This window comes from Macrotis lagotis, chromosome 1 (assembly GCF_037893015.1).
Source record: "Macrotis lagotis isolate mMagLag1 chromosome 1, bilby.v1.9.chrom.fasta, whole genome shotgun sequence".
NCBI lineage: Eukaryota > Metazoa > Chordata > Mammalia > Peramelemorphia > Peramelidae > Macrotis > Macrotis lagotis.
The window spans coordinates 751,533,847-751,678,025 of record NC_133658.1 but is presented as its reverse complement, the minus strand read 5'-3'; the positions used below and the strand labels follow the sequence as shown (position 1 = coordinate 751,678,025).

Sequence of the window (144,179 nt, the reverse complement as noted above, 5' to 3'; positions counted from 1 at the left end):
AAATGACCAGACCTTTGGTCCAGGGTGCCAAATTTATAGGACATTGACATCATTAGCAATCCTTCAGCCCTGCTTAGTTAGCAAGAATAAGCACTTAAAATAGAAAGCTACCAGATGGACCTGGAGTGAGCTCCTCCATTGCCTTGTTCTACTCTTTCTCTTCCTCACCCCTCTCACAGCTGCCTCCCCAGAAGCAGTCAATGTTCTAAAATCTGTCTCCTGACCTTTCTACCCTCCCCACATCAGAATGGGCTTAAAGTCACTTCAAGACCCAGGCATGACTGGTAGTATTTGAACCAAGTTCAAAAATTCCTAGTCCTGGCCATGATATGGAACAAGAAGACCTGATATCAAATTTTATCTATATCAATTATTTATGCAGATTGCCTCACTTCTTTGTGCCTCAGTTTCCTCATTTGTAAAATGAAGATTTGAACTAGATGATCCACCAAGTCCATTTCAACTCTAACACTAAAATCATATAAACATTGCATTTTGTAAATATGGGAAGAATCTGTGATTTTCTCAGCTTGGGAAATTTCCTCTACCACCTTTTGTAGCAATGGTCTCTGACTTGTAGATAAGTCAGTCGTCTGAAGCCTGTAATATCAACAGATATCACAGGCAGATCTTTGACTTAGGAGATAAGTCCTAGAGAGTTGCCTTTGGAGCATGGAGAGTGTCCAGTCACACCTAGCAAGTCTCAGAATTTAAGCCAAGGCCTTTCTGACTCCAAATTTAGCAGGCTAACCCTAACCTCTGTCCTACATCTTTATCATTATCCTTGTCAGGTTTCACTTTATTAGATTCAACTCTTTATGCAATCTTATTGAGAACTTTTTTAATCCTGCCTCTGCTGCTTTCTCCACCACCTTTGTGCCATCTATAAATTTAATCAGTAAGCTAATTGTGCTTTTATCCAAGTATATGGTGGAAATGTTACATAATGCAAAGTCATGGAGACATTCCTGTGGGACTCCACTAGAAATCTCCTTCCAAGTTGGCACAAACCATCTTCATGACTTCAAATCCAGCCTCAGTCACATGTGTGATCCTGGGCAAGTCTGCTCAGGTTTCTCATCTGTAAAATAAGTTGGAAAAGGAAACCACTCCAGTATCTTTGCCAAGAAAACCCCAAATGGGGTCACAAAGAGTTGGACACAACTGAAAATTGATTGAACTACAACTTTTGAATATGTTTTAGGTCTAGTCATTTAAGCAGTTCTGAATTAACCTGAGCATAGTATCATTTAACAGTCTATATCTCTGCAATTTATATACCAGGAGAATAAGAAGGTTTTTGCCAAATACTTTGCTAAAATTCCCTAATCTACAAGTTGACAAACTAAAAAAAAGAGAGATTAGTCTGGCATTTTTGATAAAGCCAGTTGATTCTAAATAAGAGTTCCCTGATTTTGTTGTGTTAAGAACCCATTGGCAATCTGGCGAAGTACATGGATATCTTCTCAAAAGAACATCTGATTGCCTAGATTCAGAAAGGAGGGAAATCCTAAATTTCAGTTAGAGCTTAGTGGGGGGGGGTGTAATTATTTTCCCCATAGAAGTTTATGGATGACTCCTGCAATCAACCTCACAATTAAGAATCCCTACTCTAGTGATCCCCAATTCCCTTTTTAATTCTCACAACATATCCCTCTAATGATATGCTTTAGAACTTTTTTCAGAGATTGATGTTATGGATTAAAGGGATATTATTTGCCTGTCTCCTGTTCTATAGTTATCCTGGTACAAAGAAACGAAAAACAGATATGAAGTCAAATGAACTGAGTTTGAGTTACAATCTTTTATATTTATTACCTGTGCAACAAGTCCCTTTTGATTTCTAGACTTCAATTTCCTCCTCTGTAAAATGAAAAGGTCAGACTAGATAGCTTCTAAAGTCCCATCTAACTATTATTCTATAATGGACACATCTCTCTCTCTCTTTCCCTCTCTCTCTCCCTTTCTCATGATTTTTCAAAGACCACTCAGAGAGGTTCACCAAACATAATTGCCAATTTCTTCAGTACTTCATGAAAGAATATAGGTGCCCTCTTACCATCACTTGCCTTTTAGTTCTATTTTTTTTCAGGATCCTTTTTTCTTGGGAAAGGGGGAAAAAAAGCAAAATAAAAGATGAATAGTTCTTCCTTCTCTCTGCTATCACTTTGTCTCTTCTTTGTTCTTCCTCTTGTCTCTGATGTAGCTACATTAAGGAAAGGGAGCAGGAATTTGGAATTCATTACTGACTGCAGTTCTTTCTGAGTTTTGTTGTTCCTGGCATTCTCCTGAGAGAAATCTAGGAAAGCTTCAAATGAAAGGTGAGCAGCTCTGATTTACTGTCCCCTTGGCATGTATATATCACAGAAACCATATGGAAATCAACTATTTTCACCTTCCCTCAAAATTCAGCAAACACTTTCCTAGAGTTTCATTCCTTGGTTTATTGTTACTGGAGCTAATTTTTCTGAAAGTCCTCAATAAATAATCCACTAAAGACCATTGAATTAAGCATAGAACTTAAGAGATATTCTTTGTAAAACAGGCTAAATACAGCATATTTTCTTGGGACTCTGTCAGGCACACCTGTCCCAAGGGTCCTTGTCCTTCCTGAGAACATTACAGCTATATGAATAAGTGAGGGACCTTAAGTTGGAACAGATAACATCCCTTTATCATTTCTAGGAACAGTAACTAAGTAGAACAAATATCATGCTGTTCTGTTCTGTTCTGTTTAATAATTTGCCAGTAGACTATTGAAGGGTCTTGAAGAGTAGTGAAATGGGGGGGGGGTAAGGGAGGGGTGAGGGAAGGAGAGAGAAACAGTTTTCATTAACCTTCTTCTACCCACTTTATGAAGCCCACTTTGAAAATATTAATGACTAAATTTACATGCATAGCTGGTCCTTTATTCCAGCAGTGGGGAAAAATATTCTGAAATGGTAAAACTCATTAACTCGAAGAAGAGAATGGACTTGGTGCTCTGGGTGGAAGGAACCTGCCTCTTATTCATGTGCAGATCAACCAAAGGAATTAAAGTATGTCTGTAATGAACAGGAACAAAGATCTAATTGGTCAGGGTGAAAGTAAGGAGGAAAGAATTCAGGAAGGGAAGAAAAGAAACCTGGAAAGTTAGATGAGAAACTAATAAATGCAGCTGCTTTGAAATATGAATCTCCTTAATCATGAATCTTATTTGGGTTAAACAGCAATATATTATACAACTGCAAAATTTAAAAGTTAAAACCAAGGGCTTTTCATCCCTAGACTTTCTGAACGAGAAATGAATTTTAACTGAACCAGAGAAAAGCTGGATCCATTTGTATCATATTTATGGTAGGTGTGTAGAAGAAGTTATGGTTTCAGTCAAAGACCTGTGTCCTGATCCTACAAGTTGTGTAGGATCAATCAAAGCTTGTATCAAGCAGTAGGGTTGCAAATTGTTGCCTCCCATTCTCAAAGAGGACCAAAATGGCATCACTATTTTAGAGTCACCTTACAGTGTGTCCAACTGTGGTTGATTAAACTAAAACTAGCTTGGAAGGCTCTACCATAGGTCAGGCACAAATGGTCATGAGAGTATTGTGTTGGATTCTCTAAATTTGCAAATCTAATGTTTCTTTTGAGATGCTTCAATTCTGCATTGTTCATAGAACACAGAACCTTCTTTAATGTGAGTACTCCATCCTGAACAGTCTTTAGCCAGTGTCTTCCATGTTATACAACCAAGTCCAAAGTTCTTCAGATAGACCTAGAAAGGATTCTTGTATCACTTTTTCTGGGAAGTTGCAAGCTCTCCCCTGGAGATGATAATCTAAGAGAAAGGGAAAAAATAAACAAGGGTATTGTAGTAAATGTTTAACAACCACCTCTCAAAGGAAAGTATGAGGGACATACTTTTAAATTTCACCTATGTTACTTATATTTTCTCCATTAATGTCTCAAGTTTAGACAAACACAAAGAAAATAAATCAAGCTTTGATTGGCTGTTGCTATTCACTCATGTCTAACTGTTTGGACTCCATTTGGGGTTTTCTTGACAAAGATACTAGTGTGGAATACTAATGTGAAAACTAAGGCAATCAATTAAATGACTTGCCCATCATCTCTAGTTATTAAATCTGAGGTCACACTTGAACTCTGGTCTTCCTGGACTTTCTCACTTCCAACATTCTATCTACTGTGCTACATAGCTGCCTGATCTCTATTGTTTGCCCATTTCTGAAGTACTGAAATGCTTTCACTGAAAATTTAACAATCTGCTTTGCTAACTGGTTGATGTTGCCTGCAGCATACCCATGGAACATACTCATAGCTAAAGAACATCATCCAAGAAACATGTCAGCATGCAGCACAAAAATAAAATGAACAAAATGGAGAAAGGTAATCAAGAAAGATCTTCTGGAAGAGGTGAGATTGAAATTGTTGTTTCTTTCAGTAAATGTCATCCAATTTAAGGGATATAGAGACTTCACAACTATCGCTATTCATGTAAGTATTCTGGCAGAATGAGAAATAGAATCAGAAATGATCCTAAGGATACCTTTCCTGGCTATAGCAAGGATCTCTAAGCAATGCCCTAGACTAAAATGGTGGTTATTAAAAGTGAAAGGCAACTCTGAGCCACAGGAGCTCCATTAATCACTATGGCAGCAGAACAAGGCTTTGTGGTGAGTGACTTTATTGCTTTCCATCCAAGTCACCAAGGACTCCATTGTTTCCTTACCAGGAAACTCCTGACATTGAACTTGAGTCTTCACCAGCAGTATTCTATTATTAAACCTTCCACAAGTACAACAATTCTATTCAGGGTACCTCTAGAAGTAGTGTGGTTATATGGAAAGTTGCAAGTGCTGGCCCTGGGACTTAATGGTTTTTTTTTTTATCTCAGGTAAATTTCTTTTTTTTTAATTTATTTAAGGCAATAGGGTTAAGTGACTTGCCCAAGGCCACACAGCTAGACAATTATTAAGTGTCTGAGGTTGGATTTGAACTCAGGTCCTCTTGACTCTAGGTCCTGTGCTCTATCTACTGCACCACCTAGCTGCCCCTCAGGTAAATTTCTTAGTAATAATAATTGCTAACATTTATATATCACTTTAAGGTTTGCAAAGCAAACCTTTAGAGATATACTTTTATTTTATCTTCATCAAAAGCCTGGGATATAAGTGATATCTTTACTCCCATTTTACTTATAACTGAAGCTGAGTGAAGTTAAATAACTTGCCCAGGTTCTCACAGTTACTAAATGTGTGAGGCAGGATTCAAGCTTAGGCCCTCTACCATCTTGTTTCTTCATCTGTGAAATAGGGTTGATAATACTACCAACTTACAAGGTTGGGTGTAAGAAAAATCCAGTATCAAACTTAGAAACTTGGAGGAATAGTGAATAGTGTTGGACTTAGAGTCTAGGAGACCTAATTGAGTTCAAATTATTAGTCACTTATTAACTGTGTGATTCCAGATAATCAGTTTTACTCTCTCAGCTTCTGTGCAAAAAGAGAATAATGATAACACTTACCTCTTAATGTTGATATAAGTATGAAATGAGATAAGACATATTAGGAGCTTTACAAAAGTTAAAGCACTATATAATTACTAGTTATTATTATGTGAATGTGAGTTATTATTGTTTTTGTTGTCCAGATTATTGGCTTCCCAGGAACAAGATAAAGGTTCCCAACTCCTTCCCTATACCCTGTTTCTTAAGCAAGCATGCAATTCATTCTTTATAAATTTATATGTATGTAATGTTCATTTCTGCAAATTTTGAGTCCCAAATTATTTCCTTTTCTCTTGAACGTCCTCCACTCATCCAATGGTAATGCCACATGACATACATATGGAGTCAAGTAAAACAAATGTCTGTATCAGTCATGTGAAAAATAAGAATAATAAAGTAGCATAAAGTGAAAAAGTCTCTTTAGCCTGCATTTAGAATACATCAGATTTCTCTTTAGAGTAGAATTCATTTTTCAATATCATCCCTAAAGAAATTTTCTTGGATAATAAAATCAATCAAAGTAGCTAAGACTTTCATAGCTGATCATCATCACAATATTGTTATTACTGTGCACAGTGTTCTCCTAGTTCTGTTGACTTCATTTTGCAACAGTTCATATAAGTCTTGTTCTAAAATGATCCTGATCATTTCCTAAAGCACAATTGACAAGCATAAACCACAACTTGTTTAGCCATTTCCCATTTGTGGGCATCCATTATATTTCCATTTCTCTGACACACAAAAACTATTATAAATAATTTTCTATAAATAGGTCCTTTTACCTTTGCTTTGATGTCTTTGAGATACAGTAATATTATTATTATTACTAGTAGCAGTATGGCTGAATCAAAGGGTAGGCACGGGATTATAGATTTTCAAGCACAGTTCCAAATTGTTCTTCAGAATTGTTGGATCACTTCACAAGTCCACCAATAGAACATTAATGACCTTATTTTTTCATATTCCTTCTAGCATTTATAATTTTACTTTTCTGTTAGATTAGCCAATCTGATAGTTGTGGATTGGTATCTCAGAGTTACTTTAATTTTCATTTTTCTAATAGAGCATTTTTAAATGACTATAGATCACTTTGATTTCTTCTTCTGAAAACTGCCTGCTCATATCCTTTGATCATTTATCAATTAAGGAGTGGCTCTTATTTTTTTTAATAAGATCGTTCTTGTTCCTTACAAATTTGAGAACTGAGGCCTTTATCAGAGAAACTTGTTATAGAGATTTTTCCCAGTTTTCTGTTTTCCTACTATTTTTAATTGCATTGGTTTTGTTTCTGCAAAGACTTTTTAATTTCATGTAATCAGAATTATTCTTTTCGCTTTCTTGATCCTCTTTACCTCTTCTTTGGTTATAAACTCGTCCTTTACTTATAGCTCTGACTAGAATTTCCATGTTCTTTCTATTTGTTAAGATATCAAAAGCATATATTTATTTTGACCTTTTCTTGGTATATGTTGTAGATGTGGTTTATGTTTAGTTTCTGCCAAACTTCTCTCTAGTTTTCCCAACATTTTTATTAAGTGGTGAGTTTTTAACCCCCAAAGTTGGATCTTTGTTTTCATCGAACATGAGATTACTATGGCCATTTACTACTATGTATTGCAAACCCTAATTTATTCCATTGATTCACCACTCAATTTCTTAATAAGTACCAGAGAGTTTTGATTTTTTACCACTTTGGAATCTAGTTTGAAATCTGATAATGTTAGGCCACATTCCTTCTTATATTTTTTTATTGTTTCCCTGAATATTCTTGACCTTTTATTCCTTTAGCTTAATTTTGTTATCATTTTTCTAGTTCTATAAAACAATTCTTTGGTAGTTTGACTTGAATGGCATTGAATAAATAAATTAATTTAGTTGTTATTATTATCATTTTCTATTTTATTGATCCAGCCAAAACATGAGCAATAAATATTTCTCCAACTCTTTAGATCTGTTTTTAATTGCATGAAAACTGTTTAGTATTTGTGTCTATATAGTTCCTGGGTTTGTCTTGGCTTCCAAATATTTTATAATGTTTCAATAATTTTAAATAGAATTTCTTTTTCAGTCTCTTTTTGCTATATTTGGTTGATGTTATGTAAAATACTGATGATTTATATGAGTTCAGTTTATATCCTGCAATTTCACTAAAGTTGTTAATTGTTTCAACTAGTTTTTTAGTTGATTTGTAGAGTTTTCATCGTATACAATCATATAAACCACAAAGAGGAATAGTTTTGTTTCCTAATTGCCTATTCTGTCCTTCAATTACTTTTTCTTATCTTACTGTTATATCTGGTATTTCTAATACAACACTGAATAATAATGGTGATAATACACATACTTCTTTCACCTTTGATCTTATACGGAAAGTTTCATTACAAATGACTCACTCTTGTTTTCAGTACTACTAACTATTAAGTAGTAAAGAAAGGCTCCATTTATTCCTATGCTTTCTAATATTTTAATAAGTGCTTTATTTTTTTCAAAAAACATTTTTTGCACGTATTGAAATAATCATCTGACTTTTGTTGTTTTTGTTTATGGTTTTATAAAGTTTCTGATTTTTCTAGTTTTGAAGCAGTCTTGCATTCCTGGGATAAATTCTATTTGATCATAGTCTGTGATCTTTGTGATATATTGCTGTAATCTCCTCATTAGCATTTTATTTAAAATTTTTGAAATATTCATTAGAGAAACTGACTAATAGTTTTTGTTTGCTTTTATTCTCTGGTTTATGTATCAAAATCATATTTGTGTCATAAAAGGAATTTACTTTTCTTTTCAATTAGTTTATATTATATTGAGATCAATTTTCTTTAGCTGTTTTGTAGAATTCACTTATAAATACATTTATTCCAGGGATTTTTGCTTAGAGAGCTCATTTATGGTTTGCTTAATTTCTTTTTCTAAGAAGTGTTTAAGCATTCTGCATCTTCTCTTAGTCTGGGCAATTTATCCATTTCACTTAGATTATCAGTTTTACTGGTATATAATTGGGTAAAATAACTCCTAATAATTGCTTTAATTTCATCTTCATCATTTCTTAAATTCATTTTCATCACCCTTTTTCATTTTCAAAACTGAAAATTTGGTTTTCTTTATTTTTTTAAATCAAACTATTCAATGGTTTATCTATTTTTCATAAAACCAACTTCTAAATTTATTTATTAGTTCAAAGGGTCTTTTACTTTCAATTTTATTAATCTGTTTTTTGATTTGCAGGATTTCCATTTTGATATTTAATTGGAAATTTAATTTGTTCTTCTAATTCTTTTTGTTGCATTTCTAGTTCATTAATCTGATCTTTTTTTTCCATTGAGGTGTGTTTACAGTTATAAAAATTTCCCTAAGTAATGCTTCTGCTGCATGTCACAAATGGTATGCTGTCTCATTGTTGACATTCTCTTTATTGAAATTATTTATTGTTTCTATGATTTGTTCTTGAACCTAACTCATTCTTTAGATTATTTAGCCTCCAATGAATTTTTAACCTATACTTCCATAGTTCTATATTGAAGTAATTTTCATTATATCATGGTATGAAAAGTATGTATTTAATATTTCTCTTTTTCTGCATTTAGTTGTGAGGTTTTATACAGTAAAACATGACCAGTTTTTGTTAGGGTGTTATATACAGTGGAGAATAATAAAGAAAATACGCTTCCCAATCTTCATTCAGTTTATTTCAAAGGTCTATATTATCTAACTTTTCTAAAATTCTGTTCTTATTTATTTAAAATTCTTATTTATTTTATGGTCAGATTTATCTAGTTCTGTGAGGAGAAACTTGAGATGCAGCCCCCCCCCAGTAAAATTTTACTCTCCATTTCCTCTTGAAACTTATTTTTCTTTAAGAATTTGAATGCTCTGTTACTTGGTGCAGAAATGTGTAATATTGATACTACTTCATTGTCTATGATGTATTTTAGCAAAATGAGGTTTCCCCTGCTTATAACTTTTAACAAGGTCTATTTTTGATTTTTTCTTTGTCTGAAATCACACTTACTACTATTTCCTTTTTAACTTTATCTGAAGTATAATAGATTCTGTTCCAGCTCCTTATTTTAATTCTATGTCTCTATTTCAAGTATGTTTCTTATAACCAACATATTGTTGGATTCTACTTCTGTTTTATGAATTAATCACATTCCCAGTTGTGATTACTAACTACCTTTCCCTCCATATACTTTTCTATCTTTTTTAAAAATGTTGTCACTCCTTAAAAGTCTATTTAGTTTATGACCACTCTTTCACTTAATCTGCCCTTCCTTTTATCATTTCTTTCTTTACCATATACTCTTCCCCTCCTATTTCCGAGTTGGATAAAATAGGTTTTGATGTCCAATTGTTTGTAAGTATATATGTCTGTAGGTGTGCATACATATGTATATGTGTGTGTGTGTATTTGGACATGTATTTTTCCAGCTTTGAACCAATTCAGATGAGAGTGGGGTTCAAGTATTGCCTGTTCTCTTTCCCTCACCCATTTTCCTCTCTTGTAAAAGCTCTTCCTTGTATGCCTCTTTTTTGTGAGATAAATTTCCACATTGCTCTTCTCTTTTTTATTCTTCTCCCAATGCATCTGTTTTTCTCACTTTCATCTTTTTGAGTTCATTCTAATTTAACTGAATACCACTCATTTCTTCTATGTAGAGACTTTCTAATTTTATAATAGTAAAGTTCTTTTAAGTTTCATTTATCCTCCACCTATATAAAGGTGTAAACAGTTTATATTTATTGAGTCCCTTATGATTTCTCTTTCATGTTTATCTTATGTTTCTCTGGAGTCTTGAATTTGAAAGTCAAATTTTCTATTCAACTCTAGTCTTTTCATCAGGAATCATTGAAAGTTTTCTATTTAATTAAACATGAATTTTTTTTTGCCTGAAGAATTATAATCACTTTTGCTGGATAGATCATTCTTAATTGTAATCCTAGTCCCTTTGCCTTTCAGAAAATTATATATTAAGTCCTTCATTCCTTTAATATAGTAGTTGCTAAATATTGTGTGATCCTGACTGTGGTTCCACAGAATTTGAACAGTTTCTTTCTAACTGCTTGAAGTATTTTCCTCTTTCATCTGGTAACTCTGAAATTTGGATTTAATATTCCTGAAAGTTTTCATTTTGGGATCTCTTTCTGGAGGTGATCAGCGGATACTTTCAAGTTTGATTTTATTTTTAATTCTAATATATCAGGCAATTTTATTTTTAAATTGCTTGAGTAACAATCTAGATTCTTTCTTAAAGCATGCATTTCAGTTAGTCAAATAATCTTAAAATATCTTTCCACAATATATTTTCCAGATCAGTTATTTTTCTGGTGAAATATTTCACATTTTTTTCTGTTGTTTAAAAAATTCTTTTGATGTTGTTTTATTACCTCTTGGTATCTCATGGAGTTATTAGCTTCCACTTTCTTAATTCTAATTTTAAGGAATTATTTCCTCCAATGATTTTTTGAACTTATTTTTCATTTGATCAAATCTATTTTTAATGTATTATTCTTTGGTATTTTTCTGTGTCTCTTTTCTAAGGTGTTAATTGTCTTTCCATAACTTTCTCGAATTATTCTCATTTCATTTCTTAATTTTTATTCTACCATTCTAATTTGATTTTGAACAATATTTTTAAGTTCTTCTGGGAAGTCTTGATTGGTTTGTGGCCAGTTTACACTTTTCCTTGAGGCTTTGCTTGTGGATGATTGGGCATGATTATCCTCTGAGTTTGTATCTAACTCTTCTCTGTAACCAAAGTGTATTTTTATGGTTGAGTTCTTTTTATATTTATTTGCTTTTGCTCATTTATTCCAGTCTATTTCTTGATTTTTGAGTTTATGTTAAAGTTTGACTGTTACCAGGGTGGAGGTAGGACATTGTCCCAAGTTTCATCTTTGTTTTTATTTTTTAATGAAAACAGCAGAAACCTAGTTCTGAGAGTTTGGAAGTTTTCAATGCTTCCAAATCCATGTAATCCAGGAAAAGTAGAGGTCACCAATGCCTCATGATCAGAAACTTTATTGTTCCTTGAGTCCCTGCTGCCTTTGGACAGCAAATGCTCTTCCCTGTCCTAGAACTGTGACCTAGAAGTGTGTATAGGCAGTAGAGTTGCCAAACTATACACACTCCTGTGCTCAGTGCAAGCACAGGTATCCTCTGTAGTCCTTGTCTATTTTCCAGATCTCTTTACTGTCTAGTTTGAGAGTTCCTGAAGCTGCTATCACTGCCTCTAAGTCCATCATTGGTGTGGTTACCACATGTACTGCAGATCATCGTCCAACTCAGTGTCACACTTTTTCTGACTTCCTAAGTTGTCTTGGACTAGAAGAATGTCTAACACTGACATTTTGCTGACTTTGTCACTCCAGAATTTGATTTAAGCCATCTTTTTAAAGTTATTTGGAGGGAATATTTGGAGAGCTCAGGTACTTTCTCTACTCTATCATCTTGGCTGTGTTGCCTAAAGTTCTGCAGTCATTGCTTACAATATTCTAAGGGAAATACTGTTAAGGAAGAAAAGTAGGAGTATTAAATATGGGGAAATAAGCTAGGAAATTACAACATAATAAAACAATGAAAAATTTACAAAATATAACAAACAAAAAGCTAACTATAGTAAGTGGAAAAATCCTTATTTTTCAATGGAATTTGAATGAAGCAATGTTTAAATCACCTTAGCTAGTGCTCCCATTTACTGATTCATCCTTTCTTTATATAGCTCAGCAGTCAGTCTCTTCATGAAGATAATGAAAGTCTAAGAAAGAGAACTTTACTATGCATATGAATCTCATCATAATGAAGTGAGTTTGCTCTAGTTCACTCTCATAGACCAAATTAGAAGTCATTAAGCAATTTTTAACTATTTACTGTATGCTAATCACTATATGATACATAATATGTACTGGTAATACAAAGAAAGGAATAAAACAGAATCCAATCCCTATTCTCAAGGAGTTCACAGTCTAATATAGGAGATAACATGCAAATAGCTATCTGCAAACAAGTTATATACATAATAAATAGGAAAATCAACAGAAAAGAAGGCACTAGAATTAAGAGTGATTAGAAATGGTTTCCTGTAGAAGATGAGATTTTAGCTTGGGCTTGAAGGAAGTCCAGGAGATAAAAGAGGAGTGAGAGTATCCCAGGTCTAGAAAACAACCAATGAAAATGTCTGGACTCAAGAGAGCAAATATTTTGTTCAAGAAACCATTGAAGAAACTGGTGTTATTAGATTGAAGAATGTATTTGGGAGGTGGGGAAGAATAGAATATAAGAAAGTTTTTCCTACTAGAAAGGTAGGTAGGAGGAGGTTAGGTTGTGAATGATTTTGAATGACAAAGAGATAGATTTATAATTTATGCTTAAAGTTAATTAAATGGAGGGAACTATGTCATATCTGTGCTTTAGTTGGCATCTGAGAGGAGGATGAACCAGAGTGGAGAGAGACTTTAGACAAGGGAACAGTCCATTACTTATGGCAATAGTCCAGGCATGAAGTGATAAGGACCCCTACCAGGTTGACAACAAGGTCAGAAAACAGAAGAGGACATATACTGGAGATGTTTGGATAAAATTGATGGACAATAGATTAGATATGAGGTGGGGGTGAGGGAGAGTGAAAGGTCAAGCATAATATCTAGATTATAAGTCAGAAAGGAAGGTTTTCTTAACAGAAATAGAGTTCATAAGGGAGAGATTTGAGGATTGGCAGAAAGATGAGTTAAGTTTGGGACATATTGAGTTAAAGATGTTTATGTGAACATCCAATTTGAGATGTCTAAATGTGTAATTAAAAAATAGATTTGGAAGGTTAAGAGGCTAGTTAGTACCCGATCAAATATGAGAATCAATAGCATTGAGATGATGATAATGGAATCCATTGCAGTTGGATAAGATCACCAAGGAAAGAGAAGAAAGAAGGTCCAGGACAGAATCTTGGGGGACCTCCAGCTTTAGTGGGCATGACCTGGATGAAGATCCAACAAAAGAGGCTGAGAAGGAGTGGTCATACATATTAAAGAAGAACCAGAATAGATGTTGTCATGATAATCTATAGAAAGAGGATGGCATCAAGGGGGGGAAAGTGATCAGTGTCAGAGGCTGCAATGAGAACAAGAAGAAAGAGAATTAAGAAGTGACCATTAGATTTAGCAATTAAAAGATCATTAGTAACTTGGAGACAGCAGTGTCTATTGAATGATGTGGTCAAAAGATAAGCTACTGCTGCTGTTGTTGTTCATTCTTCAGAAAATTAAGGAGTAAGAGGAAATGAAGTAAAGGTATCAATTATAAATAGTTTCTCAAGGAGTTTAGTTTCAAAAAAGAGAAAAGAGAATGGATGTTGGATGGATTAGGTTTCTAAATTTCCCCTTCAAGTTTCTAGGTGCCCTGAAGGGTTTTGTGAAGTTCTGGTTTCTCTAATTCTCAAGCTCCTACCATCTTAAGTCCCTTCCCCATTATTAAACACCTCTAACTAGAGTCCAAGTTTCATTTTACCACTAAATAGCTTTTACAAAGAAATATTTACTTCAAAGATATGACAAGAGCAAAATATAAGTGTATTTTCCCCTAAGATACCTTACTCTCAAGAGGGTATAGATTCAACTTGGCTCAGTTTTCATATAACATTGATCCCACCAAGCCCATTTCTGGCACGACAGTTGGATGAGTCATATTCTCAGCTATCATAGGTCTGAGTCTTGAATATCACTCCCAAAAATCATTCCTTACTTCTAAGAGAAATAATGCTACATTGGTTGTATACCAGTGTATGCCAAAGTATCCTCTCAAATTTTCCAACTTCTTTTTTTTTTTGCAAGGCAAATGGGGTTAAGTGACTTGCCCAAGGCCACACAGCTAGGTAATTATTAAGTGTCTGAGACCAGATTTGAACCCAGGTACTCCTAACTCCAGGGTGGTGCTTTATCCACTGCGCCACCTAGCCACCCCTATTTTCCAACTTCTTAAGTTATGAAGGTTCCACTACATTCATCTAGAACCAAAAGAAAAAAAAAAGACAAATTCCAAGAACCAAAGCCCTTTTACCAGGTCATGAGGTCTCAGAGAAATAGAAGGTCCTACAGCCTTTTCTTTTACAGCTGGACACTGGATAGTGTGAGTTAAAGAATCTGCCAAGAGTAATTGAGGTAAGAGAGGAAGTGGCTGATGCTGACAAGCCAATCAAAGGACTTTCTTTTCATTCCATGGTTAGTCAAACAAAACATACAAAGTTCGTGCCAGGATACTTTTAGAAAAACATTTAAAGACTTACATGAATTGATGCAAAAGAATCAGAAGAACATCATACACTTTAAGAGCAATATTGTATGATAATCTACTGTGAATAAGTTAGTTTCAGCAATATAATGATGCAAGACAATTGTGAAAGACTAATGATGAAAGGTACTCTCTATCCACAGAGAAAGAACTAGTGAAGCCTGAATGCAGATCAAAGATACTTTTTCTTTACTTTCATTATTTTTCTCGGGGGGATTTTTTTGTCTGAATTTTCTTTCACAGCATGACTTATATGGAAATGTGTTTTGCATGACTACATATTTATAACCAATGTCAAATTGCTTGCCTTCTCATTGCTTCAATGAAGGGGAAGGAAAGAGATATTTGGAACTCAAAATCTGAAAAAAACAAAGTTAAAATTGTTTTTACAGGTAATTGGGAAAAACAAAATATTTTAAAAAATCATAGTCTATGACAGCTTCTTGGTCTCTCCATGGCACTTCTCTTACATATCATTACTTCTCTGCCTCCTCCACAAAACTGCCAAATTGATATTCCTAACGCATAAAACTGATCATTTACCCTTCTCCTCCCAGTTGCCCAAACAAAGATCTTCAGTGGCTCTCTAAATAAAATTCAAAATCCTCAGCCTGGCATTTAACACCATTCATAATCTAAGTCCTACCTTTCCAGTTTCATTTCTTATCATTCACCTTTAGATACTCTATATTCCAATCAAACTGGTATGGCAGGTGTACCCCTATATGCCATTCTAATTTGCTTTTCCTCAAATGTAATACTCTACTACTCCAAACATTATCACTGGTTTTCTCTCATGCCTAGAATTTTCTCTTTATTCATTTCCTTATTAAATCATTACTTATGATTTCCTTCAAGACAACTCAAATTCTACCTTCTGCAAGATATCTCTCTTTTTAATGTCTTTTCCCCCTCCCAGTTCCCAACCTCCTAATGTTTCACCTCTGAGATTGCCTACCACTTACTCTGTATACAGTTTCCTTTCCATATCAGAACTTTCCCCATTGCAGTTTCAATATATCACAGATCAGCAAAAGAAATTAGATGTAAGAGTTTTGCAGAAGCTGCAGACAACATGCAAAGGCTAGCAGAGACACAGAAAAAGTTTATAAACTCAGAAATGAATAAAACATATGTATAACATTGAATAATATCAACATATTTCATCTTTTAATACTGTAATAATTCATTTTCTGGTATGAAGGGAGAGCCAAAAAATTTTAGGCAGATTTTCCAGATTATGGGAAAATTTTGCTCCTAATCACCACAATATGGAAGGGATAACTATGCATTTTTTTCAATTAATTTTAAACTAGTTGTCAGCAGTCATTTATTTTTTTGTAAGATTTTGAGTTCTATATTTTTCTTCCTCACTTCCTTCCCTCCCCCACTTCTCAAGACAATGAATAATCTGATATAAATTATATGTGTACAATCATGGTTAATCTTGCATGAACATAGTGTTTGTATGTTATTTCTCTCATTAGAATGTGAATTCCTTCAAAGGAGGGATCGTGTATTTGTCTTACTCAATACAGCAGCTGGCCTATAATGCTTAATAAATACTTATAGACTATCTTTTGTCTTTCTGCTTTACACAGGTGGTCTCCTATTTCTAAACTGTTTTACTTCCTCATTTCTATCTTTTGTAATCCTTAACTTCCCTCAAAATCTATTAGGGACTGAAATATGTCCCCAGGCATGGATGTCTTTCTGATCATAGTAGATATTTATATTCTTTCCACCTTGAAATTACTGCTAGGTCCAATTAGTGATAATAATGAATCTATGAATAGGGTCTTTGTGTATTCAAATTTACACTATTTGAAGTTATAATTATGTAGAATAGAGTCACTGATTTGAACCCAGTGGAAATATGCAGTGCAGATTCAATTAATACAACCTTTAATAGGATTCTTTATTCAAACTGATGAAGACTTAGTTGTACTTTGTTTTATTTTGTATATTCCTTGAAATTATTTATCTGAATATGTGTAGCAAATGAAAATGCCTTTAGAGCAAGAACTGTTTCCTTTTGCCTTTGTATCTCTAGAACCAAACTTTGTTTGTTTGTTTGCTTGTTTAATTGAATTTGAATTCAGTAGATACCCTAGAATTCTTGGGGGTTTTCCTGATTTTTGACCTTCTAAATGAGGAAGTCATTTCCCCATTTGACCCTTAAATATCCTTTCTCTGGGTTCAAGGTCATCTTGTCTGATCCCTTCAAGTTCTGCTCTGGCCCCTAACTCCTTAGGGTACCTACATGTTCAACAATCCGTTCATTCAACAGTTGCTAAGGTTATTTCTTGCCCTCAACAAATGCTGTCTCTGTCTCTTGTTCTACATTATCTTCTAAATCTAGTCTCTTTTAGCAACCATTTAATCTCCACAAGGGCCATCCTACTTAGAGTCCCATTTCAAATGTTAAAGGCTTCCCATTCAAGACAGACACCCTAGGTCAACACAGCAATATCATTCAGAATAAAAGATCGGAACCCAAATCACACAACTCTTACTCCAGTTTTGTACTCTACCTGTTCCTTTTTTTTCCTCATTGAGCCCTACTGTTTGGAAGGACTGCTCCTTTTTTTCATATATTTGTGATCATTGCTTCTAGCCACTATTTACATTATTCTGTCTGCCCTTATTCTGGCAATTGGTGCTTCTTCATAGAATTTTAGAGTTGAAGGGATTTTACAGACCATCTAGACCAGGAATTTTGCATCAATTTTGTCTCATTTGTGTTCAATTTTTGTGCCATAGAACCTTCTAGAAGCCTAGTGACTTCTATGAAACCCCTCTAAGAATGATTCTATTAAATAAACTATAGTATAATTACATTATAAATGCCATAAAATAAAATAGAATATTATAGAGGGAAATGTATTGAAATAGTTATCAAAATTTTAAAAGATCAAGTTTGCAGTTTCCTTTATCCAGGCCAATATTCTCAGTGTACAGAGGAGGAAACAGAGCCAAAGAGATCATTGACATGAATGATCCTAGATTTGGATTTAGAAGGGAACTTCGGTATTTAATAACTTACTAGGTTTTTTTGCAAGGCAATTGGGTTAAGTGGCTTGCCTAAGGCCACACAGCTAGGTAATTATTAAGTGTCTGAGGTCAGATTTGAACTCAGGTACTTCTGACTCCAGGTCCTGTGCTCTAGCCACTGTGCCACCTAGCTGCCCCCTTATAACTTACTATTTTAAACAAAGATTTATTAAACACCTACTATAAAACAGACTGTATACTAAGCACTATATAAATATTTGATTCTCAGAGCAATCCTGGGAGATAGGTACTAGTATCCCCTTTTTTACAGATGAGGAAATTGAGATAGACAAAGGCTAAGTCACTTGCCCAGGGTCACATAGCTAACCATGGCTATCATGAACTTGTCTTCCTGATTCGAAGTCCAAGGCCCTATTCTACTGTGCCACCTAGATTGCTTCATTTTATAGATCAGGAAAGTGAGGTTTAATTGGCTTTAGTGACTTACCCAAAATCACACAGGTGTTGGGGCAGGAACTAGATCTCCTGATTCCTAGGTTTATTTCCATCATCCCACATGCCACCTGGTAGGGATTATTCATTTTTTTAGTTTGGTTAGTTTTTGATATATTTTATTTTATGAGATCTAGCAAAGGCAAGCAAGGAGATAGGTGCATAAGGACCTCTAATTGGCAAAATGCTCTTTTATGCTACTTTCATTTCTTCAGAAGTTGTGAATTCTGTATTAGAAGGCCAAGTATAGCAAGTGAAAGGCTGTGTGAGCTAAAGGGTTTGAACTGGGACTGAGGTCTTTTTCCATAGGGAAAAGATTGTCACTATTAGCAGAATAGTGAGATTTCATTAATAGGTTGGAGAGTGGGAGACTCAGGTACACAGAGGGAGGGAAAGTGGCATGAGAAGAAAAAACTAAGAGTCAGAAATCTAAACTTTAAATCCTCTCTTTACTACCTGTGTGTGGTTTGTCTTTGATTCTCGAAGAGGACCATGAAATCAGGAAGGTGATGCCAGGACATGCAAGTAAGTTGGATTAGAGTGAGGGGTTCTTGTACAAAGTCACCAGTCTCACTTTTTCCTCTGGAGCCATCTGGGTCCAGTGGCAAGATATAGATCAGGACAAACAGACCATGGCCTTTTAAAACTAAGATCTTTCCCTAGAAATCTCAGTTTGACTAGAGGCAAAACCCATTCAATGATTAATTATGTTTGTCTTTCATTCTCAAAAAAAGGACATAAGGGAGATAATACCATGACAAGCACATGAATTGGATTTGAGTAAGGGGAGGGTCTGTGCTAAGTCTGGAGAAGTCATTATATATATATATATATATATATATATATATATATAAATATACATATATATATATATATTTATATATATATATATATACCTTTTTTTTAGGATTTTTTTGGCAAGGCAAATGGGGTTAAGTGGCTTGCCCAAGGCCACACAGCTAGGTAATTATTAAATGTCTGAGGCCGGATTTGAACCCAGGTACTCCTGACTCCAGGGCCAGTGCTTTATCCACTGTGCCACCTAGCCACCCCCACTATATATATACCTTAACCATGAACAAAGTCCAAATCCTATCCTAGAGGAATTGATGCTCTGAGATGATTTTGGTGAGGAGTTTGGGAAACATCAATGCAAACCTTAGGATTCTAGGTCCTCATTATCTGAGTGAAGCCTAGGTAGGACTTAAATAGCATAGCTATAAACCCTGGCTTGATGGATCACTCCCTTTTTATTTCTTTTTCCAACATCTGCTCTTTTATTACTCTAAAGTTTCTGTCAGGCAGAGCTCTGGTGTTATCTGGCAATTCAGTATAAATTATGTGTTTATACACAATACATATTTACACAAATATGCATGTATACACACACTTGGAGATCACATCATGTGTGTATGTGTCTGTGTGTTTGAAATTAAGCCTATAAAATATAGATATATAAGCAGACTTAGGCCCTCAGGCAATCAGTTACTAGGTAGACTGATTGTAATGAATACAAATGGGCTGGAATAGAGAAGATGCCCTGGAGATTCCAATAGACAAAGACTGTGTTGAGATTTCTTAGACTACTGCTCATATTTTTCAATCACACATTCTGACTTCAGCCCAATTTTTCAGCCTCTCTTAGCTGAAACTCATCTTTCCCATCTAAAGAGCCCCATCAAAACAGTGAAAAATAGCTGAGAAGAAAACAAGCCCTCAGAGAAATTGGTGTGAGATCACCCAAAGCCAGATCATCAGCAGAACATTTCATGAAACCTAAAGTAAAATAATAAACAGATTAAAAATAGGAAACATCTATTGGTTTTATAGAGATACATTTCTTTAAATGATGGCAGAATCATCCCATACATACTCTATTAATTTAGAATGTGATTCAACAGAGTTAGGGATGTACTCCCTCTTCTCCTCCACCTCTTAATTCTCTTATTTGCTTCAAGACTTAGTTCAAGCATAATCATTGACATCAAGCCTTTATTGACCCACTCTTCACCCCAGGCTCCTGGTACCAAAGTTTCCTGTTATTATTTTGAATTCAATGTATATCTATATATTTATTACTGTTGCCTTCCTGAGGGATCCTTTAGGTCTGGGACTGTTTCATGTTGATCTTTGTATTCCCAAGAGCCTAGCATACTAATTGGCACATAATAAATACCTGATTAGTTGATTGATTAAAAAATCAGAAACCACAGTTAAAACTGGCCAAATAGATACTAAAGAAATTTGCACTAGAGGTAACTGCAAGATAAGGTATCAGGGATATTTTCATTCTTTTAGAGATTGGGCCTTGCTATCTCCCTCAGACTAGAAGTAAAATGGTCATTCTCAGAATCTATTCCACTGCTGAACAGCATGAGAGCTTTGTCTTTTGACTTGGGTTGGGTTGGCTTGCCCTAGGCAAGTCAGGGCTCCCAATAGAGTAGCAGGAGGTAATAGCACTAAATCACATTTGAAAAACTTCATACTGTATTCAGTGATTTTTTTTTAAACTGTTTGGTATTACAAAGAAAACTGCCTATTTAATTTCAAAATTCTCCTGGGGGTAATAATATATTATGGCTGAGATTCATACTCAATCTCAGAACAATCAAAATTACAAGTCACCCAAAGGGAAATGAAAAGTTACATTATAAGCATCAACATGCCATACAATATATTACTTCAATGAACTGGATGCAAGAAGTAGTATTTTAAAAAGAGGTCATATGGAGAGAATAAGAAAGAAAAATGCTGAGTTGATCATTTATGGAAGATTCTTTGAAAATGGATAAAAATTGCAAAGGACTATGAAAGGATACAGTGAGTTAGAAAAAAATGTTCATGTCCTTTGAGCTGTAGAATCCATTACTAGATATATCCTCTAAGCATGTCACTGACAAGAAAACAAAGACCTAACTTTACAAAAATATCCCCAACATCATTAACTATGAAAGAGATGTGTTTGTGTGTGTGGAGGTGGGGCAATTTAAGGGAACTTTGTGCTCCACAACTGGAGAATGGTCAAAAAGATTATGATATATGAATGGAATTGAATGTTATTGTATCATTAAAACCATAGACATGTAGACTTCAGAGAAATAGGAGATCTATGTGAAACAAAGAAAAATATACACACTAACTATAGCTGTAAAAAGAAAGATAACATTAATAGCATCAAGTCTCATTTTAAATTCTTGTCAATTTAGTTACCATTCTGGTGAAGTAAAATATATTGATACAGATATAAATATGCACACATGCATTTATATATAATATCTTTTATTTCTTTTAACAATTAATAGATAGTATGTTTATAGTCACAAATACAAACATTTACAATCAAAAAAAGCATAGAATCTCAGAGTCAGAATCAGAAAAAGACTCAGAGGTATTGTAGTCCAGCCATGTCTGAGCAAGGCTAAAATCTTTAACAGGTACCCCAAATGTTGTAGTAACATTTGCTGCATACCAAGGAAATGCTCATCAATTGGGAAGTAGGTGAGCAATTATGTGATATGAATGGAATGGAAAACAAGTATACAGAAGAAAATATGAAATATATGGTTTCTGAGAATTCTATATAATACTAGTATGAATGACAAAAAGTGAAGTGATAGAACTAGAACAATATTTATCATGGCAACAATAAAGACTGAAAGATTTAAGAACTTTGAACACAACGATCAATCATAATACAATGATAAATCACAATTCCAGAGGACCATTACTGAAACACCTTCTGACAGAAAAGTGATGGACTCAAAGTGCAGATTGAGATGTATATTTTTTTGGAAATGACCAATATGGAAATTTGTTTTTTTCAACTATGACTATGTTCTCTGTGACTTTATTCTCTCAACAAAACTATGAGTTTTGTTTTCCTTTTTTTTCTCAGTGGGATAGGATGTGGAATGAAGAGCAAAGAGATTTTTGAAAATTAAAAAAAATAATCTAATTTTCATAAATGACTTTCACTGAAGGGAAATCTACTCCCTTACAAAGTCAACATTTCAGTTTTAGATAGCTCCAGTTGTTAGGAAATTATTATTTACATCAAATCTAAATCTATGTCTATGTAATTTCCACCCATTGCTCTCACCCTCTAGGAACAAATCCCTTCCTGGTGACAATTCTTCAATATCTTTGAAAACAGCTATCCTGTTTCCCAAAATCTTCTTTTCTCTAAGTTTAACATCTTCATTTCCTTCAGCCGGTATTCATGTGGCAAGATTTCAAGACCCTTCACCATTCTGGTTTCCCTCCTGTGCATATTTTCCAGTTTATCAATATCCCTCCCTAAAATATGGCACCCAGAATTGAACATGATACTTTCAGAGTAGTCTGCCCAGAAAAGAGTACATGAAACCATCACCACCATGTTCCCATACAGCTTATCTCTTTCAATGCAACCCAAGACCCCATATGTTATTTTGGTTGTCATAAAACATCCATATTGAACTTACAATCCAATAAAACACCCAAATCTTTTCTCAGAAGGATTGCTGTCTATATGTCCCTTATCTATTATAATGAGGTTTTTTTTTTAAATCAAGAATTAGACATTACTTTTATCTCTTATTTTTAATCCATTTGATTTGGTCAGTGTTCTAACCTTTCAATATATATTTGGATCCTGATTCTATCACCCAACACATTGTCTCCCTCCTAGCTATATCATCTACAAATCTGATAAACATTCCCTGTTCAGCATGCCTTTATCCAAGTCATTGATTTAAAAAGGATTTTAAACAACATAAAGCCAAGCTTTGATCCTTGGTTTATTCAATTAGTTACCTCATTCCAAGATGACACTGATTTATTAATGGATCTGGCCACTTGAACAGTTCTAAATCTAGCTAAAATTCATCTCTCTCTCTCTCTCTCTCTCTCTCTCTCTCTCTCTCTCTCTCTCTCTCTCTCTCTCTCTCTCCCCTTTCATTCTCCTCAACCAATAATTCTGTCAAGAAAAAAAAGAGGTATGGCCTGTTCTTTGTGAATTCAAATGGTTCAGTAATTCCTTTTTTCTAGATGTTAACTAACCAGAATCAAATTTCATTCCCTCATGGTTTTCATTCATTTCTTTTCATCTTTCTTTAGTCTTATAATATTTCTCTCATTTGCCACAATTTTTTAGAGATCACTGACTTTGGCTCAGTAACTACATCAACCAGTTTTTGTTTTTTCATCAAAGAAATGACTAGGGCAAGATGACCAGAGCTTTGATTCCAGGGAACAAAACTGCATGACAATTTTAAGTAATGATTTTTGAAGTTTGAAAAAGTTTAAACTTTGTTATATTTATATGTGACAAGTTTCTTTGCTTTAAATGCAGAGAAATTACTTAGAAAGGATTATTAAGTAAAGTAAAAAGCTTCCTGATAATGTATTTCCTCTCCTCACCTCCTTTTACAACTATACACTTAGTGAACTCCTCCCCAATCTATTTCTGCCTTATTCCTTTGTTTGGCATCTTCCTCAGCAAGAACCTTGAAATATCTAAACCCCAGAGTCCCCAGATTATTCTGTGTCTCTTCGATCCAGTGTCTCTCTCACTTTATTGGATTGGTGATCAAAATCCCTACACATGCTACTGATTTTAAAGTGAATTCCTTGTATAAAAATTTTAAATAATGATTTTTGCAGATTGAGAAAATATACATATATGACAAGTTTCTTTGTTTCAGCTACATAGAAATTACTAAGAATTATTAAGCAAACTAAAAAGCTTCCTGATGATGTATTTCCTCTTCTCTCCTCCTTTTATAGCTATATCCTGAATGAACTCCTCTCCAGGCTATTTCTGCCTTATTCCTTTGTTTGGCATCTTCCTCAGCAAGAGCCTTGAAATATTTAAACCTCAAAGTCCCCAGATTATTCTGTGTCTCTTCCATCCAGTGTCTCTCTCACTTTATTGGATTGATAACCAAATATTTCTCCTTATGTCCAAACTGATAGCTATGGATCTTTCCAATATCCTAGGTTGTAGTTTTCTGGGTTTCAATGACTTGAATTCATCACAATCAGCTCACTCTCTTTTTATTTATTTGGTAATCAATTCATTGCAAGTATCATTTTCTTCTGCCTTTTCTAGTCCAAAGAGCATTATCCTCAGGAGAGAAAGCAGAAGCAAAATGAGTTGAGGAACTCTGCCTTTTCACAATTAGTCCTTATCATTGTCTGATATAAAGAACTGCTATTTTCCCTATTTTTTATCCTTCCTTTTTCTCCTATGAAGAATCAAAAAAATAAAAATCTATCATCCCTATTTTGTTGTCCTTAACTTTCCTTGAGAGCTTCAACTCATTCTTTAATAGTCCTAATGATATTCTTACAAGGACTCTGCCACATTGTATTCATTCTTTATCATTTTCCCTTAAAAAAAAAGTCAGTAAAGAAATTCCCTGTACATTCATGCTTGTTTCTTTAGATAGCTCCCTCTTACTCCTCTCCTAGATATTGTTTGATTCTTTGTCTTCAGAATATTTTTGTTGAAAGTACTCCATTCCCCTGAGATGACTCCCCATATAGAATTTTAGTCCATGGGAGAAGGAGAAAGAAGGAAGAAAAAGACAGTCATTATAACCAACCCAATATGGGTCACTTAACTTTGCTTTTTTTTTTTTGTTCTTCCCATATCCACAGTCTCCAGTCTTAATCTAACTCTTGCAAATGAACAAAAATCAGGGCTACAGGACCTAGATCAAGAATATGTATGAATTAAATATAAATCTTTTTCTGATACTGGAAAGAATGCTTCCTGAATGACTGTGAAATAATTACAAATTCTAAAAGAGAATCTGGGAGAGGAGGTATCTGGTTCTATTTTTTCAACTCAGCTTCCAGCACAGATAGTATAATTCTGTATAGCCTTTGAGCTCCATCTTAACTAACTGTATAATGGAGATGATGACGATTGATTCCAGTGCCTTTTTTTACCTGTGGGAATGGGAATGAAAGGACTGGAAACAAATATGATTATTGAGCTGTTTTTTTTTTTAATATTAGAAGAACTTTCTAGAACATTCTAGAATCAGGTTCAGTATTCACAATTCACGATTTCTTTCCCTATAATGGAATAGTGGAAAAATCCATGAAGTCAGGAAATTCACTGTTGGGTTTCCTGCTTTCTGAGTATCAGACCCCTAACCGATTTTCTTATTTTTATCGTGTTCTGCTAATATTAAAAATAACAGCTCAACAATCATATATGTTTTATATGATAGTCTATGACTGACTGCCTATCTGCAGTCTGTTGATTTATCCATTCTTCTTCCTTCATCCTTTTTCTTGTTTTCTTTTTTCTTTTATCTCTCTATCCCTCTCTATCTATCTATCACCTTCACTATCTATCAATCTATCTATATCTTCACTAAGTTGCATCTAGGATTTAATCTCAACTCTGTTCAAGGCAATACCTTTCTAGGCTTCAGTTTCTTTATCTGTAAAAATAAGGAGGTTGGTTCCCAAGATGTTCCCTAAGATCCTTTCAGCACAGTTTGCAGTGCTCAGATCCTATATCTGCCAAATAAGAGAAAACACATAGTAAGGAGAAATGTTCCACAGAAGATGGAATATACATTATAAGATTTCCTACCCCTAAAGTTCCTGAGAAATACAAGCAGAAAGTCAACTTATTGATAATAGTTGACATTTTTAGCATTCATTTTACAAGATTTTGAGTTTCAAATTTTTTCCCTCCTTCTCTCACTTCCCCTCTTCCTAAAATAGTTGGCTATTTGATATCAGTTTAAACATGCACTATCATATAAAACATATTTCCACATTTGCCACAGTTGTGAGTAAAAGAAATTGATCAAAAAGAAAAACCATTAAAAATTAAGTGGGGAAAAAATACGCTTCAATCTGCATTCAGAGTACATTAGTTCTTTATCAGGATGAGGATAGTATTTTCCTCCATAAGTCCTTTGCACTTGTCTTGGGTCTTTGTGTTACTGAGAAAAGCTGAGCCATTCACAGCTAATCATCACACCATCTTGCTGTTACTGTGTTCAATGTTTTCCTGGTTCTTCTCATTCATTTCATTTTGCATCAGTTAAAACAATTCTTTGCAGGTTTTTCTGAAACCATCCTTCTCATCATTCCTTATTGAACAATAGTATTCCATTACATTCATAAATCACAGCTTGTTCAGCCATTCCCCAATTGGTGGACATCCCCTCAGTTCCCAATATTTTTGCCACCATGAAAAGGGCCGCTATAAATATTTTTATACACCCTTTTCCTTTTTTTTATTATCTCTCTGGGATACAGACTTGGCTGTAGTATTGATAGTTTGCTTGCCCTTTAGGCATAGCTCCAAATTGCTCTCCAAATGTTCTCCAGTTTTAAATTGGATTAGTTCACAACTCCACTAGCTTTAGTTGGATTAGGGTCTCAATTTTCCCACATACTCTCCAATTTATTATTTTCTTTTTTTGTCATATTAGCCAATCTGATAGGCTGAGGTGGAACCTGAAAGTAGGTTTAATTTGGATTTTTCTAATCAAAAGTGATTTACAACCCTTCATCATATGCCTGAAAATAGCTTTGATTTCTTCATCTAAAAACTGCTTATTCATATTTTTCACCATTTATTAATTGGGGGTATGGCTTCTTACAAATTTGTCTCAGTTCTCTATATATTGGAGATATAAGGCCTTTATCAGAGACACTTGCTGTAAAGATTGTTTCCCAGCTTTTTTATTTTTCTTCTAATCTTGGTTGCATCAGTTTTATCTGTGTAAAATCTTTTTTTAATTTAATACAATCAAAATTATCTCTATTGCATTTTGCAATGCTCTATTATCATCATGAATCTCTAACTCACTTAACTTCTCCCTTAAGAATTTAGTTGCCTAGGGGCAGCTAGGTGGCACAATGGATAAAGCATCGGCCCTGGAGTCAGGAGTACCTGAGTTCAAATCTGGTCTCAGACACTTAATAATTACCTAGCTGTGTGGCCTTGAGCAAGCCACTTAACCTATTTGCCTTGCAAAAAAACTTAAAAAAAAAAGAAAAGAATTTAGATGACATACCTCATGATGCATATTGTTTAGTATTACTATTATTTCAATGTCTATGATACCTTTTTAAGATGTACTTTCCTTTCTTATCTCTTTTAATTGAGTTTATTTTATGCTCTTATTTTGTCTGAGATTGGGGTTACTATCTTTGCTTTTATTTTTATTTCACCTGAAGCATAAAATACTCTGCTCCAGTACCTTACCTTTACACTATGTCTGTCTCTTTGTTGGAGTGTGTTTCTTATAAAGAACATCTAAGATTTTGTTTTTTTAATATCTATTACTATCCACTTTTCTTTTATGAGAGAGTGCATTCCATTCACATTCATGTGATAATTACTAAATGTGTATTTCTCTCTAATCTATTTTTCCTCTCCTTTCACCCTTTACCAGGGTGATGTTACCTTAAGGTTCCCAGAGGACCCTTGGAATGAGGTGGGGACTGGCTGGAGCTGCTTGGAGGACATAGGAAACTTGGAACTTAACTAGGAGCTTATCTGGTGATAAGCCAGGGCCCAAGTGCTGGTGTATGCCACATGCTGAAGCCAGTGGGGTGTTTCTTAGGGCTACACTGATATACATGGCAGTTGGCCCCTGATGACTCTGCTGTAGCACTTGGCAATTCTCCAAGTGGAGTTGGCCCATTTCCCTGTCTACACTGAGACACATGGTGGGTTCTGGTGTTGCCGTTTGCCTACTCCACCACATCAGGATTCAAGGGTTTGCTGAGGTGTAACTTGCTAGGACTCTTCCTGTCCTAGATGGCGATCCCCTTTTACCCAAGAAAGTCAGACCTTTTCTGCTGATCTTTGTAGGCTAAAATACTGTTTCACTCAATCATTTTGTTGCCCCTCCTGTTCCAAGTTTGTTTGGGGGCACTATTTTATGGTTGTTTGAAGGTGATATCAACAGGTGTGACTTTAAAAGTACCATAACTTTCCTAAGAGAAATTTGGTGCATTATTACCTTTTTTTTTGTAAGGCAAACGGGGTTAAGTGGCTTGCCCAAGGCCACACAGCTAGGTAATTAGTGTCTGAGACCGGATTTGAACCCAGGTAGTCCTGACTCCAGGGCCAGTACTTTATCCACTACGCCACCTAGCCGCCCCCATTATTACCTTTTAAATGAAAAATGAATCACCAAAAACAAGGAAATTTTTAATTAAATCTTTGAAGTTGGCAGAGAAAAGTTGTGTTGTTGGAATGGTGGCACCTAGAACCAGTTTCATAACTGAAGGCTTGGAGCCAAGTGATTCATGATTGATGTGAGAGAAAAAAAAATTATCATTGGTCAAATGTTTCAGTTACAGTTATTACCCCTGACATCACACAGAGTTGGAGAAAAATAAAGGTCCCCATTGGGTACCCGTTGCTCTCTGCTACCAATTCTGGTTTGAGAAAAAAAGTGAGAGGGGGATACAAGTTTGCTTTTACTTTATAGTCTGATGAACTGGTTAATTTGTTTGTCTTGATTAAAGAGTCGAACTGAACTATGTTGTTTTAAGCTCTGTTCAGATTGGACAATGCAGTATCCAAATGAGTAAATAAATAACTGGCTTGCCAGTTTTTTATAGTCCAAAGACAGCTAGTCTCATAAGCTTTGTAATTGTTTTGCTTAAAGAAAACTACTTTTTACATTACAAAGTAACTTTTTTTTAAACATTCTTTTAAGAATGATTGTTGGGAGCAGCTAGGTAGCACAGTAGATAGAGCACCAGCCCTGGAGTCAGGAGTACCTGAGTTCAAATCTGGTCTCATACATTTAATAATTACCTAGCTGTGTGGCCTTGGGCAAGCCACTTAACCACATTGCCTTGCAAAAAAAAAAAAGAATGATGGGGGGCAGCTAGGTGGCATGGTCAATAGAGCACTGGCCCTGGAGTCAGGAAGACCTGAGTTCAAATCTGGTCTCATACACTTAATAATTACCTAGCTGTGTGACCTTGAGCAAGTCACTTATCCCCATTGCCTTGTAAAACTAAAAAAAACAGAATGATTGTGAGTTGAGAGAATGTATCAATAGTACCTTCCATCATAGAAGAAAAGAAGATTTTTCCCAAAAAAGAGCAGTGGGAATCAATAAACAAGTCATAAGCACAGAGATGAAATCTTGTGGTCCAGATGTTCATGAATGGACCAATTACCTCTAAGCATATATGTTATACTAAGGTTTTCCTCCCTCTAGTATTTTTTCCCCATATTCCTATAATTGTGTTCCTATAGAATAATGTCCCTTACAGATACTGAGAAATGATGGTGGAAGAATGTGAACCAAGTTTCTGTATACATGGATTGTGATGTATTTTATTATTTATGATTTTGTTTTAATTTATGAGTATATGTGATTATACTGTAATTTCTTTTGACTTATTGCTAGGTATATGGTTCTTTTAAGATCTAAAAGTATCATTATTTGCATGCATACTGCTTATATAAGTAGATAGGTATTGTACATAGGAAGTGCAGATGGGCTGGAATGGTGATTGTGGGAGAATATTTTCTTCAATTCCTTAAGTCCCTATGACCTAAAAAATATAAGTGTAACTAAATAGCAGTGATTTTTATCCAGGAATCTCTTCCTGCTAGTGTAAGAGCAGATTATAGTGAATTAACCAACCCAGATTGGTTGGGGGAAGCTACATCAAGGTCTATATACTTCAAAGACCACAGCCTAGATCCCACCAGTACCATTACATAAAGTTTACATAACTGAACCTGGTTTCCTGATCTAGCAAATTTAAATCATTCCTCAATACAACTCATTACTTTCCTGGCCCAATAGCTGTAAACCACAAGGATGATAGAAAATGATTCTAGTGAAGTCAATAAAAGAACCAAGCCATTTTTTCCATACACAGAATTGCCATACAGATATTATGATATTATGGAAAAAATACTGCACCTAGAAAAAGGTACTCTGTTCTCCAGAGACTTGAACCTTGGGCAAGAAGTTCAACCTCTCTGATTCTGTTTCCTCATTATTGAATGTAAATTTAACTCCCACCATGAGCCAAGATGTAAGTTAGGTGCTAATGATACAGGGGGAAAAAATGAAACTATCTCTGCTCTCAAGAAGGAGATTTGAACCTTGGGCAAAAAATTTCAACCTCTCTATTCTATTTCCTCATTACTGAATGCAAATTTGTTAAACTTGCACTATGAGCCAAGAAATTGGTTAGGTGCTAGTGATACAGAAAAAAAATGAAATAATCTCTGCTCTAGTAGAAAAATATATATAATAGACATATAATATAATTATATATACATACACATAGACACAGAATGGGTGTGTATAAAATGTGTAAATATTTGCATGCATTATAGATTATTATATAAATATGATACATACGTATATGATCTTACATACAAAATAATTTGGGGAAAGGAGCAAAATTAGTAGCTATGGCACTCAAGAAGGCCATTATGTAGAAGTAAATACTTGAGCTAAGCTTCTCAAGGAGCTAGGGATTCTAAAAGACATGCCAGGCTTGGAGAACAGCCTGTGCCAAAGCATGAAGACACCGTACTGTACACGGGAACAAGCAGGCCAGTTTGGCTGCAATGGAGAGTTCATAAATTGGGAGTGACATGTAATAACTCTGCAGAGGGAAGCTGGGGCCAGATTGTGAAGGTCTTTAAATGCAAAGCAGAGGACGTTGCATTTTATCATTAATAAAACAGGGATAATAACACTCCCACGGGAATGTTGTCAGGCTCAAATGAAAGAATAATAATATCTTATCTTTTTATGGTTCTTTACAAAGTACTTTCCGATCATTAGCTTGTTGGATTCTGACAAAAAAAGCCTTTTAAGTTGGTGATAGTCACATTTATGCTTTATGATTTGCAAAATATTTTTCACATAATAATGCTATGATTATATAGTACGAGTATAATTACTGCCATTTTACAGATAAGAAAACCGAGGCCCTGAGAGATTATGATGATTACACAACTAGTAAGTGACTGAAGCAACCAAAGTTCTTGAGGCCAAATTCCAAAATCTTTCTGTTGTCCACTGTAATCAAGATGCCTTTTGGTTATTCCCCATTTGGTTATTCAGAAAGTCTCAAGGGATTTAAGGTCACAGAGTTTTCACTCACACTGCCACTGTTAATCTGGTCCAAGCAGCCACTTCAGCACAGTAATGTAGTTGAAATTCAAATTACATAAATATGAATTATAATAACTATATTGTGCAGTTAGCATTTAGCCTTCTCTCCTAAGCCTCCCTCTGTTCTTGCTCCCCATCCCCAGGGTGGTCTCTCAACCTAATATTTTGCTCTAAAACTTGCTCTTTTCAAACCTGTGATGCCAGTCATAAATTTGGATAATTAGAGGTTCACAATATAAGCAGGGATACCTGATCTCTCTCCATGGTTCCTGTCCTAAATTAAAATGCTGCTGGTCACTGTGCCTGGTGAGAAATCCTTTATTGACAGTAGATGGCACCATTGGCCACTGGGAGGAAAAAACAATCTTGACTACATCTGGTGAGCATCTGGGTGGGATTTTCTCAAGGAAATTAGCAATACATTAGATGTAATTTAAGGTACTGTAGGTTCCCATGGCCTATTCAGTATGAAAGAGAAAGGAAAGTCCCAGAATGAAAAACATTTACTAAAGTTCCCTTAGCCACAGAAAGCAAACTGGATTTAGAGTCAGTAAGTCTAGTTTCAAACCCTGCTCTAATGCATCCTATCTATATAACATTGGACAAATCTCTTATACTCTCTGGTCCCAGTTTCCTCAATTACAAAATGAGAGGTTTAGACTACATGAACTCTAAGGTCCCATCCAGCTCTAAGTCTATGATCTTATGAAACCAAGGTCATCTAAATGTGCATTAGATGTCTAATACCAGTAGAAAATAGGAAGGGGGGAGATGAGGGTGAGTAGGAAATAAAAGGAGAGGGGAAAGAGAAAGAGAAGAAGGAAGGAGAAGAAGGAAGAAGAAAGAAGGAAGGAAGAAGGATGGAAAGGGAGAAGGAGAGGGAGGGGGAGAGAAAGAAGGAGAGGGAGGAGGGACAGGGAGAGGAAGAGGGAAAGAAAGACAGAGGAACAAGGAGGGACAAGGAGAGAGAATGGGATAAGGAGTCCAAAGTAAGAAAGGTGAAAGAAGTAAGAAAGGAAGAGGGAGTGGAAAAGGAGGAGAGAATGGGAGATTGGGAGGGGATTGAGGAAGGAACAGAGAGAACAATAAGGAAATGTAATGTCATAGTACAAGAAGAGAAAACACAGATTACATTCTTAGAATGTTGTCTAGAGCAGTAAGAAGGCAAATGACTTGCCCAGGATCACACAGTCAGTATCTATCAGAGGCAGGTCTTGAACCCAGGTCTTCCTGGTTGTTTTCCTGTCCACTACACTCCACTGCCCAGTTTTGGGGGGTCAGATATATAATCCAAATTGGTAAATTTCTCTCCCCTGTACTCGCACACCTGAACAAGGAAGATAAGAAATGAAAAGCTTGGCAAATGAAGGCAGAAAGACCAAATTGATCTGTGGCTAGCACCATGAATCTCCCTTGGTTCCTTCTGCATGAATTAAAATTCTGTATTGGGTCTTGGAGATACAGTCTGAAAAACTGTCTGGCAGCATGAGGTGGGAGGCAACACAATTGTGAGAATGATTTCATAAACAACAAGCCTATGACTTTTCTTTTAGAAACAGGAATAGAATCTCTCCTGAAGACCTTTCTGAGGACCTCACTGTACCAAAGACTTGATCCTAGGTTCTCAAAGGCTACTCAGAATGTAAAAGTTGACAGTGGAAAGACAGTCTTCCCCATCCCTTCCCTCTCCCTCTCCCTCATCCTCTCATTCCTCTTCTCACTCTCTCCTCCCCTCTATTCCTCACTTCTCCTTTCCCCATCCCCTATATACTATGATTAGGCATCAGTTCTTCAAGAAACTGTACTGAACACTTAAATAGCCTTGCTTTCATAGGGATGGTCTTGCTGATGAAATATAAGCCTAACACTAGCCAAGTTGATTTCCAAGAGGTTCATTCCCAACAAGATCACATGGTTACACATTTCTCATTAGAGACAAACCAATGCCTGAAAATCATCTACTAAGGTATATAGGGCATAACAAAAGAGATTCCCTCCAAATCACAGAACCTTGAAAAATAGAATTTAATTATTCACCCTTTCCTCAAAATCACCTCTCTCCTCTGATCTCTTGTTTTTGTTGTTGAACCTCTTATCCCCCCAAAATTGGTCCCAAACTTTTAAGTTATCTTTTAGTCCTCCTTCTGCAAAGTCAGTCCCCAAATCATGTCCATTCTTATTTTGCAATGATTTTCACATCAGTCCCTTGCTTAATATTACTACCTAATTAAAGAGACATAGTCATAGAATCAAAGATTTATAGCTGAGGTTGTCAAATCCTGAGGTTTTCAGAGTGTGATCTGACACCTCTCAGGATCCTCACAACCATTTCAGGGAGTCCTTGAAATCAAAGCTATTTTAAAAAATAATACTAAGATACTTTCACTTCTAATATAGTAAATATAGATAGATATAACCACATAAACAAAATCTCTTTGGGAAGTCTTCTAAGATTTCTAAGAATGTGAAGAGGCCCTGAGACCAAACACTTTTAGAATCCCTAATTTAATCCAATTCTCTAAATTGTAATAAAGAAACTGAGACCCAGAGAGGAAAGGTGACTTGCTCCTCACACAAGTACTGAGTATGCTTTGACTCCAAATCTAGTTGTCTTTTCCACTCACAGTTCTGTGAGATTGTTGTTATTCAGTCATGTCTGACACTCAGGGACCTCAACTGAGATTTCCTTGATAAAGAAATTGGAATATTGCCCATTTCCTTCTTCATTTTACAAATGAGAAATTGAGGCAAACAGGGTTAAGTAATTTGCTCAGAGTCATATAACTAGTTTTTGAGGTCAGCCTTGAATTCAGGAAAATGAGAATGTCTAACTTAAGACCTGATACTCAATTCACTATGCCACATACCTGTCCCCAATTAGAACAATTACAATGACTTTTAACTGGCTTTCCCACCTCTCTTCTCTCCTGATTTTTTCTTTCACATTTATAGAATGAACCTCCTTAATATATTGTTTTTATCATTTATTTACTCAAAAATCTTTGATGGCTACCATTTTGCATTAACTATAGAATAAAGTCCAAATAAGATTGTAAAGGTAGATTGAGGTCAAACTGTGAAGAGTTTTGAAGAATTCAATTTGCCTTTCCAGTCTTATCTCCTAACATTTCTCTCAGCACAAAACCTCTTCTACTGGAAGCCTATCATTTTCTTAAAGCCTTGCCTAACAATATCTGGACCACATGCTCTTTACTTACCCTATTAAGCCATTTATTTGGCACCTTCTGGAATCAGAATTTCCTTGTACTATATAGACTTTTCATGTCTACCTGTCTAATCTACACCAAAGAAAGTTGAGATGCCTTATTATCTTTTATTCTAGGCTCCAAAAGGGGAAAAACAATGTCTATGTATACATGAAGAATACATTACAGTCCCTTGTACATATTAGATCTCCAGAAGTGTGCATCTACTGTATATGATAGCTATTTACTATTGTAGTTAACAGACATTACTATAACAACTCAAAATGCTTTTTATGCAAACTCTCATTTGATTCTTCAAATAGTTCTTTGAGATAAGTGGTACAGATAATATAATTCCCATTTCACAGATGAAGAAAATGAGGCTGAGAAGGGTGAAGAGATTTAAACTGAGGTTCAGAGAGGTCAATTGACTTGACAAGTGTCACATAGCTAGTAAGTATCTGAGCTCAGGTCTTTCTGACTCAAAATTTGTACTTATAAATTATGATATATCATAAAGGTACATCTACTTATAGATGGTCGCCAGGCTTCTTTGGAATGATACAGGAAGCAGGTTAGTGACCTAGGAGAAAAAGCTTAAAATATTTATCCTGTTGAGACTCCAAGAGATTTGATTGGAAATACAGTCTATAAATCTACTACATTTTAATTAATATTTTATCTTGCTAAAATATGAGATATTTCCAGCTTCATAATAACATGCAAAAATAATGTCTATAAATACCAAGGCAAAATAACGTTCTACAAGTGATATATTACTAAAAGAAAACTTAGACTAAAAATTAAAATAAACAATTCAATAATCCAGGACTTGGAGTCAGGAAGACCTGTGTTCAAATCCTGATATTTACTACCTCTGTGACACTGGGTAAGAAATTCAATTTCTCTTCAAATATCGATTTCCTCATCTTTCAAAAAGTAGCTACCTCCCAGGGAAGCCATGACCCAAAAGGAAAATGAACCTGAGACCTTGGAATTATGAGCAAAGCAGAATCACAGTAGCACAAAGTAAACATGAGCTCTTAAAGTCTAGGGACAACTCTATCAGAAATGTTCTGATGGCTACTTATGCCCAATCCGTGGTAGAGTCTTCCAAGATCAAATTGCACTGATCAGCAACAGCTAAATGCATTTTATTCTAACCCCAACATCATAGGTCAGTTCTTTGAAAACAAAGGATGAACAACATTTTCCAGGGTTGTTGTAAGGATTGAGTGAATTAATACATTATAGGGCACTATACAAATCTTAAAGGATTACATAAATATCTGTATTATTATTATTATTGTTGTTATTATTAATACCAAACCAAATGTTTTAAAATGATTGGGGAAATCAGCATCTTAATCTTAAGGAGTTTGTAATCCAGTAGATAGCTACTGGAGATAAGATAACCACAAAAAGAACTATGATATGAGTTTCAGAAATTCAGGAGATGACCAAATAATGGTATGAGAGCTTTGAAAAGGAAGCAGTTGCTCAAGATGGGGGAATTAATGGAGGATTCATAAAGATGGTAAGAACAGAGTTAGATCTTGGTGTTAGGAAAGAATTTCTAAAGGCAAAGCTATTTAGGACAAATGGATTCTTGTTCATCCTTTTTCTTGAAGAGGACCAATGACATCAGGAGAATGATGTCTTAATTTGCAAATGCATTAGATTTAAGTGAGACAGAGCTGTGTAAAGTCATCAGCCTCATTCTCTTATTCTCATTGGGAAGCCAATGGTAAAACAACTGGAGAGGGCCCTGGATTCAATGGGAGACATTGCTAGATAAAGAGGATGGTGTGCAAAAAAAGCACAGGTTTGAGAGAGGACAGGAAGAGAAGAAAAAATTGTCAATAGTACAGTTTTCACAGCTTGGAATGGTGGAATAGAGCTAAATTAGATCTTGTCCTTTCCAGATCTGAAGGTCTATGATCAATGACTTTTCTTTGTTTATAAATTGATCTACTTTCCTCTCACCTTTTTGGAGGGAAGGGGAAAAAGGGCTGAGTGGGGGGTGCTGGTGATTACATTTGTAAAGAATATACTTCCGTCATTCTAAGAGGGGAGACAAAAAGTATATACCTACACATGTACAAGATACATGCAGATTAAATGGAAAGTAAACCTAGAAGGGAAAGCACTCAAAATTAGAGATTGAGACTGGGATGGGGATCAGAAACAACCATTTGTAGAACTGACTAAAAGAAAGACAGGGAAACTAAGAGCTATGAGTTGTACAAATCCCAAAAACATCTCCATTCCAACAGAAAGTAAGGATAAAGAGAAATAACATTCCAGGCATGAGGAATAATCACTGCAAGGGCATTGAGGTAGGAGATAGAGGGTCATGTCTGAGAAAAGGCAAGTAGGCTAGGATGGCTGGATAGTAGTTTAAGTATGTAGAGGGCAGTAATGTATAAGACGACCAGAAAGATAGGAAAGGGCCATGTTGTGAGAGCATTTAAATACTAAATAGAGAAATTTATAATTAATCATGACAGTAAATAGGGAACCACTGGAGAGTAATGAGCAGGGAATAGCATGGCCTTTTGCATTTTATTGCCAAGTCTATACTCACAGCCTTTCTATTATGATCAAAAGTAGCAAAACTTGTCCTCCAAAGTCATGACCTTTGAGAATCCAGGATCACATCCATGTCACAATGAGACTTTTAGTAAGGATCCTTAGTAAGACCATAATTTTAAAAAAATTAACATTTATGTTTATGGACATTGTTTCTTTTGATCTAAACAATATACCCTATGACCTGGATACTTGCAGGTATTATTTATTTGACTTTCCAGTAGTGTGAAAATCATGATAATCTCTTGGCAATGGTTGTGCAGCTCAGGTTCCCAAAGCATACATGAGAAATAAAAGCTGCTCTGGCAATGTATCTATGGTTTGCTTAAGAGGATTAAAGCAGGTAAAGAGGAAAAGTAAAATAGGTCCCTGGTCTCTAATTATCAAAGAGAACACATATAATTCTCAGCTGCTTTTAAGCTTCTCATCATCAATTTTCAGCTTTTGAAGGATGTACTTAACACCTTTGTTCCAAAGTGTATTCCAGTTGTTATCTCAGCTATTACCAGATTCTTCTGATGGGAGAAAAAAGAAGCCATGGGTGGGTGCAGTGAAGCAATTTACCTAAATTCTTACAAACTAGGATTAAAATCACCATTGTTTTCATTTTCAGTCTTGGACTTATGGGAATGAATCCAGGTATTCTGTTTCCCAGTTCCTGCTACCGCGGGGCAGCTAAAAAGAGTGCTAGGCCTGGAGCCAAGAAGATTCAGCATGAGTTCAGATCTGAACTCAAACACTTACTAATGCTAGTCAAGTCCCTTAACCTTGTTTACCTTAGTTTCCTCATCTGAAAAATAAGCTGAAGAAGGACATGGCAAAATCCTTGTCAAGAAAACCCTAAATGACATCACAAAGTCAGACGTGACTGAAAAAAAAATGAGCAACAAGGACTATTACTTATATAAATTTTGCAACTAAATGAAATACTATCTAAGGTCCTTTCCAAGTCTGAGCAGTGATTTTCCCTGTTTTTAAACTGATCTATTTCCCCCCCCCTCATATTTTTTTAAGGAAAGGTGGGAACTGGTAATCATACCAGTAAAGAGGACTCTCTCCACAGATGTAGTTTGGCAGCATTTTTGTAACTTGCTGTTTAGGAGAGTAGAGAGGCCACCAAGGACTTAATTTGACTTGTGGTAGTCACTCAGCCAGCAAGGTAGGATTTGAATACAAGTCTTTCTGACTCCAAGATACTATTTATACAGTATTCCATGCTGAGAGAATACACAATAAATTTTTTCTTTTCCACTATTAACAATAAAATTATTACTTACTATTTATCCTAAAAAAGATGACTAGGCAGTGCAGTAGAGTCAATAGCATTTCATACTGAGCCAAGAAGAGTTCTTCAGTCAATCTATAAATATTATCAAGTGCTTTCTGTGCCGGGCCTCATTTGGTACTGAGCATGAAAAGACAAAAAAGATTTATGCTTGAAGCAACATTAGCAAATTGCATAGGTATGATGATATACACCTATATTTTTATTTATTTTATGTATCTATTAATATTTACCTATGCACAGCAGCCAGATGATATAGTAGATAGAGGCTGGACTTGGAGTCAGAAGGACTAATCTTCCTGAGTTCAAATTTGGCTTCAGACACTTATTAGCTGTGTGACCCTGGACGAGTCATTTAACCTTGTTTGCTTCAATTTCATCATTTATGATAGGTCTGAAGAAGAAAATGGGAAACTACTTTGGTATCTGCCAAGAAAAGCTAGAATGGACAGTATGAATATGATCCACAGGGTCATGAAGAGTCATACATGACAGATCAATAACAAATGAGCAACAAACCTGGAAAAATTACTAGAAAATTGGCTGAATCCATGTTGAGAAGGACTTTGAATGCTAAACAGAAATCCCTTATTTCATCCTAAAGGCAATAGGGAGGCACTGGCACTTTTTCTATAAGGTCATGAATGGTCAGAAGTCTGTCTTACGAATATTCATTAATGGGGCAGCTAGGTAGTGGATAGAGCACCAGCCCTGGAGTCAGGAGGATCTGAGTTCAAATCTGACCTCAGACATGTAATACTTATTTAGTTGTGTGACCTTGGACAAGTTACATAACCCAATTGCTCTGCAAAAAACAAAAAAGAAAAAGAAAAAAGAAAATTAATTTGACATCTGAACAGAGGATGGACTGAAAAGAAGAGAGTCTAGAGGCAGAAGAAACAATTTGGAAGTTATTGCAATAACCTTATGAGGGATAAAGAGAGCCTGAACTAGGTATGGTTGCAGTTTGGGTGGAAAAAAGAATGGATGTTGAGATATTTAGAAAGTAGGATTGACAAGATTTGGCAAGTGCTTGGATATGCTAGTAAAGAATGATGTGTTAAAGATACCTCTGACTGGCCATTATGACCAGAAAGGACAATAATCAATGTTGGAAGGGATGTGGGAAATCTGGGATTCTAATGCATTGTTGGTGAAGTTGTGAACTCATTCAATCTTTCTGGAGAGCAATTTGGAATTACGCCCAAAGGACAACAAAAATGTGCATACCCTTTGATCCAACAATGTCACTGCTGGGTCTATACCCTGAAGAGATTATGAAAAAGGGTAAAAACATCACTTGTACAAAAGTATTCATAGCAGCCCTGTTTGTGGTGGCAAAGAATTGGAAATTAAGTGAATGACCTTCAATTGGGGAATGGCTTAGCAAACTGTGGTATATGTTTGTCATGAAACACTATTGTTCTATTAGAAACCAAGAGGGATGGGAATTGAGGGAAGCCTGAAAGGATTTGCATGAACTGATGACAAGTGAGATGAGCAGAACCAGAAAAAAAACATTGTACACCCCAACAGCAACATGGGGGTGATGATCAACTGTAATGGACTTCTCATTCCATCAGTGCAACAATCAGGCACAACTTTGGGATATCTACAATGGAGAATACCATCTGTATCCAGAGAAAGAATTGTGGAGTTTGAACCAAAGACTATTACCTTTAATTTTTTTAAATTATCTTATTACTTAATTTTTCTATCTCAAATTTTATTTTTTTCCTTAAGGATATGATTTCTCGGGGCAGCTAGGTGGCGTAGTCGGGGCAGCTAGGTGGCATAGTGGATAAAGCACCAGCCTTGGAGTCAGGAGTACCTCGGTTCAAATCTGGTCTCAGACACTTACTTAGTAATTACCTAGCTGTGTGGACTTGGACAAGTCACTTAACCCCATTTGCCTTGCAAAAACCTAAAAAAAAAAAAAAAAGATATGATTTCTCTCTCATCACATTCAACTTAGATCAATGTAATACCATGTAAGCAATGTAAAGACTACAGACTGCGTTCTGTGGGGGATGGGGGGAGGAAAGCAGGATAAGGGGAAAACATTGTAAAACTCAAAATAAGTAAAATCTTCCTTTAAAAAAGTATGTCTGAGGTTGTGCTGGGAGAAGGGGTATATTTGGTGCCAAAAATAATGAAATCTGCTTTGGGTATATTACATTTGTAACACCAGCAATTGGTGATGCATGACTGGAGTTCAGAGGAGATATTTGTTCTAGGTATTTGAATCTAGCAGTTATACCTTCCACATCATGACTTTCATCATCATAGTTTCGATATATTATAGGTCGCCATAAAAAGTTAAATGAGATTTTTTAGGAGTTTTGCAGAAACTGTAGAAAATATGCAAAGGCCAAAACAATACAGAAAAAGTTTAAAAACTCAGAAATGCACAAAATATAAGTATAGTATTGAACAATATCAACATAGTTTGTCCTTTAATACCATAATAATTCAAACTTCTTCTATGATGTGAAGGGGATCAAAAATATTATACAGATTTCTACATATGATCATTGATAATGTGATTTTCCGGATCATGGGACACCACCCCATGTAGTAGAATGTGGAAGGGACATGGAAGGGAATAACTGTAGTTGTCTGCTTAAAGATTATAATTGAATCCATAGAAACTATTGTGATTATCATAGATAAAAGAGGGAAAAAACGGTTCTGGTCATAGTCTTAGGGTATGCCTATAATAAGAGGGCAAGACATAGATGATTTAAAAGAGAATCATCCATACAGTTTTATAAGAAGCATACACTACAAGTAGGAGAATCAAAAATGGGTAATTTCATAAGAACCAAAAGAAGAGGGGAATTTTTAGGAGGGAAAGACTGATGCTGCCAAATGCCACAGACAGGTCAAGCAGAATGAGGAATGGGAAGATCTCAACTAAGTCCCACAGAGCTCTGCCATAACCTTATAGAGAAATTTGGTCAGTGGTATATTAGACAAATGACTTTCTATAGTAAGAAAGCATTGGCAACTTTGAAGACAATCTTTGGAAGTCAGATTGCAAAGTGTTAAAAATCTAGTGAGAGGAGAGGAAGTAGAAGCAAAGAAAATAGACAGCTTTTTCAAATTTGGCTGTGAAATGCAGAAGAGGCATAGGATGCTTGTTTAAGGGAATGGCAAGACCAAGTGATTTTTTTCAGCATGTAAGAGATCTGACCATATTTGTGGATAGCAAGATGGGGAATCAGTTGATGGGGAGAGAGTGAATACTAAAGAGAGGGGATGATTGTAAGTCATAAATTGAGGTAGAGCAATCTTCAGGTCTATCTCATCCATTTGCAGACATCAGCTTAATGACAATGGGTAAATCAATTGCACTGAGCCTCAGTTTCTTCATTTATAAAATGGTGATAATAATAGTATATAACTCAAAAGGTCTTTTTTACCCATTAAATGAAATGAAGCAGGTACATCACTATGTAAATGTCAGCTATTTTTGAAAGTTCCAAAAATCAACTTGGTGTGGTATAATAAGTGGAAGAGTATTTCATGTAACGGAAGGACCTAGAAAAAAATACAACAATAAAAATTTCTTTACCTACATACCTGAATTTACACCAAGTCTTGCTTCTGTTGTTGGGCTACTTAGAAGACCTTTTAAAATTGTGCCTAATATCTTGGAAGCATCTCAATCTCCTAGTAGATTTCAATCAAATCTCCCTGGCCATTTCCACTATAAATAATAAATGATGATGGATTCCATTTACATTTTACCTTTATATATTTCCTGAGATTTAGGCAGGTGGAGAGGAGGGATTGTGAGAAAGTTCAATTTATGAATTCTGGAAAAGTGGCTTCTTTATTCTCTAACTATTCAATTTAGATTCAATTTTCCTTATTTCCAGAAATAGCTTTCTAATGCCTCTGACCTAACCTGCTGACAAGGAACTTCTCTTTGCCATTTGGGACAGTCCCTGGACCCACAGTGGGCATCTCAGAAAGTCTGGGTATAGGATTTGAGATCAGAGCAAAGGTTGAGACTCCACCTCGAAAAATTATAGATTTAGAGATGTGAGAAACATCAGGTCTTAACTCCCTCATTTTAAGAATAAAGAAATTGAGCCCTAGAAAGGTTGTGTCTTGCCCAGAGTCACACAGCTAATAAGGTCCAGAGTCAGCTTCAAATCTCAACCCTTCAATTCCAAATTCATCACAAGACTCAGTTCAAGAACCATATAAAATCTTTTTCTTTTTTTTTTTAGATTTTGACAAGGCAAATGGGGTTAAGTGGCTTGCCCAAGGCCACACAGCTAGGTAATCATTAAGTGTCTGAGGCTGGATTTGAACTCAGGTACTCCTCACTCCAGGGCTGGTGCTTTATCCACTATGCCACCTAGCCACCCCTATATAAAAACTTTACAGATATCCTCTCAACACTGGTTTTCACTCTCTAAGCTACTCTATAGGTTTTTTTTGGTTAGTATATAGGCTTATTTTTGTACATATGCAAATGTAGGTTACATGAAAACAAGTTTCATTTTTGGTCTTTGCATCCCCCAGTACCTAGAACATAGAACATAATATTATTATCATTATTATTAATTATTATTGTTATTATTATTATTATTACTAATCAACATTAATAAATGTTGATTAGTTGATTTACCGATTGAAGATGACCTTCTGGTCCCCACCCACACTTCTGACTTTCTCCCTTCCTTTTCCTATCACTCCTCTGCTCCCCTTTTCTTCCTCTCTGGCATGAGTGACTAAAGGAAGTCTTAGAGATGAGAGGTAACAACCCAGCACACCTAGGGAAATACATCAAGTGTACATTTTCAGCATCTGGCCAGAATGAGGAAGAGAGAGCAGAGGCGATAGCTGTAGGCAAAAGGGGGGTGGGGAGGGTACAAGGAGGAGAGACTGAGATGTTTTTCTCCTGAGACCTCTTACTCACTCCTGGAGGCAACGGCTTTCTCTCCTTTCCCCCACCTTTTCTCTATTCATTCAGATATGATGTTCCGGGATCACATGGGAGTACTCTCGCTCTCTGTCGTTCTCTCTCTCTCTCTCTCTCTCTCTCTCTCTCTCTCTCTCTCTCTCTCTCTTGGCTTTATAACTTCCTCCTCTCCTGGTCCTTTAAATAGGTTTATTATATAGAAAAATTCATTTATTGGAAAAAGAAAAATTGGTGGGGGAGGGAGAGAGCAGTGGGAGGAGAGAGAGAGAGAGAGAGAGAGAGAGAGAGAGAGAGAGAGAGAGAGAGAGAGAGAGAGAGAGAGAGAATGGCAAAGACAGCTAGCCAAGAAGCCGGGGAGGGGAGGGAGGAGTGATTGAAGAGGCAGAAGAGGGAGCAGGATGGCACTAGCCAGCTTCCAACCACATAGCCCCAGGCCAAGGAGAGGCACAGGTAGGAAGAGGTTAAGAAAGCCTGAGCTCCGGAGACGGAAGCCATCCGTGTGCTGGTAATGGCTCAGATTGAGGAGTCCCTGGGGGAATCCTTGTCCGTTGGTCCCTGCGCTGGCTCGCCCGATTCACCCCAAAGTTGCTGTCAGCTGGACACAAGAAGCACCCTTCCCAGCAAGTAAGTTGTCTTTTCTCTTTGTCCTCTATTTAGCAGCCAGAGAGACCCAGGAGCCTTCAGGGGAGTTGGTGGACTGAGAGAACCTTTGAGGTAGAGCGGGCGGAGGCGTCCCTGGGGATGGATATGCGTGCCAAATTCAGCAGGTGGCCGGACTGGCAAAGGGCACCTTCTGCGGAGGGACCAGCCCGGGAGAGAGTGGCATGGGTTAGAAGTTCAACCAGGAAGCTGGGAGATGTTCTTGCTCCTGGGACGGGTGTAGAGCCTCAGGATTTTAGCTTGAGGAATTATCCTTGCCTTCCCCTGGTTTGTGTGGACTGCCCTAGGGACCATCGGGGAGGTTTGCGCAATGGTAACGGAACTCTCAGTTCAGAGGTGGGGATGGAGGCAAGGTGGGGGGGTGTTTTGGGGTCTAGTTGGCTGTTAGGTGAGAAGGGAAATTCCTGTGGAATCAGCCACTTCAAAAGTGGGGTGGGGTGGGGAACGGGGGTGGCATAGAGGATGTTAAGAGGATTCTGCTTCCCATAAATCTTTACCTTAATCCTGCTTTCTCTTTTAAAGTCTGCCAATTAGAAAACACTACTTCTGTATTTTTTCCTATCTTGGGTTTTATTCCATAAGAGTGAAAGGCTTAAAGGCCATCTAGTCCAATCCCTTGTGAGGTCCAAAGTATTAAAAATGATTAGCCCAAGGCCACATAGGTAATAAATATCAAGGTCTCAATTGAATCCCAGATCCTCTATCTCTGTCCAATTTTCCAATATACCATATATCCTGTCTGTTTGGCCATCCAATTTCTTTGCAATATTGTTCAATGAATCTTGTGGTCAGGGTCCCTGCCAAGCCAGGTCAGAGGGAAGCAATAGCATAAGTGGAAAAAGCTATGAGCCTGGATCCAGAAAATCTGGGTTGGAATCCTGACTTTGTGATTTGCTACTTGTGTAACACTGGGAAAATCAATTCTTTGAACCTCAGTTTTCTTATCTATAAAATTAGGAGGTTGGGCTAGAATCTTAGGCATTTCTAATTTGGCCATGGATCTCCAAGGGAATTCATGGATACAGTTCGGGGGTCAGCAAAATTGGATAAGAAAAAAAATTACATCTATTTTCATTATCCTCTAACTGAAATTTAATATCAATTATTATTGTAGACAACAAACATTCTGAGAAAATGTACATTGGCTTCACCAAACTGCCAATGGAATCTACAACACAAAAAAAAGTTAATAACTCCTGGGTTTGAAGATCCATGATGTCTCTGTCAATTAATTTATTTAGCCACACTGAACTCTTTTACCTCCTTACGGAGAAACTCAGTAAACTGTACTTGTGATCCCTGTTAGTCTCGTGCCTTTCTGCAAGGCAGGAAACTCCCCAGTGAAGAATCCTAGGGACTGGGCTTTGCTTCCTGTGTGAGTTCCTCTGGATTAAGGAAAGGGGCCAAGTTTCTTTCTCCATACCTACTCCATCCCTTGCCCTCAAGTGTTTGAACATTCCAAGAGCTATCCTAGACATCAGATTGAATAAAATAAACTCAGACTGCACCTGAATGCCCTGTCCAAGGCAGGGCAGAATAGTGAGCTATCCTTTCATAATGGTTTTTCAATAACCATTGCATACTTTCTAATACCATCTCAAAGCTCACCAACTGGTAAGAATGCAATCCTTAGACTCTCTAAAATAAGATAGGCTGGGGAGCTGGAACAGGCTTGATAATGACAGAGCTTTAGAGGAGATTTGCATTCTCTAAAAAAAAGCTCTAGACCCATGTTATCACACTTTGAAAATAATACAAAAGTGTCTGGTGAGGGAAGCATGTGCGGGTATGTGGTAAACAGCAAGGAGAAACTGTCACTCCAAGAAGAAATGATGTCATTCTATTTCCAGGTATAATGGTACCTATTCAGTGGTGAAGGGAAAGTGGGGAAGATTGGGGAAGGTGGAAAGTTTGGGTCCAGGGTAGGTGGTTGAAAAGAAATAAAAGGGGACTCTAACAACTCTTAATGTTGGAGCTATTACTGGAGATGACAGCTCATATATATGGTCTTCACTGACATATTAGGACTGGGCTTCCTCAGAGCAAAACTTCATCCCCACAAAAGGAATTATCCATCCTTTTCTCAATATCACAACTCAGGCCCAAGCATGTCAGTCAGATACTTCCAAAATCTGCAAACAATTGGACTACCCACTAGGAGTTACAAATAGGTCTCAACCAGGTATTTCTTACCAAGTTCTTGTCCAGGTGGCATCGAAGCATTATGTCAGGGCAGCTAGGTGGTGCCTAGAGTATCAGCCCTGGAATCAGAAGGACCTGAGTTCAAATCTGGCCTCAGACACTTAATACTTAGTTGTGTGACCTTGGGCAAGTCACTTAACCCCATTGCCTTGAAAAAACCAACCCCCCCAAAAGTATTATGTCCACCTTTCTCTACCTTTCCAAAGAGATGGGTCCATGAGGGTCCAGTGTGCCCAAACTAGAGAGAGAGGGCTGCCTCAGTAGCTTCCTATGGATAAAGAGCTTTGTGGGTCATGACTAATCCCGTCACAGTTCCCCAGAATTTCTCAATACAACTTTCTCCCAATCTGTGCTTTGCAATCCTGCTCCAAGCATCCTGGGCAGTTCAGAGCCTGTTCTACCATGGAACCCAGCAGAGACATCAGCTCAACTCATCCACAACAGCATTTCCTCAATGATGCCCAGCCGCCTGCTGCACTCACATCAATCAGAGTGAATCCCTTTGTTGTCCCCACAGATGCTCCCCTCGGCCCCAGAAGATTTCTGCTGTGCTTTGTGTCAACTCTGTTCTGGGGATGCTTATGACTGCTCCAGTCTATATGTGATGAAGGTAACCAAACAGCAGGGGAAACCAATGGGAATTCCCACTGGCTAGTTTTCATTTCCTCAGCTCTCCCAGAAAGATTTCCTGACCCTTGCACTTTTCATAACTAATGGGTAGCCAAATACACTCCACATAGTGGAAAGACATCATGACCTACTAGAGACTATGTTGTTACGGCATGAATTCAGGGCACTAGAGCAGGACATGACATCCTCCTATATCTAGAAGCTTTTATCCGTGGATCTCTCAGTTTCTCTCCTGATCAAAGAGGCCTCAATATCCCAACTCCACAATCTATCTATGAATGATCCATTTTGCTTATCCTTAGAGATCATCTAAATTGGTCTTTCATTTTACAAATGAGGAAACTGAAAGTTAGAGCTCTTCTATGACTCCCCCCAAGAACAAAAGGTAATTAGATACAGGTTATATGAATTAGGTAGTGTGATGTAACGAGTGCTTGACTTAAAGCAAAGCAAAATCATGGTTCAAATCGCTTCCAATATTCACTGTGTGAAGGATGATAAAAGCACTTAACCTGTCTGAGCTTTCATTTCATCTATAAAATGCGAATAGCTATAGTACTTATTTAACAGGACAGCTAGGTGATGCCATAATTCACAGAACTCCCTGGAGTTAGGAAGACTCATTCATCTTCCTGAGTTCAAATCTGGTCTCAGACATGTACTAGCTGTGTGACCCTGGGCAAGTCATTTAACCCTGCTTGCCATCAACTTCCCCTGGGCAAGTCATTTAACCCTGTTTTCCTCAATTTCCCCCATCTATAAAATGAATTGTAGAAGGAAATGGTAAACCACTCCAGTATCTTTGCCCCCCTCCCCCCCAAAAAATTGGGTCAGGGAGAGTCAGACACAACTGTTAACAATTGAACAATAACAACTTATTTAATAAAAATGGTGTGTGTGTGTGTGTGTGTGTGTGTGTGTGTGTGTGTTTGTGTAAGATGTCCCAAAAATCTTGGTACAGTTTTAAGCATTAATAGCTTCAGGCAGAATTCAAACCTCAGAGTCTCTGATCCCACTTTCATTTACTCATTCTACTATACTATAGACAAGCCAAAGAAAATCTTAAATCCTCTCCTCCATCATGCTTCAGGGCTTCCCCTCTCTACTATTAAACCTTAAGTATTCAGGGGAAGCCAACTCATAGTCCTGAACTGGAGACTGTTCAGAAAATGAATCAGCTCCCTTCTCTAACTCCCCAGTCATAATCCCATAAGGCTCCATACAACCAATCAGAAAAAGTTTCAATTCTCCCATATGAATTGACTCTGGATTCTCTGTGCTGATGGAGGGGAGCAGTGACAGGGAATTGTCTATGTGGCCTTGGAGTGTATTATGGGACCATTTTGGCAGCAAATTTATATTTCTAATTATGTTTTGCTTAAGTTAAAATGTGTTGCATTCCCTGATCAAATGTTGTCTGGGTACTTTGGGAGAAGAAAAAATTGGGGGGCGGGAGAACAAGAAACTGGTCCAGCTAAGTGATCTAAGAGAGGCATGTGGAGATTAAAAATTCATTTTAGATAACTCAGGGCAGCTTAAATCCTTTGGCTACATAATGAGAAAATAGAATTCATTTGAAAAGACCCTGATATTGGGAAAGATTAGAGGCAAAAGGAGAAGGGAAGGGCAGAGGTTGAGATAGGTAGTATCATGGAAACTATGAACAGGAGCTTGGATAGACTTTGGGAGATGGTGGGGATTAGAAGGGCCTGTGCTAGGGGTCAAGAAGAGTAAGACAGGACTGGACAACAGTAGATAGCCCATCTTCAGATAAACATTTTTCCAGTTAATTGAAAAGCTAAGAGTTGTTATGTTTTTAAGCATGTTTATTCGGATCAGGGTAGACAGTATTAATAACAAAAGATTTTTTGACTTGTGATGGAAAATGGCATCCACATCCAGAGAAAGAACTATGGAGTCTGAATGCAGACCAAAGCAAACTATTTGGACTTTTCAAAATGTGTTTTTTTGTTTCTTCTTTCTCATGGTTTTTTTTCCTTTTCTTCTGACTTTTCTTTCACAACATGATTGATATAGAAATACATTAAATATAATTGTCCATGTATAACCTATGTCAGATTACCTGCTCTCTTGATGAGGAGGAAGGGAAGGGTGGGAGGGAGAAACTTTTGCAAAAATAAATGCTAAAGGGGCGGCTAGGTGGTGTAGTGGATAAAGCACCTGCCCTGGAGTCAGGAGTACCTGGGTTCAAATCCAGTCTCAGACACTTAATAATTACCTAGCTGTGTGGACTTGGGCAAGCCACTTAACCCCGTTTGCCTTGCAAAAAAATCCTAAAAAAATGCTAAAAATTATCTTTACATATAATTGGAAAAATAAATTTTTTAAAGAAGGCTAAAAAAGAAAATTATCTTTACATGTAATTGGGAAAATGAAAGAAAACATTTATCAGTGATCTTGGGGTAAATAAAACCATTTCTCACCATCAAATAAAAGAATTTTTCCAACTTCCCTAAAAAGTCAATAATTTTAAAGTGGAGCAAGATGTATTGAAGTTAGACTGAGCAAAGAGCACTGGAATCTTATCCTCAGGAAATTTTTTTCTAGGTAAGAAGAAAGCATCTTCTTCCTAGGAGGACTTTGATGTAGGCCTGCCTAAAAACATTGAGAAAGACTAGATGAATTCTTTCCAGGCCAATGTCAGCCTGGTTTTTTTTTAGTTCTTCCTACCTTGGCATTTTGATAAGCAGGCTATTCTAGTAAATAAAGGCCATGAGGGGAGAGAGAGCTTTCCAAAGATTCTTGCTGCAAGTTAAGAGTCTGAATCAGACTCTTAACACATGGTCCTAGAGGCTGGCTCATTATCTCTCTAACCCATGGGAGCAAAGAGACTGGAATGATCTGACAAGATGTTGGCCAGCTTACTGGTGCTGTGTGACCACCAAAAGGCAAGGAGAGAGAAAATCTCTCTCAGACACCCATCCTTGTGTCTTTCTCTACCAGATGTCTGTCTGGCCAAGTAGTCCCCACTTCTGTGAGCCAACAGTTTCTGGTGTGCATTAGAAAAGAGAAAGATGAAGTGACTCTAATACACTGAAAAAAAATGTAATCAATCATTATATATAACCCAATTCATTTTATCTATTATGCATATGAACTGCATTCATTGTTCCTACTATATGCTAGATATTCAGAATGAAAAGATCAATTTTTTTAAAAAAAGACCTTGTCCAATACTTTAGATATATTGCTTCTTCTGTAGTCCCAGCATCACTACTTTAGCCTAGGGCATCTTCTCTTCCTATCTGAATTATTAAAACAATATCCTACTTGGTTTTATTGTTTGCAATGTCTTCACTTTCCAATCCACCCAACATACCATTGTCAAACTACCAAATAAATTTTTTTTACATGTTCTCTCCTCTAAAACTTACTCTATTGACTGCTACACTGCCTTCCATGTTATAACCTCACCCTACCTATTTTATAAGTATATACCTATTTTATTTTTTACTTACTGAGACATTTTGTCCATTCCAGGAAGGTATGCCTCACTGTCTCCAGCGTGCCACTTAAAATCTATACCATATTCAAAATTTATATTCATACATATGTAATTTTTGTGTCTGTTTCATATAATATAATTTGTCTGTTTCATTATAGATCATTCCCCTTCAACTGCCATTTGTTCCAGCCACCTAGCCATTCCTTTTTTCTGGCTCACCATAGGAGCTTAATGGAGGCTAGTCAAACTGTCTGTTATCTCAAGTGACATTCCACGGCTGAAATGCATCCCCTCCCTCTTAGAATTCCTAGTTCCTACAAAGTTCAGCTCAAGTGCTCCCTCCTTAAGGTTTTTCCTGATTCTCTCCTTCCCCTACCTACTGTTCCCCCCCAAATTACCTTGTATTTATTATTATCTGAATATATGTGACATGTTATTTTTCTTGCTAGAATTTAAGTTCTGAATGGCAGGAATTGTTTCACTTTTATTTTATAAACCCCAACAAATGTTTGGTATATTATAGGTGATTATTTGATTTATTGATTTCATATAAAGTATATTCCCTTCCTGGACCATAAGCTACTTCAGAAAAAGAACTGTATTTCATATTCAAACTTCAAAGAATATTAAAACTGGAAGGAATCTTCTAGTTGAAATCTCTCAATTTACAGATGTCAGAACTGAGACCCACATTGGGTAAGTGATCTGCACAGCATCACAACTAAGTTAATAGCAGTTCCAGGACTCAGAAGAGGTCTAGGTGACACAGTGAATAGAATGCCAGGCTTGGAGTCAGGAAGATTCATCTTCCTGAGTTAAGCTGGCCTTAGACACTTTCTAAGTACATGACCCTAAGTAAGTCATTTAATTCTATTTGCCTCAGTTTTCTCAACTGTAAAATAAACTGGATAAGGAAATGGTGAATCACTCCAATATCTTTGCCAACTTAACCCCAGTTGGGGTCATGGAGAGTTAGATAAGACTGAACAATAACAGAGTTAAGAATTCAGGTCTTCTGACACTCATACCAGGTGATTTGAACTCCTTGAGGGCAACCCGAAACTACTCTTTATTTATTTTGAAAGGGAATATGATATAATGGATACCTCATTAGACTTGAGATAAGGACACACAGATTTAAATTCTACCTCACATATTAACTAGCTGGTTGTACTACCATTACTTCACTGCACTAATCGCCTCAGCATTTCTATCTATAAAATGAGGCTTATGCTTCTTATAATACTTATCTCCCAGAGTTGTGAGAATAGTGCTTCACAAATCTGAAAATTCTCTATAAATATGTTATTAAGTTCTAGTTCCTCTTAACCATCTTTGACCTACACTCTCCAATTTGAAGGTCATTATCCTACATGTACAAAAATTTTCACAAAATAGTAGTTCTATTCTTTGGTAATCACTTAGGACAACGCCTTTATTAAGCTCCTACTGTGTGCAGAATATCTACCACAAACAGTAGTCATAGCCTTTCCTTGTTCTTCTCATATGTTTTAAAATGCCTTTTTTTTTTTTTCAAATTGTCCTTGCCATTTTTATAAGTATCATCCTGGACTTTAGCATTAAAATCCTGACATCTCAGAATTTATGGAATGGAATTAACTGTACTTTGAATAAGAATACTATCTGTCTGAAGCTCTTATAGTTTTAATTTTCCTGTTTATCTTTGCTTAACTTTCTTCCATTTTTTAGATATTCTTTTTAAAAATGTTATTGTTTTATTTTTAATTTATATATAAAACAAATATTTCCATAGCACAGTATATTACAAGATGTTCTCTTTAAATTAGAGGGCTTCTTGTGCAGTTACTCTAGAGAAATTACTGTTCCATCCTTTTCTTGTTGGTCACTATAATTTGTAACTTCATTGTCAGAATTTTAACTGAGTCCCCTCTTTTTCTTAAGTCATCTTAACTTTATCTCTCATTATACAAGCATGTGTGTGTGTGTGTGTGTGTGTGTGTGTGTGTGTGTGTGTATGTATACACAAATTAGGAAGCTAATGTGCTACTGGGGGAAAAAATCAAGCTCTCTAAGTCATATTCTGTATATATTTGTCTAAAAACATATAAAATAAGGGCAGCTAGTGGATAGTTTGGCTCATTGGATAGAATACCAACACTATGTAGTCAGGAGGACCTAAGTTCAAATTTTATATCAGACACAATACTTGCTTAGTAGTGAGACCTTGGATAAGTCATTAAACCCCATTGTCCTGCAAATATATATATAAATCATACAGATTGTCTTCAGTCCTTTCCCTTGTTACTTCCTTCTGAAACTTACCAGGATCCTCCTCTCTGAAGTCCCTTCTCTATTTAGGTCTTTGATTCTTCAATCTTCTTTTATTCTTCTATCCTACTACTCCAGATCCCTCCATGGTTTTTGCTGTTGTATCTTAAAATGCTTTATCCCTGCACATAATTTTCAATTTAAAACTCTCTTAATCAGATTGGTAAGCCTCCAGGTAAAGCTATTTTTCTTAGTCCTCATGAGGTGAGTCTTGAATTCCATTCCTTGTCAAAAACCTATCATTCTTAAGCTATAGTCCAGAAAACCGAATCCTGTTCTTTGATACCATCTGCATGCCCAGCTGCTCACTTCATGCATCTTCTCTTGACTTCCAGAGTCTCAAACCTTCAACTGGAAGAAGAGATTTTTAAAAAAATATATCACCTCCATCTCAACATCTTTCACTTTCCTCTCCAGGACATCCATGTTACTCAAGATACATCCTTGGCTTCCATGGGTGTTCTCACCTGCTACTGCGTGAATCGGCAGACGTCTGCATTCTGTAGCCCGGTCTGTGCCAAAGACTTCTGGCAAGACTGCTTCTAAATTTTTAGTGGAGCCAGGTCCTTTATCCTCAGAAAAGTGTAAGCATTAAAGACCTGAAATTTTACAACTCAGATGGATTGGAGCCTAACATATTATCACAGTCATATATTATTATGGTGAGAATTTTGAAGTACATTTCAACAGAAATCCAAGGAGGTTTTGAAATGGAGAGATGTGCTGCTTCCTTTACACAACTAGATCTTTATTTCTAGTTATAGGCTCTTTACCTGAGATCCAGTCATATATCTCTAGCCACCCAATGTACATTTCTACTTGAATACCTGCCAGAATCACAAACTTGACTCACTATTTATTTCACAAAAATTAAGTTAAGCTCACTATTTATTTCACAGAAATTAATTCCCCCTCCTCATTTCCTTTACTCTGAACCTAACAATATCATCCTTTCAGGTGCCAAGCTTGAAATCTTAAAAGCCTTTTCTTTTGACACCCAGTCAGTCACCACGTCTGCTCAATACCTCCTTCCAAATGCCTCCCTCTATTCATGTCTTCTTTTCTATTTATTTCAGTGCTTCTGTCCTATGACAACCCTCCTCTCTTCATCCTTGGCTGATAGGTCCAATTATTCTTCCACCTCTGAACCCCCAATCTGCTCCTCATTTTGCCTTATCACTTTTCTATTTGACTGATTTTCTTTATTGCTTAACCTTATCTGTAATTTGCCTTGACAGTTCTTTTAATGGAGAAGGAATAGTGTAAAGATTCCTTGGATAAGTCAGAAGATCTGGATTCACATCTTGGTTTTGCACCTACAAGATCTTAGACAAGTCACTTGTTCTCTTTCAGCCTCACTTTGTCCCTCTGTAAACTGAGAAGTTGGATTAGAACAAGAGTTTGTAACTTGGGAGGGTGGGGACTGTGAACTTTTTTTGTAATATTCCAATCACTGTGTTTCAGTTGGTTTCCTTTGTAATCTCATGCATTTTATTTTATGCATTAAAGAAGTTATTCTCAGAAGGAGTCCATAGGCTTTACCAGACAGTCATAGGGGTCTAGAACACAAAAATGATAAATAAATCCTGGACTGACTGATCTCAAAGGTCCATTCTACCTCTAACATTCTATGATCAAAGGAGATGATTCATAAAAAGTGCTTTGCAAACCTCAAAGTGATATATTGATGTCTGTTATCATCATATTGTCATGGTTTTTTGATTCGGTTCAGAAAAGAAATGGATGAAAGCCAGCTAACTCATAGAATACTTTATATCTCAAATCAAAAAAAAGTCTTTAAATGATGTTGTAACAAATCGTTCTGATATCCTATTGGTACTCTTGGTTGCTATCAGAATTCTAATCCAATAGTCTAGCCATTTTGGGACTGCCAGGATAATTTCATATTTGTTTCTACCTTCAAATAGCATAGATTCTCTTGCATTATTTGGTCATCCATTCTGTTTGCATCCTTTGGGGATTATTTTATATTTTATGCTCTCTAGATTCTTTCCAAGATAGATTCTAAAAAACTGCTTTTTTGTAGTTATATAAAAAAAAGCATAAGGATGTTGGTTTTATAGATATTTTTGTTATCTCTTTTTTATCTTTTTTGATGGAATGCAGATATAAATAATTCTGGGACAAGTGGCTAGACTGCTAGGTTATTCTTTTATGTTTAATGCTCTATTGATGATCACACAGGTTAGAAAAAATAGCTTCTTTCCATAATTTAATAAAATTATTGGAATCTAAACCGGTTCTCTGTAGGATTCCTGAAAGCATCCTTGATAGTACACTAGTAGACAAGACAATAGGGGTGATGTGGACCTCCTCCTCTTCCCACAATAGTTTTTATTTCTTCCACTAGGTTCCTATATTTTGACTTTTTATTCCTTTTGGTTCCATGTAGCTAGGAGTATTTGATATGGCAACATCTACTAAAAATGTTGTTTTAAAATTGGTATGGGTCCATGTTATGTTCTAGAGATGGTACGCAACAGGGTTTTAGTACTTTTTTCTTATGATAATACTCTAGTTTGAACTACTTGGTGTAACAATGAATAGAGCACTGGGCCTAGAATCAATAGTCATCTTCAAATCTGTTCATATCTATCCTCAGACATTTTACTAGCCATGTGATCCTAGACAAGTCACTTAACCCCATTTGCCTCAGTTTCCTCATCCGTCAAATGAGCTGGAGAATAAAATGGCAAACCATTCCAGTATCTTTGCCAAGAAAACTTCAAATGGGTCACAGAGAGTTAGACTCGACTAAAATACAATTGAACATGCTCTAGTTTTAGTATAATTTATTTTAAAATTTCAAAAATATTTTGAAGTCTGCATTTTGTCATCTGCTGTTTACTAAAGATAGAGAACTTCTGATGTATAAATTCTAACCATCAGATCATGTCTCACTAGATATTCAGTAGGAACTCAGTTTTTGCAACCCACCAAGATTCCTACCTTTATTACTATTAGTCTTAGAGACCAGTTAGTTCAGCCCCTCATTTTATTCATAAAAAATAATGAAAGTTCAGATTTGGTGTCATGATTTTTCTCAAACAAGTGGCAGAACCAGGATTTGTGATTCTGAGGTAGAATTTCTTACCCTATTCTGTATCCTAGGTCCCATTTGGCAGCCTGGTGAAACCCATGGGCCCCTTCTTGGAATAAGGGTTCTACATACATAAAAATCAGCTTTAAAGAATGATAAAGGAAAGCACTTATGCTGAAATGCAGGTATTACAATGTGGGGGAAAAAAGAATGAATGGCACAGCTATAGAACAGGCACACAATACCTATTCCAAGGCCAACCCCGCTCTTTTCATTCTCCCACACACTAGCCTTTCTAAGGCTCCATTTTCCTCTGGCTCACCCTGCCTTACTCATTCTCCGATACTTGTATTGTGTTTTTTCATTCCCTTTGACTCCCTTCTTTCAATCTCCTGGAGTCATGTCTGTTACTATCTTACTCAGCCTCTGAGGTTTCATTTTCACTCTTTGGTTTCCCCTTTAGCTATCTCACACCTGTGTTTGATTCTGGGTTGGTTTGTTTACCCAGGATTGTCTTCCCTGGCTCCTGCCTAGCTCTATGTATGAATGCTCATGTTTTCTCATTTATTTATATTCTTTCTTTATCTCCTTCACTATATCCTGCTAGCATCCTTCTTCTCTCCTCTCTTACATTCCCTTGTCATCACTGGTAAACTAGCACCAACCCAGGGAAACTATCCCCTTGGGGCACCTCGAAGATGTAATGGTTTTTTCATTTTGATTTAATTATTAAGTTCCTTTGATTTAATTATTAAGCATCCATAAAAATAGCTGATATTTATATAACAGTTGATGGCTTACAGTGGGACTTCTTTAGGTTGTCTCCTGTGATCCTTACAAAAGCTCTATATTAAAGTATTATTATCCCCATCTTGCAAATGAAGAGACTAAGGCTTAGAGAAGTAAGAGGAAGTCCCCTAAATCATAGTTACCAGATAGTAAGTGGTAGAATTGTAATTCAAACTAAGGTTTTCTGAATCCAAAACAATGCACATTATTCCACATTTGTGTGTGTGTAAATATATGTTTATATATAAATATATATAATGTATGTATATTCATTGTAAGTATATATAGATATAACACATGATATATATGTATACATGATAAAATACAAATGTTTTACATGTATAAATGTATCTAAGCACTGTATACTGCTTAGATATGCATGTACATATAGGTAGCAAATATGTATTCACACCCTTGTACTTATGATGTGATGCAAAGGGCCTTGCTTTGAGTTCAGAAGACCCAGGCCAGAGTCATAGCTCTGTCAGTTGCTAGCCCTGTGACTTTGGATAGAATTATCAAACATGCTACCAGAAGCAGATTAAATATAATTAAGAAATATTTAACTAACTAAATAAAAACAATAGAACATAGGTAATATTGATATGTGATTTTCTAAGTCCATATTGTTTTTCAGTCATTTCAGTCATGGTCAACTCTTCGTGACTCCATTTGGGGTTTTCTTTATACTGGAGTGGCTTGTCATTTCCTTGTTCAATTCATTTTATAGATGAGGAAACAGGGTGACTTGCCCAGAATCACAGAGTTAGTAAATGTATGAGGTAGGATTTGAATTCAGGTTTTTCTGACACTAGACCCAGCATTCTCATCACTGTACCTAGCTGCCCCCTTTTCTAAGTTCATATCTGTAAGGATCTTTAGGTTCAATATCATATTACCTCTCTGAACCTCAATTTCTTCATTTGCAAGAAAATGGTAATAATATATATAATATGTAAACATAGATATAGAAATATCTTTGGGGATATAACCATATATTTCTTTGTATATAGAATATATGGAAATTATATATGTATTCATACATAAGTATATATATATATATATATATATATATATATGCATACACATGATGAAGATGTTTGTCCTTCATTCTCAAAGAAGACCATGACATCAGGAAAGTGATACCATGACAAGCACATGAATTGAAATAAATCTATGATACCAGAGCACAAGTGAGATGAAAATATATAGCTCCCAGTTCACATCTAATCTAATCTCATCTAAGATACCATCCTCTTCAAGGATACTGATAGCAACCCATCACTCTTCCTGATCCTAAACTACTCTTTTCATCAGTCTTCCTTAGAAGACTGAGCCACCCAGTGCCCTGAAGGACTTGTTCTTTGCTTATTTTGTGGATACCAATGAGACACTCTCTTAGTGTCTTATTACCCATGTTGCATACATGCAACACTATATAGACATCTACAGTTGCGTCTATTGTTTTCAACTGCTTTCTCTGTCACTTTTCTCTTTCTCCTGAGAGTTCTTTTATTGTTATTCTTTTTACATGTCATGCCTGATATTCTTCAAGGACCCAGCCTTAGAACTGCCCATCTACAATCTCCTATTCTTTTTATAAGATCAGCTCACCTCCTTCTCAGATAATATCACCTTCATTTCCAGTCATCTCAAAAACAGATCTTGGTATAGGATCAGCACATATATGCAGATAGTCAGATGAAAATAATTAATAATACTATCAAAAGGAATAATAGGAATAAACTGTCTTATTATTCTGGGGAATATAAACTGCATATCCTGAGGTAATCCAGAGTTAAATAAGAAGTAAAATAGATTTACAAAACCAAGGGAGGTGGCCCTTGTCACCCTTTCAGCTCTGAGAACAACTTGGAATCAAATCTGCCCAGAATAGAAGAAAAGGTCCAGTCAAAAAATCTTTTAGCCGCCTAGCCAGTAGGTTTGCTTAATAAACCTTTTTTTTTTTTTTTGGTTTTGCTGAATTACTGCAGAGAAAGACAAACATGCCAGACCTTTGAAAATCCATACTCTCAACCTGTTACTTGTTCTCAGCTCCTCCTTACCTCCCCATCATTTGAATTGCTAATGTATTCAAATGAGTATTGAAAACTTCATTCAAATGAAGAATGTTTTTGTCCTTGAATTTTTTCAAAGAGAAAACACCCCTAGGAAAGACCAGATCCTTCAGCCTCCTATCAGACCTGGCCTGTCACAAAAAAAAAAAAAAAAAAAGATGTCATTTAATTGTCTTCTCCATTTGTTTTTAACTTTAGTTGAAATTTCCTTGGTTGTTTTCTTCTTCTTCTTTTAATGACAAAGAAACTATGATATTTGACTACAGTTCTACTGATACGGAGCTTGTTTCTCTCCAGATACCAAAAAGAAATGAATGAGGATTTGTTATTTCCTCATCCCTGTGGTGGGGAATCCTCAAAGGATACAGTCCAAATGAATAGCCAGTTAGCCAAATGGCATCTGTCATACTGAAACCTAGAAAAGGCTACAGCAGTATACTGGCAGTCACTAGACAAACAGAACCTTGGGTGAGTCTTCACAAACCACCTCTCTGTTCCCCAGCTCCCAGAAACCTCTTCCTTTCATCTGGCTCCAAAGTCAATAGTTACGTCATAGTTTAAAGGCTTACACAGTTTGTGATCTAAAGAGCTCTGACAGTTAGTTGTTTTTCACCCATCTGATCCTTTCACTCCAATAAGTAAGGCATATGATGCCAGGTCAATAAAAACTTCTCAAGGATAGCAATTCTTTTTCCCTTTTATCTTTGAATTCTCAGCATCTAACTCAAGGTCCAGTGAATATAACAGGCACTTAATAAATTCTTGTTGAATTGGACGGTTTACCCCATGATCTCTCCAAGTCTCAATATCTTCATTTAGGAAATAGGGTTAATGATGTTCCTGGAGAGAATTCTATAAGACAATTCAGGTGCTTTAACAATAAAAATCATCATAATTATTTTTATTATATTACTATTATTATCATCATCATTATTATGTTATCACTTAGGGTGTAGGGGAGGTTACAAGGTAGAAGTGTTACAAGATGGGAAAAACACTGTTCTTGGAATAGAAAGATTTGTGTTTTAGTCCTAACTACTATTTGCCAACTCTGTGTCTTGTCAAGGTAAAAATGTCATTGCAGACAACTGGGTGGAATAGAGAATTAAGTGATATGCTTGAACATGGGAAGAGCTAGGTTCAAATCTTGCCTCATAACTGTGTTATTCTGGGTAAGTAACTTAACTTCTCTCACATACAGATTCCTCATCTATAAATTAGAAATAATAATAATAATAATAATAGCACCTACTTTAAAGGATTGGTGTGGTGATCAATGAACTAACTTATATAAAACACACTGCTAATCTTAAAAATGTTAATAAATGCTAGCTAATAATGTCATTAATAATAATAATAAATAATAATAATAATAATATTGAGCAGCGCAGGGTCAAAGTGATATCCCTAGGGGAGAAGCGCAAAAGATCTGAAACCCAGTTTGTCAATCTTAGAAGCCTCTTTGATGCTTCCCTCTCACTCCACATCCCATGGGACTTTGGCCATATACTATTCAACATTTGTATCTATCACTAGTATCTTGACCAAGGACTTTCATTTAGAGAGAAGGTGTACACTTCATGCATTGGAAGCATTATGAGTAATGACATGTAAAGAAAAGAGGGAATTCTAGGCTCTGGGAAGAGCAAGTCAACCAATATGTCTGGAAAGTAGAAAGTATAAAAAAGAAATCATTAAATGGTAAACTGGGCCAGACTAAAAAGTTATCACTATCAAGTAGACATGTTTGTGTTTATCCTAGGCAACAAGGAGTCCCTGAAAGACTATTGATCCACGGATTAATTTGAAACTTTCCTCAGTGTTGGGAAGAATTTTTTGGACAACTATATGGAGGGGGAGATCAGAGAGGGAAAAAGTACTGAAAATGGAGAGACCAATTAGGAGGAACTATAACAGTCTGGGAAAGAATTGAAGTAAGGTGCTAGTTATATGAGGAAAAAAAGGGGATAGATGAAAGAAATAATGAGGATAAAGATAAAGACTGGATCTTTGATTTAATTGGTATAGCCTACTCCCAGGGGAGGAATTTGCTGCCAATGAAGGTCAGCATCTTTTCTAAAACATATAATCTTAGAGCATTGCCTGACTCAATAGATACCAACTCAAAGATAAGACATCACTAACCTGCACATAAGGATCCTTGAGAAAATTATATATATATAAACATTATCTATCTTCTATTGTATTTTTATTTATTTTTATTAAATATTTCTTAGTTATACTTTAATCTGGTTCAGGCAACACTGGGCAGTTCTTGATTGAATGTTTGACACCTCTAGCCTAAATCATTGAGAAGTTAATGAGTATGGCCAAAGTCACACAGTCCACATCTATCAAAGGTAGACTTAATCCTGTTTTTGCTGATTTTGAGGCTGGCTCTCTATCCAGTAATCATGCAGATTCTCTTGTAAGAAATATTGTGGAATTAGAATTGACAAAGATTATCAATTGATTAGATATGAACAGGTAAGGGAGAGTGAAAAGATAATGTGGTTTCAAATCGTATTCCTGGATATCTAGAATGATCATAAAGTCACTCTGTTAGATCTAGAAAAGGTCTTAAAAACCTTGGCCCTCATCTCTTTCCAACTGGAACTTAGACTCTGACTTTGGATACAGAGCCTTATCATACCTAGAACTCAATGATACTTCCTAGTTATTGCAAAACCAGGTGGCCCAAACTCTGATCATTCTACTAATCCCTCTCAGGCAAGTTTTTATCATATCTTGCCAGGAACCAAGTCACAATGTCAGCCTCCTTCTCTTATTGTTCAATTGTTTTTCAGTCATATTCAATTCTTTATGATCATATTTAGTTTTTTTTTGGCTAAGATAATAGAATAGTTTGCCATTTCCTTCTACAGTTCATTTTGTAGATGAAAAAATTGAGACAAACTCGCCCAGGGTCACACAGCTAGTAAGCGTCTGAGGCCAGATTTGAACTCAGGAAGATGACTCCAGGCTCAATATTCTATCCACTGCACCATCTGGCTACCCATACCTACTTCTCTAGCTTCCCCTTATGTATTTTCTAAAATTCAAGGTCCTTGAAGGCAAGGAGCTATTTTTCTTGTATTTCTATTCCCAACGCCTAGCACAGTGTCTAGCACATAGTAAAAGCTTAATAAATATTTTTTCATTCATTCATGGTGAACAGAAATAAAAATCCTGAACCCCAGTTTCCTCATCTGAAAAAAATGGGTATTGGATTATTGCTCATTAAGGTCCCTTTCAGATCTAATATTCTTTGAGTCAATGAATGGAGGACTTGAAGGAGAAATAGAAAATGAGAGCTTTAGAAATAGGGCTTGAGGTTGAGAGTAATAGAAACAGTGAGATAGTAAGTAATAACTCATTTTTCTATAGCCTTAGTTTTTTTATTTATATAATGAAGCAGTCAAACTAAATGACCTACAAGAACATTTTCAGCTCTAAAATCTATGACCTTGGGAGGCCCTTGCCAATTAATAGAGACCAGATATGAGACCACCAAATAGCTTATTTCCCTTGGGGCTTCTGAGTCAACCAGTTTGGAAAAACTCTGTCCTGAACGCCAATCTCATGCTGAACTTGGTTCTGAAGAATTATGCAAACTTTCCTAGCAATTCCTAAAGAACAAGGCTGTGCTTTGTCTTTCTGGCCCATCTTGTATTGGGAGAAGGGCAAGACTCTCAAATGGACAACCCAGCCCATCATAGATCAAAGGGGATCCAAGGGTCTGCTGTTTGTGGCATCTAATCAAGAAAGGGACAGGCCAAGTCAGTTACAAGAGAAATTCAAGCTTTCATTTTTCTTCAGTCAAGAGGATTCATCATTAGCATTTACAAAGCATCGCCTCAGTTTGTAGACCACTTATTATCTTGACAATTGAAGAATATCTCTTAGGGGGACAGCTCTGTAGTAATGAATAGAATCCATCAGACATACTTTATTCTAAGGCCTCTTTAATAAAAGGGATCTGCATTCTCTTTATTCCTCGGCTTCAATGCATATCTCAGTCAGCTCATGAGACATCATCATTCCCTTACTTGAGCACTGACAAATTTTTAATTTCTTGCAAACTGCAATACAGATCATGCATGAATATATAATTTGCTCTTGTGAACCCATATTGAAATAAGGGGAAAATTGACAGGACTATCAAAAGTCCTTTTCCATAAGACTTTGCAGGTTTTATGTGGTTCAAACAAATGAGAGATTTAACCTGCTAATGATGTTCTATTAAGACTGTTATATAAAAATGAATCTGTGTTTCCAGAACCTATACCAATTAATGGCCACGAGAGGAAGACCAGAAGACTCCTGTGTGACATGATAAAAAGTCATAAGGAATTTTAAAACTCAGTGCTGAAGGCTCAAGCTTATCAACTTGGAAAAAGGTCTCTAGTAGAGTGTCCTAGCAATCAGTGGTTCATTTTTTATTTATGCCAGATGGTGCAGTGGATAGAATGTTGAGCCTGGAGTCATCTTCCTGAGTTCAAATCTGACCTCAGACACTTATGATATGTGTGAAGTTCCAGAATGCAAGCTTTTCAAACACTAAGAAAACAAGAAGGAACTAGGGCAGAAGGTAAATTCATAGAATAATAGTATTGGGATGTAAATAGATCTTGCCATGTTAGAATGATGTTCTAAATTTAATAAATTGAAATTTAATAGGAATTTTTTAATTGGCTGCAAAACTGTAAAATGGGGAAGGAATGTTTAGATTATAAGTTAAGAAATATCTGAATGTTTTAGTGGACAGCAAGATCAGAAGGATAATTTATCAGTCATAAAAACTAAGACAATTTTAGCCTATATTAGCACGTGGACAAGGTCTAGACTGAGGCAGAGTATTTTTCTGATGTGTTCATTCTGAACATACCAGAACTAGAATATTGTCCCACATTCTAGAGATTTTTGGATTTTTGGAAGAACCTTAACAAACCTGAGCACATCCAAAGGAGGCTGATCAGAATAATAAGAGGTTGGAACATCTTTGCTGAAGGAAATAAATACAATTAGCCTAAAGAAATAACAAAATTTGCAGAGAGGAAATGGGACAAGATAGCTGGTTTCTAGTATTTGCAAGATTGGAGAGGCATGATTCTTTTTCTTATTAAGAACCTAATGAACATCAATCAAGTAATAACATATCAATATACAGAGTTCAGAAAGGAAGAATATATATGAAACTGCGAATTTATATAGTCTGAAATTTTTAAAGTATATATATTAAATTTAGAATAATAGTATCAGAAAGATAGTATCTTTGTATCCCCTTTTGAATTTCCTTCTGTTTTCTTGTTTTTCATGTTTTCACCAATGTTCTTTCTTTTTATATCACCTTCACTATTCTTCATCTGTACCCCTACATAACTTTCCTGCCTCAAATACAAATCCTTATGTGTAACAAATAGCTCTAGACACATAAAACAAATAAGCCATATCTAAAAGGGTCATCTTTCTTCCCTATACCTCATTTGTCAGTCTTGATGTACTATGATGAAATGAGGCATAATTGCCTCTAGTCAGTTTGTCACCCTATCCCAAGGTCCTCCTTCCTCAATAAACTTTAAGTACAGACTAGACTCTCTGGGAGACAGGCAGCCCCATCCTGTTAAGTCTACACTCTACGGTAGACAAATCTTTGTATCATCACTGCCATCCATCCCCAACCAATTGAATTTGCCCCAGCCACAACGATTTCTAGTTAAAGTTCTGGATATTAGCCCTGTTCTCCTGGGTCCCATATAAGAACACCAGAATCAATGAATAGCAGTTGCAAAGATACAGATTTAAGTAGAAGAAAGGAAAGCCTTCCTAATTTTTAGAACTGCCTAAAATGAAATAGGATGCCTCAGAAGGCAAAATGTTCCCCCATAGAAGGAGGTAGTCAAAAGGAAGTTAATCGACCACCAGTGATCTAGTCAAAGGAATTCCTTTTTAGGTTTTGATTTGATTACATTTCTTCTTGCTTCCTTACCAGTGCTGATTTACTATAATTCCGTGACTATTCTGTTGTGATGACCACTTGTGTACTTATTGCAGCAACCCAGAAGAAATGTGAGATGAGTAAATTTAGAGACATCTCCCTCCCAGATGGCCATATGGACTATTTGTCTGACTGATGGTAGAGTCTTCTGAGCTCATATTGGTATGATTAGCCACAGCCAGACACACTGTAAGCTGACCCCAGTACTGACTGTGATGTCACTTTGGTCCTTTTCAAGCATGAAGAACAAACAACAATAGCAATGCCATTATTCTGTGATTCTCTATTTATTAGACAGTAACAAATTTCCACTGAATCCTAGAATCAGAAGGGAGTGCCAGAGGTCAATAGGTTCATTCCCCTGCTGTCAGAACCCACTGTTTATTCTGTTCTTACAGCTCTACAAGGGAGAATTTTTTTTACAGCTTCCCTAAAATGTTTACAAGCAGTCTTAATAGTTCCTCTGGCAACTTAAACCCATGTTTCTTTCCTTATCAGAAACAATGAGTCATTTTATTAAGAACTTGCTCTCTTAAGTATGGTCTTTGTGGTTTGCTCCAATATCTTCTCCACTTCTCCTTCATTCAGTCATAATTCATGAGCTCCAGATAGACCAATTCAACAAGCTGGCATGGGGCAGATGGTCCACTGCTTCTGTTCAACCAGGAATGGTCAAGGTCAGTCCAGTCGGGAAGGCTGCATTACTCTCCAGTAATGCCTCTGAGGTTGCTGGCAAGAACAATTGGTCCCAACCTTTAGATCTGTTCCCCCATTCACTTGCCTGGGCATCACTCCCAGTAACAAAGTTTCTGGATGTACACTGAACAGACACTGGGAAGCTTTATCTGAACTTCTGCCTTTGGAGATGTGTCCCAGTGATTGTGCCAGAGTGTCTGAGTCTATAAATGTAGGATAAGGACCCAGTGTTCCTATGAGATCTCAAGAATGAAGAGACAGTTTGATGGGTTAACCATAGAGGGAATGAACCAAGTGAAATAGCCTCAGCTATTACAGAAGAGAATGGGGAATAAAGTCATTGGTTGGAGGTCCCTAAACTGCCTCATCTACTCAGGGTGCAATAGCAGTCATGTGGGACAGAATATTCTTGGTAACATTCTCTGCATAGTGAACTAGATTTCAGAGAAGCTCTCAAAGAACCTCTAAAGTGAAGAAAGGTTAGAATCTATAGTGGAAGAGATAGTATCTCTTTTAATATTGAGGGAAGTTAAATGACCAGCAAAGAAAGGCAATGCAAAAATAAAAATTTACAGAATAAATTTTAATGCAATAAAATGCTTATGGAATTAAAAAATGCTCCTGTGAGAATAGGGATGATCACAACATATGAGTAGTAGAAGGATTCCTAGTTTACCCTCACCCCCTTTGCTCATGGAATCCCTATACAGTCCAGGAATGTTTTCCTTCTCTTCCTAGTTGTTAACAATTTACTTCTCCCCACTCTTGTCCCCATGTAGGACTTTATTTTGTTAAGGACAATGTTTAAATTTAATTTTAATTTTATCTAATTTGTAAGCATTTGTTTCCCCCACCTCCCATTCCCCCACTGAAAAAAGGGGGGGGAATGAATAAACAAGAAAAAAAAATTCCTCATTGGTAACATCCAAAATTATATATCACACTCTGCATCTTGAATGCATTACCTCTCTGTCAAAAGGCAAAAACATAGTTCATCGCCACTCTTCAAGAATCATAGTTATTTGATGCATTGATAGTCGATCATGTCCTCCAAAATTGTTTTGTCCTTGCAATGTTTTTGTTACTCTATAAATTGTTCTCCCAGTTTTGGTCACTTCATTTTTGTCAGTTCATACAAATCTTCCCAGTTTTCTCTGAAACCAGCAATTTCCTCATATCTTAAAATGCAATAATATAACTTCACAATATATCTTAATTGATCCAATTATAGCCCAATTGATGGTCATGCTCTTGGTTTCCAGTTCCTTGCCACTACAAAAAGAGGTGCAATAAATATTTGTGGTTATTCAGACGGTTCAGTCATTTCTGACTTTTTGTGACCCCATTTGGAGTTTTCTTAACAATGAGACTAGAGTGATTTTCCATTTCATTCTCCAACTCATTTTATAGATAAGGAATAATCCTGAGGCAAACCCAGGCCCAGGGCACTGCATTATCTAGGGGCCCTAACTATGTTATTACTAAAATTCATTTGGTTAATGATTTACCATTTAATATTTCATAGTATACCTATCTTTGTTGGTCCTCTTATCCTTCTATTATTTTGTAAGCACTAGGAGGGCAATATTATCTTTGGTTTTTTTTTTCTAGCACCTCACAGTGCTAGGAAAGTCAGGACTTATTAAATGTTTACTGAATGAATTAAAAAGTATGGAAGAATGCCTAGTCTTATCAGTATGGAGAATAATAGCAATCATGATATTTAAAAGTAATGATATTTCACATTTATTTGGTGCTTGATAGTTTACAAACTTAACTCATACCAAGTACAATCACCTCCATTTTACAATGATGAAACTGAGGTTTATATAAAGGTTAATTGACTTGTCCAAAGCTATATAGTTAGTAAGTTAAAGAGCTGGGACTTGAACTAAGACTTTGAAATCCAATGTAGGTCCAAATCTCCTCATCCCATGGAGAACTCTTTCTACCCATGGGGTTTCTCTGGTATTACTGAAGGGTATCAGAATGGTCCCTAACCAAAAATATTTTTCCCAAAGGGCATGAAACTCATCTTATTTCATCACACTATTTGCAAATCCACCACTTGGGAATCATAACAGAATTGGGGTTTTTTTTTTGGACATATCAAATATGTGGGTTTATTTTGCTTGACAATGTCAATTTGTTTTTTTTAAAGAGTATACTTTTTCTTTTGTATTTGGGGAATGGAAGATTTGAAGATGGGGGAAGGGAGCTATTATTAACTTGTCCTTCCCCCCCCCCCCAAATGTGGACCACTGAAGAGCTTCTATAGATACATAGCAAAGAGTAGAAGAAAATTCAGAAGGATACATAAGCAGGACAGTTTTGAAAATTACAGGTTGAAATTATTATATAATCTTTTAAAAAGTGAGCTGTACTTAAGAAAGGTTTGAATTTTCACATATAATCCTTCCTGGTTCTAATTTGCATATTAAAGTATTCTCTTTCTTGGTACTTGTTAAATGCAGAATAATGTTTTTTTTTAAATTGAATGGAACACTAGAAAGGTTTAGGTCATTCATTCCTTTTTTAGAAATGCCATAGTATCCAGTGGCTAGGTGGCACAGTGGGTAGAGCACCGGCCCTGGAGTCAGGAGTACCTGAGTTCAAATCCAGCCTTAGGCACTTCATAATTACCTAGCTGTGTGGCCTTGGGCAAGCCATTTAACCCCAATGCCTAGCAAAAACCTAAAGAAAAAAAAAAGAAATGCCATCATATCATAGATTTGAAACCAGGAAGAATCTTAGATATCATCATCCAATCCATTCAGTTATTAATAATTAAATCAAGGCCTAGAGAAGTGACATGACTTGACCAAGGTCAAACCCAAGACTTAGGACTCAAAAATCTAGTGACTTGCCATTAAACCAGACTACCTCCTACTTAATCAAACTATAATTTTCATAGTCAGTCAAAAAGCATTTATTAAGGTCTTACTCTGTGCTCAACTTCCTCAAATATAAAATTAAGGAATAAGACAAGAAAATTTCACATATTTCTTATAGTTCTAGGCAGCTAGCTGACCCAGTGGATAGAGCACTGTCTTTGGATTCAGAAAGACAGGAGTTCAAATCCAACCTCAGACGCTTGTCACTTAGTAGCTATGTGACCTTGGGCAAGTAACTTAACTCTGGTTTCCCTGCAACCAGGGCCATCTTCAGTCATCCTGATTCATATCTGGTCACTGGACTCAGATGGCTCTAGAGGAGAAAGTGAAGTGCTTGTCATGGCATCACCTCCCTGAAGTCATGGTCTTCTTTGAAAATAAAGGACAAAACATTATAAATCTATGGAATCAAACTTAACTCCAAATGGTAGTTCTTTCTATCCTACTAAGACTGTTTTCTTCTTATTCCAGAGAATCAGTCAGAACTGAGATAATGGGAATTTGAAGCAAGCAGGAGGTCATTTTGGATTGAGTGGTACCTGGGGGAGAGCAAGGCTAGGTGTTGCATAAGGGTCAGGAAATCTAGACAGCCAGACAGTCACAGGAGATCTCACAGAGTCTCATAGCCATTGGCATCAGAAAGAGTAGAAAAGGCACAGAATGGGACTTGGGACAGTACCAAAACAAATTTCAAAATTTTGTATGAGTCTATTCCCAGCTTTAGAAGGAAATATGGCAAAATTAGATATTGGCTAGGCCAAAGAAGAATTCAGGAGCACCTTCAAAGGCAATCCACTGCCAAAATATATCAGAGAGGAGGACAACTAGACTCTTAATCAACTAGAGATCACAGAGATCACTTGGTTATTCAACTTAAAAGTGTAACATAAATATGCATCATTATCATCTTCACTATCATCATTGTCAATGTTATCAAAAGGGGCATGAACATGTGATTTCATTGTTAAAGGGACTTCTCAGGTGAGGAAAACTTCCTTTACAATGCAGACTGATACCTTCTTTGCAATTTATAATCTTAGAGTTTTCTAATTCACTAAGAAACTCAGTGACTTGCTCAAGGTCATAGAACCAGCTTGTGTTAGAAACTAGACTTGAACCCAGTTCTCTATCCAGTACACCAGACTACCTCTCTTATTATTATTATTATCATTATTATTACAGTAATAATAATAAAATATTAATAAATAGGTACAAGGCATTAGAGAATGGGATAAGAATAAGAAGAGATGAATGTTTGTATTATTAATAATAGCAATTATTTTAAAATAATTATACATTAACAAATAGATACAAGATATTAGACAATAGGGTAGGAGTAAGGAGAGATATAAATGTGTCCATATTATAGTTAGTGATGCTAATAACATTAAAATAATAATAAATTCAACAAATCAATACAAGGCATTAGGCAATAGAATGGCAGTAAGGAGTATGTAAAATGTCAATAATAATAATACATTTAATAAATAGGTAAGCATTAGACAATAGGATGGGATAGGAAGACATATTAAAATGTCAATAGAAATAATAATACACCTAATAAATGTGTATAGGCATTAGACAATGGAATGAGGAGATATTAAACTGTTTTTAATAAATAGATACAGGGATTAGAAACAAAGGATGGGGTGCTAAGAGTTGTCAAAATGTCAATATTAATAACAATAATGACATATTTAATAAAAAGGTATAAGGCCTTTGACAATAGGATAGCAATGAGGAGATATAAAAATGTCCTCAAGGCACTTGATGAACAGACTCAGAGATGACTAAATGAATTCTTTACCTTGGTCTTTACTGAGAAAGACCTTAGATTCTCATTCCTTAATATCTTTTGAAAGAAACAAATTAAAAATAACAGTGAAATCAGATAGCAGCAAAAGTATGTAATGGAGTCACAGAATTTTAGAACTAGGTAGAATATTAAAGATTGTAGAATCACAAATTCAAGGGTGGAAGGGACTCTAAAGATCATCTAACACAATCCCTTAGTTGGATTAGGGAATTATATGTGGAATTAGAGACTATGGAATATTATGAAAATTGAAACCCAGAGAATGTGAAGTGACTCATCCAAGTTAAGAGCTAAAGTTGGTACCTGAGCTAGGACTAGAATTGAGATCCCCCATCTCTCAGACCAGTGCTTTTGTTTTAATCTACACTTAATCAATTTAGATTTTTTCTCCCTGGTACTAGAGGGCAGCAGCAACACAGGAGTTTTAAAGAAATGCCAGGGTAGAACTGTAATGTTGATGGAAGAATATTTAATTTTCTCTTATAAACACTCATTGGGCCAGAGGATTGCTGGGTTTCACTGTGGTTCCTCTACCTAGACAAGATCCCACATATATAACCAGTGAATATTTAATTTTCTCTTATAAACACTCATTGGGCCAGAGGATTGCTGGGTTTCACTGTGGTTCCTCTACCTAGACAAGATCCCACATATATAACCAGTGAATCTCACTCCCATACCATAGAGGCAAGTGAAACCTATAATAAGACTATATGACTAGACTCTTAATCAAATATAACCAACTTCACAAAGTAGTTAACATGTGGAACTCATCAACCCAAGTGGTAGCTCAGGGAATGGCTGTAAATTTGGTTAGCTAGGTGGCACCAAGGATTAAGGGAGGACACTCATCTTCCTGAGTTCAAATCCAACCTCAGACACTATCCATGAGACCCTGGGCAAGTCACTTAACCCTGTTTGCCTCAGTTTTTTTATCTGTAAAATGAGTCAGAGAAGGAAATATCAAACCACTCCAGTATCTGGAGAAAATCCCAAATGGGGTCACAAAGAGCCAGGTGTGACTGAAATGACTGAATAATGAAAAAAGAAAACAAATTAATGCGGTTTTTTTTTTTTGAAATAGCATGTTTTAGGAGTATAGCTGTAGTAGAATATAAGCTCATCGAGGTCAGGAATTGGACCCCCAGCACAGTGCTACCTACAGAGAAGATGCTTAATAAATGTTTGTTGAATCAAATTAAATATTTAGTATATTGTGGTTGACATCAGGAGAGACACATTTGCCCTCCCACAAAATGTCTCATAGTGCCAACTGTCAGACACAGAATACTAATTATGTGGACAACCTTCTCAACCAAAAATTAATCTCATCTGTGAAACCTGGGAAATCTATTCACAGGTCTGGCATTGCTATAATTTTTTTTTAGTCTATTGGGAAGAAATTATTCATTTTTGTCCAGAAAGCAGGTCAGGCATTGCATTTTAGGAATTCTTTTCTTCCTGAGAATTTCCCCAGGGTAGGAGAAATCCTTTTTATCATGTTCCCTAGAACCCAAAGTCTCAGCTAATGACACATCACCTAGCACAATTTCATTCTGGTAAGTGGTGAGGGAGGTCACACAAAAAAGTCAGGGCATGCTGCCCCCAGATACCCAGATGGTCAGTGAGAAATTCTAGTTTGTTTTTGCATTACTGCCTTGGGCAAGGTCATCGAGTCCAAGAGAGATGAGCAGTTCCTGGTCCTAAGTACAGGGACCCTTAGCCACAATACTTCCCCAACCAGCAGTCACACACAGAGATTATGTGTCCACACACATCTCTCTCCCTGTAGAGCAGTACTGGACAGTTGTGTAGTTTGTACTAGTTTTGGTCTTTCTATGTCTGTGCTTTCAGGTCATTTTTCCTTTTCTTCCCCCAAATTCCCTCCACTTTGTATTTCATTTCTAGTATTATCTACTGCTTAATAGTTAGACAGATACCTAGGGCACTAAGTCTTAGATAATTTCTTGGGACTCTAAGACATTAAATGAATTGACCAGGATCAAGAAAATCAAATAGCAGGGTCATACAGTCACTGTGTATCAATGGGGTAGGAAAGGGAAGAGGATAAGCCTTTTAGACACCATCTATCATGCCAGACACTTGTTTTAAGAGCTTTTTTCAATTCTTATTTGATCCTCACTCAATCCTACCAGGTAGATGCTATTATTATTCTCATTTTGCAGTTGTGGAAACTAAGTCAGACAGGGATAAATGACTTGCCCAGGGTCTCAAAGCTAGTCAGTATCTGAGATTCCTGCCTCCAGGCCTTCACTGTCCCACCTACCTGTCATAACCAGAGTTGGGCCCAGATCTTCCTCCCTGAGGACAGCTCTCTATTCACTATACCAAATTGCCAAAATGTGATTATTACTGATTGACATAATGCGATGATTGGAATGAGAGGACCCATTTCTTCTAATCAATTCTGTACCAAGAACAAGAGAGGCAGGACACTGATACCTGGAAGTAGTCAATTCACAAGAGGCCCCCCCCCCCCAAGGAATGCCCAGATAAAGAAAAAGGACCTGTAGCAGCCACTACTGGAGCATAAAAGATAGATACCAAAGGAAGCTCAGGCTCCAGGGCCAACCTCAGCTTAGGGCTCAAACAATGATTTTTTTTTCTTTCATTTACTTGAGTGAGTTGTTGTTTGTCTTTGTTCTCAGGAGGACCATGACATCAGGGAGGTGATGTCATGACATGCAAGTGAATTGGATTTAGGTGAGGGGACTGTGCAAAGTTACCAGCTTCACTTTCTCTTCTGGGTCCAGTGGTCAGATATGAATCAGGACAACTGCAAGTGGCCCTGGATATAGTAGGAGACCTAGATCTTTTTAAGCTAAGATCTTTATCAAGTCTCAGTTTGACTAAGGCAATGCCCATTCCATGATTAAGGCAAATAAGAAATGAAGCAAAAAAAAAATCAATCTGGGAGGGGAAGACCCTCAGAGTTTCTGGCCAAAACCGGAACAATTGCTAAATTGCTATTTACATTCACTCTGAGTCAGTCAGGGCCCAAACAATGACCTATGTCATACCGATTGCCCCGTTCACCTCTTTTCACCTTCCTGCCTCTCTTCCCCACCCCCATTCTCCACACAAGCATACATATATATAGACACACCTCTATAATATTTTATTTACTAAGGTGGATTCATTGAAAGTATTTTTCATTAGGACAGGTGTGGCTAAAATAGAAACTCTATACTGGAAATCTTACTGCTTCCAACCCACCTAATTATCAGAATTTTTCTTTTTTTGGAATGGGGATAATGTCCATTATCTATGATTTTATTGGTGTAATAAACTTTAGGTATGAAAATTCCTTCCACCAATGCCAGATTATCTGTTTTCTACCTCATAAAGTTAGAGAACTTCCTGGGATTGTTGAGAAGTCAAGCCTGGAGTCTCATAGCTAGAAAATAACAAAGATAGAAATCAAACCCAGGCCTTCTGATTCCTGAGTCCAATTCCCTTTTCACTGTGTCACATTTCCTCTCAATTCTAGACTCAACACACAACGAAATAGAGTTGTATGCATGTATTGTATGCATGTATGTAAGAAATATAGGCTCTTCCTTCTGACTCTCTCTCCCTAGTTGGTCTCTCCCTCTTCCTCTTAACTCTAGGAAGAGGTCCTCCTAATTGATTCACTCACTATGAAGGTCACACTGTGTTCAAAAAGGGATTGGTTTTCCCTAGAGGCCAGAAGGAGAACAAGGATTTTATAAGCCCTGGGCAAGGTCTGAAATTTGATCCACCCATGTTATGCCTATCAGATTTTTGAGCTGATAACAAATATATTTCAATCTACCACAATATGTGCCATATGACTTTCTCTCTAGACCTGGCAGGGTCCTTCACAGCCATCTAGTCTAAGCCCACCATTTTAAAAATAAGTAAAGAACCAGCAGGGCCAACCATATTGGAAAGACTTTAAGTATGGTCCTGTTGACAGACTATTATCACTATAGCTTGAGGACTAGCTCAGCCAAATTCAGAAAAGCTTATCACTTTGGAAGGTAAACCACTCAGTAATGAGGTTTTTAGGCTATAGCAACTCAGAAAGACTCTCTACTAAATTATGGAAGAGTTGAAGTCTAGCTTAGTGGAAGTGGTACACATCCTAGTGAAATCATACAACTGCTGAAGTATTAAAATAAGATATGAAAAATAATTTCTTATGTAAATTAGTTTTCTATTTGAGCTTGAGCAATTGTCCCTAGAGCTCATCATCTTCTATGGGAACTGGCCAGAGAAAGTCCAGGATCCCTGAGAGCTGAACAGTTAAACCATGGAGTATAATCTCTTCCATCTTGGGGCCTCTTTTTCACTGTTTCCATGTCCCTCCACTCACTTTAGTCACTTCTATTCAACTATTTTGATATTTGATGAGTTCCCTCTCCCCACTTCCCTCTCCCCAGAACACTGCTCCTGGTGAGAAAGTCATTTAACCTAATCAACCACCCAGGAGACCTGTGGTCATCCAATCATAGACTGGGTGTGAGCAGCCTCAAGCATCTGAGATATAGTTGAACTTCATCTTCTCTTGAGATGAAGAGATGAATCAGTTCTATCTAGGCTGGCAGTCAAAGTGACTATTCTGGAAGGCTCCTAAAAGATGACTAGGAAGAGAAAACCTGGGTTTGGGTTTGAGCTGTGCCTTTGCCCCATTGAGTAATACTGGCTATGCCTAAATAATTCCTTCACAGATAATAGCTAGATAACTTCCTACATTTTGGAGCTCCTAAGAGACCAAGTGAATATAATCTTATTTACAAAGATGACACTCCAGTCCATCATCCCTTAGAGCTGTTAATTTAATAATAATAACAATGTTGACTGACATATAAGTAATACTTTAAGATTATTAAATATTCTACATTCTGTATCTCATTTGATCCTCACAATATTCTCTGAGGTGAGAGTTACAGGTATTTGATAGTTGAGGAAGCTGAAACTGCTTAGGGAGAATGATTTCTTAGAATGATTTCATAGATCTAGGGCTAAAAGTTCAACACCTTCATTTTACAAATTTCCTCATTTGTTAAAATATGAGGATTGGACTTGAATTGTACTTTCCTTCCTTCAATTATATCATGATATCTCTCCATAACAGTGGAGACAGATATTTCTGGAACAACCCACATTCTGCTTGATCCTCTCATGGTCAAAGATAGACAGAGGGGTTGTTGGAGGATGGGGGATAATATCTGTAGTCACTAACATACAGTTACATAAAAGTGAAGTGACTTGCCTAAAGTCACATAGCTAGTGATCTCCAAAAGTGAAATTTGAACCTGGTCCCTCTGATTCCAGACCCTTTTCAATGTACCATTTTTAATAAGAAAAAATATGGCATATAAAACTTAAGAATTTAGAAAAATTCCTACTATTTTATAAATATTTATTCAATCCAGTTCAACACATAATAAGTTTTTGTTGTTTGACCTTCATTCTCAAAGAAGACTATGACATCAGGGAGAAAATGCCGTGAAGTGCACATGAATTGAATTTGAGTGAGAGGAAATGCTGTACTAAGTCTGCACTTTCTCCTCTGGATCTATCTTGGTCCAGTGGCCAGATATGAACCAGGTCCATTGGAGATGGCTCTGGATACAATGGGGAATCTTGGCTAAGGTCTTTGTCAAGTCTCATTTTGATTGAAGCAACATCCATTCTGGTATAGAAAATGTCACTTAAAACAGTTTCTCACTGAATTTCTTTATCATCATTCATAGATCTTCAAAGTTTTGCCAAGTAGTTGGGAGAATCGATCTTATGCACAGCAATATATTTGACAATTGAAGAGATTTTGAAATAAAGAACCAGTCCTACTTTCAATGACTTTAACTAATATAACAGGAAAGGACTTTGCTGATATAATAGAGAAATAAGGTGAATAGCTATAATACACTGCAGAGTAAGCATGCCCATGACAGAATCGACAGACTTTAACAAGTGCCACAAGGGAGATTCATAACACTCTAGCTCTTCACTTGGGAGTTACTTGGGCAACAAAGGATTGGGACTGGCCTACTTTTCTTCTACCTTATCTCATTCCTTTGGGAACCCAAGTCCCTGTAAGCATTTACAGGATATGCAAATTCTCAAGTCCAAGGGGTCTCTTGGAATCCCTGTTATAGTACTTTCACCAACTGGACCAATACCACAATACTGGGCACCATTTTGACCATTCGGCTGTGCATTAGTGACTACCAATAGCATCCCCCATCCTCTAGCAACTATCTTTGTCCATCTTTGGCCATAGGTGGATCAAAGGAGAATATGACTTGCCTCAGAAATACCTATCTCCACCTCTAAAAGGAGACTCTATGACATAATTGGTAGAGCATCCAAAGGAAAAGTTTAGGTCAAGTTCAACTCCCTCCTTTTACAAATAAGAAAAATGAGTGCAAAATAGATGAAATTACTGGATGGTCACAAAATTAGTTAACTGACCAAGTGATTCCATGTCTATAGTTCAATGAAAGGAATGTTTTATCATTGGAGAACCTGGGTTCAAATCCTGCCTCTGTGACTTAATACCTGTGTGACCTTGAGTTTGCATCTCTTAGTTTTGCTTTATTACCTTTAAAGGAGGCAGCTAGGTGATGCAGTGGATAGAGAGCTGGGTCTGAAGTCAAAAAGATTCATCTTCCTAAATTCAAATCCAATCTCAGGTACTTACTACCTATGTGGTGCTGGGTAAGTCTCGCCACTATTTACCTCAGTTTCCTCAACTGTAGAATGAGCTAGAGAAGGAAATTGAAAACTACTTCAGTATCTTTGCTGAGGAAACCCAAAGTGGGTTTATTATTATATTAGACATGACTGAAAATGACTGAACAAAAGGAAAGGGTTGGACTAGCTGACCTCTGTATTATAGTTATTATGTTGTATTCTATATTTAGTTTTCTTATTCCATCCCTCTATGAGATGAGCAAGTCCTTGATGGCAAGACTGGTTCTGATTCATGCTTGAATCTCCTTTCCCTTATTCTTGTCCCATCTTTTTGTTGTTTTTAAGAATAAACACCAAAATCCAAATGAGTTTTAGAAATCCATTAGGTTGTTTGATAGGAAGATATCTGGAAAGGAGTGACTCCCTCTTGCATTTTTGTGAGGTCACATTTTGTAGAGTTCAGACAAGGGTGTAAGGATATTTGTTTGATTGACCTCTTGGAAGCTGTGGGTAGTCTCCAGAAGGGAAGTTTGAGATGTAATTATTGGATAAGTCAGTCTAATTTGGAGAATCCAAAACACATAAAATCACTTGGGCTTTTTGCCATTATGCTTTGGGTAATATGGCAAATACTATCCTACAAAAAACAACTGTGAAAATTAAAAATAAAACATAAGGCCAAGTCACAATGATACATGGGACTCAGGAGGTGGCAGGATTGAAGTTCATAGCATGTAGAACTGAAAGGGACCTTTGAGATCATTTAGTCCTGCTCTGGGGCCTGAGCCATCAGTTACATCATAGTTTATAGGATTTATACTTTTGTTTTTCTTGTAAAATCTCCCTTGGTTCATTTTAGCCTAGATTCATAGCCCTTTCCTAGTAAGCAAGGTACAGTGATGTGATATTAGACAAGCCATATTACCTAGGTAGTTTTCTAACTTGGAAAAAGGGAATTATAATGGAATAACTGCCCCCCCCCTCCTTATGATGAAGATTCAGTAATAGAGTCCAAATGCTTTGAAAGTAAAACTACACCAGGAGTGTTTTATCATCATCATCATCATCATCATCATCATCATCACTTCTTGAGAACAAGGACCATCTTTTCTTTCTTTGTATTCCTAGGGCCTAACACAGTGCTTAGCACATGGTAGGCACTTAATACATATTTATTGACTGAATGTTTACTTAGTGAGTGACTGACACAGAAAAGAGGTATTGTGGAAAGAACATTGGACTTGGCATCAGAACTCTGTCCCCTAACCAACTGTATGAACTGGGAAAATCACTATACCTCTCAATATCTCTGCTTCCTTGTCTAAAAAATGAGGGAGCAAAACCAAAGTTATCTCTAAGTTTCCTTTGACCTTTAACATTCATTCTATGTTTCCAAATGATTTTGCCTCATTATCACAATCACATTTTATCATGACATGACAAGTCTATTTACTAAATTATTTTTATTATTATCATCTAGGTTCAATTCAATTCAATAAACATTTCTTAAACATTTATAATCACCCCTCAGCCAAGCACTGGGAATATAAAAAGAGATAAAAGACAGTCTCTGCCTTCAGGAAACTCACAATCTATTAGCCACCTATTACACTCCACACTCTAATTTTTTTTAGTGTATAATCAGGGAAGCTGAGACATGACCAATGATTATCAACTCTTCGGCTCCTGGCCAAAACAGGAGAGATAAGAATTCCAACTTCTCCATTCCACTCTACTTCCTCTCCTAGGTCCCAATATTCCTTCAACTTTGTCTTATAAATGGACCTGGGGAAGACTGAGGACAAAACAATAAAACCTGCTTTTCAAAGGAGCAAAAGTTATTGTATTTTTTAAAGCTATAATTGATAAATTTAAAAAATAAACTCATAGAAATATGAGGAAACAGTAGTCAGAGAGCTGAGTCTAGATTCAAACATTCCGAGTTCTCTTGACTAGCCTATGTTCCTACTATTACCTCCTCTATAAAATTAAGAGGTTAGCTCAGAGGATGCCCTTAGCTAAAGAAATCTCCAGTTATCCTGATCTGTATCTGGCCACTGGTCCCAAATGACTCCAGAAGAGAAAGAGAGGCTGGTGACTTAGCACAGCGCCCCCTCCCTACCCCCAAATCCAATTCATGTGCTTGTCGTGGTGATACCTCCCTGATATTATGGTCTTCTTCAACAACAATTGACAACCAACAACAACTGGAGGTGTTGCTTCTTCCTCATAGCTAACAATCCGAACATGTGCAGATAGCTGAGGAAAATGGACAGCAGAGCAGTCACTTCTTAGGGAACAGGACCACAAAGCGACTCAGGATTAATGGACTAACCGCATCACCTTTGAATTGCTCTGGGAAACAAAATGGATTCTGTCCATGTTCCATTAATTCCCAGGAGGAAGGGGAGGAGGGGGCATTTACCCTCTGAGCTCCCTTTTCCATCCTCTTTGAGTTGCCCAGTGGTTGTTATCGGAATATGCTATTTTTAAATCCAAATGCAGAAGGGAAGCCTGGGCTATGAAAGAATTGTGTCTTGCTTTTTATGTTCCTAGCTCAAAGCAGGTGGCCATCAGGGGACCAGAATTCAGGCAAGAGACACGAGAAATGTTTTAAAACACCAATCAGGATGTTCATCCTGAGGCAGCCTGCTGAGAAGAAGGAATTCACAAAAAGTCCCAGTGCCTTAATTGAATTGGTAGTGCCATCGCTTCGTGAGGAGCCTGCCTACTCAGGCTAATTGCTTGGTACACTGGCTTGCTTTACTGAAAACGCAATGATATTTTATATCTATGTTCAGTCTTTCAAGGCCACACATCTCTCTCCCACCCCCATATCCACCCTCCCTCTTCCTCCCTGTACTTGGCCATCTCTGTTTTGTTTTGTTTTGTTTTGTTTTTTTGGTCACTTCCTAGGCCTCCCCCTCCTTACAGGAAACTTGAATTTGGTCAAAGCCTGCTGCAGGCAGAGTCTGAGAGTTGGACAGCTGCAGGTCCCAAAAGAGACAGGGTGGCTGGCTAGGAGAAAGGGTCCTGGGATTTGAGTCAGAAGGTCTGGATTCAAGTGTTGGCTATGAGACCCACTACTTGTTAGGCTCCTTGGACCTCATGCTCCTTATTTTAAAATTGAATTCAATGATATTGAAAATTAGTGTGATCCTAAGGTCACTTTGCAGCATTTTACTCACTCCCATGATGGAAAATACAGTGCTCATTTCTCTCCGGTGTATAGTACTTGAGCTGGACCCATGATTTCATTAATATAAGGAGACACAATAAGGAAATTCCTTATCCTAATGCAGGGAATGAGTGAGTGAAGCTTTAACTAAGTTTTAACTATGTGTTATGCAATGTGGATATAAATTGAAAAGTAAATTGATCTCAAAGAGATCCAATTTTAATGGGGGAGAGGAGCAGAGAGATCTCACATATTGAAGAATTCATCTGCAAATCTATCAAATATCATTTATTAATATGCTGAGCACTATGCTACAGTATCAGACAGAAAGGTCCCATGGTCCTTAGTCTATAGGGGTAAAGCAGAGAATAACAATTTTTAATATCTTTTTTTGGGTATCCTTTTATTATCTATTTATTAGTACATTTGCACTGATGAAATCCTATCAATTCTGAAATTATACTAATTGATAGTGACAAAGAAAGAGGTGGCAAGCACATTCTCTTCTGGGTTATCTGTAGATATGACTATAATATCTATAGGAACTGTATCTTCATGGAGGTTGCTTCCAAAGATGATTGCTGAGGGCACAGCATTGGAAGCATTGCTACCAAAGGCTCTTGGGTCCTCGGTCCTCAGTTGTTCCTATCAGGGTCTGAAGGAGATGGTGGTCAACAGAGCTCTGACCTTTCTAGTACATGATACCTCCTGTCTCTCACTCAAGTGCCACTTTATTTAGCTAGCTTGCCTACCCTGCATATGGCAGCTGGCAGGGGATTTTCTCTACCAAAATCACTTCCCCAGATGATGTCTGTGAGAGCAGGGCAGGATGCAGGTCTGGTGTCTTGGGAGAGGGGAACATTGCTAGTCTAAAGGCTCTTAGTCTAAGATCTTAGGCTATTTTCAGTAGAACTCTATCAATCAATTTGACCTCCTTCTCTGAAACTTACAGTCTTAGAAAATTGTCTGGGCTACTGAAAGGTTAAATACCTTGTCGTGGGTCATATAACTGCATGTGTCAAATCCAGGTCTTTCTGACTTCCGGTTTAACACTTTTCCTGCTTTTTGCCTGGTATATCACATCCTAAGTGCTTAGTAAATATTTATGGAGGTGAACTGAAATGAAATAGATTGAATTTTGGAGGCAAACCAAAAATGGGTGTTAGGAAACTGAGTAGACCTCAAAGATGCAGAAAAGTTTGGGAAGTTTTCTTTGTAACAACAGTTCAAGCATCCTCCTTTGTTGTAATAAGTACCTTTTCCTAACTGTCTTTTGTATCTGGTCTAGCTAAACTGCTTTGGAAAAAAGCCCATCTTCTCTTTAGCCACTCTTTCTGACTCACATAGCTTTGAAGATGTCATCTGCCAAGTTAACACATACACACACACAGACACCACACACATTTCTGTCACCTACTGATGGTGTGTGACACATTCTTGAGTGGATAAATAAACTACAATTTATGTGGCTGTCTGTATCCTGTGCTGGCTTATTTGGGCAGCAGTTAGTGAGGACCCTGAAAATTCTCACAACACTATGATCCTATAAGACAAGTGTGTGGCAAAGTGTATTAGAAGGCTGTGAGATATAATAAATGGTAGAGTCAGAGGAGCTACTAGGTTCACATCCCAACTTTGCCATTTATTATTTTGGTGATTTTGGATAAGTCACTTAACCTCAATTTGCATTTCTGTTAAATAAATGTTTGGAATAAATGGTCTTTCAAGTTCCTTCCTACAGTCCTTCCATCAACGTGAATGCTAACCATTCAGGGACACAAGTATGCTACATGCTAGGCTTAGTAACAAAGATGTAATTTCAGAAGTTGCATGTTTGACTATAAGTCATCCAAAGTGCAAAAAAAAGAAATCTGTCCAATATAGATAGTGTATTCCCATTTTATTCTTTGGGGCTAGACATAAGACTGTTTCCCAGCATGCATTCAATGGTTTTTCTCATCCTGGTTCTAGCTTGCACTCCCCATTCTCCTCATCTCCACTTTAAAAAAATCTCTTTTCTCTCTCTGTATTTGTTCTAATCTCCTTATCTATTCATCTACCTCCACATGAATAGTCCACTTCACTCCAGGAAGAGCTAATCTAACATTCCATTATACAAATCTCTCAGGGACTCAGTATAATACAAAATCATTAAAGGCTATTAAACAAATTTTTCTGCTGTCTCCCCTTCAAAAGGAATGCTAGGGGCTCTAAAGATTTCTCCTCTCTCCTCAGATAAAACTCTGTTTTACTAATCATTTATTCAGGAAGGTTATCACCTTCTCTCCCACTGAGGAAGACCTTATGTGATCTAAGTATATATGTTTACTGGCAAAGTATCTAACCCAGAGCATGCCACCTCAAAAGTTCATAAGAATAAACATCTTCCCCATTTGTATAAAAACAAATAACTTGGGGATTTTTTTTTAGGAGATTAGGAAGAAAAAGTAAAGATTGTGATTATTCCTATTTTACAGATAAGGAAACTGATTCTGAGACAAGGGTGTCAGTTCAGTGGTCTTTTCAGGGAATTATGTGCACTTTCAGGTACTATTTGACCAGAGATGTCAGTAATCTCTGACTTCCTGCAGCTACAACTTGAGAGGAATTCCCATCAATGTGGATAGATGATGAGTCCTATACCCTTGAAGGACTTTTAAGCCCAGTAGAAGGGAAGCCCTGATGTCATGCTCTTCTTCAAGAATTAAGGACAAACATCAGCCTCTCTTCCCCTTGCCTGCCTATGTCTGCCCTTTGGTTTTTGTGCTTTTCATATCAAAGAGATTAATCTGCTTTGTTGGACCTTTAAACTTTGCCTTTCCAAAGAACTTTAATCACATCTGTGTTCCATTCCCCATTCACCTTCAAAAGAAGATTAAAGCTGGATAGCCCCAATGGGCTTGCTTAGATTTTAATAAGATTTGCTAAGGTCAAGGTCTTAGTTGGCATTCTTCAGAATACAGCTAGAGGACCCTGGTAGTTGATGATGTACCAGACACTTTTCCTGCATCTTTCTAAAGGTGAATTTACCAAAGCCTCCCAAGTCCCAAGAGAATATCCTGAGTTTGAAGGGTCCAATTAAGGAAAAACACTGCAAATCCTTTTGACCTTAGAAAGATTTTTGGAATAATAATTTTTGCAAATCCTTGAAATTAGAGACAAGAAAATTCTGAGAGCTAAGGCATAACCTGTCTCAGACTGAAGTCCAATTATATTTTCAGTAAAATGTGAGCTCTTTGAGGACAGGTACTAACCTTCACTTTTGCCTTTCTTTCTCCAGCACCTTGCATTTAGTAAGGTCTTTTTGCTGTTTGTTTGTTTTGCTGGTGTCAAAAAATTAACCTTGTTGTTCTTTAATTTTTTCTTTTTTTAAATTAATTTTTTGTTTCATTTTAAGTTTCAAATTGTCTCCCTCCCCACCCACTCACCTGACACTAAAGAAGACCAACATTTGACACAGATTTATAAATATATGTAAAATCATTCTAGGCATACTTCTTTTTATCAGTTCTTTGTCTGGGGGTATGGGCATTTTCCTTCTGAGATTCTTTTTAACTTGGTTGTTCACAATTTTTCAAACAATATTGTTTTCAAATTGTATATGTCAGTCTCTTATCCTGCTCATCTCACTTTTCATTATTGCATGTAAGTCTTTCCATGTGTTTTCAAAATCAACCGGCACATCATTTATTATATAGCATAGTACTTCCATCATAAAATACTTGCCAAATTGAATTAATTACGGTTTAACTTTGGACATATTATTTGAATTCTCCATGCCACAACTTTTTCATTTCTGAAATGAAGTTGATAGTAGCTTACATTTTCATACTGCTTCCTAAAAACATAAAGGACTTTTATTTATAGTTTCTATTGGTCCTCCTAATATTATCATAAGGCAGCTAGGATGGCTATTTTGATCTTTTTTTTTTTACAGGTAGGCAAACTGAGATACAGAGAAGTTAAAGGGATTTTCCCAGGGTCAGTGAAGAAGTTAATTATGAAGGAAGAACTAGAACACTGTATTATTGTGAGGAAAAGAGGCATCATGGACTAGTTAAATCAGTATATAATCAAGAGACTTGAACTGTAATTTCAGATCCAACTCTTTAGCTATATGGATAATTGTGAGTAAGACACTTAACCTTTCAAAATCTCTGTTTACTTATTTGCAAATTGGGAACAACAATAATAGTATGGTCTACCTACTATTATTTCAAATAATTTCAAACACTATATAGTGTGAAAAGTATCTTTAAACTTATTTTAAGGTTAATTCATTATTATAATTAATGGAATATTATAAAATATCTTGGAAATTATGAATTTCTATAAAATGTGATTAATAGCCAAATTACCCCCCCTTTGAGTTCTTCTATTGAATTTCAAATACTATTATTAGTGCTTAAATAACTTGATTTTTTTAAAATATACAACCAAGTTATCTTCCAACTGTGGGTGAAAGTAAGTTAGATAAGAGAAGAAGACAATGAAAAACCAGCACAAAACATCCTATAACATCTGTGAGAGGGCTAATTCAAAATCTTCTCTTTTCCTTTGTACATACCAAAGCAATATACTCATTATACACAATATGTATCACAGATCCCAGCATTTAAAATTTCCCTGATACTGTCACTTGAGTTCTAGTAACTGGACTGTCCAGATTCAATTCCATTGTTGGATACAAATGTCTATTTGACCCATCTTTGGGCATCTTTCATTTCAGAAGAGCAGGATTTTTTAATCTTCCATGCCTCCCTCTGAAAATGTAAGCCTTTTAGAGTCAGAAACTTTTTTGTTGTATCATAGTACAGTGCCTGGCCCAGTAAGAGTGCTTCAAATTAGCTCAATAAATGAATGGGAGTAATAAATGGGTAAAATCCTTCCCCAAAAGATTCAGGTCTAGACTTGATTTTCACTTTTTGTGCAAAGAATCTAAATCTTTCACTGTCTCAATTATCCATGTAACAGACCAGATAGGAAGTAGGGAGCAGGAGATATAGTAGAGAGTAGGAAATACACATTAAAGATATAAAAAAACCCCGTTGTTTGATTTGGTTTATGAACCTCATCATGAAACGACAGGATTTGGTTCAAAAAAGGAAAAAGAAAGAATTTTTCAGGAACTTCTATGGTAAGGTACATTGAGGAGAGGCTGATGCCATTGCTGAATTCATGGGCCAGTAGATTTATGAAGGATGCTTTGTGTTTGTTTAAACAACAGCCCTGATTTTTAGTGAGATGAATGTAGGTAAAATCAAGAAAAGTCTGCTCATAAAAAATGACAGTCTAAATGACTTGTGTTCCCCAGTTGACATTAAATGTGATCTACTTCCTGGAGGGGGCAGCTTTAATAGTAAAAGTATAAATCATGGATTACCTAAGGCAGCAGCCAGCATCACCATAGAAATGCCAATTCTTTCCTGTGGCCTGTGAAATGAACTTGTAAGCTCCCTGGGTTAGAAAATTGTAGAGAAGTGGGTTTTATTTCAAATCTATGGAAGCCATCTGGATAAAACATGAATCTCAAAGATCTCTGGACTCTATTTGGAAGACATTGGGAACCTGACATTCTAAAGATTTCCCAAGACACTTCAGTTCAAGTCTATGATTTGACGAAGATTCTGCCATATGTTATCATTGTTGTACACAAGATCTTGGAAGGTAGGGACTGTATCTGCAACATCTTGAGAGAGTGGGTCAAGCAAAGTTATACTTATGAATGTGGCATTTTGTTAGTGGTGGTGGTGGATATGTGTGTGTGTATATATATATATATATATATATATATATGCATCTGTGTATGTACACACACACACACACACACACACATACACACACACACACCTGTATTTCCTTACAATTTGTGCCTTTTCTAATGGTGTCCACAAGGTAGGCATTTAATAAATTTTTATTCAAATGAATTACTCTATGTATGTTAAATATATTGCATTCTACATGGCAAAAACTATTGTTTTATAGTTGAGATAGAATAAGTGGAGTCAGGAGACCTGAATCCTAGTTACAAATCCACCACTAAGTAGGTAAGTGACTTAGACAAGTCACTTTGTTTTAATTTCCCCATATGCAAAGGTAGAGGTGATTGGATTTACAGATTTTTATGGTGTCTTTTACCACTATAATTCCATGTTTCTCTGTGTTTTGCTAGGTTTCTTTACTTAGAACATATTCAGCTGAACCAGAAAAATCATTATCAAAGATTTATGTCTCTTTTACCCCAAACTAGTTAAGATATGGCTGGAGATTCTAGGAATTCCATGAACCAAGACATGGAGATTGGAACCACTCCCAGAGACCCCAGGAAGATTCCCAAACAAGCCCGTGATTATGTCCCCATCACTACTGATCGGACTCGCCTCCTGACAGAAGCCAAGAAGCCTCGCCAGCGATACATGGAGAAGAGTGGTAAATGTAATGTGCATCATGGCAATGTCCAGGAAACCTATCGTTATCTCAGTGACCTCTTCACAACACTGGTAGATTTGAAGTGGCGCTTCAACCTCCTTGTCTTCACCATGGTGTACACCATTACTTGGTTGTTCTTTGGCTTCATTTGGTGGCTTATTGCATACATTCGAGGAGATCTGGACCATGTTGGGGACAAAAACTGGGTTCCTTGTGTTGAGAATCTCAGTGGCTTTGTTTCTGCCTTTCTGTTCTCCATTGAGACAGAGACCACCATTGGGTATGGCTTCAGGGTCATCACAGAGAAGTGTCCAGAGGGGATCATCCTCTTATTGGTCCAAGCCATCCTTGGTTCCATAGTCAATGCCTTCATGGTGGGTTGCATGTTTGTGAAGATCAGTCAGCCCAAGAAAAGGGCAGAGACTCTCATGTTTTCTAACAATGCTGTCATTTCTATGCGGGATGATAAGCTTTGCCTCATGTTCCGAGTGGGTGACCTCCGCAATTCTCACATCGTAGAAGCCTCCATACGGGCCAAGCTCATCAAGTCCAGGCAGACCAAAGAAGGGGAATTCATTCCTCTAAATCAGACAGATATAAATGTGGGTTTTGACACTGGGGATGACCGCCTCTTCCTGGTGTCGCCACTCATCATCTCCCATGAAATCAATGAGAAGAGCCCTTTCTGGGAGATGTCCAAGGCACAATTGAATCAGGAAGAGTTTGAGGTGGTAGTCATCTTAGAAGGCATGGTAGAAGCTACAGGTAAGACATTACCAGCTGTCTTCAAAGTTCACTGAACAGCTTGTTTCAGGGGACCTTCTTTTGTTCTGGCTCTGATACATACTACCTCTCTGGGATTTAGGACTCAGTGACCTATTGCTCAATGGTGCTACCCAAAAGTCAGATCCTTATATAAAAACATAAAATTTGGATAATTGGGAGAATTTATAACTTATTGTAGCAAAAATTATGAAATTTGAATATAATTTTTAAAAACATTTCAATGTGTCAGTGCTAGGAGAGACTAAATTAAGAGCTCTTATCTGATGTCCATGAACTTTAAAACTTTTTTGATAATCATATTGTAATATAATTGTAATACTTCGTAACTCAATAAATGTTTGTTTTATTCCCTTAAAAAATTATTCTGAGATGAAGTTCATAGGTTCCCCCAGACTACTAAAGGACAGACTAAATAAAAGGTTAAGGACTCCTGGACTAGAGTTCATGGAGTGCTTGGTAAAGAGCATAGAATTTAGGATAAAGGGAGCAAAATTAGCACCCAGACCTAACAGTAACTAGTTTGTGTAAATCATCTCACTTCTGTGACCTTAAAATTCTTCACCTGTAGAATTGGAGAGAAATGCTTGCATCCTTCCCTTACAAGTTGTTATAAAGGAATCTCATTGTAAAATTTAAAATGCTTTGAAAATTGTAGTGATTGTAGATATAATTTAATCTTTACTCCTGTCCCTAAATGTGACTGTCTGACTGTTCTGGAAGGATGCCTGCCTGTCTATTCAATAAGTGGGCAGAAAATCCATTGTTCTTCCATTGTACATAACTCTGCATTCTCAGTGAGACATAAATACTCAGAGGTGCCATGGGAAAGCATCCTTGCATCCTGGCACCTCAGCCTGGGGCTGCTGCAACTCAGAGACACCTGATGACAAAGAGCTTTGGTTCTGTGCCAATGTAGCACACTCACAAATTAGTTTTAAAAAGCCAAGGGCTTCTGAGCCAGCTCATGGTCCTTGACTCTCTCCTCTCCCTCTCCTACTTCCCCCATCCTCCAGCAGGGCATTGTCAGAATTCACAGGTTCAAAAGTATGAAGCTGAAAATGACCTCTCAGGACATCTACTCTAACCAACTTATTTTTTAAATGAAAACACTGAGGCCCAGAGAGATTGTGTCTTACCCAAGTTTATACAGGGAATGAGTAGCTGAGTGAGTTGTCAAACCTAGGCCTTAGGATTCTGTATTTCAGCAACCCCTGCCCTGCCCTTTCCTACCACTGACTTTTCTGTCCTAGAATTAACCACTCCTCCTTTTTCCATCTGCCTTTCCATCTTTGGGATTATCAGAAAATTAACCAAACATCTCCAAAGCATGATCTAAGAGTGGGCCTTGATCTGAGAAGTTGGATAGAAGTTTGCTTTAAGAGGGAGGGAACTCAACCTCACCTTCCATCCCCAAATCCTTCCCACTCTGGAAATGGACCTAAAGATATTCCAAGTCCAAACTTGAAATAGCAGAGTAGAGGAAGGCAGGGTTCCAGGGGTTGTTGGAATAGTGATTTACTCTATAGTCCATACAGTTAGCCCAAGATTGAATGTTTCATTGGAGTTGAGGTGAATAGCCAAATGGCACATGGTGGCAGCCCTAGGAACCAACAGGGACATACATAATCACAAATGCTGGAAGTTAATTACTGCCAGTGCTTAGGGACAATGAACTTCCCAAGATCTGAAAGTCTCCCTGTCTGTGACCTTGGAGTCAGGACCAGAAAAGAAGATTCTCAGGTGGAAAGTGGTCATTCAGAGATAGACTAGTGCCACTAAAACCTATCATCATAATCATCATCATCATCATCATAATCAATGATGACAACAAACAAGAGCAAAGTTACCAGTCAAAACAAGAAACGGATGTTTCTCATCTCTCGATGACAAAATAAAATAATAGCATGTGGAAATACCATTCTTCCCTGTCAGTTTTGTTGTCCAGTGGAAAGTGGTAAGGGTAGGCCAACCCCAATCCTGTTTTCTTTCCCAAAGAAGTCATGGAGAGCATCACCACCATGGTAACCTCCTCCCAGGGGAGTGGGAGTTAAGATTGGAAGCCCCATTCAAACTCCCTTTGGCCCTTCTTTCACAGTATATTTATAGGACAACCCAAGCAAAAGAAGAACAATTTCTTAACTCCTAGAAATATTATTTTTGACCCAAATGTAGAAGTTTTCCAAACAATAGAACAACACAACCCCAGGAGACTAACCATCTTTACCAGTTCAGTAGGGACTCACCCTAAGTCAGGGTTCAACAGACTTTGGTATCATTTGGTACCAGGGCCATTAAGGGAATCCTGAAGTATTTGTTTGTGGTTCTGCATGATTTTCTGTGGCCCTCTTCAAGATGAGACTCACTGAAGCTCATCTTTTTAAGAAAGGATTAAAAGAAAAACTGTAATATGCCTAAACTTTAGGGATGGCATGACATTCATCTGACATGTTGCTATTGTAATAGATTTCTTATCTGGGTGGTAATTAGTATTCTTCTATTTCTCCCTATAATTTTTCAGAGTCACACTATTTTACCCTTTCTACTTCATAGAATTGTCCTAAAGTTCAAATGAAATACTAGATAAGAAAACATTTTGAAAATTTGGCAAATGTGTTCATTTGGTAAATTTGGTAAAAATACAATCAATAAGTTATAATATGAGATAGTTGTGGTTGGGGTGGGAGTGGGGACACAGTGGGTAAGAGTTCTAGACAAAAAGACCTAAGTCTATAAAATGCTGGCCATTAGAAAATATTGTCTAATATTTATATACTGCTTTAAGATCTGCCACATATATGTTATCTTAATAAATCTTACCAAAAACTCTGTAAAACAGGTGCTATTATTGTTCTACTTTATGATGAGAGAAGTAAGGCCAAGGTGGATTAAGCAACTTGTCATTGTTAACATAGCTAGTAAAATATCTAAGGCAGAATTGTAATTCAATGCTTCCTAACTCCAAGTCTAGGACTTCCTTCTGCTTTACCAGCTAGCTGACACCTAACAACATAGGAATCCCAGACACTACTATTGTTTACTATAAGACATCCCAACAAGGTAATATTCCTTTAGGACAGTCACCTTACCATCAGCCCCATCCAAGAGCGATATCAGTCTAGCTTGGAAAGACAACCAGACAGTCCAAAAGAAATTAAAGGCCACCTCCAAATGCCTACATAGGAATCTTAGTTATACTGTGGTTAGTATCAGATGGAAAAACCAGATCTAAGAAGCCCTGAAAACTGAGAGAGAGAAACAGTAAGAAACTAAACTGCTTGTCTGGTACAAGCTGTGGGCCAACACCAGCCCACCTCCAATTTGTTCAGGTCCCCAAGATGTCTGTGTTCCTCTCAGTAAGGGAGACCTGGCCCAACCAAGCAACTTCTGAGAGAAGACAACCCATGACCTAGAACCTTAAAGAGGCTTGAGAATGTAGGAAAATCCAAACTGGTGAAACAAACAAAACTGACAAAACAAAAACTGATTTAAACCAGGTTCACTTGATGTGAAATCCCCTTCAGCATTCTGGGTAAGACAAAAATATTTCTCCTTTATATACAGTGGGTACATTTCCTCAGTCCAAAGATTATTTCCTGTGTTCTAAAACATAGAGACTTCTTCATCCATAAAATAGAGCTTCCCTCCATCTCTTGGGGGGGGGAGCTTAAATCTAAAAATACTGAAAAGACAGGAAGTCTAAGAGATATGTTGATGGTGAATAAGAGGTAATGAAATATTTAGTGTCCTTGGGCAAAAGAACCAAGGATGTGTGGGTGTGTGTATTTCTTTCTTTTAAAAGAAAATGTGTATTCCAAATATACAAATTAGGGAGGGATTAAGGAGGTGACTATAATAATTAGTAATAACAGTTAGTCCTCTTTTTTGATATATGGACACAAGGTTCCCACTGAAGACCTTCTCTGTTACCTTATTGGAATCTGAAGGGGACTTAGGATTCTTGGAGGCATTATCAGTGAAACCCAAATTCTGAGAGGTCTAACCAAGATTTTGAGTACAAGGTGTTAATAAATGATATGCCCTTCATTCAAGAATCATCCTAGTTAATTTTAGAGAGGTTTTATCACTGGACTGTCTAATGAATAATGCATGCCTTTTTTTCTCCTTTTCCTTTTTTTTTGCTTTGAATCTAACAATTAATAACAAATATGAATATTTTGGTATACAATGAAAAGCAAAATAAATAAATAAAAGGTTTATGTATTAAAATCCTGTTCTCTTTGAACAATGCATTTTTAGCCATGGAAATCCATAAAGACCTCATCCAGTATAGTGCAATGACAGAATGCAGGGTGCTGAACTTGGAGTCAGGAAGACCTGAGTTCAAATCCACTCTTAGATACTTATTAACTGTGTGATCCCAGGCAAGTTATTTAATCTCCCTCAAACTTATCTGTAAAATGGGGATGAATTATAGCACCTACCTTATAGGGTTGTTGCAATGATCAGATGATAAAAGATATAAAAACACCTTGCAAATCTTAAAGCACTATATAAATGTTAACTATGATCATTCAGACCTAGAGGTTTATCTGCATCTTCAGAGGGAATACCTATATTGGCAAAATTATGAATCCTTGAAGTACAGATGTCTGATGCTAATAGATAAGTTCTGTTATTTTCCCAGAGGCAGTGATAGGTTGTGCTGAGTCATCCACATCCTCTCAACCAATGCACTGTGTAACCAATAGCATAGCACATATTTGCAAGCTGGCCAAATGGAATTTCAAGAAATAGCTGTTATGGTGGAGCAAGTTTTCCTCAAGCAAATAATCTTGCCTGAAGGACGACCATTTGAAATCTTTTATCAATGTAGCTAACCAGCAGAGGAATACTCAGAATATTTCAAGACAATGACCCTGTCTTTTTATATCCTCAGAGTACCTGGCAAATATATGCTTAATAAATTCTTACTGACTGATTGCTTCCATTCCAAGAGATTGTATTAAGTCTTTTTGTATGGATTTGGTTTCATCTTTGTGAATGAGTATGAAAGAATGGGTGTCACCAGCTCCTATAGACACACATCAATCAATCAGTAGACATTTATTAATGTGAACAAACACATCCTTGTGGGTATCTCTAACTCTCTTGTGTCCTCTTTTCTCCTAGGCATGACTTGCCAGGCCCGCAGCTCTTATATGGACACTGAGGTTCTCTGGGGTCACCGCTTCACACCAGTCCTCACCCTAGAGAAGGGTTTCTATGAGGTAGACTACAACACCTTCCATGACACCTACGAAACCAACACACCTACCTGCTGTGCCAAGGAACTGGCAGAGGCCCAGCGAGAGGGGCGGCTCCTTCAGTACCTCTCCAGCCCCACCCTTCTAGGAGGCTGTGCCAAGGAGGGTTTGGGTCAAAAGACAGAGGAAGGAGAGGAAGAAGCTGAGGGCCTGGGCAGAGCCAAAGAGACTAGTAGCTCTGTATGACTCCGGGGCTCGAGGATGGAACATAACTTCCCAATGGCTTTTCTCTAACCAGAGACCCTAAATTGACCCAATCAGGCAACCTAACAGAGATGGATTATTTAGGTGGTGATAGAGGCTCTGAGAGGATAGGTAGTTTAGCAAACTTTTCCCTTTCCCAATGTGATGTTGTCCTGTGAACCATGTCTCATGCTGTAGATGGCTAGGGGTCCAAGGTGAAATTTGAGTGACATCTTTGTTTTTTGCTACTTAGTCCCTCATTTCTCTTCACACTGATCCTCTGACCTGGATGTCTGAATAGCCTTCATAAAAAGCAGGCATAGCAAAAGACTTGAGATAGGAATGGGGTGGTGGGAAGGGGCAAGAGGCACTTCTGCCCTGGGACCCTTAAGCTTTGAAGTAGATTCTCAAAGGAGGCATCCCCTCCCCTCAGAGAAGGAGGCATTCTTTATTTAAGTGGCTTTTGCCAGTTAGTGGGAGAGGCATTGAAGAAAGAACATTGTCTGAGATCTGTGTTACTAGTGCGTTGAGTTGGGTTTGTTTTTCAAATGTAGCCTATCCAAACCCTTAGAAAATACCTGTAAAACCTGGACCTATTTCCTAGTAAATCCAGACCAGAGATGTCAGATTAAGTTTGGTTTTTTATTAGCAATTTTAAAAAGCGAATATCCTTTATCATTCTGAGCTCCTCAAATCTCCTCCAGATCAAGGAACACCAGACACCAGTTCTATCATAGAAAACGTTTGCTTTAGGAACTCAAAACACTTCTAACTTTCACCTTAGTTTTCTTTCATGTATCAGAGTGCACCTAGGGTGAGAGTCACAGAAAGTGAGTACATAATGTTAAAGCTGGGATAGCAGAGATGAAAGAGGGTGAAGAGAGAGAGAAAGGAAGATTATTTTTTAAACAATCACCTGCAAAAATTAGTTCCCTAGTTCTCCTGATTCCTATTCAATGGACCTCCTATTTTTAGGGCCAATCATGACATGCAAGGCAATAGTCAGAGGCAACCTTTTCACCAAAGCAATTAATATCTCCAAGGTGAGCCAAGTGGCCCACTTTAAGTTACTTATAATATTGGAAGAATTCCAATTCAACCATGGTCTTGTGAATAGTCAAGAGAAAATATCCATTTGATGTCAGAAACTAACCTCAGGTTTCATGCTCAAGAGGTAACCTGCTGATTAGGAGTGCTACTGCCCTCTCTCTTTCTAGAAAAGTACTGGCCTTAGGGATAGAAGGGTTGGGAAGAAGGGCCTGGGGCAAGGAAACACTAAGAACAAAGTAAAACAAGGTTTATTCCTTTCACAGTTTTCCTCCTCATCCCCAAGAGAAATGTGAGAAGAATTAGGGATTCTTGGGAAGATAGGTCAGAGAAGGGACATAAACAGGGGAAAAAAACCTCAAAAATGTTGTCTTTTTAATATCTTAGTTTATTTTCATCTGAAAGAATGGGAAGAGTACAGATGGATACATATAACTCATGAAGATTATTTAGATGAAACCTGGAAGGTGAGCGGGAAGGTATAGCTTTTGTTCAACTGGATGGAGGAAGAGGGAGGATCGTTATTGGCTAACCAATCTTGGAAAGAAATTTTCCCAAAGATATCAGGGCTTCAGAATTCTCTTCAGCCTCCAAAATTTGCATTGCCCCTACCCACACTTGTCATTTGCCACCTTGTCAGCTACTTCTTCCTCCTGTTAGCATTTTTTTTTTTACCAATAAGCTAAGGAATTCAGATATCTTGCAAGTCCAGAGTTCCTTCTCAAAGTGGTTGTGAAAATTAAGCCAAAATGGAATAGAAAGAAAGTGAAGCACTGGGGATTCAATTTATCTTACATCTTCTGCCTGATTTCTACTAAATCTAAACTGTACTTCTCATCAGCCTAGCCAACGATGCTGCTAGCACTCCTCTTCAGGTCTTGGAATATTGTAGCCCTTTCTCCATTCCCAGATCTGCTCCCTTTCCTGTCCTCTCAGCTGTGGTTCTGAGGTACTGAACAAAGAGAAGTGCAGTAAAGTCCCTTGATAGACCCTAAAACTCCACCAGGATGTGGGCCAGATCTCCTGCCCTTTGGAAGTGGTAATGTGCTGTTGTGATTTTTCTCTTTAAAACCCACCAGTAACATGGAAACTTCCCTAAATTTCTCAAGAACAGCTTAACAACCAATCATACTTACAGAGTATTTCAAGACTTACAATGTACTCTTTTCACCAAAACTCCATGAACAGGGTATGAGGTTATCTGATCTTTGTTATCTGTGTCCATGGAAACATTATGAAAATGACTTCAAAAATTTGGGAAAAGCCTTGGAACCATTTCCTGAAAAGTGGGACATAAAATAGGGAGTCATAGTGAAGAGATGGCATACTGATGGCCTTTGACATACCCTATTCCAATCAACCCCCACCTTCTCACAAAATAGAAATTCTAGGACTACCACAACTTAGATGTTAGACTTGGACATCTTAGATCAAAACTGAAAGATTTCAGCCCTCTGCATTCTGCAGTAGGTTGGCAGCTTTACAAATACAATATATGTATTTCAGTATTCTCATGATCTCAAGGCATTACCTGATTTATTACATTCTGAAAGTTTCAGAAGTCAACCCCTGGTGTCAGTCTCTGTATATTAGAAATTACCTGTGATAGAGGGATAAGATATATTTTGAAATAGTTCTGAGGTAGAATTCTCCGTAACTTCCCTCTGGCTTCAGTTTCCTTATTTGTAAAATGAGACTAGATAGACATTGAGATATCTTTTTGTTCTAGATCTTTGAAGTAGATCCATCTTATCAGGAATGAGTACAGGATATTGACTTAGAAATTAAAAATTAGCTTTATTTTATGTATTATGTATTTTATTTATTATATCAAACAAATCACAATTACATTTTAATCTGAATGGATCAGACTCAGGAGTTTAGCAACTTTGTGAGTTTGACAACTCTGTATCTTATGACTTGGGTTTGAAATCTAACTTTGCTAATTGCTACTGATTGATCTTGAGCAAATTACTTCATCTGCCTGGACATTGGCTTCCTCATTTGTAAAGTGAGAAAGCCCTTTCAAGATTTCACATTCTGTGCTCCTGAAGAATCAAAGAACACTCCCTTCAATCTATAACCTTAACAACACAAATACTTTTAGCAAATAAACATTAAATGCTTGTCATGAAATTCAAAAGGTTGATTCTTCCCTCAAGGAGATTGATGATGTTTGTTCTTCATTCTCAAAGAAGACCATGACATCAGGGAGGTGACGCCATGACAAGCAAGTGAATTGGATTTCAGTGAGGGAGACTGTGTTCAGGCATCAGCTTCACTTACTCCACTGGAGATATCTGGATAGAATCAGGATAACTACAGATGGCCCTGGATGTGAAGCAGTCAGGGTTAAAAGACTTGCCCAAGGTCAGACAGTAAGTGTCAAATGTCCGAGGTCAAATTTGAACAGGTCCTCATGACTCTAGGGCTGGTGCTGTATCCACTGCACCATGTAGCTATAATGTCAAAGAGATTACAATCTAGTAAAGAAACTATGATGCATAGACGGATAAGTATGATAAAAGTTAGAGAATGATTCAGACTTTTTTTTTCAAAAAGAGAAATCTAGGAAAATTAAGGAAGTGAAAGATCACTTAGTACTTAGGTTGAACAGATTCAAGTAGAAAGTCCTTATCATTTGGCAAGTACCAGCAAAGGGTCATGTACTATAACATATATGAGTGAATATTCATACACATTTCCTATCTACTATCAATAACCCTTTCTGCCACCCAATATCCCTCTGCCCATAGTGTATTAGAAGTTTGTGGTATGAGACCTAATTTAATGCAGAAATCATTTAAATATACCCTTAAACAATCATTTCCTGAGACAGCCTCAGTCCTAGTCCAAGAAACATGGACATAGGCTCATAGAATGGCATAGAAAATAATGGGTTGAGCACTGTTTAAGGTCAGGAATAAAAAGGATCCATGTCTACTGCTTAGGGAGCTCCAATTAAGTTGGTCATTTTTACTGACCCTCAGTTTTGGTCCACCTGCAATGAATGTTCTCTTGGTGGCAGAATAATTGGGAAATACCTTTCCCCCCTAGTCTCTGGGGGGATTAATGAATTGTGAAAGGCAATTAGATGGGAAAGAATGGCTTGCAGGGGAAGGAGTCTTTATCCTTTCTGTCTTGGTTTTTGCTAGAGAATTCATTGAAATCGATGTGTCAACTCTTTCTCTGCCTACATAGGATTTTTCAACCTGCTTATTAAAGAAAGAAAATGCCATTCTGATGGCTAAAAATCCATCACAATGAAGTGAATCTGATCCTCCAAATCTGTTCCTTGTTACAAACAGGCACCCACTTGCATTACATGTCAACTCCTACACTTCAGACAGGTTTAATGCTCTTGCTCTTTTAATAGTTTAAAAGAAAAACAGAGATGATGGCACTACTGCAAAACTGAGGTCAGAAAGTGGTTGGGGAAATGAAGAGACTAGTCATTAACATAGTCATGGGGCAAGAGGTCGAATCTAACTCTGAACCTGATATTGTGTCAGAGGTCAGCCTTTGTATAGAAGGTAAGTGGGAGTGCTAGTAATTATGGAGATATTTTAAGCCATGGGGGAAAATCCAACACCAATCTTCATCATGTCATGAAAGTGACCCTGAAATTCCTGAAGAATATAAGCCCTGTATGACTTTACAAAGCTGGTACTGGAATGCTTTCAAAAGACCAATTTACCTAAATATGGAAAGGATCATCACTACTAGATTAGCTTTCACCAAATGATGAAATCTTCAGACAGATAATCTTGTACATAACCAATTTCCCTAGAGAATTCATAGGGAAAAATTCACTTTGAAAGACCTTAAGTATTTGGAACTAAAATCTGTTCACTCTGGTGTAGCAAATAATTAGCTTATTCAAATTAGACCACTCTACGGGAATTGGATGATTCTATGACAAGAAAAATCCACTTTGAAAATAATCCAGAATAGATAGTTACCTAGAGAGAAGGACAGGGCTATATAATGGCAAAGGTTGGACCTTGGAATTGGGAAGACAGGTTTGCACCTCTTGCCTTTGTGACATACAGATTATATAATCATGGGAAGTCATTGAATGTCTCACTATTGCAGCAGTGCAGAGATGTTCAGGAAGGACTAGCATTTCTGGTATGAAGACTTGATGAGCTGCTCATCCACCTTTGGAGTCCACCTACCCAACTCTTATCTGTGACTTGAAGATACTGTAAGATGTGCAGTGGGTACACCCTGGTAAAACTGTCTCAGCAGATGGGTTAAAACAAAACAAGGTTCAAAGTAGTTGGTGAATTAGAGGGGTATCTACCTCAAGTGTGTGAAGACTTTCTTTGGTGAAATGGGCAGATGAGAACATTTTGTTCTCAGTGGCCATGAAAGCAGCTGGACCAGACATTGTGGAGATTGGTCAGGGATCAAAGATACCTGTATCCCTGGGCCATTTTCTTGCCACTGGATTTTAATGACTTTGGAAGAGAAGATGAGGCTGATAACTATACAACTCTGCCTCATTAAATCTAATTCATGTGCAAGTCAATAATTACCCCATGATGTCATTAGTCTTCTTGAAAGATGGAGGATGAATGATACCCTAGGCAACTCTGTAAGTCAGAGATAATTAACCTGGGATTCATAGACTCCTTTCAGGAGTTCTATAAACTTGATTGGGGGAGAGGGAGGCAGGAGATGCATCATTAGTTTCACTAACCTTTGATTTTCTTTGTAATCTTATATATTTTATTTTATACATTTCAAAATATGACTCTGAGGACTTCCCAGGGAGTCCAGTGTCACAAAAAAGTTAAGAATCCCTGATCTAGATCATCTTTTTATGTTGATCAAATTATCTATATGATTGCCAACTCAGCCTTTCATTTTTGAATTGTGAAGACTCTATTCAAGTCTCATCTTTCCATTCAGGAAAATGGTCACTAATACCAAGTTCATTAAAAGAACTGTGACATTTAACATTTGCAAAGTACTTGGAGATTCTCCAAGTTAAGACCAAAGCTTCATCTGGAAAATGTCATCAACAAGGGAGAATTTGAGACAGACTTTAATTTACTATGGCTATACAAAGCCAAATTTAAAAGCTCAGATTTACAAAAGATCAAGTTAGCAAAAAGCCCCTATTTAAATGGCACCAGAACTAGATATCTTTTCAATAAGTATAATTTCTGGCCTGATCCTTTTAAATCCAACAAAAATGGGAGGAGAGCAGGAAATGAATATTTTAAGTTGCAAAGAACCAGACCTTCACTGATCCGTGGACAATTTACAATATCTGGTTCAATTATGACTCCCATCCCCCATCAACTCGGCAGAAATGACTGACATTTGATTTACAAGCATATTGGCACTATCCCTGACATGGAATGAAAGCAGGTGGAGAGTTAAAATTAACACTAGACAAACAGAGCTATAATATCTGAGAGGAAATGTCCTTCCTGGAGGTGAGCATACAGGGGCTAGTTAAAGAAACTGAAAGCTAAGGAAGCAGCCATCTGTTTCCCCACAACAGATTTGGTTATTCCCTCGAGCTTACTTCTTGAATTTTCATAGAATTCTATGAGGTTTATTGCAATCAATGATCAAGTAAGGGAAAAGAAAAAAAGGAGATTGTTGGAGCATATACTAGGACTCCTGATCATGTTACTGAACATAGAATAAATTTCATTGGCTCCCAATAAACCTACATATCCTGGGAAAAAAACTCCCCCTAATGCAATAGAATAGACACATATGATCACTAAAGAATTCACTGACCAAATTCTAGACTGGTTGCAAAGATACTCTCCAGGAAGGAATAATGGAAATATAAAGATTCCTTTGGCCAACTAGTTATTTTATTCAGGCTGGAAAGCTGCCATTTAAATAAAATGTATGTCAAAATTTATATGAACAAGACATTTTTACAAACATTGATTACCTTGAGCTTCATAAAAGTTCTTCAAAATAGTAAAAGTATTAAAGATAGAAGGAAATAGAGGTAGTTAGATAGGAAAATGCTAAAGTAGAAGAGACTTTAGAGATCATCTAATTCAACTTCATTTCAGACATGATGAAAATGAGGTTTAATAAGACGATTAAAATTCCATATCAAACCAGATCTAAAGTCTAAGTCTCTCATCTTCTTCCAATAGGGTAGTTCTATTTAATGATAAGGAAAATGGAAGTCATAGAAGTTAACCAAATTCACATAACAAGTATTTGATGGAGCCCATTCAAATCAGTTCTAATTCCAAATCCAGTGTCCTATCTACATGCTAGACCATGGTTCCTAAAGGGAATTACTCTCCATCCCAATTTTTAAACAAAGTTTCAGTTCACTGAAGAAGTCACTGACCCTTTAGCAAAATTAATGAAGAAACCCAAAATATACTTCCTATGTTAGACTTATCAGAGTCAATTTATAGCAGTTCCTAAGGACCATGACCTGTATTTCTCCATAATCAGAAGCCAAGTTTGAAGGTAGGTAAGTTCACAGGCTCAGACTTCTTTGGGGGTAATGATGCAATCAGCTAGAAAATAATCATGTCCTCTATGTATTTTCAATTCATTTGTCTTCATAAAATGGAAAGCAAATGTCACTGTCATATTCAAAACCACCATTGAAATAAAACATGATGCTAAGGTAAGAGATTAGCATTTCTCTCTGCCTTATTTGATGCTCTGCTGGAGTAACAGTCCCCTCCCTAAATAGTTCAGTTGCCTCAAAATTGAGCCAGTAGTCATTCATGAGTTCACACACCATCTGTTTCGCCTCACGCATGAGAGCTCAGCTGTGTCTGGCCCTCTCAGACACAGAAGGGATAAGAGAATGCCAGATGCTGGGTGCAGACCAAAGAGTTTTGCCCACAACCCTTATGGTTAGAAAACTGACTATTTGGTTCGATTAATTTCTATTCAACAAATATTTATGACATGCCTACTATGTGCAAGGAATTTATCTGGGTGCCAAAGGTACAATGGCAAAAATGAAAATCATCCCTATCTTCAACTAATTCCCATTCTACTGAATGGTGTGCCCCACACCATCTCTCTATTCAGGATCAGACTGAGAGCAGTTCTTCATTAATTCAACTCTCCATCTCCACTCCTCACCTCACGAAAATACCCACCCGTCTGCTCAGTCATCATTTCACAATTCCAATGACCATCCTATTCTAGTTAATGACATGTCCTGCCAAGTCCATTCAAGGGGTCAGATTAAACAAAAGAGTTGTTCTGTAGTCTAGTGACCTACAATGGTCCTATATTTTAATCTTTCTCCATCACAAGGCAAAGTTAGCAGCATTGCCTGAGGGCTGGAATGTTGGCCTAGTGAATTGCATGAAAGATATTCATCCATCCTTCATTAGCACTAAAGGTGACAAGCACCCCTAAAGTTCACTCATCACTTTAGTGATATCCTGGGGTTAATATTAGTGAATGGTTCAAAAGAATATGTGTTGACCCTATCCATGACCACATGGTATATCAGAAGTAGCAGGGGATTGACTTACAAGGTAGTACAATAAATCAAAGAATGAAGTTTTGAAAAATCAAGTTGATTCAGACAGACTATGAATTCTCTGAAAATTCTGTATTTTGGCATCCTAACCTATCAGCTTCTGCAGCACTAATCAGGAACCAATTTGACCACTCCTTTGAGTCTCTTGAATTATGATGATTCATAGACTCTCTAGTAACCAACCCAGGCTAGTTTTTAAATTTAGACTTTCTATCTTTCCCATTTAGTCCTACTTCCTTGGTCCCAGGTAAGGAATATACTCTTCCTTGATCTTGCCACTATGACGTTTTCCTAATCACTGGCAATTAGGAACAGAATACTATATGCACTATCAGGAAAACCTTGCTGTCCCTTTCTTCCCACAATAAAATAAGAGAGTGAAGTCAAATACAAGAAACCATCTGCCTTCCTAAGGATTGTTGACATTCAGAGACATTTGGATGCCCATTAACTCAGTTGGATTGGGCATCACCACAGTCACCACTTTAAAGGTGAAGAAATACACATAAATTTACTCTCTAGGGACCACTAACATCTTCTTAAATTGAAAGTATAGGACTATCCTAAAACCATTCAATGAAGATAAACAGATGGCATTAGGAGCCTTGCTGTTCTCCACACTGTGCCAGGCTTTTACTTGCTGGGCTCTTCATCTGCACTAAGTGAATAGACTTAGACAAGTAGCTACATCTGTAACCAGGCTATCCTCCAGTTATTTAATGAAGAAAAAGCTCTCCTGCTGCTGCACTTGAGTAACCTTGACAGTCTGCACATTTCAAAAAGGCAGCATTCTTGCCTCTCAGAAAATATAGGGAATATTTTGATGCAACACCTCAAAGAGGAAGAGTCAGCATTGTTTCAAAGCTCTTGGATGTTTTTTCATGATAAATGGGAACATTTATTCTTTGAAGCATTGCTCATTCCGAGTATATAATCCATTTCCTGAAGTGTGGGATGGCTGTGTATGGCATCCACAAAAAATCAACTTCTAACTACAGGACATATGCTCCCCAGGTGCAGATAAAGAAGCTATTTCTGTCTACCCACTCTGCTCTCATATTCTCCCCTTCACCCTATTTCAATACAAAATTTCCAGACTAACCAACTTTCTTTTCCCCCCTTTCAACTATATCCCCATCTCAAAGTTCTATGTTTTTTGGCTGTTAAACTCTTTAGGAAGATTAATCCCAGGTTAAGTTAATTTTTCTTTATAGAATATAGAAATTATAGACTATAGAATTTCTTTACATAATATAGAATTTATATCCATTTTAAGATAGAAATAGATGGGACAGACCAAAGAATTCTAATATCTCTGAAGTGGAAAGGTGAAGTTATTAGATAGTTAATACATGACAGGTAATGTGGGAACACAAACAAAAACCCAGGCTCCATTCTCAAGGAGTTTACATTCTAATAGGAGTGACAGTATGGAAATAACTATGTACAAGTATGCTAGATACAAGTATAAACAGTAAGCAGAAAGTAATGTTTTGTCCTTCATTCTCTATGGAGACCATGACATGAGGGAAGTGATATCATGACAAGCAGGCAAATTGGATTTGAGGGAGGGAGTGCTGCACTAAGTCACTAGTCTTGCTATTTCCTCCAGAGCCATCTGGGTCCAGTGGCCAGATATGGATCAGGATGACTAGAGGTAGCCCTGGATATGAGGCAATCAGGGTTAAGTGACTTGCTCAAGGTCACACAGACAGTGTCAAGTATCTAAGGCTGAATTCAAGCTTCTAATCTCCTGACTCCAAGGTCGATGCTCTATCCACTACATCACCTAGCTGGATAAGCAGAAAGTAATCTTAGAGAAATGAGACTAGTAATAGGAAGGACCAAAAAAGGTTCAAAGAGCACCTAGTCTAACCCCTACCTGAACAAGAAGCCTATCTATAGCAACCCTAACAAGCTAATTCCTCTCCATAGTGATTGACCACCTCCAAAGACAATCCATTATATCTTTGCACAGTTAAGAGTTGCTTGGGGGCTTTCCTCTATGAGTTGATTTTCCTTGGTCCCAACTTCTGACTTTTAGCACCAAATAGAATAAAGCTGATCTCTCTTTCACCTAATAACCCTAACTAATAATATAATCACTTCCTGTCAAGTCTCCTGTAGTAATGCACATAATAATTTCACTTATCAAATAAGCTCAATTCACCATTTTAAGAAAAAGAGTATCTTTGGAATAAACATTCCAAATTCTTTCAAGAAAACCTCATATCATTTAGTTTCAAGTCTTCTTAGTAACATGGTCATCTTCAGTGAAAGTATTTTAGCTTATCAATGTCCTTTATCAAATAATTTCAGTAGTTTTGGGGAGAAAAGTTGGGTTTTAGGATAACTGAACTTTTCTCAATAGATTTATCAAGAAAAAATAACCATCCTTTATCATGATAACTACAGTTCTGGAAGGTTTTCAGTTGACTCTATGGAGTATCCTCATGAGTGAATTATCTTCACTCTGATCCAGGACCATATATCATTTAATAATGATATTAGGCAGCCATTATATATACCTTATTAGACATAGAGAAATTGAGGTTGACTAATACAAATGAGGAAGGCATTGATTTAGTGAAAAGAATACTGAACCTGGAGTCAGAGAGACCTGAATTCAGATTCAGATACAATACACTTACTAGGTATATGACCCTGAGAAAGTCACTTGATCTCTGTCTCAGTTTCCTTATTTGCAAAATGAAGATAACAATAGTGCTTACCTTCCAGAGTTTTGTGAGGATAAAATGAAATAACATATATAAAAGCAGTTTTCAAACCTTAAAGCACCATGTAAATACTAGTTATTAGTAATAGTATTAAAATTTGAATGAATTAGAGCAAATTCCTTGACACTCCTGGAAAAAATAGCTAATATTAGCTTTTTATATTGCACTTTAAGGTTTGCAAGGTTCTTTACAAATACAAACTCATGTTTTTCTTACAATATCCCTGGAAGATAGGTGCTCTTATTATTTCCATTTTGCAGATGAGCAAAGTAAAGCAGATAGAATTTAGGTGACTTACCTTGTCACATAGCTGGTAGTGTCAGAGGCAGTATTCATACTCAGATTAATTTTGACTTCAGAAAATTCATGCCTTATCTACTGGCTTTGCATAGGCAATATTAAAACATAGAGTAAAGATTGGACAGACTGTCCCTTCCACTACACCTGACCAGTTTCAAACCCTTAGCTTGGTTCCATTGTTCACTTTGTTTTTTAGTACCATGGACAGCAATTAAGTCAAGCAGCCTTTAGCCTTCCACATTTGGAGTCAGTCATAAAGAGTTGATTATGACCCATTTAAAAAATTTATTTTGAATAATGCATAATAAACTAAATTTGTTTTTCAAAAATACATTCTCATCACATTTACAGCTAAGGATTAGTACCATTCTGCAAAAAGGGATATCTTGGCAGAAATAAAGATTGTAGTTGAAAGCTTCTGATGTTTAAAACTCTAACTAACCATTGGCCCTTTGTACTCCCAGATTGTTCCTGTCCCTCCCAATCTCTGGTATCTCTAGTATGGAAATATATCAATGTCAGGCAACATTTTTCAGTCTGAAGCTCATGACCCACAGGGGAAGAGTTGCTAAGGAACCACATGATGGATTCTGCCTTACCTTATCTTTTCTCCTAGAGATACTATTTGGGGCAGGTTCTATATGAAGAGATTTTATGGTGAAGGGATGATGATGAACAATAGTTAACAGGACCCTCAGCATTTCACTCTCAGATGAAAAAGATCAAGAGAAGAAAGGGGAGATGAGAATAAACATTTATTAATCTCCTATTATTTTTCACTTCTATTACATTACTCTGTGCTAAATGCTCACAGATGTTATCTGATTTGGTCATCACAGTCCTGTGAGGTATCATTATTATTATCATATTCATTTTACACTTGAGGAAATTGAGGCAAGTTAAATGACTTGCTCAGGTTCACACAGCTGGTTGGTCCTTTGTTATCAAAAAAAGACCAAAATGACATCACTAACAATACTGTTTGTCCTTTACTTTCAAAGAAGACCGTGACATCAGGAAGGGGTTGTCATGACAAGAACATGAACTTGGGTGCTGTGCTATGTCATCAACATCACTTTCTCTTCCAGAGCCATCTGAGTCCAGTGGCCAGATATGAATCGAAATGACTGGAGATGACACTGAAAGCATTCAGGGTTATGTGACTTGCCCAAGATCATACAGCTAGTAAATGTCAGAGACTAGATTTCAATTCCCATCCTCCTGATTCCAAGGCCCCATGCTCTATCCACTGTGCCATTTCAGACTAATCACAGTGTGTCTGACTGTGGCTGTTCAGACTAATACAAGCTTAGAATGCTCTACCCCAGGTCAGGCCCAGCTAGTAAGTGCTTGAATCCAACTAAGAGAAATTTTGGCATTGTATCAGGATTCTCAATTTAGCAGTATGATCTTAGATAAGTCACTTTGCATTTTTAGACTTAAATTTCCTCATTTATAAACTGAAGGACTTAAAATAGATTATGTATAAGGTTCTGCTGAACTTTAAAGTTCTAATGTTTCCATGACTCTTAACTTAGAGGAAAATATTTCCTGTCTGCTCCCAATATTTTAGTCCCACTCTGTGATTAGGGTCTGTAGATCTAAGGAAATGAGGCAATCATCTTCCATTCCTATATCATATTAAAATCTCTCTCTCTCTATTGAGCTATTTTTCCTTTTCATTTTCATTCTATACATAATCTCATGTCCTAAAGCAGATGTGGGAGGGAAAGTTCTGCTGTATCACTAATTAATTCTTCTGATAAAGGAAATTTGTAATTTTTTTTATTTTACTGGGTTTGTATTCAATATGCATTCCTGAAGATTTCCTTTATATTTCTTGTCATCTTTTTAATTTATTTTGTATTGTTTGTCTTACATTTTACTTATCAGAATATATTTTCATTTTTCAACTTGCTGAAGAAAAGGCAATTATCTTCTGTGGAGCAGTTTAACAAAAGGTAGATGAGAAAGAAGACAGGAAATTCTGGGTCCACATTTCTCTGCTCTGACTTCCACATCCATCAGATCTGAGTTTTCTTTGCCTTTGAGTTGGGAAACATATGGTCCTCAGGTGCAGAGAAAAAAAATCATTTCTATCCTTATGCTCTTACCTTCACCTAGTCTCAAATACAAAGTTGTCAACCTGGTTTATCTCTTCTCCTTTACTCAACCAAGTTTATTCTCTCTACCCCTATATCTCACAATACTTTCCTGGTACTCTCCTCCAAAAGTCTTCAGGGACATTAACTTAAGAATCACCTAATCTGATTCTTATTCTCTGTACATGATTCATTTATTCTTCTTGATTTTGAGTTCTAGTTTGTGAAGCCACTTCTTGAACATATCTCCACATATTTAGTGATTACTTAAATTCTTCATCATTTTAAAGTTTTCAAAGTGCTTCTTCACAAGGACAACAATCCTATATGGTAAGTGTTGAAATGATCTGTGTTGTTGGAATGTGATTTCACTGGCATGGGAGTTCTATAATGTGAAAATTGCTTCCAACATACAAATTATTGCCTATAGAATTGTCTGTTGAAATGGGATGCCATGAATGTGTTAAAAATCAGCCTTGATCCAGGGATTTTTGACCCCAAAGCCTTCCTTCTATCCAGGGGACCAAAATGATGAAGTGAAGGTAAACAGTAGGGAAGTTCAGCTCTATCCTAAACAACCCAATTACCAAACAACCACCTCTTGACTCTCTTTGCAAGCATTTCTAACTCTGTCCTATGGATGTGGAAACTAAGGTCAAGAGAGACCAAGAAATTTGTCTATGATACCACAACTAGTAACTATCAGATCCATAAATCAAACCTGGACAAGGGACCTCAAGTTCAAGGATCTTTCTGCAATACTATCCCCCTTTCTTTTCTGTACCTTGTGTTCTTTAGAGCCTATAGTAAACCTTCTTCATTCCTCCCCAACAAAAATAAATTTCATTTTTGGACTCTTGGAGGGCACAAAAAGAGTAATACTGTTTTAATAGTATTTTACTTTTTCTAATTACACATGAAGGCAATTTTTAACATTCTTTTTTAAAAATTTTGAATTTCAAGCTTTATCCCTCTCTTCCTCACCTTCCTCCTCTCTAAGATGGTAAGCAATGAAGGAGGGAAGGAAGGAAGGAAGGAAGGAAGGAAGGAAGGAAGGAAGGAAGGAAGGAAGGAAGGAAGGAAGGAAGGAAGAAGGAAGGGAGGGAAGAGAGGGAGGAAGGAAGGAAAGAAGAAAAGAATGAATTAATGAAAAAAGAAGGAAGGAATTAAGAAAAGAAGGAAGGAATGAAAGAAGTAAGGAAGAGAGGAAAGGGAAGGAGAGAGAAGGGAGAAAGTAAATATTTGCTAAACACTATTATATTCCAGGCAATATACTAAGCATTTTATAAATATTATCTCATTTGATTCTCACAACAACCTGTAAGAAAGATGCCATTTTTATCCAAGCTTTACAGCTGAAGAAACTGAGGGAGGCAGTGGTTAAGTGGTTTGCCCAGTCACATAGGTAGTAAGTGTCTAAGTCTAGATTTGAACTCAGGTCTTCCTGACTCCAAGTTCAGTGTCTTATAGCTGACTCTAAGTCTGGATGGGAGAATATGCTTCTGTAAAAATAGGATCAACATCTCATTTTCCTCAAGATCTGTGAATAGCCAACATACCTTGTGTTGGATGAACCAGAGTGAATCTTCAAATGCTAGATGGACTCCTTAACCTGGGCTTTGTGTATTTGGGGGGGGGTTGTTGCAAGGCAATGGGGTTAAGTGGTTTGCCCAAGGCCACACAGCTAGGTAATTATGAGGTGTCTGAGGCCAGATTTGAACTCAGGTACTCCTGACTCCAAGGCCAGTTCTCTCTGTCCACTGCACCACCTAGCCACCCCCTGTGTATTTGTTTTAAAAAATTTTTTGAAAACTATTTCAATACAATTGATTTTCTATGTAATATTACATTGTATTTAAGAACATTATTCTAACAAGGGGTTTATAGCCTTCACTGACCATTGAAACAGTCCATAACACAAAAAGAGCTCAAGAACCCTGCCATTGAACAATAAAGTCCTAAAACTGGAGAACCACATAATCTAATCATTTTGTTTAATACACAAGGAATCTGAGATTCATAAGTGTCACATAAAAATATTTGGGTCTTACACAGTTAAAGTGAGAGCTCTGCATTCCATCCCATCCCTCTTTCTCTGACTGCTTTGATAACCAGCTTAAATAATTTGTTCAAGGCCTCATTGGGGCAATTTAAAGCTGATTAGGATAGTGAAGGGAATACTTGGAAAAAACACCAAAACAGAAGTCTATTATAAATTAATCTACTTTCTTCCTATCCCATGGAAATCTCAACCATGTTAATCTTTCTGCTCAATGTGTAGGGGCTTTCATTTCATTCTCTTCACATCATATAGATATCAGTGAAGCAAAAGGTCTGCTTATTCTTTATCTATTTTTCTCATTGTGTGTCAGGTTCATTGATTTTTTTACTGATTTCCTATATTTACATCACTTTGCCTGCATAATATTCCATTTCAATCAATCAACCAATCAACAAATCCTCCTGATTGAAATGAAATATTATTTTAAAGGGAGTCATGAGGTGGAGTACCAAGGTTGATGAGATCTTGCAGGATGAATTCCCTAGGGCATGGTGGAGAAATAAGAAAAGTGTATCCAGGTGATAATTAAGAAGATATCTGAGTTGAGTTGTCATCTTCAAAGGAGAATTTGAACATAAGTGCTTAATGTTGCTGTTTGTCCTTACTTTTTAAAGAAGAAGCAATGACAATATGGGGTAACCTCTAGATTTTCAGTGAGAAGTAAGGGAAAGTTGTCAGCCTTACTCTATCTTCCAGAGTTATTTAAGTCCAGTAGCAAGACAAAAGTCATGATAACTGGCAATGAGATGCAGTGGATGGCCTTGGTGTCTTTGATATCTGACCAAACTTTCAGTGCTCCATTGTTCCGGCTTCAGCTATTCTCATGGTCATTGGAACAAATTTTTCTCACCCACCCATTCTAGTGGGGAAGTCTTCACATGCTTGGGGTAGATACCCTTTTAACTCACTGACTTGTATGAGCCTTGTAGGTTTAGCCTCAACCTAGTTTAGCTCATCTGCTGAGTCTATGATACTGGTGCATGACTGTTGCACATGCTATACTTCTTGGAGACACAGGAGAAAGCTGAGTGAAGATGGACACCAAAGGTGGTTGAGCAGCTCATACCAGAAGCGGCTCACACCAAAGATGCTGGTCCTCCCTAAACATGTCTTACAACCCAGGTGCATAATCAATGTTAACTGAATGACTGACTCACTGACTTTTTAAAGCATCTACTAGATGCTGGGCACTGTACCAGTTGGGGATTCTAGTCCAAAGAAGGAAACAATCCTTAGTCTAAGAATGGGCTTACATTTTGTTGAGGAAGACAAGTACATAAATATACAGAATAAATATAATGTAAATAAGTATAAATATATTAAAAGTAGTTAAATACAAAGTATTTGGGAGGGATATACTAGTAGTTGGGGAAAGGGCTGAGGTAAATAGTTTTTTAAATTTAATTTTAATAATTTTAAATTTATGTAATAAAATCAGCATTTCCATAACATAGTTGATTGCACATGAAACTGCAAATGCTTAAAAGAAGGCAAGGATTTTGAGAATGTCATAAGATTAGGCATGGGAGATGTCACATTCTGCTCATATCCATTGTATCTCTGCTATTGTCATGTGACAAAATAATCAATAAAATAATCATCCCTTCTTACAAATAGATTCCAACATGGAAAAAATTACATATTGAATCACATCCTAATTGTTCTCTACCAAAATGAATGAATAGGTTCAGTTTATTCATCTATCCTAATGGTCCCTTCCAGCACTGACATTCAATGATCTTTTAATACCCATACAGAAAATGTTTCTATAGAAAAACAAAAAACAAAAGAGAGAGTGATAGAATGTAAACTTCAATATTAGTCATCTTCAGGGAAAGAAAAACAAAAACCCTGATCGACTATTTATGATGGGCATGACAAATCAGAGCAGAATGGATGGAGCACTGCAGTCCAGTTTGACCCTGACTGGTCCTTAAAGTTGTATCCTCATCCTTTGTCTATATTTCCGATTCTACAGGAGTCAGGTTGAGGGAAAGTCAGAATGTAAAATGCTTTCCTTCTTCTAAATGCTGAGCTCCTTTTATTTTCATTCTTTCCAAGGCCAGTCACCCAAGCCCAGCTCTGAGGTGATTGCTAGAGTGTGTCTTTATAATCCAATACAATGCATACAGATCTTTATTCAACAAAGCTCCCCATGTTTATAAAAGTCTTGGAGTGTTACAACCCTTGTTTTGAGTAGGAGTTAACATGTTTTTCTTTTTTCTGCCTGTGCAATGCCATGTGAAAGACTGACTTTTCACAAATACCAAAATAAAAAGAAGTCGTTTCAAAGCATCCCACTGACAAGTCCCTGATTCCATTGACATAGCTGGCTTTAAGGATAGCATTGCATAAACCCTTCAGATGATTAGCAATTTCCTAAATCAAGAGAGGACACTTGAGATACAAGATCATAGTCATAGATTCAAAGCAGAAAAGACCTAAGAAGTCATGTGGTCCAAATCCTTCATTTTATTGATGAAAATGTTGAAGCCTAAAAAGGGTTTGATCAAGTTCTCATAAGTAGTAGCTAAATCAAACAGGTGAAATTTGAACCCAGGCCCTGAGACTTCAAGTTCAGTAGTATTTGTTACATACCACTGTCTCCATGATTGGCTGAAGAAGTGGTTGATCCTCAGGATTCTTCAGAGACAAATTCTAGAAAGTAGGTAAGTTTTACTCTGTTACTTTGCTCCCTCCATTTACCCTTTTCATGGTTTTTATTTCTGAATTGAACCCTCTCCTACCCCAAATTTATGAAAATGATTATGCTGTTCCTTTCATTGAGAAAAGCACCTGAGATCCAATTCAACCCAACAAACATTTATTAAGTGCCAAAAGTAAAAATGAAACATTTCCTGCCCTCAAGTTATAGGACATAGTGTGGGTTGAGGAGAGCAGATTGAGTATTTATGCACTTGTATGACAATAAAAATCATGTACAAAATAAATATTTAGTGACAAAGAGGGTAGGGGAGAGGGAGAGGTAACCAAAGTTTTATGGTATTAGGAAAGAGTTCATATAGAAGAAACTTAAATTGAATCACAAAGGAATCTAAGAATTCTAAAAAAGCAGATACTAGTAGGGAATGAATACTGTGCAAAGAAAAGGTCAGCACAACAGAAAGGAGGCAAGAGATTGTATGGCAAGACAAAATTCATGAGGTTATCATTATGAGAAATCAGTCTAGAAAGATTATTGCAACCAGATTATGAAAAGTTTTAAATGCCAACAAGATATCTTAAAGAAAATAGAGAACTAGTTTCATTTCATAAGAAAGGGGATGACATGATCAAATCTGTGTTTTAAGATTGTCAATTTGGCTGATATATGAAAGATGAAACAGAGGGGAGAAAAAATGGATTTTGGAAGATCAAAGTCTATTGCAAAAGTCTAGGCTGGAGATGGAGGTGGTGATAAAGACCTGAACTAAGATGGTTGCTATTAGAGCAGAGAGATGGAAATGGTTGCACAAGATGATGTAGAAGTTAAATCTACAAAACTTAGAAACTGATTAAACAAATGGGGAATGAGGATAAGTGGAGAGTCAAGTATAACTCTGATATTACAAATTAGGGAAACTGAAATGATGGCCACAGCCTCAATTAAAAGGAATTTAGAATTGGTAATGGGTATGGGTAGAAGGATAATGAGTTCTTTTTGAACTTTTGAATTTGAAATACCTAAAGGACATTCATCTGAGGTATTCAATAGCGATAGAATGGAGGCAGCATTGATCTATCAAGGACAGCAGGCAAAAGATGATGAGATCTGAACTAGCATGGAAGTTAGAAAGGAGAGAAAGCAACACCTATCATTGATGCTGTGAAGTAAAAATTATAAGATTTATCAAGTGGTTGGATAAAAGAGATGAAACTGAAGGGTTGAGAATGTCACCAAGGTTTTAAAACCCAAGCTATTAGGCAGATGGTGGTCCTTTCCACAGTAATAAGGTATTTGAGAAATCAGAGGCAGCTAGATGGTGCAGTGCACTGAACCTGGAGTCAGAAAGAACCTGAGTTCAAATATGGCATCAGACACTTACCACCTAGGAACCATGTGACCCTGGGCAAGTCACTTAACCCCAAATCTCTCCCCCCTCCAAAAAAAAAAGAAAAAAAAGGAAAAGGGATGGATCTAGGGGGAAAGATGTTTTTGATATCTAAAACTTGAGATATTCTCTGAATAATGACTATCTCCCTAGCATTCCCTCCTCACCTCTACCACCTATAATCTCTCTCTTCCTTCATGATTTAGGTCAAGCATCACTTTCTACATGAAGATATTCTCCTGATCTCAATTGCCAGTTGATAGTTCTCAAACTAACTTGAATTTAATTACTTTGCCTTTATTTTTATTTGTTGTATTGTATATATTTAAATACTATTGTCTCTTCCATTAGCATGAAAACAAATTATAGGTAGGGGATGATTTTATGGTGATAGCAGGCAAGCAAGTAAGAGAAGAACTAGGAGACAATAGGCTCATCAAAACCCAGGAAAGAATGAGTACCCAGTAAGAGAGAGGGGTTAGCAGTGTCAAAAGCTAGAAAGTGATCAAAAACAATGACTGAGAAAAGGTCATGTAATTACCCAAATAAGAGATCACTGGTAATCTCAAAAAAAGTAGTCCTATCTGAGCAATAACATCACAAGCTATATTGAACTAGAACTGAGAAGTGGGGGCAGCTAGGTGGCGAAGTGGATAAAACACCAGCCCTGGAGTCAGGAGTATCTGGGTTCATATCCGGTCTCAGACACTTAATAATTACCTAGCTGTGTGGCCTTGGGAAAGCCACTTAACCCATTTGCCTTGCAAAAACCTAAAAAAAAAAAGAACTGAGAAGTGAGTGGGAAGAAATGATAACAGTCAGTTTGACCATAATAGAGAGTAGAAATATTTACCGCTGGCTTGAGAGATTGATATAGTCAATAAAAGGATTAGTTTTTTTTTAAGGATAGATGAAAACTGAGCATATTTGTAGGCAACAGAGAAGGCAATAAGGAAAGTCTCAAGATTAGCAGTTAGAGAGGAAAAAATTATTGAGGGAGTAACTTCCCAGAAGAGTTGAAAGATTTGGGATCACAGGGACAAACTATGAAGTTCAAAAAAAATCACGTATGTAAAATACAGATACACTAGTTATTATTTACTGAAATAGTTTATATTTTAATTTACTTGTCTGTGTCAGTATATTCTTAGATTGTGATCTCCTGGAGGAGATTTATATACTACTCTTTGGGCAATATTTGATACTGAGCCACATAGCTTATAAATGCTGTTTGATAATGAAGATGTTAAAAAAAAAAATGAGGATCCTGAAAGGAGGAATGGGCTGGGTTTGTGATTGAATCTGTCTGTCATCCTGTCACCTATCTCTTTACTAAAACTGATCCATTCTTAGTTTCAAGAATCCTTCTGGAGGCAAGAAAACAGAGGTAATCAGTAACTCCTTGCTTGAGTGATATATAAATATTACAGAGGCAATGTTGAGTATTACTCTGTTCTAAGTGTTGCCAGGTTAGAGTATCTCAGTTTATGTCTCCTCTAAAATGATTCCAAACTCATTTGCTCATTTTTTATTTCTAATCACCTGTTAACTTCCCTTATATTGTCTATATGATATATGTTGTGTCTCTCTGCACATTACACCAGCAGCCACTTTCAAAAGAATAAATTGGGTGAAAAGGTAAGTGAAAAAATAATATTAGAAAGGCATGTGGGAACCATGACTTTAAATGACAGGATGAGGATTTTATATTTTATCTTGGAAGCAACAGAGAGTGACTGAAGGTTCTCAAGTAGCAGAGTGACAAAGTCAGATATATGCTTTGAATTTTTGTAGCAGTTCTGTGGAAGATGAATTGGAAAGAAAAGGCAGGGGAAACCAATTAGAAGCCTATTGAATTGGTATAGTTAATGATGCAAAGTGAAGTGAGCAGAACCAGGAAAGCATTGTACACAGTAAAGCAACAGTGTATATCTGTGAATGACTAATTTCTTCCCAGCAATACAATGATTCAAGACAATTCCAAAGGACTCATGAAGAAAAATGCTATCCACCTCCAAAGAAAGAATTGATTAAATGAAGATTGATTTTTACTTTATTTTTTCATGGTTCTTTTCTTCTGGTTTGTTTCTTCTTTTACAATATGATTAATGAAGAATTGTTTTACATAATGTCATATATATCATATATATAATCTACATCAAATTGCTTGCTGCCTTAGAGAGCATCTGGGATGAGGAAGAAAATTTAGAACTCAATATTTTTAAAGAAGAATTTCAAAATTTATTATTGAAAAAAATAAAATATTAATTAAAAAAGAAATGGTAGAGTTGAGGCATGATGAGAACCTGAATTATGATGGAGATTGTGAGAGAAGGAAACATATTGAAAGTCATTGTGAAATAGACTATAAGTCTTGGCAACTGAATGTATTCTTGGGAGGAAGGTGGTGGTAATAAGGAATAGTCAAGAATGACTCTAAACTTGCAAACTTGGTTGACTAGAAGGATGGTGATCCCATTAACAGAAATGAGAAAACTTGGAATAAAGGTGTTTGAACTGAAAAATAATCAATGCTCTTTAGACATGTTGAATTTAAGATGCTTACAGGAGATGAGCTAAAGTAGGCAATAATTTGGTATGGATAGCTAGACTTCAGGATTATCAGTCTAGATATGATTTCTGAAACCATGAGAGTTAATGAAATCACTGAGGAAGCCCTGTTTGTAATTTTTGTCTTGAGCTTCCTGTGCCTAGCTTAGAATGTTGTGCATAATAGCTGGTTATTAAGTCTACTGAATTAAATTTCATTTTCACCAAAGTCAGTATGACTTCTCAATGCCCAACTAGCTAAATAGACCATGCTTTTACAGAGGATTGTTCTAAATTCTAATTGAATTTTTATTACTTAAGCAATTCATTTTACTTCTCTATTCCTCAGTTTCCATGCCTGTTAAAGTGAGGAGGCTGGAGTAACTGAGGTCTTCAATCTCTAAATTGCTGGTTACATGAGATCTAGGGAAGTGGAGAGGGAAGAAAAATTAGGTGCTTATTTATAGGATATGTTAAGTTGCAGCCAAGGGTTATCAGTAGGACCATTTGAGCCAAGAATTTTAGCTTGGGGACATCTGGAGGGTGTGTGAAAGCAAAAACCAACAACAGTTGCATGTCCTGGCAGTTGAGAGGTCCCTTTTCATCTTATTCAAAACTTTCTTCAGCTTTCCATTGTGAAGTGAATCAAGTCTGAATCCCTTAATCTAGTAACAACTAATATATTTTCTGCAATCTAAACCTAATCTTCTAGTCCTTTTTCCCAACATACAACTTCAGTTTTACTTGAGAGTTTTCTACTTTCTTGCCACTGTTCCTTAACTCACAGTTTGCCCATATGAAATCCCCTCTCATCTTAGCTGGATTTTGACTAAACTTCAATTCTAATCCCACTTTCCCTGTTAGACCTTCCCAATGCATTTCCCTGACAAATTGTGGAACTTTCTGATTGAATCATTCATCTGGCACTATATTTCCTTCCTTTCATATCTGGAACAATATTTTGTCTTTTAGATGCTAAATCATCCAATTAATTCACAAATATTTTAGAATTTTATGATTCATTATTATATATAATTTACTATGTATAATACTCTTTGACAGTGGTCCATGGATTGGAGCAGGGAGAGAGTCAAGAAAAGAAAACCAATTGGGTGGCCAGGGGATACCCAAAGATAAGTAAGACATGGATCCCTCCTTCAAGGAATTTACAATCACATTTTATATAAACACATATATGTATATATGTATGTATGTATATATATGTATGTATATATATATGTGTGTGTGTGTGTATTATCTCCCCATATAGACTGCAACTTAACAGAAACTATGTTAATTATATTTTCATTATCCATAGTATCTAGGAGAGTACCTTGCTCAAAGAAGGTGCTAAATTATCTGTTGACTGATAAATCCAATTACTCAGGAAAATCAATGAAACCAACAAACAAGCAAAACAATTCTACTTGGGAAGTAGTTTACAGAGAAAAACCATCCAGAAGAAAGACAATTTGAAGTCCCATTTTTGTTTTCACAGTGAATACACTTTAGTTCAGTTCTTGTCCTGCACTATTGAAGAAAATCACAATGAATTAAGCATTTTGTTTCCAAGCTAAAGACCTGAGGAGAAACCCTATTGAGAAGAACTAGTCCTGGAGAGGACAGGATTGTTGACAAGATTGTCAATTTTGGAAGATCAAAAGGGAGAAGAAAGAGTGGCTCTACTGACTGGGGGGTCTGAGATGCCAATAGCAATCTTGGGTACTGTAAAACACCTACTCTCACTGGCCCTCCCAACAAACACACAAACACAATTCTATTGAAGAAGAGGTCAGGCTATATTAGGAGCCAATCTCAGAAGCTATTAAGAGGTGCTAAATGCAAATTAGGAGAGAAGCCTCAAGAGAATGGGCAGCCAAACCCAAAACAAGAGGTTTAATCAGTTGTTCAGTAAAAATAGCAGGTGGGGAGAATGATAATCAACTTCTATTTGGTCTGAGTTCTCACAGAGGGACACCACAAGGCAATTTTCACCTTACACTTTTTTTCAGAGTTCAAAAGCCTTGCTGAAACATCTGCCTTCTTGGTTTCTAGTAAGGGCAAGCTTCTAAGGTAGATTAGAGATGCATTTCATCTTTTCTGATCTATCTCCCCCCCAAATATTTCACCTCTCCCTCTGCCTTGCAACCCCAAACTCTGTTCTCAATCCATACTGTGACCTCTAATCTCTTGTTCTCCCAATTCTTTCCTAGGCCATCACCCCTTCACTAGAACAGCTAGGTAGTACAGTGGATAGAGCACCATCCCTGGAGTAAGGAGAATTAAATTCAAATCTAGTCTCAAACACTTGCCATTGACTACCTATGTGACCTTGGGCAAGTCACTTAACCCTACTTGCCTCACATCCAGGGTCGTCTCCAGTCATCCTGATTCATATCTGGCCACTGGACCCATATGGCTCTAGAGGAGAAAGTGAGGTTGGTGACTTAGCATAGCATCCTCCTCGTTCAAATACAATTCACATGCTTGTCATGGTATCACCTCCCTGATGGTGGTCTTCTTTGAGAACCAAGGACAAACACCATCAGCCCTCCTTCACCAGCTACATTTTCCTCCTATTTCCATCTTGAAATTTTGTGAACCAGTTCAACTCTACCCTGTTCTTTGATCTCTGTCCTTTGCCCCCTTATTGTAGCTCCAATCTTGCCCTGACAAGCTTCATCACTGCCTAGGTGATATACTGGAATCAAGAAGATCTCAGTTCAAATTGAGCCTCAGACACTTAGCTTGTAACACTGGGCAAATCATTTAATTTCAATCCATCTCAGTTATTCAGTGTAAAATGGAGACAATAACAGCGTATCTCTCCCAGAACTGTTGAGAGGATTAAATGAGATATTTATAAAGTAATAGTACCATGCCTGCACATAGTAGACCCAAGAAAAGCTTGTTTCCTTTATTCAACTCCACATGTATGCTGTTTAATAAAACTACAGAAAATCACATAACCGTGGGTAGGCTACAAATTTATGTCATATAACTTTACCTGGACCCTCACTGTTGTAAGGTAATCCTTTTACATTTCCCTAATTAATTCATTATCCCTTTTGCCGCAGTGGTTTTTCCCAAACCTTTTAATCCCTCCTCAAATCTTTTGTGGTTCACTCAACTCTAAACTGAGAACTTTGTCTATATTTTAATTGAAAAAAATTGAGGCCATTTGCCATAGATTCCCTTTTCTATCCTCCTTTTCTCATGCCATCCTCATATCTTTCATGAATGTTTGACTCACATAATGAGGTGTATGTTTTGTTTGCAAAAAAAAAGAAAACTCTCTGCATGCATGGGGTATTCCATTGTATCTCATCATTTCCAGAAGATTGTCCCCCCTATTATCCCCAGGTTGGATCCCCAATGGTCTGGGACTTTAAATGTCAAGTAGCAGAAGTATAATTTATTTTAGAGGTAGTAGGGTACCCAGGTGGTACAGTAAATAAGAGTGCCAAATCTGGAGTCTGAAAGATGAATTCAAATCTAGCCTCAGACACTAGTTGTATGACCCTAGTCAAGTCATTTAACCCTGTTTGCCTTAGCTTCCTCATCTGTAAAATAAACTGAAGAAGGAAATTGCAAATCATTCCAATATCTTCGCCAAGAAAATTCCTAATGGGGTCATAAAGAGTCAGCTATAACTGAAATAATTGAACAATAACAATAAAGGTTGTAGGAAGTGACTGAAGTTTATTGAGCCCCTGCACATGGGCTCATATAATAGTCAGATCTGCTCCTGAGGTATATCACTTTGGCATCTATTCAGAGAATGGGTTGGAAAAGGGAGAAATTCAGGGCAGGGACACCAAATAGGAATCAATTGCAATAGTTTGTAGAGGTAATGAAAACCTCATCCAGGGAGATAGTGGTATGAATGGAGAGGAGACAGAGAGAGATAGAAATAGTGTGAAGGTACTGGTCAATATGATGAGTCTCAGGTCTAAGACAATCCCTTTACTTAATTTAGAAATCTTAAAGAACTTTGTGGCTCAGTTTTAATTATACTAATAAGCACTCTATTGCTTGCAATTTCCTGATCAAGAACACAGGGACCCTACTTAACAGGCTTTTCAGCTACATTGAATTTCTGATTAGAGTTAAGTGAAGGGATTCTTATAATTGGATAGGCTCTGGAGCAGGGTTGGTCTCATGTAAATAGTGAGAAGGCAATGTCCCACATCAGGATAATCACCCCTCCTCCACCTAAATATTTCCCTTTTCCTCGGATATCTATAGTTCTTTAACTGGGAATAAAGTCTCAATGCCAAAGGATTAGCATGCATAACTTCTATAGGAGGGAGAATCAATCATAGATTGTATGGCATAATGGCGAAGTACTGGATTTGAGTTTCTGACACTTACTACTTGTGTGATTTTGGGCAAGCAAGTTATATTTTCTAGGCCTCAGTTTCTTCATCAAATGGAAGAAGCAAGTGAACACAGTAGCACAGGGTCCAATAAACTCAAAGACCCCCTATTACTGGGGTAAGGACTCACTATTCAACAAAAAACACTGGGAAAATTGGTACCATTGATATGGTACTGGCAGAGAAAATCAATATTTTATAGGATATGCCAAGATAAATTTCAGAAAGACACAGACTTAGAAATAAAATGTCACATCATAAACAAATTAGAAGAGCGAGAAAAAAATATCTTTCGATTCTATGGATATAAGTGATAAAAAAATAAAGAGGATTCATAAAAAGTAAAATGGGCAATTTTGATTATATATAAAACTGGAAAGTTTTTGCACAAAAAATATAATTCGTTTAAAATAGAAGTGGAAACATGTAACTAGGAAAAATCTTTGTGGTGAGTTTCTCTGATAAAGGTCTCATTCAAGATATAAAAGAAATTAGCTCAGATTCCTTCCCCAGTAGATAAAAGGTCAAAGGATATAACCAGGCAGATTTCAAAGGAAGAAACCTAACTATTCATATGAAAAATATTCCAAATCACTAATAATTAAAAAAATATTATCTAAAAAACCCTAAAGGTTCCCATAACATCCATTAAATTGGAAAAGATGACTCACATAGGTGGCAAATGTTGGAAGGGCTAAGGGAAAACAGGCACTCAAATTTAAATATTTTATTTGTTTATCCAACTGAATGCAGTGGCAGTTTTTACTAATCATTTTTTGCAAGGTTTTACAATTTTTCTCCCTCCCTCCCCTCCCCCTCCCTCTGACAGGCACTCTAAAGGATAATTGAATTGGTCCAGTCATGAGGGGAAGAAATTTGGAAATGTGTTCCTAAACTTAATAAATTTTGCATATACCTTGACCAACTTTACCATGTCTAAGGTTACATCTCCAAAGCGATCAAAGAAAGAAGAAAAAAAGAATTATTTTGTACAATAAAATTTATGCGAGTTATTTTTCTCAGTAACCACAAATTGGAAGTTAAAAGGATGTTTACTTGTTGGGGTAATGTCTAAACAAATTGTGGTGTGGGATTAATGAATTATATTGTGCCATAAGAAATTATCAGCAGACAGTTTCATAGGCCATTGGAACTACCTCTATGAACTGAAGCAGAACAACATGAGTAGAACCAGGAGAACAATTTTCACAATGAAAACAACGTTATAGAGAAAACCAACCCTGATAAATGCAATAATAAAGTACAAGTGCAGAATAATAAGGATGAGTCATTTTATCTACCTCCTTCTGGAGAGGTGATGTACTTAAAATCCAGAATGAGACAATCATTTTCAAAAATGACCAATGGGAGGATTTGTTTTTCTAAACTAAGCATATTTGTTTTTAAAAGAATTTATTGTTTCAAAGGGATTTGGGAGTGAAGGAAAGGGAGAGAGAGAGAGAATGGGAGGAAAAGGTATTAAATGCTTGTAAAAACAAATAAATATTATTTGTTTTATGGGGGAGCTCTCAGAGAGGGAGGGATATTGAGAGAAACGATAATACATAAAAATACATCAATAAAAACTAATTTAAAATAATTTTTTTTTTACAAAATTACATATGGGTTAGACTAGATAGATGACCTCTCAGGTTACTTGTAGGGCTGAATTACTAATCCTATGATCTCTAAGTTATAAATGATCTGGTCAGATCCTTTCCAGAGCATTGTTTTTGATGAGGAGGAAGGAGTAGGGGTGCCTGAAACAGAGAGAGATCAATACAAATAGGAAGAATTAAAGAGAATAAAGATAAAATGAGGATTTAAATTGCTAGCAAATTTGCCCTGGGGTTGATTAAAATATTTCTTCCCTGCCCAAAACATGTCAGAATAAGAGATGAGGAGTAACCCCCTTTGACAAAGCAGTTATACATAGCCATTAGCAGAAAAGTCTTAATTTTTTTTTTTTGAGATTCATTGTCACCTTTTATTTTTTATATCACAATTATTTCCTGGAACTTATCTTTATAACAAGAGAAACAACAAAAGTTAAGCAAAAACATTTCTGTCTGATATATAATATATATTGTATATAATACAATGCTTTCTTCCCATGGCCCTCCTACTTCTCTAGCAAAGAAGTGTGATGAATCATCTGTTCTCCAGAACCAGATTGCTCATTGTTATTAATCTTTTTTTTTCAGTTGCCTTTTAGTATTGTCTTCATTTAAATTCTTGTAGTCATTGTGGATATTGCTTTACTGATTCAGAAGCATTTCTCCCAAATTAAATCATAGGATGATAGATCTAGAGTTGAAGAGACCCCAGAGGTCATCTGGGACAAGATCCTCAGATGAGAAAACTAAAAAGCAGAGACTAGGACTTTTTCAAAGCATCCTTGAATTTGAATAATTTTTGTTTTTGTTTTTGAAACTATCAGGGTTAAGTGGCTCAGATAGTCTCTGAGGTCACATTTGAATTTAGGATCTCCTGATTCTAGCTCCGATGCTTTATCCCCTACAACACCCCCAACAAGTACCTCTTAACATCTCCTTTCTCAACACTCTGCAAGTCAGAGTGTGCTGTCAATGGTGGCCCTCTTCTAATTTCCCCACTTGGAAAGAATTTCAGAAGACATCTTCCTGAATGTGTATTTTTCCATATATGCAGATATTTTCCTTACTTGTGTACCCCTTCCTTTGCCCACTTTAACATGAATTATCTGCATATGTTTATTCTTTCTGCTGAATTGATGTGTTTAGGGGATAATTTACCCCGGGTTTTGAGGAATTTTGTGTTAATACTTTTATTATGCCATTTCATTAAATCCCTTCACCTTTAGCTAATTGTGTCCTTGACTAACTATCTTGGGTAAATATGCAGATCCACGAATTATAGTTTTAGGAGATGCAGACAGAGTATCTTGAAGCTGAAGAATTCATTTGTAGCAAGATATGGGATCTCCTTCCAGTGCTTTATTTGTTAATTGACTCTTCAAGTGTCCAGGTCACTCTGGCTCTGAAACATAGCATTATCTCAGAATACAATACTTTTCCCCTATAGCCAACTGATTGTAAAGTATATCTATACCTTAATTCTATTTACTCTATTCCATTCCTCTTTCTACAACTCTTATTAACTTGTTATCTCTTGCTGATGATACAAAAGTTTCTTAAAATTGGTGTCCCATGTTTAGTCTCTTTTATCATTTCAATTCATCCTATATTTTGCTCTCTGAATAACTTTCCTAATGTACCATTTTTCCAACCAAACTGAATTACTCACCATTTGTTGACTATAATCCTAGTCTCTTTCCTCCAAACTTTTCCTCATACTGTTCCATCTGCCTAGAATATATTCATCTTCTTCTCCTCAATTCCCTGCTTCTCCACATACACTTGTTGAAGTCCTACTTAGCATCAAAATCCAGATCAAAGGCCATTACCCTCTGAAGAATGCAATAAAATTTAATTTTCTTGAAGTCAAGAATACTTTTCATTTTTGTCTTTACATCCCCAGCACCTAGCACAGTTACTTGCACAAAGTAAGGGCTTAATAAAAGTTTATTAAATTGAATGAGGCTATTTCCTGACTTCCTCCGTCATGAAATTCTCTCTCCTCCAACTCTCTCTAAATTGTATGGTTTGTTTCCTATAGCTCAACTCAATTTCCTTGAATTTTAACCATTTGTGTTTGCTATATCCTCTATTATTGCTAGCCTCCTACAAGGCTCCTAGAGTAAAGCAGTTGTTTTATTTTCATCTTTGCTTCCCCAGAGGACAGTGTGATTGAAGAATCCAAAGAGCATTGGTAATAGTTTTAAATGATGTTTACCAAGGCCCCAATAATAAGTGCATTAAAGAGGAACACAGTACCAATTAAACACCAAAAAAGGAAATGGAAGCAAGGCTCTACTTCTCTATCCTCTGACAGCAAAACCATAGTGCCTGGACATCAAAGACACTCAGAAAATTTTTGTTGAATGCATGCAAATATGAAAGAGATAGAGGAAGGATACAACCACGAGTCTGGCCACCTATTCTAGCCACCCCTTAACCCACCCCTTAAAATGTTGGAGCTAAACAATGGAAGCTTTTACATTTGCTTTGGAAAGTTCTGGATGGGAAAACACTCAAAAGATTGTTCAAATATTTGTAACCACCTCTCCAAAGTGGGTCTTACTATTAAGAATGGGTAAGTTTGGGAGATTTGCTTAACAAAGAAGTGACTAGGGTCAGCTAGGTGGCAGAGAGGATAGAGCACTGGCCCTGGAGTCAGGAGGACCTGAGTTCAAATATGACCTCAAACACTTAATAATTACCTAGCTGTGTGACCCTGGCCAAGTCACTTAACCCCATTGCCTTGCCAAAAAAAAAAACTAAAAAAAATTTAAAAAAAAAAGAAGTGACTAAAATCTTTTTCAGGGATGCTATTATTACTTCAAAATAAAGTCAGTCTCTTGTTTTTTCTATGTATGATGCCACTTTTGTAAAAACTTGATATGGGGTGGAGAGAAAACTTTGAGAATTAAAATTGTTATAAGATACATCAAATGCAAATAATGTACCTTATGCACACCATCTTTTTTTGATTAATGCTGGAAACTGGGTACTATTATTTTTCCTCTTTCTCAGATGAGGAAACTATGCCTCAGAGAGGTTGAAGGATTTGCCCAAGATCGTCTACTGCCTAGACTACAAAGCTCAAAGGGCTCTCCTCTAAGTTACAAATAATGCTAATTAAACTTGTGCTTACTAGGGAGGGAGACTGTCAGTCTCTTCTAACTGAGCCTCTCTCCCCATTTAATCATTCATTCAGTGAGTATCTATTAGGTTTCTGCTTGTGTGGATGCATCTATCATCACCCTGGGCACCGAAGGGGCAATCAAATAAATATAAAGCAATGCCCCTGTGCTCCAGGAAATTTCAGTCTAGTTGGCGAAGCAAGACTAAAAGCCTGATGTTGTACAGGAACAATGAAAACCAGCATTTAATGTTCTGCAGTGTCACTTCGGTGCCAGGCTTAGCTCTCTCTGATATCTTCTCCCCTAGGTATTGGTGACATCCCAGGGACATCACCAGAGTGATGACGCTGCCATCCCAGTTCCCATGGTAACCACATTGGAACAGAAGGAACAAAAGGCTGTTGAAGGTCACCAGAGCAAAGGAGACAGTGAGCAAATACATAGCAACCACACTCTCTTCTGGCCTTTCCCACCAGCACAAAGTCCTTTCCCTTATTCAGACTTGCTAAACAGCATCCTCTTTACCTATAGAAATGTAGCTTTGCTGAACATCAGAACCAAAGGGAATTTTAGAGATTATCAATTCATTCTCTCATTGACAGAAGAAGATTCTTGCTGATGTAAGAAATTCAAAAGAACTTCTGAGTTCTCTGCCTTTACTAGCTCTATATAATATAGAGTCAGAGGATATAGGTTCAAATCCTGATCATGCTACTTAACTACATATAATTCCTTGGAGAAGTCATTTACCTCACTGGGTTCCAGTTCCTCCTCAGTTAAATAAGGGTGGGATTAGATGACCTCTATGATACGTTCTTGTTAAAATTCTTTTATATAAATGATTTCTTTTGTACAAGGTATACCTTCAGTTGCTATATTCTAGTCCTGACCAGCAACATCCTGCACCCAAATGTGACTGATAAATTTATGAGGTTGCATTTGCCTTCTAGTCTTAAGATTTTTAAAAAAAGATTTTTTAAAAAAAATTTTAAACTTTAAAAAATTATATACATACAGTAGAACACAAAAGATTCTATTTTTATACAACATACTTTTAAAAAGCATAATTAATCCTTGTACATTACATTAAAAATTCTCCTGTTTGTGCTTCCTTCTAAGCTTAATCATGTCCTCTTCTTTGAATTAAAAAAAAAATGTTACAATAAACCTTTTTTCCCCTTTTCATCACTATTGCCAAGTTCTCATTCCTCTATTTCCAATGAAAAATTTCAGTGTCTATATCCAAAAATGTATGTATGTTTCTTTCTGTAGCTTGTATCTACCATTTCCCTACTGCTGATGCTTGTCCTTCATTCTTAAAAAAGACTATGTCATCAGGGATATGATGCCATGACATGCACATGAATTGTATTTGAGTGAAGGAAAGTGATAAGTTTCATCATAGACCCTCTGGAGATATGATTGGTCATTACATTGATTTAAGTCAAAATTACTTTACATTATTGCTGTCCTTATATAAATGTTCTCCTACTTCACTCATTTCACTTTGCCTCACATCATACAGGATTCTATGTAAGTAATATTCTATCACATTCTTTGTAGCAATATGTTCAGGTATTCTTCAACTGATTGACACTCCTCAAATTCTAGACCTTTACTTTTCTTTCCACTTCTCTCACTGTAGTTCCTCTATAAGCACAGGAAGTTTTGTTTTGCTTTTGACCATGTATATACCAATATTATAATCCCTCTTAATCCAAAAACAAGGTGCTGGAGAAGAAAATATAAAAGTGAAAGAGTTCTTATCTTCAAGGGGCTTACATTTTAATAGTAGATCATACATATTGAGGAGAAGTGACTGGGTAAAGGAGTTTTGTCCTGAGAGTAATGAGGATGCGAAATGGTGCCACACACAGATTATCATGTCCTTTCCAGAAGCAAAAACAAGATTGCTCTGTCTACTGGATGAAAAAGCTATAGAAATATATAATATTGAAAGCTCTCATGCTTTAATGGAAAGGGTATTAACTTCGGATTCAAGACACATCTAAGGTTGACCCCAAGCTCTGATGTTTACGAACTGTATTACCAAAGCCTTAAAGAAAAAAATATGAATTGGGCACAAACTCAACAAGTTAAGAAGAGTTAAAAAATGGTTTTAAAAATCAATTAAGAGTGACAAAGGAAAAATTAGGCACAGAAATGAAAGCAATGGAAGAAAATTATGCAAAGAAAAAGTTTGGTAAAAGAGACCCCCAAAACTGCAAAAAAATGCCTTAATAAATATAATGTCTAAATGGAAAAAGAGGTACAAAAGTTCACTAAAAAATAATTCCTTAAAAAGTAGAATTAGTAAATAAAAGTCAATGGATCCATGAAACATCAAGAAAAATAAAAGTCAACAGAATGGAAGATAAAAGAAAATGTATAGTATCTCATTAGAGAAATAACTGATCTTGAAAAAAAGATTGAGGAGAGATCATTTAAGAATTATTAAAGTACCCGAAAACCATGATCAAAGAAAGTCTAGACATTATTTCAAGAAAACTGCTCTGTTATCCTAAAATACCTGGGTAAAATATCAATTGAAAGAATCTACTGATCACTTCCTGAAAGAGATCCCAAAATTAAAATCCCTGGGGATTTTATTGCCAAATTCCATATCTCCCAGGTCATAAACAATATTATTTAAGAAGCCAGAAAGAAATCATTAAACTATTGTGGAGTCACAATGAGGATCACACAAGTTTTAGCAGCTGTTTTGTTATAGAAACAGAGAGCTTGGAATATGATATTCCAGAAGGCAAAAACCCTGGGATTACAACCAAGAATAACCTACCCAACAAAGTTGAACATAATCCTTCAAGGAAAAAATAGAATCAAACATTCTTAAAAAATATCAGAACTGAATAGAAAATTTGACTAATGCAAGACACAAAAGAAACATAAAAAGGTAAGTACAAAGGAAGAACTTTTGTTTAAGGTATTCAATAATAATCATATTAATAATAAGGAACTCAGTAAGTTTAAACTGTTTTAACTTTCTACATAGAAAGAAGTTACATGGAACCTATAGGAACCTTAACATTATTAAGATAGAAATAGAAGAATTCTACATAGAAAGAAAACATTCTAGGAAATATGGAAGAATAGATTAGAAATTTCCAGGCTCTACCGGGGGAGGAGGAGGGGAGAGGGAAGGGGGGATATAAAACTCAAAACTTTGCAAAAAAAATTATTTGTAAAAATGACCATTGCATATTGTTGGAAAAACAAATAAAATATTAAAAAAGAAAAAGAAATTTCCAGGCTCTAAACATTTCTTCCACAAAGAGACAGAAAATTCCCATAAAATGAATGTAGGACAGCAGATTCAAAGAGGTAAAGCAGTCATCCTCCTAAGACTATTTGAGGAGATCTCAGAAAAATCACGACTGCCATGTACTAAGGTTTGGTCTAAGTGAAGTACAGACATGTCCAGGTGATCGATACTAAATCAATGAATACAGACTCTGGAGTAATTATAGGAAAGCAGAACAGACCTCAAGAAATTTTACCTCATGAACTTTTACCTCACAGACTTATGACCTTTCATCTAAGGAACAGCATACAGCTGAGTGGGGGAAGATTGAAGGACAACCCCCCCATTGTTTCCAGAAACCAAGCCTAGCAGTGCTGACTAGAAGTGATCCTAGGCTGTGGCTATCGGTAAGGAGTGAACACAGTAAGTGGAGTATCACAGGGATCAAGAACAGTTTCAGGACAACATAGTTGGGGGTCCTAATTGTGACATAGGGGGAGAAGAGGAGTCTTTGAGTTCGAGCCCCTAGATAAAATTCAGAAAATAACATAAGTAAAAATAGATCAAATTAAAAGGGATAAGCCAGAAGACTGCGTCTTGATAAAAGACATTATAGACAGAAATAATCTCAGTACTAAACATATGTACCAAATGGCATAGCATCCAAATTCTTTTTCTTTTTTTCAGCATCCAAATACTTAAAGGAAAAGTTAAATGAATTACAGTAGGAAACAGAAAGTAAAATTATATTAGTAGAGGACTTCAACCTTACCCTCTCTGAACTAAACAAATCTAACCATAAAATAAATAATAAATAAGTCAAAGAGATAAATAGAATCTAAGAAAAGTTAGATGTGATAGAACTCCAGAAAACTGAATTGGGGGGAATATTCATTTTCTCAGCTGTATATGGCACCCTCACAAAACTGATCATATATTAGGGTATAAAATTTCATAGGTCTTTATTATGTTACCTGAGTGTAGTAGTAGTAGTTCTCTTCTGGGGACCCAATTTGCCAAGTCAAACAGAAGTTAAGAATGCTGCTTTCTTTGAGATTGAGGCTACCTGACCATAAGGCAACAATATAGGCAGAGCCCAATCTTTGTAATGTAAACTAACAATCTTCCTTTCACATTCTTGTGAAACCCAAACCCCCACATATCCCTTACAATACCTTTACAGGTGGGTCCTCTTTTAATAGGAATATAATTTTTGGTTGCTTTATATTTTTTAAGATATTTTTGGGTTGGAAGCTAGAGGGTTTTTTTTAAAATAATTATTTGTTTTCAAAAAGCTGGAAGAATTTTTTTGTCATACACATTTCATTTATAATTTCTTGAAATATAGCTCTGGAAAAACTGACTCTAAAGGAGTCAGTTATTTTTCATATGAAGCCACTTGACAACACCTTTGAACTCAATTTACTCTAGCTTTCATTAAATGATCAATAATAGGCCCCAACCCAAGCCTTTGTGACTCTTTGTTTAAGTATTGATAGCTTAGATTGAATGCAATAGCAATTGTTTTCTGTTCTTATCAAAAACTCCAAGGATCTTCCCTTTCTAGACTAATAGTTTCATGATGGTAAATTGGTCCATTTTTGTTACAATTCTTATCTAGCCCTTAGTCATTGAATGAGCATTGTCTCAGACAAACTGAGACCTCAGGAAGACAAGGTCACCTAATGTATCCTGGGCCTTTGCCAGTCATCTTGGCTTTTTGTCTAGTCTCTGGACATCAATCACTCTGGAGGAGAAAGTGAATTTGATGACTTTGACAGCTCTGCCTCACTTAAATCCAATTCATGTGCAAGTCAAAACATCACTCTGGCAATATCATTGGTCCTCTTCAAGAACAAAAGAGAATAACTATAATAAAAATATCACAACCAATTGCAGAAAAGCAGAGATATTAAATATATACTTTTCAGATCATAATGTAATTAAAATTACATAAGGAAAGTGCAGGAATAGATTAAAAGCTAATTGGAAACCATATCTAATCCAAAGAATGAGTGGGTCTAAGTACAAATCATAAAACAATTAATAATTTCAGTAAAAAGAATCACAAATAGGAGACAACATTCCAAAATTTGTGAGATGCAACCAAAACAGTACCTAGGAGAAATTTTTATATCTCTAAAGGTGTACATCAATAAAAAAAAAAAAGAGTAGATCAATGAATTGGGCATGCAACTTTAAAAAAAAATCAACTAGAAAAAGAACAAATTAAAAATCACCAATTAAACACCAAAATGGAAATACTGAAAATCAAAAGAGAGATTAATAAAATTGAAAGTTAAAAATGAATAAAACTAGGAAGTGGGTTTATTTTAAAAAAACAATAAAATAAATAAGCCATTGGTTAATTTTTTTAAAGAAAGAAAATCAAATTATTAGTATCAAATAAAAGGGTGAATGTACCATTAATGAAAATGAAACTAAGGTATTTATTAGGAGTTATTTTGCCTAATTATATGCTAGTAAAACTAACAATCTAGGAGAAATGATTGAATATTTACAAAAATGTAAACTGTTCAGATTAACAGAATATGAAATAGAATATTTAAGTAATAATATATTAGAAAATGGAATTGAATAAGGCATTAATGAACTTCCTAAGAAAAAACTTCCAGGATAAGATGGATTTAAAAGTGAATTATTCCAAACCAGATGGAACAATTAATCCCAAATTATACAAACTATTTGAAAAACTGGATAAAGAAGGTGTCAAACAAATTCTTTTTATGACACAAATATACTTCTGATACCTAAACCAGGGAGAGTAAAAACAAAGAAAGTTGTAGACTAATTTCTCAAATGAATATCAGGACAAAAAAATGAATAAAATTCCAGCCAAGAGATTATAGAAGTATATCATAAAGATCATGCACTATGATCAGGTTGGATTTATATCAAGAATGTAGGACTGGTTCAATACTAGCAAAGCAATCAGCATAATTAAACCATATCAATAACAAAATGGAAGAAAACTTGAAGTCTTCTCCCTAAAATAAGAGGTAAAGATCCCTTATCAATACTATTATTCAATATTAATTAGAAATGCCAGCTATTAGAATAAGACAGCAAAAAGAAGACTTCAAAATACTTTATATTGTCTGCAAATATTTTAAAAGGAATTTCACTTTCTATCCAATCCTGCTGGGTTTTGAAATGCTGATCATTTATGTAGGTTTATTTTTTATCCTGCAATTTTACTGAAGTTATTTCTTTAGAGTTCTCATAGTATTTCATCATATCATCTTTAAAGAGTGAAAGTTTTGTTTCCTCACTGCCCAGTTTTGAAGTCTACCTGCCAAGAGAAAGCCAAGGATTATATATGAATAAAATTTTGAAACATTTTTTACAGAAATAAAATTACATCTAAAAAATTGGAGAAATATTAAGTGTTCATGGGTAAGCTCAGTTAATATAATAAAAATGATAATTTTAGCTAAGTACTTATTTCAGTGCCATACCAATCAAACTACCAGAGAATCATTTATAAAGATAGAAAATTAGTAACATAATCTATTTGGAAGAACCAAAATGTCAGGAATATCAAAGGAATACAAATTTTGCCTTTAGGTTATCCATTCCATGAGTTATACCCCATTCATAAAGAAGAGAAAAATTTACAAAAGCAATAGACCTGAACTTTATATGTCAGGGGGTATGAGTTTCAATGATGATTCTGCCGTGATGTGCTGAGCAACTTTGGGCAAAATGCCTCAGTGATGTCATCCATTAAATGAGGAAGTCACTCAATGCCTTAGATCTGATGCCAGATGGAGAAATACTTGTAGAAAAATTGTAGATTAAGAAAAGGTTGCAGAGAATATTTCCCTGGTGGAATTGGGGAAAGGAGGAAAAGGGATTACAGGAACCATATTGATCATGGAGTCATAAGAGTCTTACAAGACACAGAACTTTCACTCCCACATTAACCATTGCTAATAAAGTGAATAATTTTCAGTTTCCTACTCCCTCCTTATGGAAGGTAAGAGATTGCTGTTTCTAGATTTAAGCCAGGTAGGATACACAAGAGAACCATCAGTGAACAATAGAGGCTAAATGTCTAAACTTGCTCATTGTCATTTTAGTAAAAGTTCTTATCTCCTAATCCTGTATTTATTATTCTATCCTTTGTCACTCTTTAAAGGCCTGGGATGGGATTCAGGGGGCAGAGCCAGGATGGCAACAGGAGAAGAGCCTCTCCTAGGTGTTCTCTCCATATTTCAAAAATCATATAATTATGACTTTAAATTTTCAAGAGACAGAACCCACAGAGGGATCCAGTGAGGCAATTCTCCAGCCCAAGGTAACCTGTAAAATAGTGGAAAGGCTCTGCTCCACAGGGTTAGAGGGGAAGCTGGCCAAAGTGAAGGAACTTCAGCCTCCTGGAGGCAGCCCCAGGGAACCTGGGAGCCATGGCTCCCGGCAGCAGGCGAAGTTTCCTGATCTACACCCCAGAGAGCACCAGGCACAACTTGGAAGATCAATGGGGGTAACCTCTTCCAGAGCCAGCAGGTGAAGCCCAGCCCTCAGGGCACTCAGCAAGCAGCAGTGGCCACAGCAGCCCAGATCCAGGAAACAGAAGCAGGCAGAGCCAGTAAGTAGGAGCCCCCAGACAACAGAGCCTGGAGTGCTCAGCCTACCAAAGGTAGGCGAGTGGAGAGAGACTTCCAAGTTCTGTCCTCTGTACCTGGAACAGGATTATGGGGCTCTGGCCACATTCAGATCCTGATCACAGTCTAGGGCCCCATAGAACAGCAGGGCCCTCCCCACCTCAGCCCCGTGGCAGTCATTCACTTGCAGTCATTCACAGACCAGAAGGGAAGATAAAGCTTCACATACTGAGACCCTTGTGGGGGGGTGTTCCAATAATACTCAAAAGCTCAGGAAGCACCCCAAAACCAGGCACAGGCTGGGAAAATGAGTTAACAGAGAAAAAAGAAGAACACCATTTAGAAATACACTGTCCAGGATCCCAAGAAGGATCAAAATACTCAATCTGAAGATGAGGAAGTGCAAGCTTCTACTTCTAAAGACTCCAAGAAAAATGGAAATTGGGCTCAGGCTATGACAGAGCTCATAAAAGATTTTGAAAATCATGTAAGGGAGATAGAAGAAAAATTGGGAAAAGAAATGAGAGAAATGTAGGACAAACATGAAAAAGAAGTCAGCAGCTTAGTCAAGGAGATCCAAAAAAATGAAGAAAACAGTATTTTCAAAACCAGCTTAGGTCAAATGGATAAAACAGTTCAAAAAGTTATTGAGGAGAAGAATGCTTTAAAAAGCAGAATAGGCCAGATGGAAAAGGAGATAAGAAAGCTCTCTGAGGAAAACAAATCTTTCAGATGTAGAATGGAGCTAAAGGAAGCTGTTGACTGTATGAGAAGTCAAGATACAATACTTCAACACCAAAAGAATGAAAAATTAGAAGAAAATATGAAACATCTCACTGAGAAAACAACTGATCTGGAAAACAGATTCATGAAAGATCATTTAAAAATTATTGGGATACCTGAAAGTCATGATCAGGAAAAGAGTCTTGATCTCACTTTTAAAGAATTCCTATTGGAAAATTGCCCAGATATCCTAGAAGCAGGGGGTAAAATAGAAATTGAGATGATCCACTGATCTCCACTGGAAAGAGACCCAAAAAACAACCCCCAGGAATATTATAGCCAAGTTCCAGAACTCCCAAGTCAAAGAGAAAAATATTAAAAGAGCCAGAAGGATACAATTCAAATATCATGGAGTTGCATTCAGGATCACACAGGACTTAGCAGCAGCTACATTAAGGGTTCATAGGGGTTGGAATATGATAATCTGGAAGGCAAAAGAACTCGGAATGTAACCAAGAATCAACTACTCAGCAAAACTGAACATCCTCTTCCAGGGGAAAAGATAGATCTTCAATGAACCAGGGGAATTTCATTTGTTCCTGTTGCAACCAGGAGTTGAACAGAAAGTTTGATCTTCAAATACAGTACTCAGGTGAAGCATAGAGAGTGGAAAAGGGTAAAATATGAGGGACTTAATGATGATTAACTGCATATATTCCTGCATAGAAAAATGATACTGATAATACTCATATGAAACTTCTCATTTAATAGAGCAGGTAGAAGGAGCTTTTATAGATGAAGCATAAGAGAGAACTGAATTTGAAGACATAATATGTTGTAAAAATAGAGTCAATGGCTAAAAGGAAAATGTAATGTGAGTAAGAGAAAGGAGAGGTGGAATAAGCTAAGATATTTCATTTAATAAGATTTTTTTATTGCAATGATATGGAAGGTGGGAAGGCAAGGGGGAATGAAGAACCTTCACTCTCATAGAAGTGGCTAGGAGAGGAAACAGCATATATACTCAATGGCGTATAGACATCTAGAGTAAAAAAGGAGAGAAGGGGGACAGGGGGAAGGGGGGATTGTGAGTGATGGAGGAGAGGGTGGACCATAGGGGAGAGTGGTCAGATATAACACATTTTCTTTTTTACTTCTTGCAAGGCCTATCTAAGACTACAGGGCCAGGTGGTTGCTGGGCCTTAGGGGTTGTATGTGGGCTTGGGGCCCTTTTGGCCCCAGGGCTGGTGATCAGTCTGCTGCACCACTCAGCTACCCTACAGTACATTTAAGAAGAAGGACAGAGTGAAAGGAGAGAGAAAATATAGTGTATAGTAGTAGGAAAGTATGAATGGAGGGAGTTGCAATCAGCAATGGCAACGGTGGAAAAATATGGAAGTAGCTTTTGTGATGGACTTATCATAAAGAATGTGATCCCCCCATGACAGAGCTGGTAGTGTTGGAACACAGACTGAGGCACATTTTTTTTTATTTTCATTTTTTTCTCTCTCCTTTACTTTATTGCTCACGAGGGTCTATATTTTTGGAGGAGAGGGGATATTATGTTTACTCTTAAACAAGAGCATTTTAATAATGTATAAAAACATCATTTGTATAAAAATAAAAAATTTTTTAAAAGGCCTGGGATTCTACAAATGATTGGTCCTTGCAAAAAACTGGAGTCAATGTGACAATAGAGATAGAGGCAGAAAGAGATACAAGACAGATGTTCTCATCTTTAATCTTCTTATAATTCAGGCCAGACATAAAAGACAATATGTCTCAGTAGAAATCATGCACTTTTATTTTTTCATCATATGACTCTTTTTATTGGTCACTTTCCCTAAATGTTTGAATTATAAATTTGTGTAGGTTTTCCTGGTCATAACTCAGTTATGACTTTTCCACCTACTGATTTCCCTCTTTTCCCAAAAGATAATATTCTTCCATATTTAAATCATTTCCCCAAGAAAAGGTCATTCAACCTAGCTAATAAAAACCTTCAGGGTTGGGAATAGAGAGAAATTGGAGTTCTGGGATAGCAGCTCTTGAAGAGGAGGTGGAGTGGAAAGTCACTTTGGAAACAATCTGTCAGCCACCCTTTGCAATTTCTATTTGGCTCACAGAGCTAAGAACAAATCATCTGAACTTTAGAAACCAATCTTCTAAATCTCTTCTAAGTCACTGAATCAGGATAAGTTTGTGACATTTGGGGAATCCCTACAACAGGGCATTTTTGAGAGAGTAGAGTCCTCCCTGGAGTGACTATGTAAAGATTAGCCAATTTCTATTTTGTTGATTATCAGGATCTATGTGACTCTGGCTTCACCTACAGCTGAGAATGAACCAACCCAAGACTGGCCTCCATAGGTAGTAGGCTTTCCACAAGCCTAGACTTATCCCATTGAAACTCCATCCGGTCTCTGCCATCTAGATTCCTGTTCATCCAAAACTGTGATATTTCAGAGGGGCTCAAAAGGATAAAAAATTTCATTTTAGGAAAAAAGGGAGAAACAATTGGAAAATAATCCAAATAATTAGATTCCCCACCCATTTGTTGTGGACTTTGGAATATTGGCTTTAGAGCTGAAGACAATCTAAATGATCACCTGGTAGTCACATTTCTTTTTTTCCCTATTAAAAAGATTTTTTTATCCCAGTCACAAGCATATTTTCAACATTTACTTCCAAAACCTTGAGCTTCAAATTCTCTCCCTTCCTCCCATCCATTCCTCCCATTGAGAAAACAATTTTGTCTTGGAAGTTCTGAAATTTGGCTTTAATATTACTGGTAATTTTCATTTTGAGATCTCTTTCAGGAGGTAATAGGTGGCCCTCTGCTTCTAGGACTTCAGGGCAGTTTTCCTGGATAATTTCTTGAAAAATGAAGTCTAGGATCTTTTTTTTTTTTAGTTACGATGTTCAGGTAGTCCAAAAATTTTTAAATTATCTTTCCTGGATTTGTTTCACAGGTCAGTTGTTTTTCCAGTGAGATATTTTACTTCTAGTTTTTCATTCTTTTGATTTTTGGTTTATTGTTTATTGATTTCTCACAAAGTCATCAGCTTCCCTTAGTTCCATTCTAATTTAAGGAATCAGAGAACTTTTGTATCTCCTTTTCCATTTGGCCAATTCTCTTTAAAACATCCTTCTCCTCATTGTCATTCTGGTCTGCTTTTTCCATTTGACCCAAATTGGTTTTAAGATGTTATTTTCTTCAATTTTTTTTGGTAATTCCTCCACCAAACTGTTGACTTGGTTTTCATAATTTTCTCACATCACTCTAATTTCTCTTCCCAATTTAGATCAGAGCTTTAGATACAGAAGCTTTGACTTAGCTATTTTCTGAGTGTGTATTTTGATCCTCCATAGGACCAAAGTAATTGTTTATGGTCAGATTTTTTTCTTCTGTTGTTTGTTCCTTTCCCCAGCTTAGGACTAGATTTTAACTCTTTGTTAAGGTGTGGCTCTACTTCCAGGGTGGAAGAGAAATGGTCCTAAGCTTTTGAAGATTTTTGCAGCTATTTTCAGAGATCTCCCCAGAGATCTCAATTCCTCCAAAGGCTATGATTGGTCTCATGGTCTGGAAATGACCACTAGAACTCTTTTCTGCCCTGCAACTGCAAGAAGAGTCCCTGCTCCACTATGGCAGTAAAACTCCTTTTCCTGAGACTGGGCCCCCAGACTGCAGCCTAGAACTGAGTATGGTTAAAGCAACAGAGTTCTGCCTCAGAGATAGTAAAGAGACCTCTGAAATCCCACCAATTCTTGGTACCATCAGTGGGTTGATAGTTCTGGAAGCAATTGTTTGGTAGCTCCCTATCAGATGGCTCCCCAGCCTGCTCCTGGTTCCCAGGTTTGGGTCCACACTGGGCCTACACTAGACTGAGTTCCTCTTTCACTCTGGGGTAGCAAAGTTTTCCTGCTGAGTTTCCCAATTGTCCTTGGCAATCACTGGGCTAAGAAGTCTGGAAACCCCACCCCCTGCCATGGACTCAGGCACTCCCAGGGACCCAGGAACCCTATTTTCCTGGGTGGCTGAAATCTATTTTCTCTGGAAAGGCCAGGCTCCCACTGCAGCTCTTTCTAACCATAATGTAACAGATCTTTCCTGCAGATCTTCCAAGTTATCTAGGGCTAGAAAAATGTTTTATTTAGTCTTTTTGTGGGTTCTGCCACTCTAGAATTTGGTTAGACATTATTTTTTTTTAGTTTTTTTTTTGCAAGGCAAATGGGGTTAAGTGGATTGCCCAAGGCCACACAGCTAGGTAATTATTAAGTGCCTGAGGCCGGATTTGAACTCAGGTACTCCTGACTCCAAGGCCAGTGCTTTATCCACTACACCACCTAGACACCCCTAGACATTATTTAAAGGTATTTGGAGTAGTCTCGGGGAGATCTTGTGGGATTTCCTGTCTTTACTAACCTTCTTAGCACCACTTTCCCCATAGTCACCTCATTCTACAGATAAGGAATCTGTGGTCCAGAAAAATGAAATGATTTACCAAGCTCACACAATCTACTGATTGTGATAGCAGAACCAGGATTTGAAATCAGGTCCTCTGACTCCAAATCCAATTCTCTTTTTATTCTACCACACTGTTTCAGCAGGGTCAAGTCTTTAAAGGCTCAAAGTTCAGATTCCTTCTATTTTCAGCACTTACAGGCACCATGAAAAAAAATAAACCAGTTCTGTTGTCCTCAGTGAACCTTCCTGAACAGATTAATTCTGTGTTTGAATTATACCAACACATTTCAGGAAAAACCTTTTAAAGCCCAAAGTAAAAAACTTTTTATACTGAAATTTTGGGAAAAGGAACACAGCATTTCTTTATGTCTGCATGTATTTTGTAAAAACACAGATATTTAACTAACACTTGCCTCCCCATTTCCTATAAGCCAGGATAACCCTAATATCATTGTAGCACAGGTGGGTCCTTGATTGAGTGCTGTGTAAAGGGTCTTACTTGAAAAGACACACCAGCTTCTCTTTCTTATTATTACAGGTTTTTTCCTTGCTAAATTATTCTCCCTGGTTTCTTAAGAATTCTCTTATATGAATATTTCAGATTAATACCTAAGAAATTATCTGTCTTCTCTCAATCCCAAACCATGCATATAGAGACTTGAACATAAACCACAAGTACCTCTACACTTTAGTTGAAGTTTCAACTAATGATTTTGACAAAAAAAAAGAAATTCAAATAAGCATTTGACAGGATTGGCTTCTATTTGTAGGTCATGATGATTAGCAGCATAATGGCTTTCTACTCTTACTCTTCGAGGGGAAATAGGAAGTGAGTGGCTGGAAAATACTTAAAAGGTAGTTTACCTACTCTAAAGAAGTAGGAAGAAGAAATATGCAATAGACAGATATCAGTAGTACCATTAACTTCCTAAGATACTGGTTCTCAATCAGCTCTCTGCTCCAAGCCCCTGCTGTTTTCTGGACCAATTGCATCTCTCTCTGCTGCTCCATATAGTTTCTCTGCATTTCATCTGTACTAATTCAACAGAAAGTAGTTCCTCCCCAAAGTTTTATAATAAAAGCTTGGAGAACTATGGGTTAAAAAAAATGCCTGAATACAAACTTTTGTCTGCCACCACTCCACATCAATCCCAACACAAATTTCCTTGACAACATCTCTAAGAGGAAGGATTACATTTCTCCCTGCAGCCAAAAATGTTGCTGCCCAAGTAAAATCTTTTGAGGTACATGTGGACATCTACAAATATACATCATAAGTATTATTATGAATACCAAAATTCAATATAGCAAGATGATTATCCTCACATCATAAGTAATAATTTTTTATCAAATTCTCATTAACATTACATGTAGTAGGCAAGCTGCTCATAATAGAATTTTGTAGTTTCATGTACAAATCCCTTTTTTTGTACTATTTGTATATAGAAGTCTTCATTCTATTTGATATTTGTCAAGTTCAGGATGAAAAACAAAAAATTTTAAAAGAAGAAAATATGAAATACAGTAGAAAAGCATCATTTCACAAACTGCTCCAATGACTATATGTCTAAATTACTGGTAGGAAATATTACCAGGTTTGATAATACATCCATATCCATGGTGCATTCAACCCCATCAAATTTCCATGACAACATTTCTGAGAGGAGGGGCTAGAGTATTATCTGCCCACACTTAGACTTTGTAATTAAGCTAGAAGAAACCTTAGAAAAAAATGTATCTAACCTTCTCATTATACAAATGGACAAATTGAAGCCTTAGAGGCAAAGTAATTTGTCTAAGATCTAGTCTATATCTTCCTTCCTCATAGGAACAAATAGATGAGAGAGAAAGAAATCACAGTTCCCAAAAACCACCCAGAAGAGGCAGGTCACCAAAGGACTAGAGTTCCTTCCTTTGACGATCAGGGCTTTCAATGTGAGAATCATCCTTCCTATCATTTACCTGAGCTCAGCAATAGCTCAGAGCTTCCTCAAAGCAATATTTTCTTTACAATCTGATCACTGAAAGAAAGCTTCCTGATAAAAGCGTAAAGAAGAATTGGGCAATAAGGGCAATGGATTGATGGATGGCCATGAAGTCATGATGGATGGATGATTGGCTCCAGACTGTCAATACAGTTTCTGTTAAGAAATGATTCTTTTGGAAATCAAATGAATGTCCATCAATTGAGGAATGGCTTAATAAATTGTGGTATTTGTATGTGATGGAACACTATTGTTCTATTAGAAACCAGGAGGGATGGGAATTCAGGGAAACCTGGAAGGATTTGCATGAACTGATACTGAATGAGATGAGCAGAACCAGAAGAACATTGTACACCCTAACAGCAACATGGGGGTGGTGATCAACCTTAATGGACTTACTCATTCCATCAGTGCAACAATCAGGTACAACTTTGGGATATCTGTGATAGAGAATACTAACTGTATCCAGAGAAAGAATTGTGAAGTTTGAACAAAGACCAAAGACTATTACCTTTAATTAAAAAAAAAAACTGTTATCTTATTATGTAATTTTGCTATCTCTTTTACTTTATTTTTTCCTTAAGGATATGATTTCTCTCTCATCACATTCAACTTAGATCAATATATACCATAGAAACATTGTAAAGACTAACAGACTGCCTTCTGTGGGGGTGGGGGGAGGGAAGCAAGATTAGGGGAAAATTTGTAAAATTCCAAATAAATAAATAAATAATTTTTTTGAAAAAATAAATGATTCTTTTATAATACCCCCTTTTTTCCCCTGCCTCATACCAGGAGTCCTAAAAATAGTTTTTAAACTTAACACTTCCTTGGAGATATGTTAAATAAAGAATAGCATAGTCCTAGATCTCCCTATGGTCCACATCTCCCCTCCTTTCCCTACTCTCCTGTCTCCTAAATAAGATTTTTCTAAGAATGAACTTTGGAGCCATAGGTTTATAGATTCTGAGGAATATGAATTTTAATACCTCCTCAAAACAGAAAAAAAGGAAAAGGAGACTAGAGATTCCCATCTCATATCTATTATTCTCTTTTAGTTTCTCTCCCTGCTCTTTCTTTTAATGTTCTCACCACTCAGTCCTAGGGCATCCTATTCTCATAGTCTCATTTTTCCTCCTTAATACTCACCTTCCCTCTGTCTGCTTCTTGCCTCATCACTTTCTTCCTTCTCTCTGTTATCTCTCCTATGTAGATGTAACTGCATGTCTGGGACTCTGGGGAGTTGTTCTAAGCCACTACCCACATCTTTCTTGCAGATGGTGAGGTGTCAAGGTCTGTGGGGTCAGAAACTTTCTGTCTTAACTGTTCAAAGCTTGTCTTCAAAGCTTGTGGAGGTTGTCCAAAGAAGAGGTAGCAGCCCCCACCCATCAATGAAGTTGTGAGAAGAAACCTCTAAAGGCCCTCAATAATACAGGCAACATCCAGAGGCAAGACAATAAAAGCTAATGGGATTATATGATTAAAAAGAATTTCAGAGGTCTTATAATATCCATCTACAAGCCTCTAATCAAAGGTGCAAGACACCATTCTAGGTGCTGACAATACAAAGGGAAAACACATTTTACTTCCAGTCTTCCAAGAACTTACACTATAATAGTATTTTAAATAATTCAAATATTTACATAAAAAAGAACAAGGTAGAATGTGATAAGGACAAATGAGAAGGACAAAGTTAGATAAAAAACTTTGATGAGGAAGTGATTATCTCCAGAGGAGAATGGGTCAATTCCCTTTGCTTCTTTTCACTAGCCCCTTTTCTCTGACATGGGTGTTTTCCACTTGGGTAAGTGGCCCAAAAGTTATGCAGAGGAAGGGGACATTGTGCTAAGAGAATGAGGATACAGGGGCCACAGGGCACAACCTAATGGGAGAAGACCCTGAGTCATCACAAGGCTGATAAATGTGGCAGATGCCCTGACAGGAGATAAAGTAGCTATGTATTTTAATTAATTTTAATTTTAATTTAATTTTAATTTTTTATTTATTTATTTAAAAATTAATTAATTTAATTAATTTTAATTTATCATGTTTGCAAACATATTGATGCTATCAGTTGTTTCTTCACATTTGGCATTCAGTAAAACTTGACTGATGGACAATTAGGGTAGAGAGCTAAACTCTATAGCAAACATAAATTTTGGGAGCAGACGACTCTGAAAGAGGGTATAAAATCACTCTCCCCTTACCAAAACATGATGATAGAATTCTGGAACTAGATGAGACCTTGGGAAAAAGCTAGCCTGTTTCCATTTTATGAAGAAAGAAACTGAGGGAAAATTTGATTTGCTCAAGATCACAGAAGGAGAATTTATTTCAGCTCAACCTCAATTTCTGTGAGTTAGAGCTAAAGGGAAAAATGATTTATATGTACAAAAATTTTTATAGCAGATCTTTTTGTGGTGGCAAAGATTTGGAAATTGAGGGGATGCCCATCAATTGGGAAATGGCTGGTCTATGACAATAATGAAATATTATTGTACTATAAAAAATGACAAGTCTGCTCCTGAGCTTCCTCTCTCTTATTTGCAGGTTCAAATGAGGCATGAATTCCAGGACTATGGTGATTTCTAAGTTCCTGAAACATGATAGAGAAATCCAGAGGAATGTGTCTAGGTAGGAAAAATTCTCTTATTTTTATTTACTTATTTTAGCTCTTAGCAAAGATATTTACTAAAATGGTACAGCAGTAATAATAATCAGAAAACATTCCTCTTATCTCTAGGAAGAATAGGCTCACATTTAGATACAATGGTAGGATTGATGGAGCAAAGAAAATTCATAACCCCTAGTATTGCAGTCTCGAAGTCCTTTTTAAACCTTTTCTGGAGTCCTTCATAAAAGATATGGAGATTATGTCTCCATAATCTAACTTTCCTAAGTACTAGGCTTGAAGTTATTTCCTGCTGGAGGCAGGGGGGAGACTTCCTTTCTGATTCCATATCTGTCTAGAGTTATGTATCTGTTTTCAAATGAATGTAAATCTCCAGCTTATCTGGCATGGGTAAATCTCTTACCCTCTGATGTACCTCTCCATTTTCCTACTGTCTCCAATATACCTCCACTTTTCAAATACTCCAGCTACTGAATGACTTCCTTCCTTTACATGTACTACCAAGAAGTGTAAATGTTTCTCTTAGCCACTCATATAATCCAACAGTCTATGTTGCAAACTATGTCAACTTCCTTCCTATCCAGTTCACTTCAGTGGCTTCCTATTTCATCCAGGATCAAATATGAAATCCTCTGTTAGAGAACTTCAAAACCTTTCCTAGGTTTCTAGTCTTCTTAGACCTCACTCCTTTTTATATACTTCAGCATGAGCTCCTTGCAGACCACTCTCCACCTCCTGACTTGGTGACTTTTCAATGGCTATCCCTCTTGCCTGAGATGCTATCCTTTCTATGACTACTGGTCTCCCTGACTTCCTTGTAGATTCTGCTCAAATCCCACTTTCTACAATAAGTTTTTCTTGGTTCCTCACCTGTCACTAATGCTTTCCCTCTGAGAATACTCCAATATACATTCTATATTTCTTGTAGACAGACAGTTGTTTGAATGTTGTCTCCCCATTAGAATGTGAGAGCTTTGAAAGCAGAAGTGGTATTTTTGCCTTTCTTTGTATTTCCAGTGCTTTTCGTATAGTGAAACTTAATAAATGTTTATTGATTGATACCTATAGTAAATACCAGAGAAGGGATTAAAATCCAGGTCTCTTGATTCCATGGCCAGTATTTTTCTAGTTTAGGATAGTGAATGGCCTTATCAGAATGGATCCAAGCTCATCAAGGGGCACTGACCTCTCTAAGAATCAGCCTTTGGTCTCATGCCACCAAGAAACAAGATAGCACTCCTGCAATTTGCCTGAAACCTCATCATCATGCTGTTTGACTCAGTTTTGGATATTCAATGCCTCAACTCCCTCAGTCTCTTATCTCTAATGAATGGTAAGCTGGAGGGTCAAACACTAACTACCCAATGCCTTCCTTTAGAGAGGGCAGGGATCTGGATTTTCCAACTCACTCTCCACTTTCCAGGTGAGGCTTTTCTTGGTTTGTACTCCAATTAATAAGATATGCTCATTCCCACTACAGTTACCAATTCTCCTCCTTTCCAGCTTTCTTTTCTATATTGGCTTTTCTGATTAGATTGCAAGCTCCTTGAAAATAGGAACTATCTTTTTCTTTTTTTGCATCCCCAGTACTTAGCATTCCTGCACATGAAAGGTGCTTAATATAGTTATAGAATAAAACTGTATTAACTCAAGAGAAACAACCCAATGGGGAAAGGGGATGGGAACTCTCCAACTTTTCCTTGGTTTCAAGATCACCTTCCCAGGAAAGATAATACAGTAATCTTTTCCAGAGGAAAGAGAGACCTGAGAATGTCCAGAGGAGCCTGTTTCCAAATGCCTTCATCATCCTATCACCAGGCTCTGTCTTAACAAAGCAATTGGTACTGCCCCCAGAGAGTGTCATTACTATTAGTATCTTCTAAATATTCCTGCCCTGGGTCAAAGTTCTGACATTCCAGCCATGATTATAGCTCTGGCTCTACCTCTGCAAATGGCACTGGCATCAGCAGTTCAGTAATGACAAGAAATATGGACTCTAAGTAATTTTCCATAGGAAGTTTCCATGTGCATTCTGCTCCCCAGGTTTTGATTCAACCATCCTCCCTTCTGGATCGATGCAGGATGCCTAGAATTGATTGGCCTGTCATCTTCCCTGAAGCCTGCAGAACAGAAGTCAGAGAGGTTAAGAGTTGAAGGCTTCATCCTCATCCCCACGGGGCCACTGAAAGCCATGCTCCCCATGGCTCATTTCCATTTCCCTAGTTCCCTATCTGGCTTTTTTTCAGGTCATCAAAGCAGCTAAAGTACAGTGAAATGTGCTATAAAGACATGGGAAATGTCTCTGATGTATTTCTTCAGCATATTGTTCATGCTTAGAGGATTCGATTGCTCGATTGCCTGGTACTTACCTTATAATTCTACATGATTATTTACCTCTCAAACTCTCCTTATATAAAAGAAG

The 144,179-nt window shown here is 36.8% G+C and overlaps 1 protein-coding gene across 3 annotated transcripts; it reads left to right on the top strand.

Annotated features, from left to right (window-relative positions):
• The first annotated feature begins 43,602 nt into the window (after positions 1-43,602).
• Positions 43,603-100,247, top strand: KCNJ5 (potassium inwardly rectifying channel subfamily J member 5). 3 transcript variants are annotated; one of them, XM_074216336.1, is made up of 4 exons: positions 43,603-44,072; positions 46,828-46,920; positions 86,164-87,107; positions 92,259-100,247. In XM_074216336.1, exons 3-4 carry the CDS (start codon positions 86,171-86,173, stop codon positions 92,576-92,578), a joined length of 1,257 nt encoding a protein of 418 aa, XP_074072437.1. In that variant the 5' UTR covers positions 43,603-44,072; positions 46,828-46,920; positions 86,164-86,170; the 3' UTR covers positions 92,579-100,247. The 3 variants fall into 3 exon arrangements, with proteins under 3 accessions (XP_074072437.1, XP_074072438.1, XP_074072439.1); XM_074216337.1 differs by lacking the exon at positions 46,828-46,920; XM_074216338.1 differs by lacking the exons at positions 43,603-44,072; positions 46,828-46,920 and adding an exon at positions 85,158-85,239 and having other exon boundaries at positions 86,232-87,107.
• The last annotated feature ends 43,932 nt before the right edge of the window (positions 100,248-144,179 follow it).

Coding starts and splice junctions, on each gene's coding strand:
- KCNJ5 (XM_074216338.1), top strand. CDS start 85,158: ATGAATGTAGGTAAAATCAAGAAAAGTCTGCTCATAAAAAATGACAGT. Junction 85,240..86,231: donor TTCCCCAGTTGACATTAAAT/GTGATCTACTTC, acceptor CCACTCCCAGAG/ACCCCAGGAAGATTCCCAAA. Junction 87,108..92,258: donor AGGCATGGTAGAAGCTACAG/GTAAGACATTAC, acceptor CTTTTCTCCTAG/GCATGACTTGCCAGGCCCGC.